At 34.8% G+C, this 135,654-nt stretch overlaps 1 protein-coding gene across 8 annotated transcripts; it reads left to right on the top strand.

The window, feature by feature from the left end:
* Window positions 1-28,056: 28,056 nt before the first annotated feature.
* Window positions 28,057-118,276, top strand: LOC148943554 (serine/threonine-protein kinase PAK 3-like). 8 transcript variants are annotated; one of them, XM_089101839.1, is made up of 12 exons: window positions 28,057-28,274; window positions 61,662-61,819; window positions 74,625-74,717; window positions 82,246-82,308; window positions 83,409-83,495; window positions 86,674-86,744; window positions 96,858-97,105; window positions 99,436-99,622; window positions 102,217-102,342; window positions 103,154-103,303; window positions 106,558-106,740; window positions 113,542-118,276. In XM_089101839.1, the coding sequence occupies exons 1-12, from the start codon at window positions 28,096-28,098 to the stop codon at window positions 113,692-113,694; spliced, it is 1,698 nt and encodes a 565-aa protein (XP_088957965.1). In that variant the 5' UTR covers window positions 28,057-28,095; the 3' UTR covers window positions 113,695-118,276. The 8 variants fall into 8 exon arrangements, with proteins under 8 accessions (XP_088957965.1, XP_088957968.1, XP_088957966.1 ...); XM_089101842.1 differs by lacking the exon at window positions 74,625-74,717; XM_089101840.1 differs by lacking the exon at window positions 82,246-82,308.
* The last annotated feature ends 17,378 nt before the right edge of the window (window positions 118,277-135,654 follow it).

Raw genomic sequence — 135,654 nt, 5'->3', positions numbered from 1 at the left:
ATTTTCAATTTCCAATCAAATGATCCCTCTATGAAGATTATACGAGTACCCTTTTTATAAGAACCATATATGCCCCAGGACATAACTTACAACGCCTGTCCCCAGGCCCTGGGGGTTGTGTTGACACCTGAGTTTTAGTTATCTGACTTTTGAACAATTTTTAACTTAATGGCTATCTCAAAATTTTTATCAGATGCATTCGGGGAAAAGGGGCGTGGGGGGGCTAGTTGCCCTCCAATCTCTTTTGACCCTCAAAAAAATGAACTAGATCTTGCAATTTCCAATCAAATGAGCCCTCTAAGAAGTTCTTACAAGCATCCCTTCCATAAGAACCATATATTCCTCCAGGGCGTAACTTACAACGCCTGCCCTCGGGCCATGTCCGCCCCAGTATTTTCGTTATATGGTCTTTGAACTATTTAAAAAAAATGGCTATCTCAAAGTTCTTACCGGATGGGTATAAGGAAAAAAGGGTGTGGAGGGGGGGGGGGGGCTAGGCACCCTCCAATCTCGTTTGACTCTTAAAAAGTGAACTGGAACTTTCAATTTCCAATCAAATGAGCCCTCTTTGAAGTTTATACAAGCATCCCTTCCACAAGAACCATATATGCCTCCAGGGCATAACTTACAACGCCTGTCCCCCGGCCCTGGGGGTTGTTTTGACACCGACGTTTTTGTTATATGATCTTTGAACTATTTTTACCAAAATAGCTATCTAAAAACTTTGTTCATATGCATTTGGGAAAAAAGGGCGTGGGGGGGGGGCTGGTTACCCTCCGATATCTTTTGACGCTTAAAAAGGGAACTAGAACTTTCAACTTCCAATCAAATGAGCCCTCTGAAGTTTATACAAGGATTCCTTTCATAAGAACCTTATATGCTCCCAGGGCATGACTTATAACCCTTGCCCTGAAGACTGGGGGGAGTGTCCTGCTCAAAGACATAATTTCCAGAGCTTTCAACTACGTTGAACAAAATGGCTATCAAATGAGCCCTTTTTGAAGTTTCTACGGCAACGCTTTCTATAAAAACCTTATATGCCCCCAGGGCATAGCTTACAACCCTTGCCCTGAGGGCAGTGGGGGGGGGGGCTGTCATCCTTAAAGACCTAATTTCCTGAATTTTCAACTACGTTGAACAAAATTGCTATCTAAAAATTTTGATTGGATGTGTTTGGGGAAAAGGTTGGCGTGAGAGGGGGGTTAGTTGCCATCCAATCACTTTTGACTATTAAAAGGGGCTCAAGCTCTTTGAATTTCCAATCGAATGAGCCCTTTTTTGAGTTTCTACAACATAGCTTTCTATAAAAACCTTATATGTCCCCAGGGCATAACTTACAACCTGTGCTCTGAGGGCTTTGGGGGGTTTCCTCCTCAAAAACATAATTTCTATCTGGAAATCAACTTTGTAGAACAAAATGGCTATCTCAAAATTTTGATTGGATGTGTTTAGGGAAATAATGGGCATGGCAGGGGTGTTAATTGCCTTCCAATCCCTTTTGACCCTTAAAAAGGGCACTAGAACTCTCGATTTCCAATCGAATAAGCCCCTTTGAAGTTTATACAACAACCCCTTCCATATGAAGTGCCTCGGGAAAAAAAAAAATAATAATAAAACATTGGAGCTGTATGGCCTTTACTATAGGCAATGCTATAGCATTGCCTCTGATAAGAAGAAAAGAGCTGTAGCTGTTGGAAACACAATGAATATATCTAATTTGGAGCACATTTGTCATTTGTGGGGGGGGGGGGTTGGTGAAGCAAAGGAAAACAATCTTTAGCAATGGTATACATTGCTTTGGACCAACATTGCTTAATATCTACATTAATGATGCCCCATGTGTAGTCAGAAATAAATTAAGCTTTTATTGGCCAAGTAAATAAAGTAATTATTTTCTTGGCAATGCTTCAGCAGGCTTGGATAGCAAAACAATGTTTCCCTTTCAAATCCTGAGCAAAAATGGATTTTTTTTTCAAATGTTATTACTTTTACTAACATAAAAAATTGATTTTTTATGTCTTCATCATAAAAAAACTTCTTCTAACATAAAAAAAGCAGACGTTTTGGATCGACTGACCATCTATTATTTCTGGATAGTGAATACCCTTCCCAAAGAGAAATGCATTAATTTCTGGAAAAAGGGACACAACATTTAAAATATCCCCTCTTAATAACCAACGTACCTTGTTATGAAGCAGCAGTGCAGTGTACTCACTCTCCATTTCAAACAAAAATCTTTGAATTGGTGATGATAGAGCTTAAGCTAAAATGGAGTTGATAATGGTGATCATTAAATCCCTAAATTTACATATTTCTTCTGGAAATGTTTGTGCATGAAGCACTTCTTTATGAATGCTACAATGTTAAACAATATCTCATGATTAATTTTTTTTCAAAATTGCAACAAACCCTTTTTCTTATGCCAGTCATAATTTGGCCCCATCTGTTGAAATGAACACAAATTTATCAAGGGGAATATGATACTTATCCATATACTCAATTAAGGCACTTGCTGTATTTTCTCATGGTTCTGACCTTTAAGTGGTAATACTCCTAAAAGTTCTTCTTTAAGGCCTGAATGAGACATAAATCTTACAAAAAGTGAAACTTGTGCTGTATCATTTATGCCACAAGAATTGTGAGCTGCTATTGATAAAACCAAACCCATTTTCAGATCTTTGATATGCTGTTTGTTTATATTGGAACAAATTTTAAGTGTTCTATCTTTAATGGTTTTGGAAGACAATGGTAACTTTTCAATTATTTTCAGAATATTTGCTTTGTTCTTAAAATCTCCTTAACTTAAACAAGAAATTATACATGTTCTCAATTTAATGAAGAATTTAATGTATCAAAAAAAGATTCTTACCAATTTTTTTTTTAATGAAAATATTATTGCGCCTTCCATGGATATTTGTGCAAGAGCTGTACTTAAGGGAACAAAGAGCCAAACACAGATCCAGAGCCCCACTTTTTCAACCACTGGTTTAACCATATATGACCCTAACAATTTTAAATGTTCTGACAGTTAAGAGTAGGGCCAAATCACAGACACAAACTTAATGCTTGAGCCTAAACTTGGAAAGTGCTAAGTAATGTTGGATGTGGGATCTTGAAGTTACAAGAAAGTACCCAAACCTTAGACAGACTCTATCATGGATACATTCAATCTGAGGCAAGTGTTAGGCAGAAAAGGGTCAAGATATACAATATGTCATAACTGATATAGGAACGTTTGAATAAACTACCCAATTCCTTTGTATGCTCTTTCCAAACATACTAATCAATTCACTTTCAATTTACGTCATCTCCCTGCCTGATGGTTTCATATATAGTTATCTTCTCAGTTTGTAACTTGTCTCTGTATGTGATTGAGCACATAAAGTCATTGATGAGATAGCTAAGAAATAAACATACTTTTAGAACTAAAATTTCACCTTGAATACAAATATAGCCTTCATTTGTGTTGGAAGAGAACTTTACCACCATTCCTTAATGTGCAGATATAATCTGAATTGCATTCCCTTTCCTTAGTTCCTTCAGTGCCATCTGTGGCGCATAGGGCATCAAGGAAGCCTCTCCATTCATCACTCATGGCTGACACTGCAATGCTATCCTCCCATTCAGGGGTCAGTTAAGTTTCTGCCATCTTCAAATCCCAGTCTAGTGTACTGTGCAGTGTATTCTGCAACAAACTCTTCTATGCCTACTGTTGGGTTTCCAACTGTGTGATATAATAGGGAGAAAACTTTCATCCATCCAGAGCACATGCCCAAGATAGGACCCACGTTTTCTTCCAAAGAATATGTGTGACAAGCAGCTGGCCAGTCCTTTGACAAATTTCCTTGCTAGTGACTTTCTGCTGCAGGTGAATCTTAAGAATACTTCTAAGGCAGTTATTCTTGAAAGCTTGTATGTGCTTCTCCTGTTGCTGGTTTATCTTCCAACATTCACTTGAATATGGCAATATAGATATAACAGTTCTAGGTGTCTACCCCCCCCCCCCTCCCTGTGGAAAATACCCCCCCCCTGTGGAAAATAAGGTTTTCCAAATTTAAGAATTTTATTTGAGTTGTTTTTTTTTTAATTTCCATAGGAGGAAAGAATTTTGGTACTTGTGTATTATGTGCCACTCACTCAAGTTTACACTGTGTAAAATTGGAGAACACACTGTTTTTTTTTGTTTTTGTTTTTTTTGTTAGTTTCTTCATTACTTTAGATTTGCACAATTTGGACTATAGATTTGCACAATAGGGGGGGGGGTATAGCAGGTCTGCATGCAAAATGTGCTTGGTACAATTATTCTGCATATTGGATAGATAGATAAATAAGTGTATTTAAAGCCAAATATATGGTGATGAACACAGTAAAATAACATAAATGAATATAGTGAATGGGGAAGGGGAGTGTTTAACCCCCCAGAAAATGTCCCCGTCACAAAAAATACACCTCTCCCCAAGGAAAGTAACCCCTGCTGAAAATACCCCCTAATTAGAAAATACCCTGCCCCCTGTGGAAAATAATGTTTCTAAATTTGAAATTTTTTTTTTTCAATTTTGTTGAAAAGCGCTAAGGAATAGGAAAAAGAGGAATTTACACACCAGAAGTATCTTAAAAACTTAGAAAAAAAAACACATCCATTTGTGTTGAAAAGACTTCCATATGAACTTTTGCAATTTTTGGCCGTAGCAGGTGCCAAGGGGGGGGGGGAGGGGTATTTACTGGGGGGTAAAGTATTTGGACAGTTTGAAGTAAAAAAACAATTTTTTCTAGGTATATAGCCACTAAAAAATTACAGAAGAATAGTGAGGTATCCAGAAATTGTTAAAAAAAAAGCATAAAGTAAATATAATGTTTCATTTAAGTATTTTTTTCTAAGTGTTAAATGTTTTGTTTTTTTTCAATGACCATTTTTCCAAGTGTTAAGTACTATTATTAGGTTAATGTAGTATGGGGTGGGGGGTTTCCACGGGGTAAACGCTGGCCACCAGCTATAACATTACTGTTAAGGAGTCTAAGCTTGAGTTTAAGCAAGTATTCTCCATTCCTCTAAACAAGTCTATTGAATGCAGAGGCAGCTTGCACTAAATTCCCTGTAAGTCACTCTTTTCTTCAAATTGATTTGACAATTTGTTGAAATGAAGGAAATTTTACTGCATATACACAATTTAGGGTATATATTTGTACATTAAGGGGGGAGGGGGGGAATGAATGTTATGTTTGGGTTCAGGATGAAATTCCGATTCAAAAGGTGTGTGTATTTCTTAGATATCTCATTAGTGATCTAATCAGAAAATTTACCTGGACCATCAGTTTACATCTGTATTTACTCCACATGACATGGTAATACCCCTTTTCCAGATCCCCCCTCCACCTATACCACTGTAACCCCTGATTATGGTCAATACGGTAGATGTAGAGACACACCTAAAAAGTTGAACCAAAATAAATCAGTGGGACCATATAGTGAACAACCAAGGTTTCTATAAAAAATTGCATGTTGAACTGTCAGGTCTGCAGCCATATCAAGAGAGGTCTTGGTGTTCTTGGTGTAGACAAAAAGTTGAATTTCCATATTCATGCATAAGCAACTATTGTGAAGGTTAATCAGACACTTGGCTTAATCAAAAGAATGTTCACTATCAGATCTCCAACTGTTATGACTAAGCCATAGAAGAATCTAGTTCAACCAAGCCTAGAGTTTGGAATGTGTATTGCATGCCCAATCAACAAGACTGACCAACTAGCGCTGGAATCAGTATAGAGAAGGGCAACAAAATGTATTAGACCTCTATGATGCCTCTTATCCTCCTGTCTCCATAAGCTTAGAATACTGTTCCTAATATATCATTACAAATGAGGCAATATGATAATAGCAGATAAGCTTCTAAATGCTGAGGATACCTTTCCTGGCCTTTTCTAACTTGACAATTTAAAGAGAACTTGTGGTCACCCACACAAGCTAACAATAGACTAAGGAACATGTTTTTTTTTCAAAAAGAGTTGTAAGCTTTTGGAACTCTCTTAGTTGATTGGCTCTATGGTGATAACAGCAACTTGTTTATGTGAAAATTGAATACATCATTACTGTCCAATTTCATGTGATAAAGCAATTTATTGGTACCTATATTTATCATTTCCAACTAATATCCATCCTTAAGAGTTTTTTCTCAAAGTGTGAATTCACTTACCTGGACTTTGAAGTTAGTGATATTTTATTTTTTATCCCAAGAGAATTCATCCATTGTGTTTGAATTCTAATTAAAACAATAAATGATTGTAAACAAATAAAGGATTACTTCAGGTATATCTGTTTCTTCTCAAAATATATAGTTGCCCCTCCTGAGTAGATGTTAACATATAAGTGTTACCTCCTGAGTAGATGTTGCCCTTATTCAAGAGGATCTGAATGCCCTAAATGATTGGTGTAAATTGAACTCCATGTTTGTCAACCATCAAAAATGTTTCATACTTCATTACTTTTTGAAAGCTCAACTTTTCATTATTTTCTTGGTGATACACATGCTTCATCTCCAGATTCAGTAAGGAATTTAGGTATTCACTTTGATAACCAGTTGAATTTTCACAAGCAAGTGTCAACAATTTTGTGAAATGCTAATTACAGTCTGCTTCAAATTAAGAGAAGTTTCTAGAAATTTAACCTTCACACTTTTATGACACTATACAAGACAATAGTATGCCTGATGGTAGAATGTTGTTCCTCTGTAGTATCTGACATGACAATGTGACTTGCAGCAAATTGAAAAGGTTCAATATTGGGCATCAAAGTTTGTGCCATATTTGAGTCATTAACTCTATCAGCATTGATTGTGATGTTTGGGACTTCCTTCTCTAGAATTTTGATAGGACAGGATTGACCTGATCAATATGTTCTGTGTTATGAAGGGTGTTGATAATGTGAACTGGGCTGATTTCTTCAAACTTAGGCATTACTCAGCCACTCAACAAAACTTGTATAAACTTTATCAGCCATGCATGCACAAGAAAATAGGTCAATGTAGCTTTATTAACTGAGCAACAAAACTTTGGAATAGTTTACCTGGTACCATAGTTTCTGTGCAAATCGTGCAAACATTTAAGAGTGCTATCATTGAAACTAAGGTCTATGGAAAACAGTTTCTGTAATATAGTTGTTTTCTACTGAAGAACATTTTTTGTTTTGTGTTTTCCAGTGTTGCTGTTTGAGCTGTCATTTCTTGGTTTGTATTGCAACAACCTTATGGCTTTCTCCTGTACTGAATAAAATAAATAATAATAATAAAAAAAGTTACATCTGCTGCCATGGATGTATTCAAGTCATGAGTGGACAAGGGGTGGTTCAACAAATCATGGTGCACTGTTTAGGATACTAAAGATGACTATAATCACTGAAGCTGGCAGATACAGGATCCATCCTATCACTATCAAGTATGACTTAAGGTTACCAGGGGGTAATTGTGAGTGAATTGTTATTTTTGGAAAGAGCATAAAGAAGGGATAAATAAATATCTTCACCTTATACCTCCACCCCTATATACCAATTCAGGGTATATATTTGCACATTAGGGAGGTGGGGGTAAAGTTTAAACTTACCCCCCATTTACATCAGAAATAAAACTGCCCACACCCCCCCCCCTAATATGCAAATATATACCCTTAATTGGTATATATAGGGGTGGAGGTAAATTCATTTCCAACAAAAATGATTATTATATTTGGAAAGGGTAAATTTTTACCAAATCATATTATTGATTTACAAATAAAGTGAATATACCACTCAATGCCTTTTTTTATGCTCTTTGCAAATATAATAATCATTTTTGTTGGAAATGAATTTTACCCCACCCCTATACTTATACCAATTCAGGGTATATATTTGCACATTAGGGGGGTGAGGGTAAAGTTTAAACTTACCCCCCATTTACATCAGAAATAAAACTGCCCCCACCCTCCCCCCCTAATATGCAAATATATACTCTTAATTGGTATATATAGAGGTGAAGGTAAAATTAATTTACAACAAAAAGGATTATTATATTTAGAAAGAGTAAATATTTACACTACCATATTATTTACTTACAAAAAAAGTGAATATACCACTCAATGCCTTTTTATGCTCTTTCCAAAGATAACACTCATTTTTTTTGGAAAGGAAATTTACCCCCACCCCTATATATCAATTCAGGGTATATATTTGCATATTAGGGGGGTGAGGGTAAAGTTTAAACTTACCCCCATTTACATCAGAAATAAAATTTTCCCCCACCTCCCCCCTAATGTGCAAATATATACCCTGAATTGGTACATATAGAGGTGGGGGTAAAATTCATTTCTGACAAAAATAATTATTATATTTGGAAAGAGCATAAAAAAAGGCATTGAGTGGTATATTCACTTGGGACACCACAAGATGGCTAATTTGACAGTGTATATAATTACAAATCCTTAAATAGCCAACTGGCCAACCAGCATTTTAAGCTTAGGAGTCCAGCTGGACAAAAGGAAACATATTAAGAAAACAATTCTTACTCCATAATATGTAGAATAACCCTAGTTAACACATTTTGCAGGGGGAGAGCCTTTATCTCCACTTCTTTGCTTGTTTTTCCAGTTTTTCTAAGAAATTCATGAATTTCTTAGACACTATATATTCACAGAATATATACCCTCACCCCCCTAATGTGTAAATATATACCAAGAATTGCATCCTCAATCTAAATATAACATCCATTTGCATCACAAATGAACTTTACTCTCATATTAGCCATGTGGTGGATGTCCATATTCACTTTATTTGTAAGTCAATAATATGATTTGGTAAAAATTTATCTTGGAAAGAGTATAAATAAAGGCATCGAGTGGTATATTCACTTTATTCCTAAGTCAATAAGATGATTTGGAAAAAAATTACCACAAAACCTAGCACGGTCTAGCATCTAGGCCTATATTTATGAAAAATGCATTATGATCAAGATAATTGTCCAAGATTAGGCGCTGTTGAATTAGCCTACTTGAGTATGAGCACAGTTCTAGTGTGGGAAAAAATGTATCTTCTGAGATTTTGTTTTAGTCGCCCTAAAAGCCATGGGCGCCCATAAGCTGAATTCCAGGGGGGGGGGCAAACCTGGTCTAATTGGCATTTTTAATGCAATATAAGAGAAATCTCAGAACAAAAATATAAAAATAATGCAGAATAATTCAGCCAGGGGGGGGGGGCGGGAGCCCCCCCTGCCCCTCCAAATGGGCGCCCATGCTAAAAGCCTAGGTTAATGTATGTGTACCATTGCAGAACTTACCATTTGAATGGATCTGCATACCAGGTGTAAATTTTCTGTTTCAGGGTAAGGTTTTTGGGTTGAGGTCTTGACTGAGGTCCAAGAAACATTTTGATTTATTCTAAAAATAATTTCCAACACACACGTCCTTTATTTAAAGAATTTGCTAAGATTTTAGCATCATTGCCAGAAATATCCTATTCAAGGAAGAAAAGCAGCCAGTGCTAAATAAAATACCTCAAAGAAGTACTTCAGTACGAGTCGGAAGCTATCGACCCAAAGTGTATTTAAGGATCATATCTAACAATAGATTTTTGTTGTTTAAAAAAATAGTGTTTTGAGAAAGAGTCTAACTTTAGCGTAAAAGAGCGAGGTGTTGAGGAGGGGACAGCTTCCTTTCGTATACGGAATAATCTCTGTTCGTTTTAATTTTTATTGTCGCTCTTACTTTTAGTTGAAAAAACTTGTTTTTTTATTTAATTTTTGAACGTTTTTGAATTAGTGCAGGTTTTGATTTTGGCTCACCGTACATAAATATTTAAAACGAAATTTGCATATTCATTTTAATTTTATTTGGTTAAATGGCTTTCTTGAAAATTGTTTAATTTTATTTAAGAACGTTTTTATTAGTAATAAACATACGTAACTTACGAATTAACTTACGCAACGAACTTCTATATTCATATGTTTTTAATACGCATATAGGGGGTTCCTCCCTATTCAATACCTCGCTCTTTACGCTAAAGTTCGGATTTTGTTCCAATTCTTTGAAAATGACCGCTTAATCACAAAGGCCGTTAATTAGAATAAATAGCTCTTATGAAAGTACTAAAACATCTTTGGCTTAAAGAGCGAGGTATTGACTAAGGGGTGAACACAATCATATACGTAATAACTTCTGTTCGTTTTAAGATGTTGCTCCTTACATTCAGTTGAGAAACTTGTTTGTTTTTTTTATTTAATTTCTGACCTTTTTTTAAATAATGCTGGGAAATCCGGCGCCCCCTTCATAGCAATGTCTCTTCTCCCATGAAAACTTCCTTCATTGAAAGATCCTCCCACATAACCTCCGAACCCTCCCCCCACGACCAGAAAAAAAAACCCTAAAAACATCTATATACTTCCCAATAACCAATACTATATGTAAAAACTATGTAAAGTTCATAACTTTCAGCTCTCCCCCCAAGGACTTTGGGAGATTAAGTCATCCTAAAAGACATATTTATTATATTTTCGACTATGCTGAACAAAATGGCTATCTCAAAATTTTGATCGGATGACTTTGGGAAAAAATGAGCGTGGGAGGGGGCCTAGTTGCCCTCTATTTTTTTTATCACTTAAAAAGGGCACTAGAGCTTTTAATTTCCGTTCGAATGTGCTCTTTCACGATATTCTAGGACCATTGGGTCGATACGATCACCCCTGGAAAAAAAAAACAAATAAACACGCATCCGTGATCTTTCTTCTGGCAAAAAAAACAAACAAAATTCGACATTTTTGCAGATAGCTGCTTGAAACCTCTACAGTATGGTTCCCTAATACGTTGAATCTGATAAATTTGAAATCAGCATAAAAATCTGATTCGTTTGATGTATCTATTGGTATCAAAATTCCGTTTTTTAGAGTTTCGGTTACTATTGAGTCGGTCTCCTCTTACTTACAGTTCGTTACCACGAACTGTTTGACGACGGTTTTTAAAGTATATTTATATAATGTATTACAGGTAATTACTTAGTATTAAAAAAAAAAAAAAAAAAAAAAAAAAAAAAAAAAAAAAATTCAATCACCTAGGACAAAACAGTATATCCAACCCGATAATCCGAAAATCAAGTCCAAAATAGAGCAAAAACAGCACAAATAAGTATAAGTCATTGTCCCAAAACCAAGCCATAGCACATTATCTACAACATTTTAATATTCCCCAGGTAATAATCACATATCAGGGCTCATCAGATGAAAACTCATTGCCTATATAGGTTTCGGTGCTTAAATTTCATTACCCGTGCAAAATGAGCGCGCCATGCTATACAATAGGACATACCCCTATGTAGTGACACCTGTAGAATACCTATGAACAAAAACCAAAATACTCTAAAAATATACCCAAAAAAAAATTTTCAAGCTTCCTTAACCAACCTTCATCTAGCACTAAATCAGACTAAACACGTCCCAACTCTGAAAGCGTAACCTTCAGCCAGTATAACTCCCCTTATTTGCATAACACTAACAATCCACCAAAACCTTTTCACTTTCGCTCAATTTCTACGAATTAGTTTCCAAATATCCTACGTTATTCTGTGCCTGCATGTGTCCAAACAAACCCTAAACTCCAAAAATAAACCGGGAAGAGACAAAAAATTCATCCAACAGGCTACCACAAAATATCATTCAAAATATCTTGATAAATTTAATTATACTTATTTAATAGTTGATTATATTGAAAACAAAGCTTTTTAAAATGCCAAGCAAGTTTATTGGCGGAAAATCCTCTTACGATTAGCTTATTGCTAAGTATTTTACACCTATTTTTAAAATCGTTGTAATTAGTATAAATTCTTGCATATCTAAAAAGTTGGGAAAAATACGATGAATATATTACATTCGAATATATATTACTTTTAAGGAAATGGAAAATTAGCTATTTCAAAATTAAAATCGTCCGTTTTATTATATATTTTGTGAGGCTATCAACAGGACGTGATTAAAATAGCTTCACTGCTCTAGAAGACCAAAGATTATGCATATTTTAAATCTGTATGATTGAAAATACTTCTTCCTATTAACCTGCAATTTTATAGTAAAATATTATTTAAAAATTATTAGCACAAAACTACAACTTGCTTTCATTTTAACTGAATAATCGAACTATGCTTACAATTCAAATTCCGGTCCAACATTTTAGTTCTTTTTTAAGCTGGAAAAACTTTATTTACTTTCCATCAACTAATCCATAATAAAAATATATCAGTTAAAACTGAAAAAAAATTCTTATAAACAAAGTTTTTCAAAATACAGTCAAGAGGAAAATTAAAACCGGAAACGTGCTAAAATAAAGAAAAAATAAGCGAAACCTAATAAGGACAGAAATTACTATGAACGAAAAGAACTATAAGAGGAATATATATTGAAATAAATAATTATGTCAAACATCTCAGGAACGCCTTATCGACATTAAAATTTGCAAAATTACTTTTTTTGCATAGTCTTCTATTTTTGCAAAAGAAAAAAAAAACTTCAAGAATGAACATTTCGTGACTGTTTTGTCAATATTTTGGTATCCGATTTCAATCATTCATAAATTAATGATTGAAATAGAGATAATTTTATATACCAAACGTCATTTTTCTAAGTGTCTTGCCAATCCCAAAGGTAAGGTTATCGACTATAGGAGCGAGCATCTTGCGACAAACCCAAATGAAATATGAAGACTCATTGGGGGGGGGGGAAGTCAAAAGGTGTCGCTTCAGAGCTTCCAAGTGAGAGTGACTGGATCAACTATTTCACCAGATAATTTTCTCCATCGGATCCAGTGTTAGAAACCCGCTATGAATCACTACTATTGGATAGTCTAGTTGATACTGAATCGGATATTGATTTCGTAGTTACGGCCTCTGATATTTACAGTGCTATGATTGACCTTCGAGAAAAAGTTCTCGCGTGGTTATGATCAATTATGTGGTTTTAATTTATTACCTGTAAGTGATAAACTGCTGCATTATCTACATTTGTTTTAACAAATAATTTTTAATTCTGGTATTAACCCCGATTCTTTTTGTATCGGTACATTGACTCCTGTTCCGAAAAAAAGATAAAGATACCCGGTAATGTTGTTCCTATAGGCATATAGCAGGTTATTCTGTTCTGTGTAAATTGCTGGAGTTACTAGTAATTAAGGACATAAATAAGGCTTGTTCATCTCCGGACAACCAGTTTGGATTTAAGGAAGGCTATAGTCGGGAACACGTACATTATACACTTCCCAACGTTCTGATGAATATAGAGAATAGTGGCGAGTTTCTCTTCCTTGCGGCTCATGATGTCTCTCGTGCTTTCGATTCTAGTGTGCATTCCCATTTGCTGTATAATGCGCAGCAGCGATGTGTCAATCGTCCGGTTGTGCGGGTATTTAAAAATCTGTATGCAAGAATGTATAGGTACTTTCTGTCGAGAAAGTACCTATACGTCATGGTTCCGTAATGGGTAAAGCCGTAATTCGAGTTTGGAAAGGAACCCGCCAGGGTGGTGTAGCTTGTGGTTGCACCAAAGAAAAAGGCTAGAATTAATTTTGTTTTTAAATGTTTGGACCTTTCCATACTCAATTAAGCTGACGACATCCTGAATTTAAGTAGAACTCTATCGTCTGTTGACCAGAATTTTTCTGTGCTTAGTAGGAAATATGCCGAAATTGGTCTCAACTTTAATGCTTCGAAGAGCGAGGTGCTTGCTTTCGACAAATCTATTTAGTCCGAGAGCCAGACTAATATAATGTGACAACTAGATGGACAGAAAGACAAAGTTAGTATTGACAATAGTTTCCGACTATATCGACCACGCTGAATCCGAATATGGGTGGGGACAAAGTTGTAGATCTCGGCTTGACCTTGTAAAAGCAAAAAAACACCCTTTTTAGGCATATAAAACGTGTACAGACTCTTTATTTTTTTTTCTAAGGTTGTACCACTCCGATTTAGTGGTGAGACATCTCATTTATGTCCTAATATGTTCTTCTCATAGAATATGTTAAATTTTTTCCGATATCTTGTATAGCCCTGGAGCTATAGGCTGATATTTATTAATTTTCCCCGAAAATCTCAAAATTCAAAGGTTCATTTTCAACTAAACCACATATCTCGGATCTTTATATAATTTTTGTGTTTTTCATTCTTTTCCAGAATTTACCTTTTGTATTTAGCTTCACATTACCGTAAAGTTCAAAGCTTAAACTGTTCGATGAAGCCGTGTAGAATTTTTTGAAAAAGTATAGGCCAAAAAATATATGCAAAAATACATTTGTCCAAAATGATGATGTGACACATCTTTTATGCTAGAATTTAACGCCAAATCCGAATATGAACTTTACTTCGCAGCCCAATCTTAACTTCGTTTGTTATAGGCTAATTACTTATTCGTAGGCCTAAATTTTTTTTTGATAAATGGTATTGCAGGACATGTTTTTATGCCAAATTTTGACGCCGAGTCCAATGGTAGTGTTAACTTGGTCATCGTGTTTCAACTTTAGTTACTGTATGCTATTTAATTTGCTATAAACTTCTATTTTCTTGCAAATATAGTAATAAATCCAGATTATAATCAACCTACGAAGCTTTGCAAGGTAGTAAACGGACACGGAAGAACCATGATCGACAGAAGCTGAAAGCTTAAATCTGTAACATGATTAAAGAGTGTTTATTATTTTAAGTACTGTAAGTAAAGCTATAGGTAAAGCCTGTCAAAATACAATTCCCGCACATCCCAACGGTTTTCCTCAAACATACAAAAAAATCCCGCTAATCCTCGTCCGAATCGTCGCTGTCGGCACCACATCGCCCACCACATGCGCAAAGAATGTCGCATGACTTTATCCCCAAACAAGGGCACTTTTTACCACACACAGTTTTACAGTAACAAAAGGTTGAAGCCTTGTTGACAGATGGAGGCCAGGTGGTCAGCGCTGAAGTCACTGGACTGACTCCTAAAATGTCGTGACGGGGTCCAGCCAAATTCAAGTGGGTTGAAGATATAGGGCTTAGGAACCACAGCCTGAAGAATAATGTTCCACTGAAGTATAGCTCTCTTGACGTGATATACGAAAGAACCATCTGTTGAGGGTAAGCTGTTCAAGTTATTTTTTCTGGGAAATAAATGAATTCGGAGGTCATTGAGAGAATCAAATTCGGACTGTTTTTTGCTATATACCAATACAGTCAATTTCGTACAGATATGCAAGATTTCGGGCTCGTACATAATGATGTTTTTGATATCACTCCTCTCTTTCTGTGTAAGGTCAGCAATTTCTTGAATGAGCTGTGATTTAATCGCAGATGTAGCAAATGTTTTTTTGCCCTTCGAGAAGAAAAAACTGACCGTATCACATCCACTAATTTAATGTAGCAGCCCTATTGACTCTAAAACAACCCACGATGTTCTATTCACAATTTTATGGATCGGAAAGACTTTGTCATGACACTGAACGTAGAGCAGGGGTTCATAACCTGTGTCACAACTACAGAGGAACACTTTGCGATAGTTCTGTAACAAAATGGCATCAATGTCTGCGTCATTTTTTTCAACAGTTGCTTTGGAAGATCTATTTCTGTAGCATTCGGCACCATGGAGAGCAACACGCGTGTCTGTTTCTTCACGTGTGCTGCACAAGTTCGCTTCGTAGCCCGGGTTCGGATCTATAGTCATTTTGGATGGGACCAGTTTTAGCACCTTCATTCTATCACTGAATCCACCAGAGACGTAAATGGTAAATCTTAATTCAGGAGGACAGACATGGCTCCACAATTTGAAAATGCATTCGATAAGTCTTGCCTTACTCTCTGACTGCATAAGAAAAATATCACAGTTTTCTAGCACCATGCTCTTCGTAACTATAAAACTCTTCGTCACTGTAATTCCTCTCCGCTCATGACATCCACTACTGTCTTTTAGAACAATAGGATTCTTGAAAATATTTACAAGGTCGAACACTCCGTCATACCAATCAGCTACAATGAGCAGCTTGGTTGTAGATTTTGGGAGTAGATTTAAGAGCCTTACAAGGAATTGTATACAATATTCCTCAACGATTTTGGGTTTGCCTGGGACTTGCGACCGGATTAGCACGAAATCTGCCACCACACCCTTTCCCGTGACCGTGTTAATCGGGACTTCGCTAGGCCAACTTTCTAAACTTGCAGAGGTGAGAATGAACTCGAGAAAACTTGACTTCGTACCCGATCGAAGTTTAATACGTTCAATAGCTACTGCTTCAAATATTGCTGGCGCGTAGGTCAAAAGTTAGTGTGGCCTGATCTTACTTAACATCTCAAGCATATATCCTTGACTAACGCCAACAGTAACCAAAATCCTTTTAACAGCTTCCAATTCAGCATAAACGCTGCAAACGGTCTTGGTTGTTGAATCTTTAGCCTGTTTCGTATCGCAATGCATAGTCTTTATTTTAACCTTGGGAAAGGGGTAAGGTTTTCCATTGAAGTAGGCTTCCCATGCTTTTAAACCACTAGCACGTGCACTCAGGAGGCTCTTTGCAACTGCTTCATCAGCGACTTGATTTGAAATGATATTCACCAATGATTCCTCATCACATGTAAAGGGATTAATATGGTCTTCGACAACATTAATATGGTCTTGGAAAAGGGGTTGGGTTTTCCATCGAAGTATGCTTCCAATGCTTTTAAACCACTAGCACGTGCACTCAGGAGGCTCTTTGCAACTGCTTCATCAGCGACTTGATTTGAAATGATATTCACCAATGATTCCTCATCACATGTAAAGGGATTAATATGGTCTTCGACAACAGGGACCACATTACTGACAAGGTTTTCTCGGCGCTTCTCAAAGGTTCCATTTTTGCTTCCTTTACCATCAAATTCACTCATGCTCTCAATTCCAGCAAGTCGATAAAGGGCAGAGGAAACCTCAGCAGAGAATGGTATGGTGGTAGTCCACTTGGCAACTGCCATTGAGTTCAGTGTGATTCCCTTTATTCCTCCCTTTTTTTTATTCAAGGTTGAGTCTGGATTCCAGTGCATGATCTGGGGAAACACAATTCATCTTGCAATTTTTCCGCTTCAAGTTGAATAGTCCTTTGACAAAGATATCATGCAAGCTAGGTGGCAAGGTTTTTATGTCATTCAAATACTAGAGTAGGCATGTAGTGTACTTATAATGCCCTGCAGCTGTCACATACGACAACATGAGGGTTACACCAATAATATGACCTTCCCAGTATCCCCCACGCTCTGCAATCAGGAAATGGAGAAGAATCAGCACAAGATTCATATACTCCATCCACAACTTCTTTGTAAGGTTTTTGTCACGCGACTTGTTGAACTGGTTCATCAAAGGCTTTATAGATTCCAAGTGTCTGTCTAGGTTTTCGAAAGACCCTCCGAAATTCATGAACGCAGACATTAAATCTGACAGCTCATGAAAAGTACTTGCTTCTTTGTCTGATTCAATGTAATACTGTTCAAGAGCATTCCAATATACTCTATACAAGACCTCTACTACGAGGATGTGAGCCTCCATACACCTGTAATAGGGTTTTCCAGTCATAGCTTTTTTAGCAGTTCCAGAGAGTAAGATGCCAGCCTTACTAAAGATTTTCAAGCCCTGAGCCTTTCATGAGGTACCCAATCACAACAAGGAAGTTCATACACAGATGCAATCCACCCATTCTTGGAATAACATCACTGAATGTTTCAGGCTGTTTCTCTTTGCTTCAGGCTGTTTCCAAAAAATAAAGAAAAAAAAAGTTGATATTTGGTTGAAAAGTAAAGTTCATATTCGGATAGGGCATTAAATTCTAGCATAAAAGATGTGTCACATCATCATTTTGGAAAAATTAATTTTTGTATATATTTTTTGGCCTATACTTTTTTCAAAAAATTCTACACGGCTTTACCGAACAGTTTAAACTTTGAACTTTACGGCAATGTGATGCTAAATACGAAAGGTAAATTCTGGAAAAGAATGAAAAACACAAAAATTGTAGAAAGGTCCGAGATACGTGGATTAGTTGAAAATGAACCTTTGAATTTTGAGACTTCTAGGGCAAATTAATAAATATTAGCCTATAGCTCCAGAGCTATACAATATATCAGAAAAATTTTTAACATATTCTATGAAAAGACTATATTAGGACCAAACTGAGATGTCGCACCACTAAATCAGAGTGGTACAACCTTAGAAAAAATAAACAGTCTGTACACGTTTTATAGGCCTAAAAAGGGTGTTTTTTTGCTTTTACAAGGTCTAGCCGTGATCTCCAACTTTGCCCCCACCCATATTCGGATACAACGTGGTCGATAGAGTCGGGATCTATTGTCAAACTGACTGTGTCTTTCTGTCCACCTCAACTCAGAAATAAACGAGATACACTTTAGTGGCTCCCGGACTAATTGGTGATGTTGGATGCGTACAGTTAGGAAATCAGAGTGTTCATTTATCTGCTTGTATTAAGTACCTTTTTCTCCCGATAGAGGATAGTGTAAAAACGGCAAGGGCTCTACTTATCTCTAATCTAAGTGAGAAACTTAGAAAAGCGTTTGGTGTGCTAGTTTGCTGTAAAGCTTGCTACGGCTACTGATACTACTGATAAAAGGACTATTAGATCCGTATATTTTCGCTTTTCGAAATTTCTCTTGTGTATACCCCTATGGGCTAGAAACAGAAGACTAGTGGCAGCCTACGAGTTAACTAAGCCACTAACCGTGGCTAAGCAGCGTCACGGTCGCTATTTTATCTAAGTTTGATAGGATAAATAGCCACCATCCAGCAATGTCTTAGTATAAATATTTGAATCTATTCTTGGAAGTATAGTTTTCTTTGTGAGTGTGTTCTTCTTTCTTTTTTTGTTTTCTCATCTACTTCATATTCAATCCTTGTGTGTGTGTTTTTTGGGCAATAAACATGTTGATTGATTGATATATGCAAAATCATAGGCAGCGCTGCTCTATCATAGCTAGTAATATTATTGATATTTTAAAGGAGCTAATTTGATTAGAAAATAAAAGTTCTAGTACCCTTTTTCAGAATCAAAAGTGATTGGAGGGCATTCAGCCTTTTACTTTTGCTCATAATTTTCCAAACACTTCCAATCAAAATTTTAAGATAGCGTTTTGCTCAGCATAGCTGAATGATCTTGTAACTTTATCTCTAGGGCTATTGTATAGGTTGATCCCGCAGAGTCTTGAAAACTGTAAGTAAGGAACGACCCGGCTCATAGTAACCGAAAATCTAAAACCGGAATTTTGATACCCATAGATACATCAATAAAATCAGATTTTTATGCTGATTTCAAATATATAAGTTTCATCAAGTTTAATTTTATCCATAAAAAGTTACGAGCCTGAGAAAATTTGCCTTATTTTCGAAAAAGGGGGAAACACCCCCAAAAAGTCATAGAAGTTTAATGAAAATCACACCATCGGATTCAGCGTATCACAAAACCATACAGCGGAAGTTTCAAGCTCCTATCTGCAAAAATGTTGAATTTTGTATTTTTTGTCAGAAGAAAGATCACGGATGCGTGTTTTTTTTCCCAGGGATGTCTGTATCGATCCAGGAGCCCTAGAATATCGTAAGAGGGCTGATTTTAACGGAAATTAAAAGTTCTAGTGCCCTTTTTAAGTGACCAAAAAAATTGGAGGGCAACTTAGCCCCCTCCCACGCTCATTTTTTCCCAAAGTAACCCAATCAAAATTTTGAAATAGCTATTTTGTTCAGCATAATCGAAAATTTAATAAATATGTCTTTGAGGATGACTTAATCCCCCACAGTTCCCGAGGGAAGGGCTGGATTTATAAACTTTGCCCATTGTTTACATATAATATTGGTTAATGGGAACTATAAAGACGTTTCAGGAGGGAATTTTTTCTGATTGGGGGGTGTCGGAAGAGGGGGTTACGGAGGAGGATCCTTCCATGGAGGATGTTTCCTAGGAGGAAGGGTCATTTCTATGAAGGGGGTACCGGTTTTCCCAGCATTATTTAAAAAACAATCAGAAATTAAATAAAAAAAATAGTTTTTTCAACTGAAAGTAAGGAGCAACAATAAAACTTAAAACAAACAGAAATTATTACGTATATGAGGGGGTTTGCCCACTAGTCAATACCTCACCCTTTTTGCTAAAGTTTTTTTTTAGTACTTTCAAAAAAGAGCTATATATTCTAATTAAGCGGCCTTTGTGATACAGAGGCTTGCGACTGAAACAAAATTTAACTCCGAGCATAAAGAGCAAGGTATTGACTTAAGAGCGAACTTTCTAACATATGTTGTAAATCATAAAAATATACAAGTTTGTTGTTTAAGTAAGTTTGAATTTATATCAGAACAAAATTTTGAGAAAGCCATTTAGCCAAAAAAATAAAGTTTTAATGTCGCTCCTTACTTTCAGTTAAAAAGACTTGTTTTTTTATTTAATTATGTTTAAAAACTAAATGTTGCCTTAATTTTAAATCAAAACGCACTGTGTGTATGCTGGTTGTCAATAAGACATCTCAGCAATATCCCAAGAACAGCTGAGGGTGTCATGTCCAAACTTCAGAAGCTACTTCTGCTCTTTACTACTTGTGCTCTACTTCTGCTCTTAAAATTTAACTAAATCAAAAGAGCACATCCAATCTGTCAAAGAGCATATATTAAATTTTTTGTGAATGGTATTAAGTTTTATTTTTCAGGTCATTTAGAATAAGTATAAAACTAAATTAAACACTAAATTTTTTGTCCAGATTTTAAAAGATTGTATGTTGTTAAAAATTATTGAAAAAGTTACTCGAGCATACAAATAGCAGGCCACACTATAAATTCTTATACAAAACTGAAAAGATTTAATCTATTTTTTTTCTCCTGAAAAAGACTAAGTCAATATAAAACGAACAAAAATTAATTAAGAAACTGTTTCCACAAAATAGGTTCTTCAAAGGAAAGTAAAGAACTCCATTAAACCAAAAATGAGCAAAAATAGAATCTTATAATCTACCAAGCGAAAACTGCCAAAAATCAGCATATATAAATAAATAAAACCCAAAACGAACCGAAATTACAATAAATAACCGGGTCAAACTGAAAACGAGTAGAAATTAACATGATTAGGGCCAAAAACCCTTATGGCTTTCTAAGGCCAGAACATAACTTGCACTTTACTAGAAAAAATTAATATTTTCACTTTTATAACTTTAATAAATCATATATTATTAAAATTTTAAGGAATAAATATTAGCATATGGGCATTAAACCGATAATGCACATTCGTTTGTATTTTTTCACTAAAGTACAAATTATCTTCTGGCCTTAGGAAGGTATAGGGGTTTTGATCAGCGCATGTTAAAGAGGGAATACTTATCCGCTCTTTCTAACAGTGCAGGTTAAAGTGTTGCCACTTATACCGCATTTTGCGGTGTAGTACCGCAATTTGGAGAGAATTGCCGCACTTTTTTCTGATTATACCGCATACCGCGATTATACCGCGAAATGACTTTGATCAGTGTATTTATACCGCTACATAACTTTTATCACTGAATTGATACTAAGTAATGTCACCGTATGGGGAAAATGACAAATGTTTGCTCTTTACTTCTAATGATAAATGGCTGGATAGGTTACTGCGGAACTCGCAAGAATTCAAACTAATGATTAACGTGCCTCCAAGAGCAAATATTTTACATATCAGTTAGGTGCCTGAATGAAAGTAATTTTCAACCATTAATATGGTAAAGGTGTACAGACACTGCAAAGCAGAGCGAATACTATACTAGAGTTGAGTAAATAAGAAGTCCCGGTCTATCCTATCTTGCTTCTTTTGAGCATTACCTTTCCACTTTTACAGCCCAATAGACTGAACAATATGTAGTAAAAGAAGTTCTTATAAATATGTGTGAAATTCAGAATGCAGAACAATGGTTAAGAAAAAAAAAATCCTATTTCATTTAGAACTTAATACTGTATTCAAATATAGGCTAATATTCATTCCAAAATTTAGAAAATTATCTATTTTTTAATATTTACCTGATATCTTATTGCATATCATTCATTCAAATCAAATGTAAATGCAAAGTTGCAGAGTTGCTGTCCAGAGGAAGCAGGTTATAAACCACTTATTCCTTCTTGTAGCCTGGGATGTTTCATGGTTCCATTGGGCAGCCCGTCTGTAACGTTTATTGTCAGGGGTTAATGAAATGCAGGGATTGCTTCGTCTTCTCAGACTCTGCCACTTTTCCTTCACTTTTTCCAAGAACAAAAAGGAGACCACTATTGAAGCAAGGCTTGTCTCATTTCTTGTTGTACATGATATACCCTATTCGGTTACTGACAACTTGCTCAAGTTCATGTCAAGTAAGCCTTGACCGAATTTGCTGAGCCATGCTAGTCTGATTAGAAAATAAGCAACCAAAATTGCTCAACAGGCTCTGGCATTTCATTTTCATGAAAAGCTTCTTGTCAACCTAAAAGATAACCTTTTCTCAGTAGATATTGACTAGACAATAGATCAGTCTGTAGCCAAATCGGCACTTCCAGCGCTGTATAATTGAAATCTCAAGACAAAATATCATAGGCGGTGCTATAGCGCTGCCTAAGTAAAGAGCGATGTGGGCACAATATATTGTTTTTTTTTACTAAGGTCCTTCTTATAGAAAGAAATGTCACAGGAACTTCAAAAGAATTCATGGAGGGCAACCAACTCCCCCTCCCCCACGTTAATCACTTCCCCAAACACATCCAATCAAAATTTTTAGATAGCCATTTTGTTCAGTGTAGTTGTAAGGTCCGTTAATTATGACTTTGAGAATGACAACCCCCCCCCCCCACAACCCTCAGAGCAATGGTTGTAAGTTATGGCCTGTGGGAATATAAGGTTTTTTTAAAAAAAGGGTGGTAGTATAAGCCTCACAGGGGGCTCATTTGATTGGTAATCAGAAGTTCTATTGCCCTTTTTAACAGTCAAAAGTAATTGGAGGTCATGCAGCCCCCCCCCCCCCACATACACCAATCATTTCCCAAAACCCATTCAATCATAATTTTTGAGAAGGCCATTTTGTTGACTGTAGTTAAAAGGTCCAGAAAATATGTCTTTGAGGACAACCCCCCCTCCTTATAGCCCTCAGGTCACGGGTTGTAAGTTACACCCTGGGGGCATATAAGGTTTTTATAGAAATGGTGGTCGTAAAAACTTCAAAGAGGGTTTATTGGATTGATAATCAGAAGTTATAGTGCTTTTTTAAGAGTCAAAGTGATCGGAAGGCAAATAGACCCCCTCCCCCACGCACACACACGTCATACTTTCCAGAGACACATCCGATAGAAATTTTAAAGCGGCCCATCTTTGATGTAAAAACATTGGATAGGGCACAGTTGGTAGGCAATTGAGAGGGAAAGTGCCATCTTCAATCTTCAAAAGTGATTGGAGGGTAACCATCCCCCACACCCATTATTTCCCAAAATACTTCCAGTCAAAATTTCGAGATAGTTATATTGTTTGACGTAGTTTAAAAGTCAAGAAATTATGTCTTTGAGGATGAGAACTCCCTCATAGTCCTCAGGACAAGGGTTGTAAGGAAATGGTGATCATATAAACTTCGAAGGGGGCTCATTGGATTGGACATCGGAAGTTGAAGGGCCATTTCTAAGAGTCAAATTTATCCGAGGGCATGTATAACACCCCTACCCCACGTCTTATTTTCCCCCGATGCATCCGATAGAAACTTCAAGATAGCTATGTTTTCAAAAATAGTCCAAAGATCTCATGACACGGCTTTTGTGGTTGACATAACTCCCAAAGTATGGGGATAAGGGTTTTAAGCTATGCCCCGAGGGATGTAAGGTTTTTATGAAGAGGTGGTCTTGTGAACTTTAGAGGATGCTCAATTGATTGTAAATGCATACTTCTAGTTCCATTTTAATATTCTAGCGTGATGGAGAGAAAATACCCCCTCTCCCTGATATGCTCTTTTCCCTAAACAAATTTGATCGAAATTATGAGACAGCCGTTTTGTAGCCAATAGTCCAAAGAGAATATAACAATGTCTTCAGTAATCAAATATAAGAAATATTTTGGCGGACGTTGAACTAAATCAAAAAAAACTATGAGCATGTAAACTTTCTAAAAGGTGACAATGCAATCTCTCAAGAACAATTTCTATTTTTAAGTTAGATCTTTAAGAGTAAGTTGTGGGGGATTTTGAACTAGCTAGAAGGCACTATGTGTATACTTTTAGTGCTACAACTACAGTTACTGTAACTAATGACGCTTAGAGTATCGAGATAAAAATTTTATGATGTGTTAAGGGGGCGTTTCAATAAAACGAAAAAACTGTATACATGTAAGCTTTAGAAAATACATATAAGCAATATCATAGGCAGCACTACTCTATAATACTTAGAAATATCCTTGAAACATTTAAAAAAGCTAATTCGATTCACAATTGAAGGTCATAGCGTAATTTTTAAGCGCAAAAAGCGACGGTAGTGCCATAAGGCGATCCCACGAGCCAATTTATTTTCCACGTATATCTAGTTAAAACTTTGAGACAACCGTCTTGCCCAATAAAGAACAACGGTCCAGCTACTATGCCCTTAGGCATATTGGGCGTATCCGCCCCCCACAATTATGCCAAACTATGGATTCTTATAAAAAAAAACGAAAAGATATAATTTTTTTTTCGTGAAAATAACTTTGTCAATAAAACAGGAACAGGAATTAATCTAAAAAAACTTTTTCCACACAACAAGTTTTTCAATGAAAAGTAGAGCTCCATTAAGCAAAAATGGACAGAAATGAAGTCAAGTAATCATCCAGGCGTAGAACTACCACAAATCACTATCAATAAATAAATGAAACTCAAAATGAACAGAAATTAGAATAAATAGCGGAGTCAAACTCAAAACGAGCAAAAATTAACATTAGCAAGGCATTAGCAGGGCTGATAACCCCAATGCCTTCTCAAGACCAAAACATACTTTGCGCTTTTCTGACAACAAAGTAAGTTTAAATGTTTTTACATTTTTTTACTTAAATAAGTAAAAAGCTTCTTTTAATCTTTTTTTACCCATTTTTTATTTTAAGGAATAAATATCATTAGGTAAGTTAAACTGACAATTCACGGTCTTTTTTTTTCAGTAAAGCCTAAGTTATATTCTGGTCTTGAGAAGGCATGGGGGTTGTCAGCCCTAGTAATGTTAATTTTTGCTAGTTTTGAGTTTGACTCGGCTAATTTATTATAATTTCTGTTCGTTTTGAGTTTCATTTACTTCTTGATAGTGATTTGTCGTAGTTTTACACTTGGAAGAATATTTGACTCTATTTCTGCCCATTTTTGGCTTAATAGAGCTCTTTAGTTTTTTTTGAAAACTTATTCTGTGGAAGGTTTCTTAAATGAATACTAATATATGACACCGTCATTCAGCCAGGGGTGGGTGATGGCCCCCTCCCCCCCCCTTATGGGTACCCATGGTAATCATGGATCAGTATCTATTATTTTCAGTCAGTTAGTTGGAGGGACGGACTATGTTAAGAAGACGGGCGTTCCCATACCGAACTAGTTTGGAGATTGGACCACCAATGGGAATAAATCACTTAGTCAAGAGGGTTGTTGAAGAAAAATGACCATGTTACAGTTTTGGAATTTAGCTCTCATTAATATGCCCTGGTTGCAAGTCATAATTGTAAAAAAAAAAAAAATATAAGAGTCTGGAAGATTTATGCAAAAAATTTTGCAATCTCTTTTAACACAGTGCAAAATAACAAGAGGCATCTAGGAATAAATATATCTGATTCTTCACTCAGGTGGAACAACACATATTCCTTGCTTTGGCTCCCACCTGTTGGCTTTCATTTGAAGACTCGACAAGTCAAATTCTCGAGTTGTGGGATACTCACACGTTGCATTGGGACTTTTGTTATTAAAGATCCTTCACATGTGAACATCAAACCAAATCTAGATCGTTTACGCTTCTCTGAAAAGTTAAAGGACTTCCTCTGTTTTCTGACCCCTCTAGTTACGAGCTAAGAGTTCCTAGTCATCAGTAATTCTTTTAGTGCTGTACCTCTGGCATATGGAATAAGGCAAAGATGGACCAAGAATGGCAGTTCATTTCGAGTGTAACTTTATCACAAGGTTTGATTCTTGAAAATTTGGACAACTCTGACATAGATCTTTTTGACATAGATCTCATCTTTTTTCATTTCCAATATCAAATGTCATTGTTGAGCGCCTTTTTTGTTTTTTAGAGGAAGTAAAAATTGAAATGCAAAATTATCTTAGTTCAATAAAACGTCAGCAAAATCATCTTAGTTCATTAAAACGTCAACGGATTCATTTGCTAACTCTTTCTTTGACATTAAAAACGGAATATGGTCTGAACCATCAGCAGAAAGGTAGGTCAAGCAATGACACATGCGGGGGGGGGGGGGGACTAGAACTGAGACTTGTTAAACGTGTACTTTAAGCGAACGGTAAAGCAACCTCAAGTGACAGCACTGCTGTGAATCAAAATGTTTTGTATAGTGCGGCCAATGCAGTTCTTAACGAGCATGACCACGCTGTCTGATGACCTTTTTCTGCCTATGCGAATGATTCCTTTTAACGTTTTAGTATGATAATTGTCATTAAAATCTAGTAGTAATCAAAGTAACGCTCTTTTGCTAGCCATTTCGTTTTCTATTTTTCCACCTCTTTTTTTTCAGACAATGCCACATCTCAGGGTCATTATACATTATTTCTTCCATAAAAACTGAAAGAGGTACTTTTGGTATAAAAAATGCCTTGATGTAACCAAAGACCCTGTAAGTACACATGAAGCTAGATGCAATATTTTCAAGCCTAGTTCTCATGTCTCCAAATACCTTCAACATTTGATTTCGATCAGTCATTTTTACTAGGGTTTGTTCCGGTGATGGAGTCAAGCGTCGCTAAAGAAAGGGGGGAGGGTTCAAGAAATAAATTTTCAAACTATTATGTCTTGGCACTTATGTAGACAAAGGTGTCACTACGTTCTTTGCTTTGAGGCGAGGGAAGTAAAAATCTGCTGACAAATCAAATACCGAACCTTGCTGGGGATTTTTTTAAGCAAGTAAATGATATGCTCTCTCAAAAAGTTGAAAATTGTAGAAAAGCATCACTACAAATTGTATCATTCTTTACATTAATTTTTTGAAATATATTTTAAGGAAGTAAGTTGTGTAAAAACTGCTTCTGTAGCGCAAAGCATCTAAAATTAAAAAATAAAAAAAAAAATAAAAAAATAAGCATCTGGTTCGAGAATGTCGGTTTGCATATTTGCTGAGCCAGTAAAAGCTTTTCAATCTAGCATTCTCGTCTTTTGGTGGGCATCAAACTGTCTACTTTCTTAAAATAATAAAATTGGCGGAAGACTGGAAGTGTAGACTGGCACATTTTTCTCTTTTTTTCGTTTTCAAGGCCGGTATATCAGAGGGACCAAAAATATAAAAATGGGACAAAAACGACAGTATACACAGTATTTCTGGAGAAAGCACCGAAAATAAAACAAATGTTGATAAATAAACTTTTAATCTAGTTTAAAACAGAAAAGAGTAGATTATCCTGCTTCCAATTTTCTAGAGAACGGAGGGTCTGGACGAGCTATTAGTGATGAAGAACGGGTGAGAGTGCCAGAAAGTGGGAAAAAGATATGAATTCGTCACCGGAAACTATATTTCCCTTTTTTATATGGCGTGGGTATCTGGGGGATGTCTCTATTCCTTTTTATTCTACTTTTCTTGATCAAAGCCCATGGCAAAATCCACCACTTAAAAAAAATAATAAAGAATAGCATCCATTTGCTAGAAAAGTAGCAAGGAATCAATTTCTTTAAAAAAGTAAGTTTTTTGTTGGAACTAGTGACGACATATTTGCATTACGAGTATCAAAATATACCATAAATTATACCGTGTTTCGGTAGAAAGGTTACCGCAAAAATACCGCTTTTTTCATCGACCGGCACCGCTTTTTGGTACCGGTCAAGTGGCTACATTGGTATGTATTGACAACTCTGCTTACTCTTGTCTTAACAATGAAAACGGCCAAACAGGAGGGGGTCTTGGATGTAAAGAAATAGCTTAGCCTAGATTAAGATGTCTAGAATCAAAAGCCTATTTGGTGGAAAACCAATATCTAAAAAAGAGTTTACAGTAGTTGAGCAGATTGGTAGTCCAACCAATGTGCAAAGAGAGATTCACGTTAAAAAGGGACCTGATGGGAAGTTACTAGGTTTACCAGATCACTGGTCAAAGCTGCTGAACAATGAAATTAGGTTTGTTTTGCATTTTATTCGTCTACCAGTTTTAAGTCTAGGCTATCAAGAAAGTTGGGTTTTGTGTATTTCGGCTGTTGCTTTAAATCCAAAGCAAGACAAGGTTATAGGCTAGGCTAGTAGGCCAAGCCTAATGTGAAAACTTATAGACATGATAATTGCCTGTCTCCAGCATTAGGCTATATATAAGTAGGTCACAAGGTTTACATAAATTCTAGATGAAGGGCTTTTAGCTAGCTTTGAAAATAGTTGAGTTTGATTAAAGGGTAAATATTTACCAAATCATAGCCTAGGCTATTATTGAGTTATAACTAAAGTGAACATATCAGTTGATGCCTTGTTTTATGCTCTTTTTGAATATAATAATCATTTTTGTTGGAAATGAATTTTAGCCCCCACCCCTAGCCTATAGGCCTATATACCAATTTAGAGTATGCTGTATATTTGCACATCAGGGGGGTGGGGGTAATTTTATTTCTGATGTAAATGAGGGGTAAGTTTAAACTTTCCCCCCACCCCCCTAATCTGCAAATAGCCTAGCCTATATACCCTGAATTGGTATATATAGGGGTGGGGGCTAAAATTTATTTCCAACAAAATGGATTATTAGCCTATATTTGTAAAGAGCATAAAAAAAGGCATTGAGTAGTATATTCACTTTAGTCATAACTCAATAATATGATTTAGTAAATATTTACTGATTAAAGAAACTTCTAGGAATAGACCCAGAGTCTTGACAATGCTACAAGAAAGTTTTTTGAAGCATTAATCCCCATTTCTTCCCCTTAAAAGGGTAATGACCTTAATTGGCCTTTGGTAGTCTTTGTTATCCTTAATTACCTTAAATTTCATTGGTCAGTAAGATAAGTTGGTGTTGAACATCCTAATGAACTTTTGCAAGGTGTTGGTAAATCATTTCATAGGCTAACTTATAAAAGTCTTTTTGGCCTTATTATTTACTTTGAGGTTGACTTGTATTTCAGTTATATACAGATGTGGTCACTACTACCAACTGCAGAGAGCTAAGATTTTTAGAGGGTTTGGCCAGGATTGCTAGTAATAACAAGGTCTAGTAGTGAGGATGGTAAAATTTTACTTTAGCTGCTTTTGGCTATCTTGGAAAGGGGTTAGGTTAGGAAAATGAAACTTTCAGGGATAGGTCTATAGGCTAAAGCATATCTCAGGATTTTATTTTGAAGTGCCCACCTCCACTCCTTGTCCCTCTAGAGGGTCCTAACCTTTGGTGACCTTTAAAAATCTTAGTGTTATAAAAATGAAACCTTGCAAAATAGATCTTCTGCTTAAGTGAAGTACAACAAAATTGTTTGCAGCTTCACAACTTTGCTCAATCCCAATTTATAAGGTTTTAAAGATATAAATACATTTCCTATATTTGGAAAAAAAGTTGATATGACTCAAAATTCTACTCAAATAACAGGAATTACATTTTCAGAACTAAAGCCAGAGAAAAAGAAACTGATTACTGAAAATTAAGGTAAAATGTTGTTTTATCAAAATTTCAATTGGGATAGACCTGTCAAGTAGGCAAACTCCAGGACCTTCTAGAGAGAGAAGGAGTGAAGGTAGGTGCTTCAAAATACTTTTTTGGGACATACTTTAGCCTGTAGACCCCTCCCTGAAAGTTTCATTTTCCTAACCTAACCCTTTTCCAAAAGTAGCTGAAGTAGAATTTTACTGGGTTCCTATAAGTTCCTAAAAAAGGCTGTTTCACAATCTGGGTTGAAAAATTGCCAGCAAGGGTATTTGCTGTGACAAAGTAGGGACTGTTCTGTTGAGAAAATCCCAAGCCTTAATTGTTAATTAACCCAACTAATCTCAGACATGTTAAAGTCTCCAAAAAAAGACATGACAGAATGTTTCTTACTATTTGCTTTGGAAACAATGCCAGATACAACAAGGTATGAAGTGAATTGATTGATGACTGAAAGACTACAAAATAAAACCTTCTGCTTAATTTTCTATAAAAAGTTTTTAATCTTCTGATTTGGGTTTTTATTTCTTATTGCTTTCTGTGTTGTTTGTTCTTGTGGTACTTTTTTAGAATCCAGTAAACATGCAAGAAAGATTGCATCAAAACATCAAAGATGCTATATGAAAAGCAGGTTTTTGCTACCTAGTGAGGTATTGCTCACTCCATGACTAAGATTTAAATTTTAGTTTTTTAGGATTAAAGGGGCAAAAAAATGTACCTAGGTTAGGCTATGTGTTTAATATATGCTATGCTTTACCTTCACCCACCCATAATAAGTACCAATTTCTCATATTGGACACAAGAAATCACTCTCTTCAATATGTCCAAAAAAAGTGGTGCTTTGCACCACAATGTTGGTGCGACTCCATTTTTTGTCAACTGGCTGAAAATATTTTGCAGGAAAACATTAACATTATTGTTTAGGAAAACATTAGTCATATTGTATTGAAAAACATTAGTATTATTGTCTGGTTAAGGTTGCTTATATCAGATAGGCCTAACAAAAGGTGAAATATTTTATTTGATTACATATTCAATGCCTTTTTGAAACATAATAGTCATACTGTCACAATTGTTGGAAGGCTGGATTTCTCCTTGTGTACCCTAAGTTTACATTAACAGTTTTGTCTTAACTGTAGCAGTTTTTTTTTTTTTTTTTTTTTTTATTTTAAATATAGTCTGTTCAAAGGGATCTATCATCTAATTTATTTGCTTTGATAAATCAGAAATGTGTATTTCAATAAGAGCTTTCTCAAGCATTAGGCTATAAAAGCAAGATTTGTTATTATAATTTTGGAGCTACAAAGAGGAACATTTTGTTTTGATTCATTCATCACACTTTCAGGCTTCTTTGTGTTAAGTCTAAATATATTTTAGATTCAGTGGTTTACTTAGTATAGCAATGTTATAAAAGGATCTATTAGTCCATACATAAAAAAGAACACATTAATAGGCCCTTCAACAATGGACAGCTAAGACTGCAGCCAAACATGTATACAAAACTTTTTTGCATGGGTAGGGGGCAGATTGAAAAATACAAAGAGTGTAAATCTATAAAACACACTAGAATATTGTAAAAACTTCTAGCTTTATTGGAAGATCATTCTTAAACACTCTTCTATGTACATTTGATGCTATTAAACAGTGATGAAAGAAGCAAATCAGGAATATTAGGCTGCTAGGAAAATTTCATTTGGTATTATATGTGTATTATTATCAACCTATTATCCTAACTTCAGCTGTTGTTAAGATACTTGAGCGTATAGTCAACAATTCAATTCTTGAACATTTAACCAAAAACAAGATCTTGTCGCCCAAGCAGCATGGATTCCAGTCAGGAAAATCAATCAAAACGAACCTATTGGAATCATACAAAAAAATTACAAATCTGATTGACCAAGGACATCCAGTTGACCTACTGCTGCTGGACTTTGCAAAGGCTTTTGACAAGGTACCACACATTTGACTGTGCTCCAAATTATCTGCCTCCAGCATCAATTCAGCTGTGATAGACTGGCTAATGAATTTCCTCACCAACTGCAAGCAGAAAGTCCACTTATTTGAGATGGGTGGCCAGCCAATCTACTCCTATGAGGCCATGGTAATGAGCGGGGTACCACAGGGAACTGTACTAGGTCCAACCTTTTTCTTGATATACATTAACAACATTTTCAATCATGTAGATAATAGCATGCATTTGTTTGCTGATGATGCCAAACTGTTTGGCATTGCAAATCCACAGACCATCCAACATGGCATAGACAGGCTACAGGATTGGACTCAAGACTGGCTCCTTCAATTCAATACGATCAAATGCTGTATTTTGCACCTTGGACCTAACAAACCAATGGCTACCTACTCAATTTACAATCCCATCACAAAAACAATTGAGCATCTAGAGAATAGAGAAGAAGAAAATGACCTTGGTGTCATCATCAACAACAAGTTGAAGTTCCAGAGCTATGTCCAGCATGTCATTTCCTGTGCAAATTCCAGCCTTGGCCTATTAAAACAGACAATCAGTAGCCATGAGGCAGCAATATTCATAAAATTATATAAAGCTCTCGTCAGACCCCATCTTGATTTTGGCATGTGCCTTGCAGGTCCTTCTTATTGGCAAGATGTAAGGCTCATTGAAAATGTTCAGAGGCGAGCAACAAAGTGCATGAAAAGCCTAAAATCAACTTCATATGAGGACCACCTCAAGCAACTTAAGCTATCTACCCTTGTCTACAGATGCATGTGTAGCGATTTGATGCTGACTTACAAACTTCAAGAAGAAAACCCTACCATCTTTAGCAGCAGTCATAGCACAAGCCATCATTACACAAGAGGACACTCCAAGAAGCTGCCAAAGTTAAGCTACTGATCGAGAACCCGTCAAATGTACTTCTCAAGAAGAGTCATAAACCATTGGAATCAATTGAAGGACTCAACTGTCAGCGCTCCCTCAATCTAGTCATTCAAATGCCACCTTGACAAGGAGTGGGAGAAGAGGCAGTGGAGGTTCAATTGGGAGTTGTTGACTCAAGAGCACTACAGGTCTGGAGGACCTTAAAGCTCTCAAATGGATTAAGTTGATTATCATAAGGTTTTACAAATAACAGACACAAAACAGAACTCAAAATCAACAATTCTTCTTTGGTAATATGATGTACGTTTCTTCTCTCTTGCTACCTCTTTGGTAACATAGTTATCAATTAAAACAATAACTTGTTGTCTGTTTTTGCTATGGGTACTGAGTTAATAAATGTATATATGTCTACTAATTATAATAATGCTATCTTGCTGACAAAGTTTTCTAAAGCATCTGATGCACTTCAGCAACATCTGGAATCTTGAGCATAGTGGGAGAAAACGGGTTATGGTGTTATGTATTGTTTTAATAGTAATTAAGGATTATTGAACTATAAATTCTGACGTCTCAAAGCTTTGTTTCCATGGCACAATCAGATCTGATTTAAGAGATACGAATTCTTATAGGCTAGCAGGGGTTAGAAACATTCTTCTAAGCCGTGGCAATGACAACTTTTGGTGTTTGCAGGGATGAAAAAACGTGGCCTCTTCTTCTCAGGCTATCTGGAGATCAGATTCCTTTGGGAGCATTTACCTTGGAGACTTACGAACTAATTACCTATTATTAGACTAGACGCAGACATATAAATGAAATAAACTCAAATAAGAAAGACAATAGATTTATTGAACTTACATGCTTAGTTGTACAGCAACGGGTCACTTCAATGACAATAATGGTGACCGAGATGAAAGAGTTAATACTTCTATCTCAATGGATCTTCTCAAGTCAGACTTACGATTCTAATTAAAAAACACATCTACCCCACTTCCAAACGCAGTTCTTTCGTCCTGCGCTGTAAGGACTGCTTTTCATTGGCTCACGTGGGACAAGGACGCGAATCCTCGTCCAATAGTCTCTTTTAAATGTTTTTGATGATTCAAGCATTCACATGGTTTTTTTGCCATTTAAACTTTTTCAGAAATGTTGTGCATAGCATTTTTTTTGCTACTAATTATCTTAGCAAAATTCGAATGACTAGCGTCGTCGTTTGACTGAAGCTAAAATTCAATTTATCTTTTTGCTGATTAAAATTTTAGACTCTTGGAAGCGGTATTTGAACTCAATTAGGGGATGTTTAATTTCTGCCCAAATCATCTTTAGAAGAAAAGAATCCTGTATTTTAAATATCATGGTACACATCACCCTTCCCATCCATTAATGACGCCCCGTCATTAGTAACTGCTCATTAGGAGTGATAAAAATTTTCTCTACTATTTTTATTATTTTATTCTACATCCCTATCTAAAATTCATCTACCGGACTAAGATTATTCATGGTTCTAGGTTAGCTACTATACTAAGGATTTTTTTTTTATATATCTAGCACTGATTACTTTTACATTTCCAACAAAGTTGGGGCTATTCTACTTTTACATTAGTTTTTTTTTTGATTTTGCTGTTTGTATGACGTACTAAATACTATCTACACAACGTTAAATGAATAACATGATAATATTGCACCTAATTCCACCTGGGGTACATACAAGAATGGTTTATGATATACAGTATTTGGTTCTCCATATTCACTGATGACATTAAAACGTGTTTACTTTATGTACTTGTGCATGGCCAGAGCTATTGTGAAGTAACACTCGTGAATTCCCATCTATTCATCACCTTTCGTGCCCTTAATGTACTACACCCTTCTGTTGTAAATTATTGTCCTTCACTCTTTTTGTCTTGGCAAAAATTTTGAAGCATTTACGTTATGGTTTCTTCATGGAACAGTTCGAGTCGAGTTGTCTTTACTCGGTAAGTTTTCCCTAATAGTCAACTGGGAAATGACCATTAAATATCGTTCTAATAGTTAACTGGAAAATAATTCTTCCCACTACAGGTGTTTGTGTTGTTCTTCTCAGCATATCATTTTTAGGATTTTTGAGGCACATAGAGGATGTATTCTCGCGTAAAATTGTTTATTTGTGCCTTTTGAAACGGGTTGCTGTCATACTATAGTGACTCTCTTAATATATTGTATTTAAGTTCAACTTCAAACACCTTCAAATATCGTTCAACTTCAAATGTCGTTAAATATCATTATCTTGTATTGATCGATGGTGTTCTCAAGATTAAACTTCAAATCATCTTTAACTTCAGTTTCAAATATCTTCAAATGTCTTTAAGTATCTTTTAAGTTCAAATATGTTTAAATATCGTTTATCTTGTTCTTATCTATGGGGTGCTCATAATGAAGATTCAAATTGTCTTTAACTTCAGCTTCAAATATCTTTAATTATCATTTAACTTCAGATATCGTTAAATATCGTTTATCTTGTTCTGATCGATGGGGTTCTCAGCATTTATGTGATTATATAGTTCGTTAAAGCACTTGATACTGAGGTTCAAATATAGTGCTACCTGATACGTAATATGGTTCATAGTCGAAGAAACAACGATCAAGGGTAACTGTTGTTCTCGTAGACGAAGTTGGGATGAAAATTGCCTGGAGTTATGGTGAGTACTCTTCGTTGGTTGAGATATGATGAAAATAGATGTTACTGGGTCGTATCTGTACTGGGCAGCTCATTGTAATACTCAATGACCAATGTGTCCATTTATTTTCCTGTAATAGAAACAACGCGGCAGAATCACATGTTCTTTGAAGTAAATACACATACAATAATTCACGCATTAATTGGGTTATAATTGTTCCTATTGGGAAGTTCAATACATAGATGTTTCTTATAAAATATTAATTCTTCAACTTTAAGTATGGCCTCTTATTATACTTTCTAATATATACTACTACATGCACTTTATTTTAACTTCTTTTAACACTTAGTTAATTTTACAATAGATTTAAAATAATCATTTAAACAGAATTTATGCTACATGGTTAATTTTTGAGGTCTAACTTTACGACTCATTTTATGCCTGCATTGTTCACGCACGTCCGTGCTGTTTAAGAAACGCATGTTGCAGCGTCATAACCACACGGTTTTACGTAAACGATACTACAATGAGGGAATAAGACATAACAAGGACGAGTGGAGACCTCTATACCCACTCGTTTTCTGATGTCTTCCCTATTTCTTGGCTTAGATGTTCTCATGGGGCTCCGGGTTTAATGGCTAAAATGCAGAGGTGTTCTTCTTTGTTTCCCCGTGTTCTTTTCTTGGATTTTCCGCCATTACGAGTCAACATTGGTGCCTTTTATTCGCGTTTCAAATAAGGTAATTTGATGCAGGATTCAATGCTTGCTGAAATGCTGCTGTTGGACAGCTGAAATGCTGATGTTAGGAATTTCCACTATCTTGTTCGGGTATAGGACTAATAACTCCTCTTGGAAAAGAAGTCATGATAGCCCTGATCTGGTGTTTTTTTTTTGATTTTATTAAGCTGCCCAATATGAGGGTACGGCCTACTGAATTTCATAGTTTAAAGATCAAACTTATTTTCAAAATACCCGACACTCCGAACTAGTCGTGTTTAATTCAGTTATTAAAAACAAATTCGCTCTATCAAAATATACTGAAAACTGGCGGAAATTTGTACGGGTATAATGGGGGTGAAGAAATATAGGTTTCAAGAGGAAATTTCTTTAGTATTCACTATATCAGAATTGGGTAATTTAATGTACATGTTGCTCAGATAGATTTCGCATGAACTAAAAAAAGGGGGAAACAGGAGAAAAATTTACAAAAATAAACGTTTTCACTAAATGAAGCACTGTCTTTTCAAGTAAAACATAAACCTTAGTCTAACTTAAATAAATTATCAGGTTCTAAATAGTTTATTGAGATAATTAAATTTTAATTAATACCTTATTGAGAAATTATATTTTAATAAATAATTAAAGTAAAAAATTGAGTACGAATTGATTATTAGAATAATTAAATAAGAATTTGACTGATATTTTAAGCAAGAAAAACGAACAAAACGGCAAGTAAAAAAAGGAAGATTAAACACTAAAAACCTAAAAATAGGACAAAACACGATTCTGATCATGAATCATGAAGCTCTAGCTATGAATAGTGTCAGGTTATCGAATTTTTAAGTCAAGTTAGGCTTATGTGATTTACTTTTGATTAATTTAGATCATAGTTAATTTTTTTTTTCCAATCTTCACGTGGAAGGCAATCTCAGTAGGGATTCTACATCTTAGAAAACTCTTATGCTCGTTGTAGAGAGGAGATAGACAACAGAAATCGTGATAACATTCATAAATATGTCCAGGATCCAAGGGAACGGAATTCATGATCCTTATGATCCAGTACATATCCACGAACATGATCAGCTCATAATTAGACGCTTCTGTACTAGTAGTTTTTTTTTGTTTGGACCTGGGTCGATTTTTTTCATAGAAAATCCGAGGGACGAGACCTGAGTCAGTATAGGTAAGATATAACGTGACTGACTTGCGAAAATATGTCACTAAAATTAGAGCACAATATATGTCATAGATAAACCAATGAAATTAAAGAACATTTTTGTCACAGAACTATAGAACGGTGATCTCTCTGTTATTGTGTACTTCATAGATATAAACTAATGAAATTAAAACGCTTTTCTCTTTTTTTTTCTTTTTTTCGCCTCGGAGCTATAAGAAAGTAAACTCTCTGTTTCTCTTTCAAAGCGTTCAGATCCAAAAACGAAAACTTAGCTCAATGAAGTTTCTATTCAACCTTTGAGTATTGTTTTGACTGGCCCTGATTGGCATAAAAATACTAATTTCTTACACTTGAAGGACTGAGAAATATCCCTTCCTACGGTCGTTTACGAAAAAATTACAAAAAACTATAATGGGCCTTGAGTTCCTCCCCAGGCTTCCCACAATACGTGGTCCAACACCAGCTGTAGTCCTCAGTAGACCACGAGCTTCCAACCATTGGTTATTTTCTAGTCCCACCTTTCTCTCTGATCACCAATGTTTTGAGATCACTTGTGTTATTATTATTTTTTTTTCATTAATATTGACTTTGTTAACTTTACATGCACGCTGTTAAATTTATTATGGTGTTAAATTTATTATCTTTTAAATTTGTCTTTACATTAGTTAGGGATATTTCCATCTGTCAGGTTTTTTAACCGTTCTACCTGACTGTGTCGTTATTTTCTCCTCTGTTTCTTGCAGTTTTTTCTTTTTCGGTTTGTCTAGCGAAATAAGGTCGAACTTTTTGTCTTTTTTTTTCAAAAATTCTTGTCCTTTTAATTTTGTTTGTTTTCCGTGTGTGCCTGCTGAGGTCGCCGTTGATTTCCTTTTTTATTTAACTACTATATGGTCTGATTCGCCGTCATACTCTTCGGAACTGGTTTCGACGAATTCAGATTGGAACTTTTAGAGGTGGCACTATTTGACGTGTCACCTGCCCTTCCTTCGTAAATTTCCACTCCTCTGGATGTAGAAGGTTTATTCTCTAAGTCCTCGCCTTGAGTTCTCAACTCGGGGGATTTGAAAGATTCTTGAGAGCTTTGGGAGGAATCAATAGGTTTTGCGGGGTTCCTCCATTGTTTGAAGTCCATGTCTTCAGGGGGATGAGACATTCTTTGCACAAAGGTTTCTCTCCATGAAGTTCACTTTTTAGGTTTGACCTTGGAAACGGTTACATCATGATATTGACCTTGCTGGTCATCCTCGGGAGTTTTATTCTCGGGCAATGTACTTTGACTCTTTTTTATGGGGAAATTAATTAAATCAATATCTTCTAGCAGAGTTTTTTTTATTAAATCTTTGAGAGGGGTTTTCTGTACAGTATTACCGTGGTTTTCTACAGCTCCTTTTAATTCCTCCTGTGAAGACAGGGGCCTTTCTATCGTTGTTGCAGGGGAAACTATATCGTTTGGAAATCTTTTGGGTGGACATGGGGTCGAAATTCTGTCGGGGAAGGATTGGGTTTATGGACATATTGTATAATCTAAATCTCCTGCACTCGCTGATGAATAAATTTTTGGACTTTTTGGCGTTCTTATTCTTACTGGTGTTATGTATTTTTTCTCTGGAATAACTAGATTTTCCATAGCTAAGAATTCTTCAGTTTTCCTGGTCACTGTCATTCTCAAAATAGTCATGCTTGAAATTAAAGGGTTTTAGCTCTGCCAATCTTGATTTAGGGGGCTCATTTTCCGAATCTGACGAATCAGTAGAGGAGGGATTTGATACCCATCTCTCTGGAAATTTGGCTCTTTTTATTCGGCTAACATGCGCCTTGTAAGTTCTTCCACTATCGGGGTTTTCCATTTTAAAGGTATATTCATTATCGTACTCTTTGACTAGTCTTGACGGTCCAGGATATCTGTTGGAAAGTTTTTTTCCTTCCGTTTTGCCTCGTTCCTTAAGTAAACGAAATATCCTGCTTTGAAGTCTATATTCCTCTCAACTTTGGGTTGGTATCTTAGTTCTTGGTTTGTTTTACATTTTTCCAACTCTTGCCTAACTATTTTATAAGTTTTCCTAATCCTATTTATGACTTCTTGTTTATAATCTTCTGAGTCGTTATAATACTGCTGAGATTCAATAATCTCATCATACGGGATTTTAAAATCTCGACCAAAAAGTAAATAAAATGGATTGTCTTTGGTTGCTTCGGAATAAGCAGTGTTGATTACGTTCGTTAAATAAGGTAAGAATTTATCCCAGTCGCTCCTGTTGTCTTTGTATAAATACTTAGTACGTTCGAAAATATTTTATGCCTGTTTTCTATTTTGCCATTAGCTTGTGGATGGTACGGCGCTCTCACCATTTTCTCTATATTAAGAAAACTCATTAAATCTTTTGTTACTTTTGCAACAAAATTGCTCCCTTTGTCACTCAAAATTTTATTAGGAATGCCAAATTGTAAAAATAATTTTGCTAATGCCTTACTTGTGGCATAAGCACCTTGATTTTTTAATGTTTTTACAAAAGTAAATCTTGAAAATTTATGTATGACCGAACGAATACAAGTGCTGTCTCTGCTAGAAAAAGGTAGGGCTCCGGTTGTCCTGTATAGGTCAAATTAGATAATATCGAAGGGGTGATTCTCTAATGGGATCGTTTCCAGTGGTGGATTGGATCAGCTGGGGGATTTTTCTCAAATTACATGCTTCGCATGTACTTACAAATTCTTTAAGTTTTGTCAGTGCCGATTGTACGTAAAAGTATTGTTTTAACTTATGGAACGTTTTCATAACTCCTAAATATCCACCTGTGTCCGAATGAAAATATTCAAATGCAGGCCCTATCATGTTTTGTGGTAACACAGGTATTATCGAGGTTTGTTTTTTGTTTGTCTCCGCAGTCATAATTCTACACAGTATTTCGTCATCAAGATCACAGTAAAAATTATCTATCTCTTTTTTAAGAATTTTGAATTTATCCATTAACGGCTCATCATTCACAAAATAATCAATTAGTGCTACACACATTTCGTCCTTTTTTTGCTTTCTTTTTATATTTTCCAAAGACAAGGGGCAATAGTTAATCTTATTTTCTTTTACTTTGATTTTGTTTTTCTTACATCCATGATTGCTCTTAGCAATTATGGCGTCAACTTCATTTTCTTCAGTTTCCGATGGAATATTTTCTGGGTATCTGCTTAAAAAGTCGCAAGCTGCGTTTTGTTTTTCCTTTAAATGTTCAAATTCATAATCTAGGTCTTGGATTTTCATAATCCATCGAGCTAGAATGCCCGTGGGGTTTTTAAATGTGCGCAGGTACTGCAAGCTTTTATGGTCTGATCGTAATATAAATTTTCGACCAATTAAATAATGCCTAAATTTGTCCAAGTGGTAGATAATAGATAACAATTCTAAGTTTGTGGCGGAATAACTACTTTCGCCTTTTGATAAAGTTTTATTTGAATAGCATATAACTTTTTCTATTTGTTTGGGTGTTCCTTGTAGAGGGTTAGGATCTTTTATTGGGATTATTTGCGAAAGGATAGCGCCAATGCCTTTTGAACTAGCATTTTTCCATTTTCGAAATCAGGGAGTGACAAAATTGGTTCAGAAGTGAGCGCCTTTTTGAGTCGGTCTAGGGAAGTTTGAGCTTCCTGGGACCAGGTAACATTATGGGAGTTTCCTTTGGTTAGTTCCGTGAGGGGTTTCGCAATTTGGGCGTAATTGCGTACGAATTTTCTAAAGTAGCCATTAAGTCCTAAAATTCCCCTTAATTCTTTCATAGTTCTGGGCGGCTTGATGTTTTCAACACATTTTATTTTATCAGGGTCTGGGGATATCTCTCCCTGGGTTACTACTACTCCTAAGAATTTAATCTTAGATTGAAATAAATTTACTTTCTCAGGCCGGCATTTTAAATTGCCTTGCCTGAACTTCTCGAACACCTTAGCTAATGTTGCTAAGTGTTGTTCAGTGTTTTCCCCCACACATATAATATCATCAACAAAATGAATTATTCTTTAATCCTCTTAAAAGGTGCAATAGGGGTCTACATAGCGCGCTTGAACTTGTTTTAAGTCCAAATGGTACTCTCAAGTATTCATAAGAACCATATTCGGATGCTGAAAATGCAGTTTTATGGACATCCTTTTCGGCTATTTTCACTTGGTGGTAGCCTTGGGTAAGGTCCAAAGAAGTAAAAATTTTGTTTTTGCTTGAAATTGAGTCAAGAATTTCGTCTAATCTTGGTAGAGGAAATTTATCGCTAACTACTTGTTTTTTGAGAGCCCTATAATCTACAACGAGTCTAAGATCTCTATTCTTTTTTGGTACTGGGATCACTGGTGCACTATACAGACTTATACTTGGGCGTATAATTTCGTTTTTTTCTAATTAATGGATTTTATTTTTTAACCACTCTTTGTGCTTATATGGCACACGGTATGGCTGTTTTGCTACGGGATTACCGGTCGTTAAAATTTAATTTTCGTAAAATGGAATTAGCTCGATATCATCTTCAGATGCAGAGAATACATCCTTAAAATTCCATAATAATTCGCATAATTTTTTCTTAAGTTCCATATCCCTAATATGATCCATATTAAATTTGTTTAAAAATTGCGATTTAGTCAAAGGATATTTGTTATTTGAAGTTTTGATACCGTTAACTAGGTTTCTTTTAGAATTTTCCCATGTATTTAAATCATTTTCAGTTAAAACTAAACACGTCCCCTTTTTAATTGTAATTGTATCATTTTCATGGTTATTGGTTACCCAAATAAAACCTTCCCCTTTGTCATAAGATATAATCTGTTCCTCGCATAACAAATTTTCGGGTATTTCAGACGGTGTCGCAAACCATATTTCTGACTTGCTAATTACTGGCTCGATCATCTGTGATATTTGAATTTTTTGCATCGTTTTGGGAGGGACTTTTGTTTTCCTTATCGAAAATCCGTAATATTTCTCTTCATTTTTATTGTTTATTAGATTCATGTTGGCGCTATGATGCGCCATTGCGGCATCTTGTGGCGTCACGTTGGGTTTTACTATGTTTTTCCACAATTCCACTATTTTGTTAATTTGGTTTGATCTGTACTGTCACGTATTTCCTATTTTTATTTTCGCAGCTTCAATACTGATATTATTTAAATTTAATTCATTTCTGCAAAATCTCTCCGGGTAATTCAACGAATTTCCAACGATGCCCTGTCTTTGCGAAACACAAGGTTCATCATGCTGCGACATTATACCACTAGAAATTTTTTTTAATTTTATTCTATCTTCGTAACCTCTGTTACGATTTCTTAAGGTAGAAATTTCTTCCCCTACCTTAGCTGGGTATACAAGCCTTTCGTTGGCTACGTCTAACAGTATTCTATTAGACCTTAGAATATTTGCCCCTATAATAGCTTCATATGGGAAATTATCACATATAATAAAATTTGTCATGAACGTTCTATTGTCTCTTTTTAAGTTTAGCCAAATTGACCCTTTTGCATTTAACTTATTACCTGTCACGCTTGTTAAATTGGGATTATTAGGGTTCCTCTGTCGTTTAATGTGAAGGGGCAACATATTGAATACACAAGAGTTTATGATACTAATTGTAGCACCTGAGTCAATCAAAGCCTTAGAATAAACATTTTCTACACAAAAATCATTAAATATAGGTAACTTGTTAATAATATCACTACAAGAAGGCACTAATATTGTCTTGGACCTATTAAATATTCCTGGGACCCTCTGGGTCCAACTTGTGTTTCTGAGGGGCTTGAAGCGTTTCCTTGAGAATTTATTTCATTTGTCGGTGCCTATAATAGATATTCAGACGTATTAGGTTCCGTAGGCATATTTAAATGATTTACGTCTGCCTGTCTTCGCCATGTATTATTATGGTAACGTGGATGTCTCGTGTTAATGCCGTTTGCTGGCGCTGACTGCCAGTGCCGTTGGCGTGCAAAATTTTCATTTCTCATCGGCAAATTTTCATGATTTCTATATTGCATTCTCGCATTATATTGGCCTTGGCGAGTATTTGGGTTTTCAAACCGGTAATAAATTTGCCTGCTGGCGAGACGGTTATACAAATTTTGTTGGTATGCATTATAAGGTACTGATTGGAGCAATCCCCCCTGGCTATAGTCTATTGCACGACCGGTGCTAAAATTTGTTCTTCTGAACAAATGGTTACCGTAATTTTGCGTATTACCGACAGCATTTCTTGGTATGGGATTGGTGACATAGTGGCACTCTCTTGCTATGTGGCCAACACGATTGCAGTTATAGCACCTTATTATTGTAGGGTTAATGGGCTGAAAACGTACTGTTTTCTGCCTAGTGGGTTCTGGCGTTTTGTTTCTTTGTGCTACTGGGGAGTTATTCCTTGAAAAGAAATTGGGGGATGCCTGATCGCCCTTGAAGATTAGGCTCGCGTTTGAGTCGCCTAGGTTATTCGTTTTCGCATTACTATGATTAACAACCATTTTATCAACTTCGATTAGTCGCTCTACCTCTTGGACTGCAAGATCCAACGTCTGAATATTCTTGGATATTACTACTCTATATAGTTTTGGGGGTAGCCCTTGCAAAAAGGTATTTAGTATCACTTTTTCATACAGTTGCCCAGAACCACTTCCGTATTTTGCTTCTACAGAAATGCGTATGTTATCAAGATATTCCCTTATATTCTGTGAAAAGTCAAAGCTTACTACTCCATGTTTTAATTTATTTATAGAACTGGTTTCTATAAATCTCTCTTTGAATACTTTTAACAAGTCATCAACCGTATTTATTGGCTAATTGGCGTTATTGCCTATGGTAAGTTCGACCTGTTTTAGAAAGGTTAAGGCCTGGCCTCTTAATCGTAGAAGCAGCATGTCTTTTAACGCTCCAATGTCTGTTTTTGTTAGTTGTACAAACTGGGTCAATTGGATATTAAATTCGTCTATGTCTGGCTGACCATTGTACTCTGTATAGATTTTGCGGTCTGTATATTTTTTGCGACTAACTTTTGCCCTATTAATAATTCACTTAGTTCGTCCATTTTTTTTTGCAGTTATATCAACTTAAACTTTTACTTTGCCTATTTTGGGGGAGGCTACTATCTCCTATGATATATAAGGGTTTTACTTTCTTAGCTTGGCGGCAATAGGCCTAATCATTTTTCTTATATGTTTGTATCTTTCCAATAATTAAATCCAAATTACAAAGTTTCGTAGCCTAATTAGTTCGCAAGTTTTTCTCCAATTTCCGACTCGCGCCATTTGTTATGTACGGTTTTGATAGTAATTACGAATTATTAAACTATAAATTTTGTCGTCTCAAAGCTTTGTTTCCCTGGCACGATTAGATTTGACTTAAGTGATACGAATTCTTATAGGCTAGCAGGGGTTAGAAACATTCTTCTAAGCCGAGGCAATGACAACTTTTGGTGTTTGCAGGGATGAAAAAACGTGGCCTCTTCTTCTCGGGCTATCTGGAGATCAGATTCCTTTGGGAGCATTTACCTTGGAGACTTACGAACTAATTACCTATTATTAGACTAGACGCAGACATATAAATGAAATAAACACAGATAAGAAAGACAATAGATTTATTGAACTTACATGCTTAGTTGTACAGCAACGGGTCACTTCAATGACAATAATGGTGACCGAGATGAAAGAGTTAAAACTTCTATCTCAATGGATCTTCTCAAGTCAGACTTACTATTCTAATTAAAAAACATATCTACCCCACTTCCAAATGCAGTTCTTTCGTCCTGCGTTGTAAGGATTGCTTGCCATGGGCTCACGTGGCACAAGGACGCGAATCGTCGTCCAATAGTCTCTTCTAAATGTTTTTGATGATTCAAGCATTCACACGGTTTTTTTGCCATTTAAACTTTTTTAGAAATGTTGTGCATAGCATTTTTTTTGCTACTAATTATCTTAGCGAAATTGAACGACTAGCGTCGTTGTTTGACTGAAGCTAGAATGCAATTTATCTTTTTGCTGATTAAAAATTTAGACTCTTGGAAGCGGTATTTGAACTCAATTAGGGGACGTTTAATTACTGCCCGAATCATCTTTAGAAGGAAAGAATCCTGTATTTTAAATATCATGGTACAATGGCTGGTGACTTCAACTGCAATCCAGCAAAAGACAATATCCACTCCTGACATTTTTCTAAATTGCCTACCCACTTCCTTTCAAATTTGGCCAAAGTCTTTGGATTTTACATATACCCATTTTAGTGGACACACATCCAATATTGTCCATGTTGTGTACTGTCAATCTATTCCTCGTCTCCTTGTCACAGAATTCACAGAAGATCGAATCAGTGATCATTTTTGACTATCTTTTCATCTACAGCTATCACCAAACATTAATATTCAAAAGAGAAGAAGGTGGGTGCAGAAGAAGAATTGGAATAAATGCAATGCTGATTTGTATATGACCACTGTCTCCTCTATTCTTTTGTACATCAAAGCGCCATTCCACTTACTATGCTCCAGTCCTCTGGAAGCATCTGCCATGATTGATCTTAACACTTATTACCATCAGATTGTTCATGCCATGAAATTGGCTGAATCAACAGCAGTCCCTAATAGGAGTGTAAAGATTAGCACAAAAAAACAAGATGGTCCAAGTCTTTTTAGCTTCAGACAGCAAAGCAATGCACAAAAATGTGGCTGAGCATTTGGATGGCATGTGGAAGGCCCATATATGGGAGTGTTTTCGAGTTGAAACAGAGCACTAAACAAAAATGTAAAGCTGAGCTGAAAAAAAAACATATTATTGGACAGCATTTCACCAGAAATAAGACATCATGACAAAATATAATCCAAACTGATGGAAGTTCACCTAGTTCTTCTCTGGCTATGGATTATTAGAGTTCTTATTGCACATTAGTTTACAGGATTAAAAATCTTGCCATAAGCAAATATTATGAAGAGGAGGTTTCTAGCTGGCTTGCACATTTTTCAGGACAGGATTGTGTTGTTGTTATGTCACTGAAACAGGTTAAAACCCCTCTAAGAACAGCTCTGTCTAAAGTTAAGAAGGGGATAGATGCTGATTGCCTTTCACCAATGCACTTTAAAAACTTACCTGATAGCATCTTTTCTCACCTGTTATTGATTTTCCAGATGTGTGTCACTAGGGGCATTGTTCCCAACAGTTTCCTAGAAGGAATTGTAACATTGATTGCAAAGAAAGGGAAAAACACCAATGATTTTAAACCTTACAGACCTTTCAGTGTATTGTGCATTTTGAGTAAATTATTTGAATATGCTATTTTTCTCAAGCTGTACACCAAACTTTTTAGAGATAACCAGCTTGGACTTCAAAAAGGCGTTGGTCGCCCACAGGCACATATATTACTAGCAAACATAATAATGGATTTGGGGAGTAAAAAGTCACCTCTTTATGTGTGCACCATTGATTTATTAAAAATGTTTGACAGTATTGAAAATTGCAAATTTCTAGCTTTCAAGACAGCTAAGAGCAATAGTGTTTCCCTTGTAAATCATTCAGTCCCTGCTGTGTCAGAGTTTAAATACCTTGGGTTAATAATTTCTGAATTGCTCCACAAAACCAGGAAATCCATATATATATATATATATATATATATATATATATATATATATATATATATATATATATATATATATATATATATATATATATATATATATATATATATATATATATATATATATATATATATATATATACATGTACAAATGGAAGAATATCTAAAAAAAATAGATAACCAAGCATATAAAGATCTCTATAATATCAAATATCTCCCTTATTACTTACCTTATTTTTTGACACTTTCCCCCTTTCAAGGTAAAATCCTGTGCCCATGCCTGTTTGTAGATATTGACTTTTTATTTATTTTAAAATGTGTAATTTTGAAAAACTTTTGTGTAATTTTTCCAGGAGAAAATAATTCCAGGTTTCCATCTAAAAAATGGAAGAAACAACCCTAAAGTACAGTATAATTACTGGGACAGCTGCAACAATTTTGAGAATGATCATTTTTATATTTTTGTGAAAAAATTTGTCCCGTCCTTCACAAATTTTGGTGGGCGTCTGCCTTATTGTTTCTTTAATGGGGAAAAGATCAAAAGAAAATTTTTTTTCCCAATATATTTCTGTGTATTATTGACGGTTAACTGGGAGGAACTATTTCCACAAAGTAAGTTTTTCAAGGAAAAGTGGGGAACCCCATTGGGCTAAAAATGGGCAAAAATAAAATCAAATAATCTACAAATTAATATAACCAATTAATAATCTGACAATTAAATGTTTGCACTTTAATAACTTTGATAAATAAAAACTTATTAAGATTTTAAAGAATAAATATGAGCAAATGTATGTCAAACTAACAATGCACATTCATTTGTTGTTGTTTTTTGTAGAGTGCAAAGTCAGTTTTGGCTTTGAGAATGCATAGGGGTTGTGGGCGTTAATCATGTTAATTTCTGCTCATTTTCAGTTTGAATCAGTTATTTATTGTATTTTCTGTTCGTTTTGGGTTTTATTTATTTATTGGCTCTAATTTGTGGTAGTTTTACACTTGGTAGATTATTTGATTCTGTTTTTGCTCATTTTTGGTTTAAGGGAGTTCTTTACTTTCTTTGAAAGACTCGTTTTGTGGAAGGAGTTTTTTTAGTTATTCGTCAGTAATAAGCGGAAATATGGTGGAAAAGAGGCGTTTTCTTTTGGTCTTTTCTTTATTGGGGAAACGATGGGACCGGTTCTTATTAAGGTTTGTGAAGGACAGAACAAATTTTTCCCATGAGGGTACTGAAAGGGGTCATTTTCAGAGTTGTCGCTGGTGTCCAGTAATTACACTAGCTCAACTAGAGTAAAAAGAAAATAGTTCCCATATCTGTTGGGGAAAAAACTGGGGTTTCGAACAGGCAAGGAAAAAAATTAAAAAGTAAAAGTAAACTTTTCGATTAGATCACCGATTACCAATTTTCACCTTCCGGGGGATAAACCCAGGGTACCAAATTAGGAAAATACAGGAAGAAAGCAAGGATTCAAGGGTAATTTTCGCTTGAGAAAAAACAAAATACCAATTTAAAGGTATTTTCCACATCTAGGGAGTTAATTTTACGCCCTTTCTATTTGTGCGCCTGTATAGAACATGGTAAAGAAACAAAATAACTATTAATTAGACTGATAAATAGTATTACAGTTCTAGTGATTTATGTACTGATTTAGTGATTTTCAAGAGTCTAGGGATTTTTTTTTTACTGGGCAGCAGCCCCGAAAGAGCCTTCTAGGAGACTGTTCTAGGTGGAAAATAGGATTTTCTGAATTTGAGGGAAAATTTCAGACATTTCTATTAACATAATCACAACTCAATATAAAAAAAAAGTCAAAATAAAAATAATGCTTGAAAAAGCAACTGGCTGGATACCATTCATGCAAATCCTTCGTACCAATCCAAATAAAAACAAGGGTGTTGTAAAAATGAATAAGAAACTTTGGACAATTTGTGATTTGGCAATGGTTTTGACTCTTCAAAAGACAACCAATTTTGATTTGAAAGAAGGAGAAGTGGAAGTTCGGATACCTCCAATGTATTTTTTGAAAAGTGAAGATCCAAATTGGGTCAATGCTGCTGTTTATCTTCCCCTTGAGCTTCAACATAACCTGAAAAATGTGGCACCCAGTGCTAGTATATCACATTCCCTGCAACGAACTACTAAGCGACCGAGGATAACCCATAATGTATGTTTCTGATAATTGTTATTCTTATTTTAGGACATTAGCTTCCGCTATCATAATAATTGCAGGAGCTGTAGAAATAGTTTATTAAAGATAAAACAGAGCGAGGTAGAATGAACTGTGCTTCATTTGTTGGGTCCGATATGTCACTGAGTTATGGCCTTTGCAAAACAAAAGTGATCCGTTTATCTGGCCTCCCCCAGGCCATTCAGCGTGTCCCCAGATGGGGATAGGGGAACGCTCTACAGATATGTAGGGTACCTCCATAGGAGGCAGGGCCCAAGGGGGGACCTTGTCCCTGGGGGTCTATAATAGAAACTGGGGCACCCTTGCCTGGAGTAATAAATACAGGTGGAAGAGGAAGAGGGCTCCTCAAATGTACACTCAAAAGGGTCCACTGGTTTGTCCACAAGTTCCATGAGTTGCAAACCTTCTCTCAACAATGGGTTAAATTGCATGGTGATGCAGAACACCATCGCAGGAGGATCCTCTATAGGAGGACAACTGCGGCAGAGCGTAAGATCCAAATCTATGGACAATGGCCTCTGCAAAGGGCTGCCTCGACCTTTTCAGGGTACCTGCAAGACTGGGGACCTTGCAGTCAACTCTATTTCCACTTGAGGAGTGGCGCCCCTTGAGGAAATTATAGCCTAGTAAACGACACAGCATTTGCACGGGATTCTGACTAATGGACAATTCTTCTGGGCTTGGTATGTTTTGACGGGTGTCTTCGGGCTGAAAAACCTCTTCCTAGCTAATTTATCTATTACAGGTTGCCTCCCCGTAGTAGCATAATATTTGTAGACATGAAAATATAATGAGTCGGAGTTAATAGGCTTGAGATTGTCTTTGCAGGATTTCGACTCTTGTTGACAGAAGAGCATCACCAAGTGCTAAAAACCATGTTTTGACCAATATGGGCCCAGGATTGCACAAAACCTCCATTCAGGGAGGTCCCAGGGACTTCTTGCTGTCCGGTTCTAAGCCGGCTTAAGCACTTCGGTGTAGACTTGAGAAGATATGTGATCCCCGTCCTGCACTGGTATCCGGGATCATTGCTTTTCCTGAGGCGAAAAAAATTCAATGATTTAAAGAACATGAAAATTGGAACTTGGAATGATACAACATTAAAAAATGACTATCGTATCGACATTTTGACTGACGAATTCAGACGATTCGAACTGGATTTATTAGGAGTTTCAGAAACTCATCCTAGGGGTAGAAGTATAGAATTAGGCGACATAGAATTTTTTTACTCAGGTAGGAAGGATGGTGTACATAGACAAAGAGTAGGGCTGATGATGAACAAGGAAGCTGTTAAGTCTTGTTTAGGTTGGAAAGGTATTAATAATAGAATACTTATTACTCATCTTATGACTAAAAAGTTCAGGGTATCAGTTATATTAGTATACGCCCCTGTAGAACCGACTGATGGAGATACTAGTGACTCAGATGAATTTTACTTACAGTTACAGGAGCAAATAGACAAGGTCCCAGGTAGAAATATGATGTTATTACTGGGAGATTTTAACGCCCAGGTTGGTAGAAATAAGGATAGATGGTATCCCAGCTTAGGTAAATTTGGTGTAGGAAAAGAAAACCGTAATGTATACAGACTTTTGCAATTTTGTAGGTATAACAATCTAGTTATAACCAATACTGTGTTTGGTAATAAAATGGCTCATAAGCTAACATGGTATTCACGTGATGGTAAGACAGCAAACCTTATTGATTATGTTATAGTAAATCGAAGACTGGCAGGATCAATACAAGATACTAGGGTATATAGGAGTGCTGTTATTGATGTTAAAAGTAAAGATCACCATCTAGTAGTGCCAAGGGTTAATTTAAAGCTGAAATATCGGAAGGGTAATTACCTTCCAGGAAGCTATGAGGTTAGTAGACTGCAGGATGAGAATTTGAGAGAAACTTTCCAGGAACAGTTGAATACTAAACTTGAGAGTTTAAAATTTGACAATATAGAAGATGGATGGAAAAATTTTAGGAAAGTAATTTGAGAAGTTGCTGAAAGTGTTTTAGGGAAGAAAGCTAAAACTGCAGCTAGGATTATTAGTGAAAAAGCTTTATGTTTAATAGAAAGGAGAAAGGACTTGTACAAGAATTATCTGAGTGATAGATTGCATGAAAACAAAAGAAATGTAAAGAAAGTGGAGAAAGCATTGACATATAAACTAAGGAGGTGTGAAGTGGAGGCCATTGATAAAATTGCCGAGGATTTAGAAGATGCAGCTAGACGGCATAATAGTAAAATATTGTACTGGCACGTTAACAAATTGAGAGGTAGTAGTCAATCCGGACTTGTCCCAGTTCAAGATAGGAATGGGGTGGCAATTAGCGATAAGGAAAAAGCTAAAGCGAGATGGGCCAAACATTTTGAGAACTTGCTTAACCGAGATAGAGTTGCAGGAAAAAATATAGAGGAAAATGAAAAAGTTTGTGATACCTTGGATGTGAAGGAAGATTTGTTTTGTGAGGAGGAATTAGCAACAGTACTAAAAGGATTAAAGAATTTTAAGGCTCCAGGTGCTGATAGGGTAGTAAATGAGTTTCTTAAATGGTGGCTCTGAGGTTAGAAATAAGTTATTGAAGATTATGAATATGATTTTTGAAAAAGGGGAAGGACCTAACGATTTTAGGAAAACCATAATTAAGCCACTTTATAAGAAAGGTGATAAAAGTGAGTGTGGTAATTATCGAGGCATTAGTCTGGTCTCTGTAGGTTAGAAATTGCTTAGTAATATGATACTTTTTAGACTGAGAGATGCCGTAGAAAAAGTTTTAAGAGAAGAGCAGTGCGGTTTTAGAAAAGGTAGAGGATGTGTTGACCAAATTTTCACTCTTAGGTTAATAATTGAGAAGTGCCTAAGTTTTCAAACACCTTTGGTCCTCAGTTTTATAGATTATGAGCAAGCGTTCGATTCTGTTGATAGAGGAGCTTTAGTAAAGGTTTTATCCTTGTATGGTATACAAGACAAATACATTAAAGTGATTAGTGCTATGTACGAGAATAACACTGCTGCGGTTAAGGTAGGAAATGAGGTTAGCAGCTGGTTTTGTATTAAATCAGGAGTTAAGCAGGATTGTGTTCTATCCCCCTTTATATGGATTATTTTGATGGACTTTGTTTTAAGGAGCACAGGAAAGGCAATGGGAGACCACGGAATCAAATGGGGAGGAAAAAGTCTCCTGGACTTGGATTATGCTGATGATTTAAGCATCCTAGATGAAAGTGTGAGCAAAATGAATGAAGTTTTAGAGGTTTTGCGAGTTCAGGGTGCTAGTATTGGTTTGAAAATTAATGTTAAGAAGACTAAGTCACTAAGGCTAGTAATAAGTGAAGATGAAAAGGTGACGTTGGGTAATGAAAAGATTGATCAGGTGGGCAGCTTCACTTACTTTGGAAGTATTATTAGTAAAGATGGTGGGCGCAGTGAAGATGTTAAAAATAGAATAGCCAAGGCTCAGGGTGTTTTTTCATAGTTAAAAAAGTCTGGAAGAATAGGAAGATAAGTCTGCAAACCAAGATTAGAATCTTAGAAGCTACAGTGATGACAGTGGTCAAATATGGCTCTGAAGCATGGACGCTCCGAAAAGCGGATGAACATTTGCTAGATGTTTTCCAGAGAAATTGCTTAAGGATTTTTCTGGGTACCCGGCTGATTGACCGTATTTCAAACAATAGGCTATACGAAAAATGTGGTTCAATACCGCTTTCTAGGTCTATAATGAAAGAAAGATTGAGGTGGTTAGGGCATGTTGTGCGGGTGAAGGATGACAGATTGCCGAAGATTGTTCTTTTCGGCCAACCATGTAGGGTTAAACGGAACGCAGTTCGTCCCCGTGTGGGATGGGAGGACTCCATAAAGAAAGATTTAAAGGAAATGGGAACTTCGTGGGCGGGTGTAAAAAGGGAGGCTTTGAATCGATTGGGGTGGAGGAGGAGCGTGCGTAGCTGTGTTGGCCTCAGGCGGCTTGGTGCTGCGATGAGTTGTTAGTAGCAGTAGTAGTTAAAATGAATCTGAAGTATAATCAGGATACACCAGGAAAGATCAACTCACCAAAAAATATATTACCAAAAAACTGGATAATGATTTTACTGTAACATAGGAGTAAGATATTGCATAAAAACTTGATAATTTGGTTTCAGAGAATTTAAGTTATAGCTTTAGTTGAAAAAAAAAAGATGCAGTGTCCTTTTGCTGCTTTTCTTTTACAATAAGCTGGATTATGCAGGGAAATCATTTCAAAAATCAGAAAATTTACTTGATTTCTAGCATGATTCCAATTCTTTGAAAAGCCAGAATTATCTCAGTTCTCATACAAATTCTCTGTCCTATCACTAACCTGTATGTCCTAAAGGTTGAATACTGTTAAGATTAATAAAAATAAAAACAGGGAGTGTAGGCAAAAAGCATCAAAAAACACCAGAATACTTCTTTGTTTGAGGAAAGCGCCAAAATTGGCTGAGATGTACTTTTGAGCATGCTCTTTAATATGGCTTGATTAAACAAGCAAAATTGTTCCTTGGAATGCCGCTAGGTTGCTTGAAATCCAAGATGGTGGATGAAAATACAAGTTTGTCAAAATGAGAAGAAATGGCTGTTAATATAGGTTAGTATGGGATAATTGATGGCAAAGGTTCTGAATGTGAGCTTCAAAATAACCTAAGTTTTACTGTAGTGCTGCTAGGTGCCTCAAATCCAAAATGGTAGAAAAAATATGAGTTTGTTAAAATGAGAAGACATGACTGCTCAAATAGGCTTGTCTGGGGTAATTGATTGTACTGGTACATGAAAGTAAGAGCAGACTAAAGTAATAATATCTGGAATTCCGTCGATTGTTGTGAATAATGATAAAAAAAACTCAGCTCAGCAGTGCTAGAAATGATATATCACTGTTTGGGGCGCTTTACATGGGCTGTGTTGCTTGAGGAGGATGCCTTGATCAAACATGAAAACAGTCAGTATCCATTGGCTTTGACGTCAGATGGCCAGATTTGTGTTGGCAACAAGGCTGAACTTGGTCATGTCTTAATCAGCTGCTGAGGTTAACATTCCAAATGTGTCAGCAAAAGTGATAGATGGAGCTGCTCTGGTGCAAATGTTGAACCCAGGGAATTCAAAGACCTTCAGAGAATATGCAGAATTGTTTTTTTTTTTTAGTATAAGCTCTGATATATCAAGAGACTTGATCTCATATTCAATGTTTACAGATTGGATAGTCTAAATATTGTCTGTCAGAAGTCAGAGAGGCCAAGGTTCACAACTGAAAGTTGTTCCAAACGCACAAATCCCATTAATTGGAATGAATTCCTTCAAGTAGATGCAAACAAACCAGACTTGTTTAACCTGCTGTCCCATGGTTTTTTGAAAAGGTCTCCAATGTCAAAACGACTATATTGCACTACTGGAAACACGTGCATAGCTAACCAGGCATTCAAAGAGAAGAACCACATCCAGTTATATTCACAGGAAGAGGCTGACACCTTTCTTTTGCTTCTTGCTTGTTATACAGTCTTACAAGGACATGCATCGATTCTCATATGAATTTTGGATGCAGACGCGATTGTGATTGCGACCTCGTGCTTTGATCGCATTTGGAGTATCCAAACTATTTATTGTGTTTGGTGTTGGTACCAAGTCAAAGTACATTCCCATTCATGAAATAGTTTGATCGCTGTGACCAACAAAATCACAGGCACTTTTGTTCTTCCACTTGTTTACAGGATATGATACTGTTTCTCCTTTTATCCATGACTCAAAGATGCAGTTCTTTGTGACTTGGCAAAATATGCCAGGACTGATGGAGACTTTCCTTCAACTGATAAACCAGCCTTCCCAAGCAACAGAACTGAAAGTACACGACCTTGAACGCTTTGTCATGAAGACAAACGACGTAAGACGAGACTGTGACGACGTGAATAAATTTAGGAAAGAAACATTTCTATGACAAAAGACCAAGAGCGTGCAGACTTCCTCCAGCTAGTGTTTTGTTTTTACAACACATCCTTAGAGCTCCACTAGAGTCAGGTCATGTGTTGAGTTGCAGACTGGAATCAATGCCCACCCTTCCCAGATTTTTTTACTTTGGCTGGGTCAGAGGCACTGATGAAAAGTGGTTTCCCAATTGGTTAGGTTCCCTTCTGCCAGCTCCAAAAGTCTTACGAGATACAGTACATTATGGTTGCAAAAAAAGGGTGTGAAAGAAGGTGTCACTGCAGGAAATTTGACCTTAACTGTAGCCCACTATGCTGGTGCAAATCAAAGTACTTTAATTGTTGAACATGTGATTTTTTTTTTATCAGAAGATTCAATTGATCTCTTTGTGTTCCTGATAAAATTATAATTCTTAAATGCTTTAATCTGTCCATTTAACTTCGTTTGATTCATTTTCAATAAATAAAGAGATGAAGAGTTAGCAAGTATTTAACTGATTTTGGTTTAGCAAATGTATACAAAGGCCATAAATTGGATGCATCCTGGTCTCATACTTAGGCAATTTGTAATGCACAGACTGTACTACAATTAGGCGTATGTAAAATGACAGAACGATTTTTAAAACTGCTGCATTAATTACTCCACTCCAGCCTGTTATATTGGGATCGTGATCCTCACGCGATTCAGAAAACTGACATTTTCTTCCACCGTCTTTGATTTTAGACCATTTTAAACCATTAGTTGAACAGGTCGACTAATTTTAGACCCCAAGCGAATCAACAGTACAACTAAGATATATTTATGTGCATATATATGTGTTTTCAGAATCTCAAGTATTGGTTGCTCCTATTATGCCCATTTGAAGTCATTAATGCTTTTTTAACAAAAGTTTTATTTTTCAACTGCAATCTTGAATCTGAAGTGCCTAGCTACAATACGGTACAACTTAGGCTAGTTTTACGTTCATACTCGGAACTTTTACCATCGTTTACCCCATACTGGCCTTTTTGAGCAGTCATATCTTTTCATTTTGACAAACTCATATTTTCAACTGCCATCTTGGATTTGAGGCACCTAGCAGCACTTTGGTAAAACTTAGGTTAATTTTTAAGCTCATATTCGGAACCTGTGCTATTGATTACCCCATACTAGCCTTTTTGAACAGCCATGTCTTCTCATTTTGAAAAAACTTGTATTTTTTCTGCCATCTTAGATTTCAAGCCACCTAATGGCGTTCCGAGGAAAAGTTTTGCTTGCGTAATCGAGCCATATTTAAGAGCATGCTCAAAACTACATCTCAGCCAATTTTGGTGCTTTCCTCAAACATAAGGTATAGCAGTAGCAATAACAGTAGTCCTAGTAGCAGTAGTAGTATTAACATATTGCCTTTTGGTCAGTTGAACATCCTTCTCATCAAGTCCTGGAAGTCTCAACTTAATGCAATTAGCCATTGCTATGGCATTGCTGGTATGTCCTTTAGATAACATGTATGTTCATATACTTCTTGAAACTTTCATTTTAATGCTCTTAGCCCTACAAATAGTTGCAATAGAAGTAGTAGTTGAAGTAGTAGTAGTTAGTGTAACAGTGATTGTACTAGTAGTAGTAGCATGCAAATATTGCCTTTTGGTTAGATGATCTTCCCCTTTAAACAGTCTTTGAAAGTTCCAACTTAATGCCCAAACCAATTCTCAAGACATGCTCTTTTGACAATGTACATGCACATTTCATCTTTTGATTTAGTTCAGATTTCCCTTCAATATTGTAAATTTAGTAGTGTGATAGTGGTTTTGTGGGTAGTTGTAGTAGTATTGGTAGTACTAGTAGCATGCAAATATTGCCTTTTTGATCATCTCCCTTATCATTTCTAGAAATTTACAAATTAATGTACTCAGTCATTCCTGAGTTAGGCCCTTTTGACAATTTGTCTGCACATAACAAGTTTTGATTTAGTCCAACACTCTACTCAACATTCCCTGAACACCCTTTGTCTTTTTGGAAAGGAAAAGTTCAAAATATTTACCTTTCTCAATAACATCTACTATATGTAAACAATGAACGCATTGCCCTGAGGACATTGCCCAGAGGTTCTGAACAAAATAGCTCTCTTATAATCTTGATCATATGCGTTTTGGGGAATGATAGGCTTGGGGGATGGTTGCCCTTCACTTACTTTCGACTCTTAAAAGGCACTAGAGATTCCGACTTCAAATCAAATAAGCACCCTCCAATCCAAATTTTATGCAACTACCCATTTCATAAAAACCCATATATTCCCCAGGACATAAATTACAACCCTTTCCCCTGGGCTCGGGGGTGTTTTGTCCGCCATGAAGACATTTTATATGATCTGTGGACTATTGTGAACAAAATGGTTATCTCACAATTTTGATCGGATGTGTTCAGGGAAAAGAGGATGTCAGAGAGTAGGGGGGGGGGCTAGTAATCTCCACCACTTTGGACTTTTAAAAGGGAACTAGAACTGTACATTACCAATCAAATGAGCCCCCTCTAAAGTTTCCACAACCTCTCCTTCCATGAAAAAAATTATGGGCCCCCAGAGCATAACTTACAACCCTTGCTCCCCAGACTCTGGGGGGTTGTGTCAACCCCAAAAGCCTTGTTATGTGATCTTTGGAAATTTTTTTGCACAAATGGCAATCTCAAAAATTCTATGCGATGCATTTGGGAGAAATACGACGTGTGGGGAGGGGGAGGGGCTAGCTGCCCTCTGATCACTTTGACTCTTGAAAAGGACATTAGAATTTCTGATTACCAATCCAATGAGCCCCCTGTGAAGTTTATACGACCGCCCGATCTATAAAAACCGTATTTGTCCCCAGGGCACGACTTACAACCCTTACGTTGAGGGCTTGGGGGGGGGGGGTTGTGATCTTCAAAGACTCAGTTTCCAGACCTTTCATCTACGTTGAAAAAAATGGCTATCTCAGAATTTTGATTGGTTGTGTTGGGGAAATGATGGGCGTGGGGGGGGGGGGGGGCTGGTTGCCTTCCAATCAGTTTTGACTATTAAAAAGGGCACTAACCCTTTCAGTTTCCAATCGAATGAGCTCTTTCGAAGTTTCTACGACAACTCCTTCTGTATGAAGTGAGCTGGTCTAAAAAAAAAAAAAATTACAGTGTAACCACATCGCTCTTTACGTGGACTATTGTGCTGCTTGTGACAAAAGAGATTGTACCATAACTAAAGTTTTGTTTTTTGCTATTTTTGCTGCGGAATAGAAATTTTTGGCCAGAGAGGGACCCTCCCCCTAGCTTGAAAAACGACACTACATTAGGCAAACCAAGCTCTACAGTTCCGTGTTTATTCATAAATTGTCAGCTGATAATGGAATGAACGCCATAGTGATTACCAACGTTGTTGTGATTTTATTAGCAGATGACTGCTACTACTTGCAACTGCGATTACCACTATAGTTGAGACTGCGACTCATTGCAAATGAGACTGCAACTACTTATGGCTGCAACTGTGCAATTACTACCACGATTTTGACTGCGATTCTTACTACGTTTAAGTAGCAAATTTTGAATAGCAAAAGAGGTTGTTCCATAACAAAGTGGCGTTTTCTGCCATTTTGTGCCACAAAACATCAAATTGAACTGACTCAACATTTTGTTAATGCAAATTTTAAGATTTCCAATCGATTCGTCATGGTCTATAACCCTTAACTGGCGTTTTTCAGCCCCGCATTAAAAAAAAGAGGAAACTAAGGTGCTTTTTTGCTGTAGCTTATTACCATCATTTGGAAATTAAATACCCCCGAAGGATGAAAACCTTCAGCGTGATTAGGGGGATTCATGGAACGGGTGAATAAATCAGGATTCTGCTAGATTTAGATGATTATCAAACAGCTCATGCATAACCTTATTTGTTTATTAATTTTTCTCTGCTAGTACTAGCAGGCTTATTTCAAGGTCGCAGAGAGGTATCTAATGGTTTTATTGAAAGCTACTGCCTCTTATAGATTCCTCTTAATAACTGCATTGCAAAGTGCCATATGACACAAAAAAGCACTCCATGGGACTAGAAAACTCTGGGAAGCCTAGCGAGATTGTCATTGTAATCACCATGGTCGAAAGGCCTTAATCGGAGCATTATATTTTACCCTCTTGTATAGTCCTCCTCTTTCTCCGCTTAGAAAGTGAAAACAGAAACAAACGTGCTTAAAATAAAACTGCTAAAAAAAAAAATCGTTTTTATTTTCATGAACACAGTTGGATTTTTATGTGCAAATTTTTGCATGTCAAAGATGCACATATCTGTAATATCTCAGAAACGGTTAAGTTTATTTAGTTGAAACTTTCAGTGCATTAAGGTAAAACTTTCACGTTAATAAAACCAGAATTGCTGAGACCTCCAGGAATTAATATCATTATATAGTAAAGAGTCATATGCCAAGAGTCTTTTACATAATTTGCGTAAATTTGTTTTTGCAATAAAATTCTAATGTTAAGACAGATCGAAACGATAGTTTCTGTTTTTGAATCAGCTTCAAACGGGGGTTTTTTTTCTTCAAAAAGTGTTTTTAAACTTTTGGTTACTATGAGCTCTAATTTGCTGTTTACTGGGCTGCAGCAGTTGCTGCAACAATGACTAAGACATCGTGATGCTTCAGTTGAATGACTAAGGTTTTTTGAACACCTCATCCCTAAGTTATAAATTTCACAGAGACCTCTTACGCCGTAAAGTTGCACGGAAGGTTATAATTATGAGACGGTTAAAGGAGTTTTTCCCCAGTGATTTAGCAAGGTCGCGTATATTTCTTCGATGTTCACGCTTACCTTCTATACTGTAATGCTGTCTGCTCAAGTACTTTCTCGACCCATTTACTTTCTCTTCCTTCGATCCAGAATCCAGTCATCAAAGTGCTCTGTGGTAATAAAAAACGCGCAATTACTTATATTTATATATATATTTATATATTATATTATATTTATATATCAGCGCAGATTACTACAACGTTTTAGTGACCTGTTCATGACTGAAGTAATCTCCACCATCAAAACCAGTCAAGCATCCTGAATTGGACAACTTGCTGCTTTTTGCTCTATTGGTCTAGTTAGAAGTAGGTTAAGACCTCAATGTTGTAGCTAGTATATTATCTCTTTCGTGATTTTTCTCTGGAGTGATCTTTCTTCCTTTTTTTTCTTTTTTAGAGGGTCGTAGTAAGCGAAAGATTTTTTTTTTGTTTTGTTTTGAAGTGTCATTTTCATATCAGTGGGATTGACCACGCTATTTTCTTTTTCTTTTTTCTCTTCCTGTTTTTTTCCCTTCTTATTTCTTTTTGTTGGCTGATAGTAATGTTAATATTAGGGCTTTTTTTGAAAGGTTGTTTAGTTTAAACAAGTTCGCTTCTGGGGGTTTATGTATTTGCCAGTTTAGTGTAAATAAAATCCTCATTATTATTATTGTGCAATTTTAGGTTTTGCACACGAAAATTTACGAAAGATTAAAGAAAAAAAGTATAATTGTTTACTCTGCGTGCATTCCTAGTTGATTTTATCTTGTTGAAGCCCACAGAGCCTCATTAATGATAAGATGATATAGCGAAGATAGACCGGTTCCTAACAGCTACATATTATCAGGACCAAACATCCAATTGACTTTCTTTTTTTAAGAAACTTGGTGGTATTTTTTTCCTGACACAGATGTGTGGATACTGCACTATTTTAAGCTGCACTTTTATGGTCATTGTATTATACATATTTGCTTACAGTCGCTCATATAGACAACTGAAAATGCATAACCACTCTTAGATTAGATTAATTTATTACAAAAACGACCTAGTTAAACATGATCCACAGGTAACCGCCCATGGGAAGACATAAATGCACTGGCACTGGGGTTACCACAAACTAATTCCACATACTTGAAAAATAACTTAAATTTTTAAGTAAATTTTAAACTTCATTTTCACACATACTGATGAACATTCACGGAAAACACAGAAGAAAAAAGAAAAAGAAGACAATAACAAAAGAAAAAAAAATAATAACATAAATATTCAATCTGAATCCTGGCTCCTCACCCCCCTAACAAAAAATTCTTTACTTTCTTTTTAAACAAATGCTGGTGTTCAGCCGCCTTAACACTATCTGGGAGGGAATTCCATACCCCCTGGCCCAATTGTTTCATTTGAAATCCAGTACGACTTCCACTCCTATACTCTGTTACCAGATTATGCAAATCACTATTTTGTCGAAAAAAATCTAAAAACACCGATGTACACACTTCATGAAAACACTGGTAAGTAAAAACTGCAGCCTGGTAGTCACGAACTTGTCCCACATCCATCACCTTTAATTTCCTAAAACAAGCTACTGTATTATTAGTTTCTTTAACGTACCTTCAAAGTTGACGTACCAACGTAGTTCAAAGTTCTTAAAGAAGTAATGAAGTATTTCTTTTACATTTTTCAAGGCAAAGCACCACCTCTCTTGTTGTGCATGATTGCACACCTTTGGTGTGCAGATATGGATGTGGATAATAACAATGCTATAAATGAAAAGAAGACTGGCAACTTAAAGATATTAAAATGCTTTTGAACACAGCTCGATCCAGCTTTGCGAGAATTTCTTTGAATTCATAAAACCTGGCATATAATAATAACATGTCTTGAATGTGTAAAAAACTTTTTCGCCTTCCTGAGAAAAGTCGTCTTTTGAAATGGTGTTGTTTAAAAAAATATTAACCATATGTTATTTATGTCTCCACTCCACAGGACGTGAAAGGTTTATAACGTACTACAATAAAGTAAGGTTTTGTTGTTTTATTTTTGGCTTTATTTTTCAGTGAAGCTGAACAAAAGGAGCATCCGGAAGCTGTAATTGGAGCTTTCAAAACATTTCAGAGTAGTATAAAGAAAAAGAAATCTGATGAAGATGCCTTCAAAGTCACTGTCACAACCAAATCTGCCATTGATGAAGAAGATGAATTGGAATCAGGAGGAGGTAACGGCCAGCTATTTTTAAGATGCTTCTAATTTGATTTCAACTCTCAATAGAAATACTGCTGCTTACCCCCTCCCCCATTTCCTCCGTGCAGCTAGGAATGTATTTAGGGTAGATTAAAGCTTTGTTTAGGCTGCTGCTCATTGTATTAATTGATTTATAAACAAACTTGGATTCTCAAATAATAATAATAATAATAAAAAAATCTTTAAAGAAATGGAAAAGAAAGTGAAAAAACATTGTGGGATATAAGCTAAGCATGACTCTAGGCTTGCATAGATGTCTGCATGGGAGCAATATTCACTCTTCCCCAGCAATTTAGTTGCCATACAAAGCAAATTTTGGATTCTTTGTCAAGCAATTCATTGAGCTAAAAAAAATTGAACTATTATCGGGGAACGAAAGAAGTTTTCCGGCAAATTTTTCCTGCACAGCATCAATAGTAATATAATCATGGATACATTTTTTCTAAAGGATAGCAGTAGTCACGGAAGACATAATCCTGTGTGGACATAAACACAGCTAAAATAGCTCATTGGGGCAATTCAATATTGTTGCCCATCGCAGTCATTTTTTTCTATATGTACTTAGAGAGAGTATATGCAAAAATAGACGTTGGAAATAGAAAATCGTTGGACAAGTCAAAGAAGATTAGTTTCTGTAGTAAGTCTAGTGAAAGAAAAACTGTTTAATGAGGATCCAATTACTATTATTGCTATTACTCTAAACATTATTTTGAATCCATAGTTGTATTTGAATAATCTGTTTTCATGCCATGTCATATAAAAGCAGAGGCAACCCTATCATTGCCTATAGTAAGAGCCATAAGGATTCAGTGTTGTATTATCATTTGCTATTTATTTTTTCCCAGAGACACTTCATATGGAAGGGGGGGGCGTATGAACTTTACAGGGTTCATTCAGGTTTGCAAAAAGTTCCAAAGTGGCCAGTAGCAGAACCCGACAAAATTCCAAAAGCTGCAAACAAATTCAGGGATAGTGGAAGCACTCGCATCGTCTGGCAAAACCTACCAACAAATTTCACTAGGCCATAAAAACTACCAAGTAGTATGGCTGCTATGCTATCGCACTTTTTGCATGCCAGTGCTCATTCGATTGGAAAACGGAAGTTCTAGTGCCCTTTTTAAGAGTCAAAGTGATAGGAGGGCAACTAGCCACCCCCACGCCCTCTTTTCCCCAAATGTAGCCCATCAAAATTTTGTAATAGCTGTTTTGTTCAAAAGAGTCCAAAGATCATACAACAATATATCCAGGGTTGGCACAAACCCCCAGAGCCCGGGGGCAAGTGCTGTAAGTTATACAATGAGCCCATTGTTAATATATAAGGTTCTTATGGAAGGGTGGTAGCATAAACTTTGAAGGAGGCTCATTTGATTTGAAATCGGAAGTTCTAGCTCCCCTTTAAGTGTAAAACGTGATCGAAGAGTAACCAGACCCCTTCCCTTTACACCTTTCCCCCCCAATGGATCACAAATGGCTATAAGTTATGCTAGATGCTCATTGTTACCATATTCAGTTTTTATGGAACGAGTGGTCATGTACACTTTGGAAACTCAATCGATTGAAAATGGAAAGTTCTAGTGCTAGAAAGGTGTAATTTTTAGTTATAATTGTTAACATGTAAAGTTTTTATTGTCTTTTATTACGTTGGGGGGGGGGGCTTTCAACCTTATCGTTTTTTGCAGTTGAGGGGGTGTCAACCCCAAAACCATAGTTATTTGGCCTTTGGACTAGGCAAGGGCTGTGAGTTCACTCGCCCGTATTAACTTGTTTCTACTTTCATAGAATATTAGGCGATGTTGAACAAAATCAAAACAGATTATGTGGATGCTGATTGTCGAAAGGGCGTATCAGTAAAACCTTGGAAATGGCCAAGGAGATTAAGTTGAAGCTTTAAGGGCATGTTGAACAGTGCTGGAACCCACAGGGAGTGCTGAGGGAATTTTAAACTAAATCAAAAGACACTATGTTTATCCAGGTTATTAACAGAGAATATCTGCAATAGGAGTGGCTAAGGGTCGAAATATTCAGTCTAAAGAAACTGTGTGCATCTCGGTTGTCAGAACGGCGTATCTGAAATATCCTAGGAGCGACTAATGACATTTAGTTGAAACTTTCAGGGGTTGAGGGGAATCTGAAGTAAATCAAAAGCCACTGATTAGAATTATTAAATAAGGAGTTGATGTTTTAATTCTTACTCCTGAGACATGAAAAACTGGAAAAATATTTATTCATTATATTAACCAGAACCAAAACTTTGTCAATCAAAAAACGATCAGAAATTAATTAAAATTTTTTTTTTTAAGAAAGAGTAAAGAACCATATTAAACTTAAGATCAGCAGAAATAAATTTCTACAATAATTCAGACTCAAAATAGCCAGAAATTAAAATAAGCGATCATAGAAAACTTAGAGATAGACTTAGATTTAAAATAGAGATTAAATAAACGATCATAGAAAACTTAGAGATAACAGGTACTAATAAAGATGAATATATTAATGTTTAAACGAGTAAAAATTAAATTGAATGTTCAAAACAAACAAAAATTACTACAAAGTAATTCACAACGGAATTTTGGCTACTGCTCTCTTTCCCCTTCCCTAAGGGTAAAAAATCTAAAGGTTTTTGCGCCATTGGTGCTTTACTGAAAACGGAATATGTTACAATAATTTTTTTTTTATATTTGCAATATTAAAAAGTAAAAATGGAAATGACAATGAAATAAAATTTGAATTGTTGAGCTTCCAAGAATGAAATTACTATATATCAAATATTCAGTTTGTTTTCGCTAGTTTTTTTTTCAGTCGTCTTGGTTATTATTGTGATTTTATATTTATTTTTAAAACAAAAGTATAGTGTTCAAGATACAGTTTCCAATAAAACGCGAATAACGCAACAAGCTTTAGACTTTTACGGTTAGCAAAGGGGAAAAGGGCAGTAGCCGAACTCCTTTTGTGTATTACTGTATAGTATTTTTGTTTGTTGTAAGTTTGACTTAAACATTCATCTTAATTTTTACTCGTTTTAAGATTTATTTATTCATCTGTATTAGTACTTCTTATCTCTGTGTTATGTATGATCGTTTATTTTTACCTCTGTTCGTTTCTGTTTCATTTATTCTTTAATAGTAATTTTTGTTCGTTTTGAGTTTGAATTATTACACGAATTTATTTCTGGTGGCCTTAAGTTTAATATGACTCTTTAGTTTTTGAAAAACTTCTTTTTCGGAATGTTTTCTTTCCTAATTAATAATGGAATGAAGAGTAATGAAAAAAAAACATACAGCATCTCTTCCTCTCGGAAGAACTATATGAATTTGGAGAAAGATAGGCTAAGTATGTCATAAATTTTTGCTTCTATTATGCTTAGCTTACCATGTAAATGGAATTCAATACTGCTTAAATTTATCAGTTCTATGGAAGGCTTGTTAACCCGCTTGCTATCGCTTCAATTTCTAATCTTTTTTGAACAGGATTTTTGAACTTTTGCATAGGTATTTTTTGTGTTCTTACTTAGTTACATATTGTCTTGTCCAAAACTCTTCGATATATTTCATATTTTCATCGTTTTTAAAGGAGACTAAAGATAGTGTTTAAGCTTTGTTCGGGAACCGGTTTTGCTCAAGGATTTAGATAATGGGGAATATTTAAGAACTAGCCACAGAGTATGTTATACGACAAGCATCAAAAATAAAATAAAAGCACAGTATATGCTCCTCTGTGAGACCAGCTTAAAAACACAAAACAATATAGGAGTTTTGCACGGTAAAAGCAAACCGATTAAGGACACTTTTTACAGTATAAAAATAAAGCATTTTAGGATTGTTTTTTTCGTTTCATTTGTTACCGCTTCTGCGTAATGGCTCAGTCCAATGATTTTCTCTCATTTTAATTATGAAAAGGACATGTCATGATTAGTTTGTTGACAAGTTCGGAGTAAAGCCATCTTGATTGTATTAGGACTATAGACTCGCTTTAAAATTAAATCATAATTTGAAATTCTCTGTTGTATAGAGAGATAACCGGATTTCCAGAGTTCATATTATTGTTTATTTGATTTTCACTTCGAGTCAGAGGCGGACTGGGATTGAAAAGCTAAGGGGCCATTTGGGTTAGGCGGCCTTACCTATGGCCCTCCTTATAGAAGGAATTTCTTTTGTTTTTATCGTGTTTAATCAGAAAGGGCCTTGAAGAATGAGTGGAAATTGCGCTCCGCGTCATTCGCACAAAATTTGCGCCGCCAGGCCAATTAGTGCTATCTGCTAAGTAAGAAGTATGCTTACAGTAGGAAGAGGACAGAAACCGCTAATCATTTTTTGTGCTAGGTCTCCCTGATGCTCGGTTGGACTCGGTGTTGCTCTGGTTTTCACACAAAGGGAGAATGGCATCGTATTTTCAGATTGAAAAAAAATTCAGCTTTCCTCCTGCATCACGGAAATCTGGGCCAAAGAATATTCACGGCATTTGTCTTCCCGAGACTCCTGCATATCTTCATTTTAATAAGATCAATGTGATTTGTGAAAGATAGGTTTTCATCAACAAGAATGCCCAAAAAACGAACATATCAGTCTTTAGATCTATGAATTATTCCATTTGGCTGATGAATTTCTGATAACAGTACACAGAACATTGACTATTAGAGCAGTAGTAAAAAAAACCTCCGCCGAACATGCTTGCAACGTTAATAACGTGAGACTATTCTATATTAACGTCTGAGAATCCTTTGATTTTTGAAAGTAACAAAGATTTATGAATAGATCATCAAACTGTTCATGGTAATGAACTGTATTTAAGGAGTGACTCGCCTCAATAGTAGCCGAAGCTCTAAAAAACGCAACTTTGATATCAATAGATTCTTCACAAGAATTGGCTTTTTACGCTGATTCCAATTAAGGAAACTTAGACATACTTTTCCTGGATCAATTTTGAAAATCCTTTTCACTGCTTGATCCAATCTTACGTTTCTTACTGTCCAATTGTGTGGATGTCAACTTTTCCTTCACTGTTAAAACCACTTTCTAAGGTTTACAATAAAGCTAGAAACCTCATTCAGGAGACTAATCATTCATTACTTATGCCATTATTTGATCCTGAGTCACTATATATTCTTTCATGTGCATGTTTAACTTTTGCTCAGCTTCATGGTGACCTCCCCCGGCCCTTAAGTGTTCCGCTATCTTTTACCTCTGATCAAAATAATTATAATCTTCTTAATATGACAAATCATTGTCAAATTCCATTTACTCCTTGCATAAGTTCAGATTTTAATCCTCAAATGGTGTGTCATATTGTTTGGAATAAGTTGCCTGAATCAGCTCGAGGGTGCCACTCATTCGTTTTCTTTAAAAAAATTGTTAAAAATTCTTTTTTTAGTCTATTTAATCTAATTAATTAATTTAGTTTATTTATTCTATTTTTTCTATAGTTTTCATTTTTTCGGTATTTTATTTTCTTCTCCTTCGTATGTGAGTAAGTGATCATTATAATTTTCTTTTGTTTTTCATCTCTGAGTAAGCAATTCATTTGTCTTCCCCCTTTGTACAGGCCAATGAGCCTTTGGGGGAATAATAACATGTAATATTGTATGTGTATCTAATGAAGAATAAATCTTATCTTACTTCTTTCCTTTGTTTACATTATTTTGTTTACCTTCAACTTTGGAAGCTAACGTTTATCCTAAGGGCTATGCAAGGCTCTCAGCAGCTACGAAATTTACAATCGTGACGCAAGTTTTGTATCATGGTTATAGCGGTAGCTGCAACCTAGTAAAGAGCAAACCACATCCCATAGTAACCGAAAGTTAAAAAATGCGTTTTGAAAAAAAACTACCTAGTGAAAAAAAATTGTCATGTAACACTCATTCAGGAATCGTAACGTTATTCCGGTTTGTCTTAGAAGTAAAAGTTTATTGCAAAAAGAAATTAATGGTGATTTCACAAAAAAGCCTGAAACCCATCGAAAAGGGCGTCAGATCAAAATGAAAGTTGTACCATTGGAATAAACATGGTTGAAAACCGTGATAAGGGAAATTACAGTCCCCCTCCTTGAACAACAAGGAAAATCACTTTTGCATGAGTACAAGGAAAATCGTTTCTGGCAGGGCTAAGGGTCGACCAGAACATCATAGAGAGGTGTGTAATAGCTCATTCGAATGGAAATTAAATTTGCTAGTGCCCTCTTTAAGTGACCAAAAAGATCCCAAAAGACCCCCTCCCCCAAAGTTATCCAATCACAATTTTGAGGGAGCCATTTTGTTCAACATAGTTCAATGGTCAACAATCTTTGGTTTCGGTGATGATATGACCTTCCATAGTCCCTGGGGAAACGGTTGCATGCTGTATCGCTATCGGCCGTATTTATATCACGCGTATCGGTATGAGCATATTGCTGTTGGACATATTGGTACCGCAGATTTTTAATAGCTCAGATAAAAGAAATTACTCATATCGACGTCCAGTGGCGTAATTTCATCAGATTCCTGGAGGGGGGGGGCCGAGTTGGTAACACATTTTCTCTAATCAAGGGAAAATCACCCTGAAAATTAAAAATAAACCATATAGTACCAAAGAGGCAAAGATATTCTATAGAAAACTGACCTGTTTCTCTGAATACTTGAATTATGCAGGCTTATCTTAGTTTTGACAAGATTTTTTGTAGAAACTAAATTTCTGCTGTGGGGAAAATGAGGTTAGGGGGAATTTAGATTTGGAGGAGGAAGGTGCCCCCTCCTGCCCATAACAAATTGCGCCCCTTTCTACGTCCTTCCTATAAATTCCATCACCAGCAAGTTCCAAATGGCACTAAAAACGGCAATTTTGGCGCCGTGTCTCAAGTGGAAAAACTGGGTCTATTGGGCTACTAGGACTTTTTAGAGTGGCGTTTAATGGCTCATTTGAAAGCTATTTTTCATATCTAGTGAATTTAAACCGCTTTACTATCCATATGTGTCATATAGAACTAAAAACGACACTTTTGGTATCATATCTTAAGCAGAAAAGTTTGGAAGTGCAAAAAGGAATCATCAACGTAATAATCAAGATCCAAAACCCTTAACCAGAGATTTTCAAGAACACCTCCCATATTTTCCTTCTCCAAGCCCCCTTAATAAGCTAGGTAATTAAGGTACAAGCACTAATATATCAAATTAGATTGTTAGAGGTTTGGCTTTGTAGATAAAGCCTTCGACTTCGAATTAGAGTCGCTTGCGTTCGACTCCTGCGTGTTTTTTTTTTCAATCATGGTTTTCTCCCTTCTATACGGTCATTTTAAGATTATTTCACTGTTTTTGTAAATGTTATGCACTCATTTTTTCACGCATGTCCCAGGAAGGTATTTGGTCAAGCATTTTAATTCAGAAGGGAATAGAAGTCATCCAGTCCATGGTTGGCAACGACATCCTGAGTAGATCACTAAATCCTTACCTCAATGAGTGGCGTAATTTTGTCAAAATTCGTGGGGTGTGATCAACGTTGCAAGCAATTTTCCGAAATCAAGTGAAAATTACAGATAAAACTGAAAAACGAACTGTATAGTAATAAAAAGGGTAAAGATGTACTAAAGAAAATTTACCTGTTTCAGTAGATACTTGAATTATGCAGGCTTATTTTAGTTTTGACAACATTTTTGGAGAAACTAAATTTAAGCTGCGATGGGGAGGTAAACTGGGGTCTGGAGGAAAACTGAGGTCTAGAAGGGAAAGTCGCCCCCTCTGCCCCATGGCAAATTAAGCCCCTGACCTCACCCCCTACCACTTAGGGGTTGGAGTAGTGTAGGCATGTGGTTATGGAACCACTCAAAGTTGTATATTAAAAGAAGGATTACTTATTGTTATACTTACTTATTCAAATTATTTACTTGACAATTCCACCGTAATATTCTCTCCATACGCAAGATTGTGCATCTAAAGAGGAAGAAAGACGAATGAAAATAGTTCTCCAGGAGAATTCAGGTAATTCTTCCGATAATTTTTGAAATAAAAACAAACTTAGTTTATAATACCATATATCGTACCTACACAAGAAATGATCTTTTAATGAAATTAAATAAAAAAAAACAAGTTTTTTAAACTGAAAGTAAGGAGCGACATTAAAACTTAAAACGAACAGAAATTATTCCGTATATGAAAGGGGCTGTCCCCTCCTCAACGCCTCGCTCTTTACGCTAGAGTTTTTTATTGTTTTAAAAAATAGAGTTATGAGACAGAGTCAAACTTTAGCGTAAAGAGCGTGGCGTTGAGGAGGGGACAGCCCCTTTCATATACGGAATAATTTCTGTTCGTTTTAAGTTTTAATGTCGCTCCTTACTTTCAGTTTAAAAAACTGGTTTTTTTTATTTAATTTCTGATCGTTTTTTAGTTAATGCAGCTTTTATTTGCATAAAAATTTTTCTTTTCTTTTGCTAAACGGATGTCTTTACAAATTAACTTACGTAACTAACTTCTACATTCGTATACTTTTCTTCTGGCAAAAAATACAAAGTTGCAGATTTTTGCAGATATGAGCTTGAAACCTATGTAATAGGGTTTTCTGATACGCTGAATCTGACGGTGTGATTTTCATTAAAATTCTTTCACTTGTAGGGGATGTTTCCCCCTCTTTAAAAAATCGAGTAAATTTTCTCAGGCTCGTAGCCTTTGATGAGTAATACTAAACTTAATAAAATTTATATATTTAGGATCAGCATTATAAACACATTCTTTTGATACATTTATTGACATCAAAATTTCGTTTTTAAAAGTTTCGATTACTATTGAGCCGTATCGCTTGTTTTTTTATTGTTTTTTTTTATTACGTATATGTTATTACTTATATGAAGGGGTTCTCCCCTTAGTCAATACCAATTCTCTTTACGTTAAAAGTTAAAAAAAAAATTTGATTCACAAACCCCTGAATCACAAAAGCCGTTTAATTAGAATAGATAACTCGTTTGAAAGCACTAAAAAAAAAACCGTAGCATACAGAGCGTGGTATTGACTTGGGGGAGAACCCCCCTCACATAGGTTATAATTTCTGTTCATTTTAAGTTCTAATATTCCTTCTTACATTTCAGTTGAAAAAACTTGTTTTTTTTACTTAACTTCTGATCGTTTCTTAAATAATGCTTGGAAATCCGGCGCCCCCTTCCTAGACATGTCCAGTCCCCCACAGAAACATCCTCCACGGAAATTTTCTCCCGAGTACTCCCCGCCTCTAGCCCCCCCCCTCCAGAAAAAATCCTTCCTGAAAATGGTTGTATACTTCCCAATAACCAATAAATAATGCTGGCAAGTCCGGCGCCCCCTTCATGGCAATTTCCCTGCCCCCCGGACACCGTCCGTCATGGACAGTTCCTTCCCGTTAGCCCCCGCCCCTCGCCTGCCCCCCCCTCCCTGACCTAAACTACTCTGAAAAAGGCTGGATACTTCCCAATAACCAATACTATATGTTAACATTGAGTAAAGCTCATAACTTTCAGCCCTCCCCCTGGGGACTTTGGGGGATCAAGTCATTCCATAAGACAATTTTATCATATTTTTGACTATGTTGAACAAAATGGCTATCTCAAAATTTTGATTGTATGACTTTGAGAAAAACATGAGCGTGGGAGGGAGCCTAGGTGACCTCCATTTATTTCTGTCACTTAAAAAGAGAACTTTAACTTTTAATTTCTATTCAATTGAGCCCTCCCACTATATTCTCGTACAAATGGGTCGATACAATAAACCCTGGGAAAAAAAAAAAAAAAAAAAAAAACAAAAAAAAAAATAAACACCCAACCGTGATCTTTATTATGGCAAAAAATTGAAAATTACCCATTTTTGTATTTTGGAGCTTTAAACCACTAAAGTAGGGTTCTCTGATATGCTAAATCTGATGGTGTAACTGTCATCAAGGTTATATAATTATTAGGGTGTCTGCCCCCCCTTTTTTGAAAACCAGCAAAATATTCTCAGGCACGTAGCTTCTAACGGATAGGACTAAACTTGGTGAAAGTTATATAATTGAAATCAGCATAGAAATCTGATTCTTTTGATGTATCTATTGGTATCAAAAACCCGTTTTCTAGAGTTTCGGTTACCATTGAGCCGGGTCGCTCCTTACTTACAGTTCGTTACCACGAACTGTTTGATTTCCATTCATCTCTGAGTAATGAGTGGTATTTTATTTAGGGACAGGTCAAATAAATCCTAAGCCTAAACGCACATTTATGTAGAGCTAGCAAAATTTTCCGCAAGTATGTCGATACATAAACCTGTCCGCTCAGTTAACCTTTCGTGTCGTAGCTACTCGCCTGGAGCTACTTCCTTATTAAATGCTACTAAATTTAATTTTTTAAAACAAAGAATTAAAGATCTATTTCTTCTTTTTATATTTTTTTTTTACAATAAGACACGACACTATGTTTTAATGGTTTTTTTCCCTGTAAACTTATTTTTCTCTTCAATTCTTGTACGGCCTCTTAGTTCTGCTCCTTTATAAGGGTTGAGGTGTCTTATCTCCCCTAGATTGGAGGTGATTAGAGATTATATATAAAAAAAAAGTTTTCAACTGAAACTAAGGCCCAACATTAAAACTTAAAACGAAAAGAAATAATTCCGTATAAATAAAAGAGGTCATAGCAGGATTGTTTCTAAAATAAATTTTAAGAAAAAACTAGCATAGATTAATTAAAAAAAAAGTTTTTTCGAGAGAAGTAAAGTGCGAACGAAATTGAAACTTAAAACGAACAAAAGTTATTACTTTACAGCCTATCTAAAATATATCAATAAAACTGATGCAAATAAATCAACCGGTGATATTTCCCTATTTTTGTAACATTACAGAAAACTAGCGCTTTACTGAAAACACAAAACAATATAGGAGTTTTGCACGGTAAAAGTAAACCTTTTAAGAACACTTTTAACAGTATAAAAGTAAAGCATTTTTAGATTGTTGCTTTATTTATTTTTCTCGTTTAATTTGGCATCACTTCTGTACAATGAGCTCAGTTCAATTATTGACTGGCGTTTTGGATCTGAAAAGGACATTTCATGATTATTTTGTAGACAATTTCGATAGAATTTGTATCACAACTTAAAATTCTCTGTTTTATAAAGAGAAATAACTGGATTTCAAGAGTTCATATTATGGTTGATATGTTCTTCATTTCGAGTTATACTAGGAGAGACCAAGATGTTACCAGATAAATCCATCCATTTTTTTTTATACGCGGTGTAATGACTTTAAACTTATTATTTTTCTGTCTATTTTTCTGTCTTTTTTCTGTCTAAAATCTAAGTTTTTAAGATAAATTGAATTGTATACTGAGAGTTATTGATATCACAGCTCCTGTAGGACTATGAAAAACGTTACAGATTAGTTTGCTGTTGTGAGGCTACGTATTTACTTTTGACTCCTAAATCAAGATTCTTGTTTTTTATACTTGGCTTTTGTTTTTTCAGTAAAACGCTAGTTTTCTGTTATGTTACAAACTTAGGGAAATATGACCAGTTGATTTATTTGCATTAGTTTTATCGATACATGTTAGATAGGCTGTGAAGTAATAATTTTTGTTAGTTTTAAGTTTCAACTTCGCTCTTTACTTCTCTCAGAAAAACTTTGTTTTTTTCTTAATTACTTGAGCTAGAAATGTGTCATCATCTTTACGAAATTTTAGTGTGCTTGCGAATATCCAATACAATTAAGGTGACTTTTAAAAACTTCTTTTGGAAAAATTTTATCGAATTATCATTTTTAAGAACTATGTTAGGAAGATACGAAGAATCTTAATACTTGAAATCAAACCTATATTTCCAAAAGGCAACTATATATAAGCTAGTAAGGCATGTCATGCTGAATTTGAAAATTGTGCATGCAGACCTTGAATGATTTTGTGAGCTTCCATCATTAGAACCAAGCATTAAAGACCGTCGGTGTAGGGTCTTATAGTCGTTTCTGAACATTCTCCACTAAATTACTTATTTCTACCGTTTGGCTCAAGCACATAAGGTGACCAAAATACTTGTAATCTCAAAAGCTGAGGAAACTATGTGGGCCGTTAGCTCGAGTAAAGAGCAAGTTTTATAAGATAACACCGGGAAGGCTGTATAATATTTGTTTTTTGTTTTTGCAACACTTGTCTTCTTCTATCTCCCACCTCGGAGTTTTTCACCTATTCTAATCCGATCTCGATTGCTTCTTGTTTTGCAAATATATTCTTGGAGTGCCAATGTGGACTTGCAAACGTTATTCACTGAGAAGGTAAAGAGACAAAATCTCTTCAAAATCAAGTAAAGAGACATTTATCTCTTTACTTGATCGTAGCCTACTCCTCTTAGTGCATTAAACTTTGTACAGAGGGTAGAAATGTGTTATTATTATTGAGAAGGTAAAGAGACAAAATCTCTTCAAAATCAAGTAAAGAGACATTTATCTCTTTACTTGATCGTAGCCTACTCCTCTTAGTGCATTAAACTTTGTACAGAGGGTAGAAATGTGTTATTATTATTATTGTCAGTAGCCTTATATTTACGTAGCTCAATTTGTGCTTGTGGCCCCCTTTTAGTTAGGAGATCCATCTTTTTATTTGAAATCTCAAGGATGGGAGAAATCACCCCTCTAGAATAAATATCAAATGCATAATGGATTCCTGACTTTATACTTAATCAATATAGGAATTAATGTGTTTTGTGTTCACGTTCTTAAATGAGTATTTTTTTTCTGCGCTCCCAACCATTTGGACTCGTTGTATCTATTTCCTTTATTTGGGAAGTCTAAGATAGAATTATTATTCAACGCACTAGAATGATCGAAATTTGGTATTTTTAGTAATGCCACTGGCAGCATACACACTTTATGGTCTCCTTGCTCCTTTAAGAGTAGATGATGAGAGTAATCATGAACCTGAAGTTTTTAAATCGAGTAAGTTCTTGTGATTGAGTGTGGCTTGTCTTGTTGGTTGTCCTTAAGTGTACTTCAGTTTAATTATGTAAATTTGACTGTAATCCCTTTAACAACGTACATTTTAAAATTTTAATAGCGAGATAGACAAAAAGAATTAAATCTGGACGAGCATCGAAACTATTTTTTCAGTTAAGATTCAGAGTTTCTGAGCAATTACTAAGGCGAAAGCCTAGTCAGATCTTTCATCTTTTAACTTATTATTAATTAAAAAAAACTGTATCCACAAAATATGGTTTTCAAGGAAAAGTAAAGAACTCCATTAAACAAAAAATGAGCAAAAATAATCTACCAAGCGTAAAACTACCGCAAATCAGCATCGATTAATAAATGAAACCCAAAACGAACAGAAATTACAATAAATAACCGACTCAAACTCAAAACGAGCAGAAATTATCATAAGTTGGGCTTAAAACCCCTATGCCTTCCCAAGGCCAGAACATAATTTGCACTTTACTGAAAAAAAAAATATAAATGTTCTTAGTTTTAGAACTTTAACAAATCAAATAATATTAACATTTTGATTACTAAATATCAGTATATGTATATTAAACTGGCAATGCACAATCATTTGTATTTTTTTCATTTGTATGTGTTTTGGTAAATGGTGGGCGTGAGAGGGGGGTCAATTACTCCCCAGTCACTTTCGACGATTAAAAAGGGTAATTTCAATTTCCAAACAAATGAGGCCTCTTTGAAATTTCTACAACAACTTTCTATATAAACCTTATATGCCCCCAGTACTTTAGTACTTAAGTACAATCCTTGCACTGAGGGCCAACCCCTGTACTTAGGGCTCTGAGGGGGTTATCATCCTAAAATACCTAATTTCCAGAACTTTCGACTACGTTGAACAAAATGGATATCTCAAAATTTTGATTGGATGTGTTTGAGGAAATGGTGGGCGTGAGAGGGGGATTAATTGCCATTCAATCACTTTCGACTATTAAAAGGACACTAGCCCTTTCAATTTCCAATCGAATGAGCCCTCTTTGAAGTTTCTACAACATCACTTTCTATAAAAACCTTACATGCCCCCAGGGCATAACTTACAACCCTTACCCTGAGGGCTGTTGGGGGGAGGGGTTGTCATCCTTAAAGACCTATTTTCTAAAACTTTTAACTTCGTTGAATAAAATGGCTGTCTAAAAATTTTGATTAGATGTGTTTGGGGAAAAATGGGCGTGAGAGGGGGTTAGTTGCCCTCAAATCACTTTTGACTATTAAAAAGGGCACTAGCCCTTTGAATTTCCAATCGAAAGCTCTTTTTCAAGTTTCTACGACAAAGATTTCAATAAAAACTTATATGCCCCTAGGGCATAGCAACCATCGCCCTGAAGACTGGGGGAGTGTCCTGCTCAAAGGTATAAGTTCCTGAACTTTAAACTGCGTGAAACGAAATGGGTATCTAAAAATTTTGATTGTATGTGTTTGGGGAAAAGGCGGGTGTGGGAGGGGGGTTAGATGCCCTCCCATACCTTTAGACTGTTAAAAAGAGTACTAGCACTTGGAATTTCCAATCAAATGAGCCTTTTTTGAAAATTCTACGACACTGTCTTTTATTATACCCCCAGGGCATAATTTACAACGCTTGCCCTAAAGGCTGTGGGGGTGTGTCCTCCTCAAAAGCAAAATATCTATTTGAATATTAACAACGTTGAAGAAAATGACTGTTCCAAACTATAAATTGGATGTGTGTTTGGGAAACGGTGAGCGTGCAAGGGGTGCTAGCTGCCTTGCTTTCACTTTTGACTACTAAAAAGGGCACAAGCAACTCCAATTTCTAATTGAATGAGCCCTTTTCGAAGTTTCTACGATAACTTCTTCGATACGAAGTGCCCTACTCTAAAGGAAAAAAAAAAATAATAAATAATACATTTTGCCAACATCGTTTTTGTATGCCCTCAGGGCATAACTTAAAACCCTTGCCCCGAAGGTTGTGGGGGATTGTCCTCCTCAAAAACATATTTTCTATCTGGAAATCAACTACGCTGAACAAAATGGTTATCTCGAAATTTTGATTGGATGTGTTTGGGGAATGATGGGCGTGGGGGGGGGGCTAGTTGCCCTCCAATCACTTTCGACTATTAAAAAGGGTACTATCCCTTTGAATTTCCAATCGAATGAGCCTTTTACGAAGTTTCTACGACAACGCCAAAAGTTTCTACGACAAAATGGATTCTACGACAAAATGGATGAAGTTTCTACGACAAAATGGATTCTTTTTGCACCTCACTTAAAGTTAACCAGATTTTAAAAAACCCAACGACTCGGGGAAATACCTCTCTTGATGTTATTTTAACTAATATGCATAATTTTTACAACCCTCCCTCACCTTTGCCTCCATTAGGTGGGAGTTATCATCTTTCGATTCTTTTATCCCCCTCCTCCAATTTTAAGCATTTTTTCTCAATAATTTATGGCAGTTATCGCCCTCTTCAAAATTCTGGTCTTCTTACTTTTGGTATGTGGCTGAATGCTGAAGATTGGTCGGATGTTAAGAGTTTATAAAATATGTATGAGAAAAAGGCTTTGTTCCACAAAAAACTAATTGACAAATATCAAATTTGCTTCCCGGAAAAAAAATTTAAAAATTGCTCCAGTGACAAACCCTTTATTAACCTAACTATAAAAACACTAATTAGAACCAAATTGAAGCTTTTCAAAAATGGTAAACCAGATGAAGCCAATAAACTAAGAAAATCAATTAAAAGAGAAATTCGCAAATTGGCACGATCGTACTACAAAAATAAGGTCGAAGTATTGTTCACTAATAAACCAAAAAACTGGTATTCCGAGGTTAAAAAGTGTGGCAGGAGGCTTGAACAGCTTAACTTCAATCTACCCGAGTCCCCTGATATTATTGCCAATAATCTCAATAAATTCCTCGCTTCCATTGTCCAGAGTCTTCTACCACTGTCTGACCAATTACCATCAATAGCCCTTTCCCCTTCTTTACACACTGTTTCCCCGTCTGAGATAGAAATAAGAATTCAAAAACTAAGAAAGACAAGTATTTGTCCTTTGGATATCCCCTTTCCTCTTATTACTGCCTTCGGTGATTTCTTGTCTAAGCCCTTCTCTTTCCTGTTTAACAATATTACCGAGTCTGGGCAAATTCCTACAATTTGGAAACAGGGTTTCATAACCCCTTTGAAAAAGAAAAACGGAAAGCCTGGTTTTGAAGGCGTCCGACCTATTACTCTTACTTCTATTTTCTCGAAACTTTATGAAGGATTACTTGCAGATTGGCCAAAGGAAAAAATCCTACCTCTTACTGACTTGAAACAATTTGGGAACCTAAAATCCACCTCTACTTCCCATTACCTCGTTTCTCTTATTGATCACATCGGGAAAATCCTTGAAAAGCCTAATTCCTGGCTAAATTTAATTTCCATCGACCTTCAGAAAGCATTCGACCTTTTTAACCACAATATTTTAATTGAGAAACTTGTCTACGAGTTCAATATTGATCCCTTACTGGTGAAATTAGTTGCCTTCATCTTAACAAATAGATCGCAAGTTGTCAAATACCAAAACCATTATTCAAATCCTCTCCCTGTCCACAACGGCATACCCCAAGGTACTCTCCTAGGTCCCCTCCTTTTTTCAGTAATGATCAACAGCCTCGCAAAGGAATTTCCTGACCGATGGGAATTTACTGATGACCAAACGGTTGTTGAAACTTGCTTCAGAAATTTAATAAGTCACCCTATGTTTATCCTCAATGAAATTGGAGACGAGGCCTTAGACTTAGACATGACAGTAAACCCCTCTAAGTCCATGATAATGCCCATTTGTTTCCTCAAATCCTCGCCCTATTTTCTTAATCCTATCCCTCCTGAAATTTCTGTGTCCTCTTTTAAACTACTTGGCGTCACAATTTCTTCAAATTTAAAGTGGGATATCCACGTTAAAGACATCATCCATAGAGCTAATGTGTCTATCGCCCTCCTTAAGCTCCTAAATAATTTCAGCGTCCGCCCTTCCCACTCCTTAAGAATTTACACGTCTTTTGTCCGCCCGCATCTAGAATATACTTGTCCAGTTTGGCACCCTGGTATCTCTCGCGGAGAATTGGAAAAAATCGAATCAATTCAAAAAAGGGCCTTGTGAATAATTTTCAAAGAAGGCAAGGTGCCATACTCTCTGCTTCTAAATAAGCTAGTCTGAAAACCCTGGAGCAAAAGAGGGTTTCGATGTCCCTCCGTTTTGCAAAAAATGCCATAACAAACCCTCGGACGGCAAGTATTTTCCCCAAACGTCACTCTCCATCCAGATTAGGGCCACCTCGATCGGTTTCTGAGCCCATCCCTGCTTTATTCTCCATTCACTGCGGTACTTCCAGATATGAAAGAACTTTTATCCCCTTCATTAGAGAAAAAATGAATAAAATGTCTTAATAGTTTCTTTTTTTCCCTCTTTTTTCTTTATTAGTTGATAATACTGCCCAGGGTCTTGCACTCATTTGCTTCCTCCCCCCCTTTCTGGAATAGTTTTTATTGTTTTTAACTCTTAATGATTTATTGCAGTTGAACTTTTGACATTTTCTTAATATCCCTTTAAAATTAAATGCATTTAGGTCTCGCTTTCAGTTTAGTTTGAACAGTTTCTACAAGTTTTTAATTAATTTATGTCTTACTCTAAGTTTAGTTTGACCAATTTTTGTTTTTTTAATTTTTCAATTGACTTTTTACAGTTTTAATTATTGACTTTTAAATGATGTTCATTATCGTTTTCTCTATTTCGTTGTTGTTCTTTGAATTTTTAGTGTAACCATTTATATTGTCGACTCCAAAGTCCGAATTCAGCCCTTTGTGGGCTTGTGATAGCGATTTTTTTGAAATAAATATCTCATCTCACTATAAGAACCTTATATGCCCTCAGGGCATAACTTGCAACCCTTGCCCTGAAGACTGTGGGGGAGTGTCCTCCTCAAAAACATAATTTCTATATGGAAATCAACTACGCTGAACAAAATGGCTACCTCAAAATTTTGGTTGGATGTGTTTCGGGAAATGGTGGACATGGGAAGGGTGTTTATCGTCTTCTAATCCCTGTCGACAGTTTGTAAAAAAGGGCATAAGCCATTCCAATATCCAATTGAATGAGCCCTTTTTGAAGTTTCTACGACAACTTCTCTGATACGAACTACCATGGTTTAAAGGAAAAAAAATAATAAATAATACATTGTGCCAACATCGTTCTTATATGCCCTCAGGGCATAACTTAAAACCCTTGATTGGATGTGTTTGGGATGAGCCCTTTTCGAAGTTTCTACGACAACTCCTTCGATTTGAAGTGCCCGAGTATGGAGAAAAACTAAATAAATAATACATTGTGCCAACATCGTTCTTTACTTAGGCAGCGCTATTGCGCTGCCTGTGATAATCGTTTTTTGTGTGTGTGTGTGTAATACTGGACTGTTGTGCTGTATTGAATTATAATTCATGTCAATTGTAAACTATTCAGTGCATAGTAGTCATTTTCTGCTTGTGGACCACAATAGATATATCTAGATATCTCTAGATATGTAAATATATCTAGATATTTCTGCTGTGATGAGAACTTAATAATTTTAAGCATAGTGTCCTATATATATCTATAATTACGAGAACGTGTGTACATCTGTGTCTTTGAACCGGTATCTTCTGTGCACTGTTTCGGGAACATTTTTGAAAAATAAGAAGTAGGAACCTGTACAGGAATTTAAGCAAGTTGTTAATTGGATCCGAAAGCTACATAACACAACCCCTTTCCTTGCCTTCCTCGACAGTCGGAACGAGTCCGGACCCACAAGAGGCGCAATTAAGACAACATCTTTCTTCCATTCTTGGCATGATTTGAAAATGGTCAGAAATTAAATATAAAAAACAAGTTTTTTTCAAGTAAAAGTAAGGAGCAACATTAAAACTTGAAACGAGCATAAATTATTTGTATATGAGGGTGGGCTGTCCCTTCCTCAATCTTCCCTCTTCACATTAAGGTTTGACTTTTTGTCAAGATTCTTTAAGAAAGACTGTTCAAACACAAGGGCTGCTGAATTTGAATGGGAAATATTTTTAAGAACTTTAAGACTAGCGTAAAGAGCGAGAGCTGAGGAAGTGGCAGCCCACCTCATATACGGAATAATTTCTGTTTGTTTTAAGTTTTAATGCTCCTCCTTACTTTCAGTTAAAAAATAAACTTGTTTGTTTAATACATACGAAGAATTTAGTGTCTAACATTGATAAGTAACATTTCAAGTGGCAAAGTTAAGTAAGAAATTACTACTAAAATACCTATGATTATTTTTTTCCATTTAATTATACTATGCTTAATAAATTTTCCCGTTATTTCTAAGATTAACTTTTATATTATTACAAAGTTTATTTCCTTATGAAAACTGCTTGTGGCATATATGTTTAGTTGTTTAAGCATATATGTTTCATATAATGTTTAAGCAGTATATGTTTAAGACTTAAAACATATATGTAGAACTAATTCTAATTTTTAAACAGCTCTTTCGAGGAACAAAAGACGAAAATTTGTTTTTCTGCAGTTTAAATAAAGACTTACCCAAGTTAACTGTAATATTGTTCATGATTCATGCTAATTTTGAATGATCATAATGTTTATTTTTTTATTCTTTTCTCAGAAAACATCGAAAATGGTAGATTTAGTCTGGATTTTTATATAGCTGATAGATCTGAATTTAGAAACAATGTCTTGTTCTTGCATCAGTAATAAATTAAACAACGAAAAGTAACTGGATCAAAAAAATTCATTTCACTTCTTGGTAAATTTAATTTTCTGCAATGTTGCGTAACTAATTGTTTAAGGCTAGAATGTTCTTTACACTACTACGGGCTAAAGAGCCTGTCGGGCGACAGATGTAAAATCAAAAGAAAACCATAGCGCATACTCTTTTGTAAAGATCGACAAAAAATAGCTGCCCTCCTCCCCCAAACACAAAATTTTAATTCCCTTTACACCCCCTCCCCAATTAAAAAAACTTCTTTAAATATTCAACTTGATCCTCCTGTCAAACGACAAAAAAATCTACACTAACCAAACTACGTATAGAATCTGTCATCTTCTACTGGAACCTGCTGATTATGCTCAAATGCAGTAAGTATCTTAAACTGTATGCAATGCTCACTTGCCTTCAATTATAAAAGAAAAAATCTCCCTCCGGCGATCAGAAACATTGTTTCTGGGTAGGTTGTTGTTTCTTTGGAGACACCTATTACCATTTGTATAACATTCGAGATAACATATTACTATTAAAACTAATCGAGATAATAGTTATCGTTACTGAATCAGCTACAAATAGCAATTTTTCCTCACCAGCCAGTTTTTTTAACGCGTTTTTTAATTTTTGGTTACTATGGGCCGTAGTTAGTTCTGTACTAGGTTGCAGCTACTGCTGCAATTATGATCATGTGATTAGCTTTGGACTATCGATATTACCAATTTTGCAAAGTTAGACCTGTATGTTTTCTTTTAGAGCCGTTTAGAAAGACAGGCATAGCTGGATTGACTCTTTCTAGTTCAGCTCATCCAAGTCCTAGTAAGATTTTAGATTTCTTCACTATTTGGAGTTGTTTGGAATTGTTGTTGGTTTGTTATGGTGATCTCTTGTTAGTTCTCATTTTATTTATGGAGCTGGTATGTATATGATAGTTTCTAAGTAAACTGATCTATTTGATTTGCACATTATATGTTGGAAAATTTTTCTGGCGTCATTTCATGGAAATAAGGGGGGAGGATTTGTTTTTCAATTTCTTCATGAAAATATAAAAAGATATTTTTCAAAGAAAATACTAGAAAAAGATATTTTCAAAATCTGGGGGCGGAGGCAAAAGCACTCAAATTTTACAGAGGTACTGAAGTATAAACGAAGGAGAACAGCTGGTTTTCCAAAGATTGATTCTAATCTTTATTTGTATCCCTACAAATGCTAAATTTCAAACACGCCATGGAACACCTGGCGAGGAAGAGAAATTTTCAAAAAAGCGACAAAAAAAATGTTTCTCAGAAAAAAAAGAAGAATGGAATCATATACGAGGATTTATTGCCACGAACTCAACGCCATCTGTCACTTTCATACTGAAAAATCGTCAAAAACTTGAGATGCCCATAAATAAAATCTAATGTATAAGTTCGTAATGCGATCCAACCAGAAGATATACAATTTGTAATAAAATTCGTTCTAATTAATGCCACTTTTTTTTGTAATGAATCTATTCAAAACCAAATAGCTATGTTTAACCGAGTTTGATCAACATGGTTGTGAATGCAGGGTTGACTGCTTATAAATAAATTACGCAGTCAGGCTGCTTTGTGTGCTATTGCATCTTTGCTATGCACCCATATTATCATCATGGGTGGACTTGCCAAATTGAATCGAGATTGCAACTAAATTTATAAACTTGAATCACTCAACTGAATTTACCTGTTCTAGACTTACTCTGTTACCGTGACCCTATCTTATAGAATAAATAGAATAAGCCATATAGCTTTTATTATCTATATGTTTGTCAAATAAATGGGTTATATACAATAGCTTAAACCTCGCATTTTTGTCTCTTGTATTTCAAAATCCTATTGAAAAGAAATTATGTTGGCTTGATTTGTTGCTTGTTGTTTACGTCCTGCTTTCTTTTGCAGCTGCCAAGCGTCTCTCCCCTTCTAATCTATTTAAGAAGCAATCTTTTAAAAGAGAAAATGCCATTAAAAGACTGCTATCCAAGCATGGTAAGGAACATTTTGTCTTTTAGGAATTTGTGTTTATTCGATAGTTGGTCCATGAGCTTTCTATAATATGTATTATTTGTTTATGTTCTTTTTTAAGCTTTGATTAAGATGTAATGCCCTTGCTATGGAATACCTGATATTGCACTTTTTTTTCTCTATTTAAATTCTTTTGAAAAGAGACACCCTTTTCTTAACAAATTATAAAGGCCTCCATCATTAAAAATGTATTGTGAACTATAAGAAAAATAGTACTAGAAAAGTTGAAATTTGGCAATAAGTATCATTTTACTTACTCTCAAAATATCCAAATTTAAACACGAAAGAATAGGAGCTAAAGTTAGAAATTCAAATGTTAGAAACACTGTGGGAAATTCGAACATTTTCTTTCTACTAGTTTATATAGGACCATCGCGCCCAAAGCCAATTGTATATCTAAAACTTTTCCCTAAATGAAGAAATTGTATTCCTAAGATGTATAGTAAAAGGTCTCCGTTCACTGGTCGCTTAACAGAAGCGTGTGTAATTCATAGGAATTGGGGAATACCCAACTATGATTGGGACTAAAAATGGTTCACCACTTCTCATGCTCAAATACCACCAGACATGATTAATTTAATTTATTTGAAAACACTTCTACAAAAACATGAAAGGTCTGAGCAATAGATTAAAAAAAGACCACACTGCGTTTTAATTTATCTGCTGAAGACGGTCACTGTATATGTGACTGAAATATCCAGAGATGTTGTAGTTGTTTTCATTGTCTAATAAATTATTTATCCCTATTGAACTTTTATTTGGTCGGAAAAAAAGATAAATGCAAAATTCGAACGCTCACATCAATATGCAAAAATAGCTTAATGCGAAAAAAAGAACTTATAACTCAGTTATAAATTAAAAAAAACACAAAACCACGGGTGATGGGCTGTTTTCTTTTTGTTTTTCCAAATTTTGAAACTGATTCCTGGAACTGCTGTGCTAGATTTATTAGTCTTGTGTTACGTGTCCATACTGGTGTATTCGTCAAAATGAAATAGATGGAGCAGATTTCGACTTCATCAGTGTTAGTGAATATCTTCTAGAAAGGCAGAATATTCATGATGGGTGCAACAGTGTTGTAAAGACTGGTGAGGTGAAAATGGCTAAAACGAATTAACTTTCAAGAAGTGGTGCACTATATCCCAAAATGAACCTATCATGTCCTGCTGTAGGTGATTATACAAAGTTGCTCTTATTTAAATTATAAAAAAAAGAATCGAATTAAATCATTTATTGTTTACAGGATACACTCTCATAGGCAAGGCCCAAATATGATACCTTTTAGTCAATCAATTAGTTATAAAACAAAAAACTTATAATAATTAAAACACGTCACCTCAAGAAATTGTGTCCAGGCACAAAAATTACGAGCACAAAGCTTGGGGAATAAAGCTGTGACCAGGAGTAAACCGGCGTCAGTCTTGGAACTTTCGCAGGCGGTTCTCTGGGGAGTCGGATCCAAAAGGGACAAAGGGAGGCGGGAAGAAGTTCTTGTAGTTGAAATAGAGGAGGAGGGTTAAGCCGAATTTCAGGCACAGTTTCGCGCGACGGACAAATAGGGGGTCAAGTTCAAATGCTTTTCGTTAAAAGGAGTGAGACAACGGGGAACATTTGTAGTGACCTCTTTTGAACCCTTTCAATTTTGCCACTCTCTTCTTTTGTCTGAGCAAAATGCCAAATAGGACGTGCGTATTCTAATAGTGCTAGAAACTTTTCCTACCAAGAAAGAAAAAATAAACTGTTCCTACAAAAAGCCTAATTTTAAACGATTTTTTTAAATAGGATAAAATCTTCAAATATCGTAACTTCAAGTACAACTTATAAGAAAATCGAAACCCAAATACAGGCACGACGATCTTCATGCCAGGTAGGTATGTTTATTGATTGCTTGTCAGAGAGGTAAGCGTGGTTTTAGCATATATTTAGGCAAACGGGATATTTTATAGAGTATGAATAGTTAGACCTGCGTCAGGATGAAATATCAAGATATTTTTCTGTCTTCATGTTTGACTAAAAGTTTGTATAACTAAAAAGAGTAGAATAAAAATAATAAAAAGACTTTTGCTTCAAATTTACGAAAAAATAACCAATTTTTTACCTTGTACCCGGATAAATGGTGTCCACATTTCAAAACTCAAGTTGGTTTTCTCCACTTTCGAACACAGATCATCTTATTTATCACTAGTTTAACCAAAATTCTTTGTATATGACATAACTTTTAACATGACAGTTCAAATTGTTTTATTCTTATTTATTTTCATCTTTATTTAAAATATTAACCCGGTTATATTTTAAAAACCTCTTGAATAAACCTGACTCATCATTTTACTTTTAAGGCAATCATTAAAATACATCGATACAATTTTTAATGTCTAACTCTTTCGAGCGGTGTGTTTTTGTCTGTATTGTAGATGACTGATTTGGATTATTGAAGACTTTTCTCTTGCAAGATCAGAAAAACAAAAAAGTATGGCTCTACGGACAATTAAGGCCAAAGTAAAAGAGGAAAAAAGGATACGGCACTAGACCCTTAAAGTCCAAACTGGCGGTGCTGATCTCCATTTCAGGGCCCTTCAGCCAAGAAGTACAATGGGGGGTTAGGGGCAAGCCATCCTGTGTTTTTGCATACCCTTCCTACTTACCTTCCCCAGATTTCTCCAGTTACCCATCTAGAGCTGGGTTGACTCTGGCTGACCTTACATAGTCACACCAATGATCCCCGTCCCAAACCAAATAACCGGCTACATCAGGAATCGAACCCCTGCTCTTCGGACAAAGGATTCCAAATCCAGCGCGCCAACCACTCGGCTAGGATGACTCAAAGTATTAGGGTCAAGGTGAACATTTAACTCCGATCAACACTCATGTATAAAATCAAAAAGTGGCTTAAAACTTGTCGTGGGAACTGTAAATACTGCTAAGTTTACCGAAAACAAAACGCAAAAAATGAACTCATTCACATTTATGGTAGCTTTTTAAAACCGAACCTAGCTTTACTCATACAATAAAACCTCGTTTTCGTAATAAACGCTATGTAATTGTAATCTAAGTAAACGCAAATGTAATCGAGAATTAGTCTATGAAAATAATATTTTTTTTTTTTTTAATCTTATTTGTCTTATTAGTTACTTTTTGTTTTCAGAAGATGGATTAACGCCGACAAAACTTGAAGATATGCCGGTACCTTTGCCTCCAAAGCAGAGAAACATCCATGTAAGTATTCGATTCTTTTTCCAATCTTGTCAGATCGTGCCTGTAAGTATCTTTCCTTATAGTACGCTAATAAGCATTAATTTTGGCACAGGAGTGTATCAATATGTTTCTAACGCGTTTTTTCTCCGTTGAACAGAAAAATAATCTAAAGCTTCTTTATTGTTCAGTTTTTTAGTAATAATTATCTAACCTTTTTCTTAATTTTGAAAAGCTTAGTTTTTGGGCTTTAGCATTATTTTTATTGATTAGAAAGTTTTTCTTGTGTATTATTTTACTCTGAATTCAAAGATTAAATCAGGCATGTGCGTAATACTTCGATCTGTTATACAATTGTCTGAAACACCAGTAACAAAACAACAGACAGATCCTTGGTGGGTAGGGGTGGGGTAGTGTTAAAGGATTTTTAGCGAGGTCAGAAACCCTAAAATGTGCACTATGTGCAAAAATTAGGTCTTCCTCGGGAAGAGGATCGTGGAATTGTCTTTGGAACTCTCTGTATACACTTATACCTGGGATCAGGCACGTGCCCAGGATTCTCTTTTTGGGATCCAATAATAAAAAAAGGGTGGGGGGGGGGGGTAATTTGAATAAGTAGTGTCCGAGAATTCGACAGAATCAGGGGGAGGGGCTGGTTCTGAGGTCCCCCCCCCCCCCCTGTGTACGTCCTTGTCTTAGACTGGGATTTAAAACTTAAGTATAATTGGACTTCGATAATTCAGATGTCAGGGTGAGTCCAAAAACTTCCAGTTCTGGAACAATTTCAGATCAATCAATCAATCAATCAATCAATCAATCAATTTATTAATACTAAAAAAAAACAATACAATTACAAACTTAAAAATTTAAACACGCCCAAGAAGCTAAGCTTGTACAGGGCCAACAAAACAAAAAACACACTAAAAAAAAAAAAAAAAAAAAATTTAGATAAGAGACATTTATGAAAATAGGAGAAATAATAGGAGAAAATAGGAGAATTATTTTAAATATATTGAATGAAAAAAAAAAAGACATAAATGTGGATAGAATGCAAAAAATGAAGAAAAAAGGGGGAAAATACTATACTGGAAATACCCAGCGAGAAAGTGCCTTTGCAGAAAGAGATAGAGGGACATCAGGAGGGATGGAGCTCCATAGTAAAATAGATTGATAAACAGGAGACCTCTGACCTGCTGTCGATGATCGCTTAGGTAAAATGAACCTGCGATAAGAGCTACGTCAAAAAGAAGAGTACCTACCTGAGCCTGACAGAAAGAAAAACTGCTGCAGAGATGGTGGGAGTCTACCTAGAAAAGCAGAATGTGCTAAATAAAGGTAACTTTTACCCACAATACGATCCAGCGGAGCTATTCCAGTATCATTATAAAGATCAGAGGAAGGGTAAAAACGAGGAAGAAGAAAAGTAGCCTTCACTGCCCTATTTTGGGCTCTTTGAAGTGAGCAGAGAAGAGATTTATTAGTACTACCCCAGACAGAACAGCAATAAGAAAGGTAAGGAAAAATAAAAGCATAATAAAGAGAAAGCATAACATCAGGGGGAAGAAATGAGTTAACCCTGTATAACATTGCAGATTGGCGGAGGACAAGGGAACGGGTATGAGTTATATGGGGTTTAAAAGAAAGAAAACAGTCAAGATACACACCAAGAAATTTCACTATAGTAGCTTGCGGTATAATATCATTCCCAAAAGTCAGGATGGTTGGTTCCCCTGCGTCTCTCATACGATAAGGGGTTCTAAAGTGTACAATGGCACTTTTTTGGCTGTTGACAGTCATACCATTTGACCAGCACCAATGTTTTACTTTATCAAGAAGACCTTGAGCTAGGGAAATGGCAGATGGCAGGTCCACTGCAGCAATGAAGAAGTTACTGTCATCAGCAAAAAGTATAGGGTGCACAAGGGGATGAAGACCATCAACAAGATCATTAATATAAATTAAAAACAAAAGTGGTCCAAGCACAGAGCCCTGTGGGACACCTTTCACAATAGGCAAGGAAGAGGAAGAAGTACCATTAACCGAAACATACTGAGATCTCCCTGAGAGGTAAGACCTAAACCATTCAAGTGGGACTCCATGCACTCAAAATGAAGATAATTTAGACAAAAGAACAGAGTGAACGACCATATCAAATGCCTTTGAAAAGTCAAGAAATAGACCCAAAACACACAAGCCCTTGTCAAGATTAACACGCACAAACTCTGTTGCATCTGAAAGTGCATGCAAGGTAGAGAAACTGGGACGAAAGCCATACTGATGGTTAGTTATGAGAGAATTACCTGCAGTCGTATGAGTACTAAATACAAATGAAGAGAGTCTACAATACACTACTTTTTCAACAGCCTTAGAAATCACAGGAAGGAGAGAAATAGGTCTATAGTTTGAAATTAGTGATGAATCACCTTTTTTAAACAAAGGTACAACATTAGCAACCTTAAATAAGTGGGGAAAAACACTAGAAGAGAGAGAGAGGTTAGTTATGTGTGAGATGGGGTTAGAAACAAACTGACCAATTTTTTTAAGAACATTACAGCTCAAACCAAAACCATCAACTGTACGGCTACTTGAAAGCTGAGAAATAATGTTAGAAATTTCGGTATCACTGCATGGAAAAAGGAAAAATGACTTTTCTGCTAAGGGAAAACTACTTACTCTGCTGTAGGGTGGATTAGGAAATGAAGGAAGTGAGGTGAAATACGAATTGAAGGCGCTTGCTGAAGAATTTTTTTCCACGAAAGATCCATCAGCTTTCCTGTAGTGACAAGGGGGGGACTGTTTGAGTTTCTTGTGGGAAAGAGCATCATTAACTACAGACCAAACCTTTCGCAAATTCCCCTTACACTCATCATTTCGACGCGAAAAGTATAGCTTTTTGGCTGCACGTACTGAAGAAGTAAGCACATTTTTATAAAGTTTATGCTTCAAAAGATCAACCTGTTTCTTACTTTTACATGCAGCCTTAAACAGAGACGCCTTCATATGTGTAGCATTGATCAGACCTCTAAACATCCATGGACATTTAGGTATGGAATTCCTTGGCCTCTTTCTAAGAGGAAAATGCTTATCCAACAGAGCTCCCATACGACACAAAAATAAACTCGTTGCACAATCAACATCATTAGCTTCAAGAACACTAGACCAATCATTACTCTGAAGACTATGTATTAAATTAGAAATTTCTTTATCTGTGGAAGTTCTGAAAGAAAACTCACCCTGCTCATCCACAACAATCTCAGTTTGAGGCACAAAAAGTGAAACATAAATAGGGAAGTGATCAGAAAGATCAGTGAAAACAAGACCAGAAGTAAACATGAAATTCGAAGAATGAGAAATGAAAATATTGTCTATTAAAGTGGCAGAATTTCTAGTAGGGTCAACACGAGAAGGAAAAAAAATTGAAGGAAGTAGACCAGCAGAAGAAAGCACATCAAAAAGATGGTCACATTCATCACTTGATCCACTATTTAACATATTACAATTGAAATCTTCCAAAACACAAATACGTTTTTAGAGAAAGACCCCAAACAAGAAAGCTGATCAAGCAAATCGCAGAACAGATGTGTTGGAAAAGGACGGGGCTTAGAAAACAAACAAACAGTATCACATGCAAACTGGCTTTTCAGATCAATAACAAGAGAATAAACTGACCTACTATTTGACACTACTGATGTAAACAAGGATTCAAGGTCAGAACTTCTTCTAAACTCAATATCAGACTTTATAAATAAAGAAATACCTCCTGAGCACTTTGTTACCATTCTGGGGATATGGACAGCAACATAACCATGCATATCATAGGCTGTAAAATTTTCACCATCAGATATCCATGTTTCTGTTAAACCAATTACATCAAAAGGGCAAGAATTATCAGACCACAAATACGATTTCAGACTATCCCATTTATCTCTTATCCCACGCACATTCAAACAAAATACATTAAAGCTACTATTTAAAGACAGTGAGGGTATAATTTTATCACAATAATCAATGGTAGTGTGATAATTACAGCTACAATTAACCATAGATTCAAGGAGAGGGTCAAGCGTGCGAGTCTCTTGTTTACCAGCCCTAATTGGTTGATCAAATATAACCGAATTAAGAATAGAAGAATTCAAAAGAAAAGAGAAATCACCCATAATTATCACAAATAATAAATATACACATAGAAATATAAGTGGGATGGCACAAATTATCCAAAGTACTGGACCAAAGTATAATGTGACACCAGTTGCTATTACATGAGCTGCAAGTGTGCTGGACTGACAAAAAAATAATAGAAGTTAGGCAACATGAAGGTGAGAGGATCACAAAAAGCATAATGAGATATCAGTAAAATGAAAGTAGAATCAAAGTATTGGCCCAATTTATAATGTGGGACCAGAAAATTATTTAAGCTGTAACTGACATGAGAAAGAAAGAAAAAAAAAAATATATAATAGTAGTCAGCCTACCTGAAGGTGATAGGATCACAGACAAATATAAATGAATATCAATGGAATGACACATATTATTCCAAATATTAGCCCAGAGTATACTATGGGTAGTAAAAAATTATGAGAGCTGCATATATACTGACATGACAAAAATTTGATTGAATTCAGGGTACACAAAGGTGATAGCATCAAAAAATAAGATAAAGAAATATCAATGAGATGGCATATAATATTCAAAATAATGACCAAAAATATAATATGGGACCAGTCAAAATTATGCAAGTTGCATTTGTGCTGACATGAAAAAAATATGATAGAATTCAGGGTACAGGAAGGTGATAGGATCACTAACCCAGATAATGGAATAATAGTGGCATGGCACATATTCATCAAAATATTGGCCCCAAGTATAATGTGGAACCAGTCAAAATTATATGAGCTGCAATTATGCTGCAATGACAAAAATATGAAAGAAATCAGCCTGCATAAAGGTGATAGGATCACAAACAAACAAACAAAATAAATAAATAAATAAATAACAGTGGGATAACATATATGATTCATAATATTTGCCCAAAATGCAATATAGGACCAGTGAAAATTATATGAGCTGCAAATGTGCTGACATGACAAAAACATTACAGAAGCCAAGCTACATGATGGTGAAAGGATCATAAACAAACATAAAGAAAAATCAGTGGGAAGGCACATATTATTATAAGTATTAGCACAAACTATAATGTGTGACCAGTTGATATTATGGGGGTTACAAGTATAATGACACGACAAGAATATAATGTAAATCAGACAATGTGAAGGTGACAGAATCACAAACAAACATAAAGAAATATTAGTGGGAAGGGACCTATCGTCCAAACTATTGGCACAAAGTGTAATATGGTACCAGTCTAAATTATGTGAGGACAGTAAAGAATAATAGAGGAATATTTTAAGAACAGCAAGTAAATCCCTACAGAAACAATGCAATATATTATAAGAAAATAAATCTAAATCCATCACTTTAATTTATCTTTATTTGCAGCACATAAATCAATTTCACTCTGATTATTAAACTTAACCACTCTTCCAGATTGGGTTTTATACAGGATATCACCTTTACTGGACCAAACATTACGTAAGCCAAGCTTTGACTTGGCATATGAAAAAAGTTGTAAGCGTGGTTTTGTAAGTGTCTCAGAAAATAGAATCCCTGATCCTTTCAAATCCTTCTTTTGTCTGAGAAGTAGTTGACGAACTCGTAAGTTGCAAAATTCAACAACTATGGGTCTGGGTTTTGCAGATGGTTTGCCAATTCTTTTGGCTGATACAACATCAGACTGAATAATTGGTATGCCAGGAAAATTCCCAGCACATAGTGACAGGAATTGACTTTCAGTGTTTTCAATGGAGGTCTCCTCTTTCTCCCCAAAGACAATAATTTGGTTGCTCAAAGCCTGCTCTTCAAAACGGTCATTTAATCTTACCAGGTTAGACTGGATAGTCTGGAAAGGGTTTTTAAGGTCTATCATGGATGACTCTAAAGTAGTCAATGAAGATTCAACAGAAAATATGCGTCTGTTATAGCTTTCAAGAGTTTTATCCACTAAATTACTAAGATCTAGGTTGAGGCCAGCATACACCTCCTGCTTGATTGCATCCAGCTTATCTGAAGAGATAGTGACATTATGTTGCATGGATGTCTGTTCCTCTTTCATTTTAACCACTACCTCATCTACCTGGGAAGAGATCTTAGCCAATATAAGGTCATCAAGTAACCCTTTCACTGAAGATTTAAGATTGTCAGGTTGTAGTGAATCTGCTAGCATTTTATGTTTGATTTTTATGCTATTTATGTGGTTAGTGAGCATGAGTAGCTGCTCTGAAACAGATTCTGATACATAGAATTGGATTGTGATATCAGACCTTAGTTCACGATGTGGCTTGAGTTGACTTTTCAGTTTTTATCTGAAGTAAACAACATAACAGGACCAGGAATTAGCCATGGTCTAAGATAATTTGGGTATAAGGCAGGATGTAGTCCACAATGAAGCAACAAATTTCTAATACCAATGCAGGGGATTGTGAAATTTGAAGAATAGAAAGCAATCAGCAAAAAACATCAAGCATCAACAGTAGCAGTGGCATAAACCCAAGGATTGGTTACTGTAGTCAAATTACAAGTTAAAATTGGTATAGGTCTCACCTGATGAGTCCCCTCTTACACCCCAGGGGTGGGGGCTGCTATGTGTGCCTGCCTTTACCCACTGGTAGGCAGGTAGAACCAGTACTTCAGGAGGCTTAAAGTGTTGCTGGTTATGCCAGAAAACCTCAAATTCTGATCTGATCTGATACCCACGTCTTTTCAATTTTTAATATTGTCTCTAATAGAGATAAGTCTCTAATTGTAAATATCTGCGAGTCTCAACTAAAACCAATTGTTGGATGTCTGATGCCACGTTGGTGATCCCAACTGAAACACATTCCTGTTTAAGAGCCAAATCGGTCAGTTCCAAGAAATGAACCACAGAAAAAACTAAGAAAAAATATTACTGGCTTGAGTTTTGTCTTGTTTTTCTGTCTTGTGAAAAAAATAATGTTTGTGATTCTTTGGTGTTTACTTTATTGTTCGAGTAGGGTGAATGTATTCAGAATATTTAGCATATAATTTGTCAAATTAGTTTTTATAAAATTATGAAAAGTAGGCTACTCTAAAAAAAAAATTTCTATTTGTTCTATATGGATCATTGTTTTGGGTGAATATTCTTATGAATGCATCTAGTTAGAATCAGTCAAATAAATTGGTGCTAAAATCTAAAAATAAATGATCTTAATCGATTTTCGTTCTGAATGGCAATCGTTCGTTTGGGTGACGCCTACAAAATCGTTAGGTAGTTCATATTGATTTTATTCCTGTTCAAAGCTCACTATTTGCTTTCGTTTCTTATGCAACCACTTAGATTCATACTGCAACTATCTAAAGCTTGTTTTGTTGTTGTTTTTATTTATGAACGACCTCTTTTTCGATGACCGAACTATAACAATTGTGTTTAATAAGAGAATCTTGTCTCTTAGATTTTATTAATGTCAAAAAAGAAATGAAGAAAAAGATGACTATAAAAGTATTTGCGTATTTGAACAAATACGGTGCTTCAGTAAAAAAAAAAAAAAAAAAAAAAAAAAAAAAAAAAAAAAAAAAAAAAAACTACAACAAAAAAACAGCAAAGAGTAATTTTTGAATTTTTCTTGTCTTCAAATCCATACCCGTACAGTTTCAGATCCTAGAAGATAGCAAGAATAAAGTCTTGAACTTTTCGTGGGAATAGTTTCTTTTTAGGATTTAGGTAAGAAAAGGCTGCTAAAAACTTAACGTGTGAGCAAGAATGCAGAATAATAAATATTCTTGCATAAAGAATGCAAGAATGCTTAATGTGTGTTAGAAGATAGTAAGAATAAAGTCTTGACCTTTTCGTGGGAATAGTTTCTTTTTAGGATTTAGTTAAGAAAAGGCTGCTAAAAACTTAATGTGTGAGCAAGAATGCAGAATAATAAATATTCTTGCATAAAGAATGCAAGAATGCTTAATGTGTGTTAGAAGATAGTAAGAATAAAGTCTTGACCTTTTCGTGGGAATAGTTTCTTTTTAGGATGTAGTTAAGAAAAGGCTGCTAAAAACTTAATGTGTGAGCAAGAATGCAGAATAATAAATATTCTTTCATAAAGAATGCAAGAATGCTTAATGTGTGTTAGAAGATAGTAAGAATAAAGTCTTGACCTTTTCGTGGGAATAGTTTCTTTTTAGGATTTAGGTAAGAAAAGGCTGCTAAAAACTTAACGTGTGAGCAAGAATGCAGAATAATAAATATTCTTGCATAAAGAATGCAAGAATGCTTAATGTGTGTTAGAAGATAGTAAGAATAAAGTCTTGACCTTTTCGTGGGAATAGTTTCTTTTTAGGATTTAGGTAAGAAAAGGCTGCTAAAAACTTAATGTGTGAGCAAGAATGCAGAATAATAAATATTCTTGCATAAATAATGCAAGAATGCTTAATGTGTGTTAGAAGATAGTAAGAATAAAGTCTTGACCTTTTCGTGGGAATAGTTTCTTTTTAGGATTTAGGTAAGAAAAGGCTGCTAAAAACTTAACGTGTGAGCAAGAATGCAGAATAATAAATATTCTTGCATAAAGAATGCAAGAATGCTTAATGTGTGTTATAAGATAGTAAGAATAAAGTCTTGACCTTTTCGTGGGACTAGTTTCTTTTTATTATTTAGGTAAGAAAAGGCTGCTAAAAACTTAATGTGTGAGCAAGAATGCAGAATAATAAATATTCTTGCATAAAGAATGCAAGAATGCTTAATGTGTGTTAGAAGATAGTAAGAATAAAGTCTTGACCTTTTCGTGGGAATAGTTTCTTTTTAGGATTTAGGTAAGAAAAGGCTGCTAAAAACTTAATGTGTGAGCAAGAATGCAGAATAATAAATATTCTTGCATAAAGAATGCAAGAATGCTTAATGTGTGTTAGAAGATAGTAAGAATAAAGTCTTGACCTTTTCGTGGGAATAGTTTCTTTTTAGGATTTAGGTAAGAAAAGGCTGCTAAAAACTTAACGTGTGAGCAAGAATGCAGAATAATAAATATTCTTGCATAAAGAATGCAAGAATGCTTAATGTGTGTTAGAAGATAGAAAGAATAAAGTCTTGACCTTTTCGTGGGAATAGTTTCTTTTTAGGATTTAGGTAAGAAAAGGCTGCTAAAAACTTAATGTGTGAGCAAGAATGCAGAATAATAAATATTCTTGCATAAAGAATGCAAGAATGCTTAATGTGTGTTAGAAGATAGTAAGAATAAAGTCTTGACCTTTTCGTGGGAATAGTTTCTTTTTAGGATTTAGGTAAGAAAAGGCTGCTAAAAACTTAATGTGTGATTGCATATTGATGTTCCGGAAATCTCGGATGTTTTCATATATAATATGCAATTTGCATCAGGTTGTCTGAGCTAGAAGTTGCCAAATATCCCATACCTTCTAGAAGAAAGTACACAAATTAACGAAGCCAATAAAGATTAACGAGAGTAATGTTGTTTCATTGTACAATCTACATTTTTTGTTCAGGACAGGTTTATGCTTAGTGGCATGAAGTTGTAAAGCTGAGTTTAGAAGCTTTTTATTTTGCTTGGAATTGCATCGACTATGATTTGGTACTGCTGCCACCACCAGGGGTTTGCCCAAAAACTTATTCTGGCAAGGGGAGCCTGACCTCGTCTATTTTTCTTGGAAAAGAGTCTTGAACCCCCTCCCCCTCCCGAAAAAAATCGCTTACAAATCTCCCAAAAGAAAAGGTCGTGTAGAATAACACTTCACAAATGCGTATTTTTAAGCAGCAAATCGAAGTTTTTTTTTTCATCAAAAATCCAAAACAAACAATTTTAACTGGCAAAATACGAAGTTTCTCTGCAGTATTGAAGTTGTTTTTTTGTAATGCGAGATTAATCTTGAAAAAGCATGGATTCATTTCTATTTCCCAAGCAACATCCCTGAATCAAGATTTTTCATATAAAATATCTATAAAACTATCCTGAATTCAGTTTAATGGAAAATTTCAGGAGATTGAAAAAAAGTTCAATTAATAATTTTTTGTTAATTGTGTGAGAAGTTCTAATTTTAAATATTTGTGTCACTTTTTAGGATAAAAAGAAACTTGAAGATGATGAATATCCTGATTATGACCACGTTCCAGCTCCACTAGCTATTGTCGAAAGAAACCCAGTAAAAGTTGAAGAAAAGGAAGAAATCTCCTCTCCTCCAACTATTAGGAAAACACCGCCCAGTACTAACAGTAATGCAGTGAACATTAATTCGGAACTGGCGAAAATATGTCGAACCGGTGACCCTTTCCGACAGACTTATGTTAAAATCAAAATGCTAGGTGCTGGGTAAGTATTTTTGTTAAGTAAATATAGCTCCGAGCATAAATAAAATATGATTTGTTTCTAAAATGAATTTGAAAACTTTCTTGGCACCACAGTAAAGGTAATATACAGTAGCGAAAAGCTCTATACTCTCCAGTGAAAATTTTTGACACAGATCTAAAACTACACAAGATTCATGAACCCGCCTTCGCGCATGCGCAATGACAAATGTTTCCAGTGGAAAACCAAGTAGCAACTGAAACTATGGCTGTGACGTATATGCTCAGAGTCTAATTATGCGCTATGAAATGTACGTCATGTTTGAAAAAACATTTCACTACTGGTATATACTTATACTGGTGCGTACGAACTTGTGTGATCGATTTGACGAAAAAGAAGAAAACATTTAAACAATATAAAGCGAATAAACCAACTAAACTACAGTACATAAACGAAATAAACGGTTACAGAATAAAGAATTCAGAGTAAATTGTAGATTATTTTGCTTATTAGGGATAATGGCTGGGCCGAAAATTACGGCCGAACGTAAGACCTTTAGTTACGGCTTAAATTAGGGAAAGGGCTAGGAATGTCCTCTAAGGAGAGAGTATCAATTGAAGAATATTGATTCAGTCAATAGATTTATACTGTTTTGACAGTTGAACATGAACATAAATCAATCTTCCTCTTTAAAGGGCTTTGAGCTGAGTTTCTTATAAGGAGGTAAATAGATTAGTTTTAATTTTATTACAATCAGTTTCTTCCTAAACACAAAAAAAAAACTTCCTACAAAAAACTTCTTGATGGCCTCTTTTGAACACCATCTGTTCTGTTTGACAGTTTATTTACGTCATATTAAGTGTGATATGTCAAATGGAATAATGTGTATGTCTGTGTCCTTACGTAGTCATTAATGCCAATAAAACATGACAAAAACATCTTCAATATGCAATAAATCAGCGTAGTTGAAAAGGACAAGAGTAAATGTTTTTTTTTTTTCTCTTTTAAAGTGAATTGCATAATCAAACAAGTGTCAGACCCAAGTATAAAACGGATTTACTAAAAACTCCTTGAAAATATTAGTTGCAGTTTCTTGGAATAGGGAAAAGTTCGTATATTTTATTTTTTAACAGCTGCATATTGGTAAGCCGCGTTTAAAATCTCTTCTCTGGTAGAAATGTATTCCTATCAAGGGCGGATCCAGGATCTCTTTTAGGGGGGGGGGGGGTGCAAAATAGGTTGATCCGATAAACTTGCGTTATGAGCAAGTTTAATAAACGCAAACTTGCGTTAATTAAGTAAATTACACTACTTTAGACTACGTTAGGTCTGGATCCGCCACTGATTCCTTTCTAAGTAATATGCATAAATAATAAAAATGTGTTTTCTAATTTTGTTAGGCATCCACTGAACGTGAAGATTTTTAGTGTCTTTTATTTGCCTCCTCTTGCAGCCTCTTTCAACATATATACAGCCTATAATTATTACAGCCTAAAACTTAATTAGCCTTAATTCAGCCTAAAACAGCCTAATTACATAATATACAGCCTAAAACTATTTTTGCTCAGGGCTATAGAGAAAGTGACGCTTCGCTCAATCTGCTTTACATGAGTAAATATTTTTAGAAGAGCTTTCTGCTATTCCCTCCCCCCTCCCCAATTAGATTTTTTGGTATTGATACAGGCACAGAAGAAGGAATTGTTCCAATTTTGGTAATGCAACCTCAAGTATTTTTATTACCTTTGCATTTTAATAGATAAAATGTTGCTGCTACTAATGTAGTTGCAATTGCCCGCAGAAATTGTGTGTTTTCAGCCCGTTTTCGAATGGATGTTCTTACACCCAACACTTTTTTAAGTTTAGTATTTTCCTCGTCCCAGAGAAACTGATCCTAACATCAGGCTAAAACTCAGGGATTTTAAAAAATCCCCGTAAGTAATTGGGTTACTTTCCTAATTAAAGAAAAGACATTTTTACGTGAAGGAAAATATTAAAATTTTTCAATATAGGGATAATATTAGGAATACTTATTACTCTTATTCAAACTAACTTATTTAGTTGGTAAAGTCATTTTAGTTACCTCAAATCTATGAAATATCTGTGGTGACAACATTTTGTAAACATAAAAGTAGTTCCAATGATAAATAATAAGATGAATTATGAAGACAGGTCTAAGAACTGTGACATTCAAGAAAATACACCATGGGCTACGGATATTTTGCCTGTGTAAACAAAAAGCTATTAACAGTACAGCAAAAAAAGTGTTCAAAACTAATGAACAACCAAAAGAAGTGCGACCTCAACTGCTATTCCACTAATTGCATCCATGGTAATCAAAGCGTATTGTTTTTCAGGGCTTCTGGGACTGTTTACACAGCTGAAGAGAGAGCGACGGGTAACTTAGTAGCAATCAAAGAAATAGACATGACTAAGCAATCAAGGAAGGAGCTACTTTTGAGTGAAATAAAAATAATGAGAGAGTCCATTCACCCAAATCTAGTTAATTACTTGCATGGATTCTTCCTTGACACACGCTTATGGGTAATTTCTGAATATTAATTATGAAATAAATACTCATTTGTGCTAAAATACTCCTTTGTGCTAAATACTAAATTGTCTATACATTTGTGGTATAAGGGTGGTTGCCAAGCCATTGGAGTATTTTTTGTTTATTATGTAAAGAGCTGAACAGACGCAGAGTTTTTATTATCATAATTACCAGACGACTTTTTATATGAAGTTTAAAAATTAAAAATATAATGAAATTGAAATTATAATTTTTTGTTATTAAATTTTTCCGACATCGAGTGCGTGTTTTCATTATTCGTGTTACTGGACCAAAAGCCTGAAACTCATTTCCAGCTCAAATCTGCGGTCATTATGACAAGCGACTGCTAATGAAGCTGTTAGAAAGTTATCTCAAACTTCAATCTGCGAAGAGTAGCTCAGTATTTTCTTCTAATTTTTCCTTCTTAGTTTTTTTTTCTTATCATATGCGTTAGTATAAGCCGGATTTTGTCTCTGTTTATGTATTATTTACGGCACTGAAGTATACCACAACGCATATGTGCTGTCTGTCTAGCTTGTACGCATATTTTTGTCTTTAAATATAAAGGTTGTATTCTATTAATACGGTGTTTTAAGAGTGCACGCATACGAAAGATTTTTTTTTTTTTTTTTTTTTTTTTTTTTTTTAAGCTTGTTTCTTTTTTGTTTTGAGAGCATACACGTGCAAACGACAAGCTTGTTTTTAATTTGGTCTTTCTGATAGTATTGCAGGGAAAACGAATCGATCCCAATCCGAAATAAATTTGCCAGTTTTTCAACAAAACTTAGATGTTTTACTTTGGGCTGGTATTTGTTAGGCTATATTCCAGAAAACCCTTGCATACACTCATCGAAATCCTCGTGTCTAAAAGAAATAAGATTTCAAAATAATTCAGCATAAAAATTCGGCATGAGGAATTGGATATATCTATTCAATGGGGGGGGGACCCCTCTCCAGAGACGACTGGCCCAAACGGCTCCCTCCCGATTAAACAAAAAAACTAATTGTCTAAATTACATTCTTTAATATCTGTATTTGAAGGTTGAAAGAAAGGCTACTGTATGACATATAGACTGAAATAAAGTTTTCAGAGAAAAATTAATTGAATTTTATTGGAAGCTGTTCTCTTATCTAATTCTGAAGGTTACGTCTGAGGATTCTTGTAGAGTAAATATTAAATTATTATTATCGAATTTTATTGACTTGTATTTAGTCCCAAGTTTCTCTTTTTTGCTTTCTTTTGAAAGCAAAAATGTTTTGATTCGTAACCATGAGCTAGCACTTGAGGAATTCTAAAAGAATTTGTGTATATTAGCTACTCACCGCTTCAGTGATAAAATCTATTTATACGAGATAAAAATGCTTCCTTGTCTCTATCTCTATATCGAGGAATAGTATTGAAGGAGAGCAGGCTTAGAAAAATTTTCGCGATTTAGACTCTCGAGGTTGACTGAATGAGATCTGATCACATACTCTTGGTTGATATTAAGCAACTGCATGTTCGAAGTGCTATGACCATCTTTGATCACTTTTTAGTAAAAACACGGGGAAATTTTTTTCCAAGGTTTAACTCTACGTTTTTGCAATTCATTGTATGTTTTACATTAAAGTCGTTTAACATTAGCGTGAATGTTTCTCAATTAGCAGCCCTATACTACTATGATTCAAAACAAGATAATGGATCGACTTTAGATAAACATAGTTCAAACAGTTCAACTTGTCGTGATGGTGACTGGTAATGATATCTTTTGCACATTGCGAGAAGATCGGAGGTGCAACTAATTTTAGAGAGAAAGTAATGCTTCATATTCTCGTATCATGTTTGTTTAGGCTGAATTCTGACAGGAGTTGGGTTTCACTTTGGAAGCCGGATTTCACGTCGCCTCTCAAATTTTGTGTTGGTGTAGTGGGAGGAGGGGGTGGGGGGGGGCTAAAAAAACAATTATCCATCAAATATCGCCTCTCTAAGGCCCCATGGGACTTCACAGTTAATCTGCAAGGCAAACGAAAATATTTAGTAATTCAAATCTAGTAAAATTCATCTCCACCTAATTCTGTGTTCAAATTTTGTGTTGTTTTTTTTTTTTGGGGGGGGGGGGGTCTAAAACTGTTTTGTTTCCGATCAACAGATTGTCTCCACTGTAAGGCTCTATGAGACTTAGAATCTATTCACGGCTAAGTAGCAAGGTAAACCAGAAGGTCTTGTCATTCTAATACAGAAAAATTCATCTTCGCAAAAATTTGTTCCTTAACTGTTTTAGGAGTTGAAACAATCCGCTTTTCAGTTCTCTTTTCGCTAAATTTTTTAAGAAGAATTCTGTAATTTACATTTTCGATCAGAACTGTCATGCAGATTTAGCATCTTTATGTTGCTTCGCCGTTTTTACGCAGTGAAATTTACAGTTTTTTTTGTCAGAATTTAGCTTTATTGTTAAATATTTCCAGGTGATTTTGATAGGTTTTTCAACGTTTTGCAGGTTGTTTTACACTCAAAAACTGTCCAAGTACCCCACAATATATTCTAAGAAATTAAATTCTATGCATTGATGAGTAACCGATGTGCTTACGAGTTGTATGATATTTTCAGGTTGTTATGGAACTATTGGACGGTGGTCCATTAACAGATGTTGTAACTGAAACAGTGTTACGAGAAGGTCAGATAGCCGGTGTTTTAAACAAAACTCTAAACGGAATTGATTTTCTTCATAGTAAGGTAAGATCAAAAGGCAGACGTATTTATTTTACCCTTTGCCGGAAGAAATTTCCGCTATCATCCAGCCCAAAACCAAGGAAAGTGAATTAATTCCCAGATGAGTTGTTGCTGTTGTAAACAGCACAAATATATATACGAACAGTAGAGAAAATTCTTTTCAAAAAGGACACACGTCATAGTGCATTGAATGGGAAGTTCCCATTACGCCAGAGCAATAGTTTCAGTTAGATCATTCGATTAGATCATTCTCGTCGTAATACCGTGAACATTTGTTATTGCGCGCAGAGGTGGAGTCATGAGAGAGATCTAGATTGGTGTGTTTCAAAAATCTTTAATAGAGAGTATAGGACATTTCGCTACTATTCGTATATATATTTATGCTGTACTGTTGTCCCAAGAGCCTTCTAGATTAAATGCTAAGTCTTACTAGAAGTCCGAAGACAAAATGCTGTTGTATTGCAGTGGTGTATGTATTCATTCCTAGCTTAACGTACTTCCAGTTCGAGTTTTTTTTTCAGTAACTTCTTATTGTTTGTAATTTACATAACGTAGCAACAGTGCAAGGGTTGCGCAACTCCTTTGGAATTAGAGGGTCTTTAACCAAATTGCTCTGTGGTAACGATTCTACCTTCAAGCAGTCTGCAGGAATTCCCATGATTCTAAGATTATTTTGCAACAGTTTCACATCTCTTTCATGAATTTTCAAATTTTTGAATGTTCAGATGTCAAGTTTCTTTTTTTTTGTTTATAGAACTTCTACTTTGCTCTTCTACTAGCGTTTGATCTCATTCGAATTTACACTTTTTTTCAGAATATAATTCATCGAGACATAAAGTCGGATAATATATTATTGGGTTTAGATGGAAGCGTTAAAATCACGGATTTTGGTTTCTCGGCCAATATCCAGCCCGATGAACAGAGACAAACCATGGTTGGAACTCCTTATTGGATGGCTCCTGAGGTAAATATCTATTTTTTTGAACATCTATTGATTTCCAACGTTATGTATATAGCTCACCGTAGATAAATTTAGACAGTACAATCATTCCCTATCTCAACCATTAGAAAAGCCGGACCGAAATGCAAGTGCTCCAGAGAACATATAACAAGTATAATCATAAGCGACATTACTTTTTTTCACGGTTAGACAAGTCAGATTTCTCTTGAACGTGAAACTTGGCTGCACCTTTGTAACACAAACTTTTAAAGAATCCAATTTTAAATTAATTTATTCAAATACTTATATAGAAACCAGTAATTAGTAGTGTAATGTTATTATTAGATAGAAATTACAACAGTCCCGAGTTGGTTTCAAACGCATTTTGAGAAAGTTTCTGCCAAAATACGTGTTCCAGTGTAATATACACTGGACCGCTGATGGTAGATTAAATGGGAGAAGCTGTTTGTATGTGCCGAGAATGTAGTAGCCAAAAATTATTGAGTTTGATTATATTGTCTAAATTTATATACAGCGATATAGCTCATCCTTATAACCAACAATTTTTCCTAAAACAATAGTACACAAGTTACACAGTACACAGGTTAGAGGGTGACATAAAAGAAGCAAATCCTGGTCGTTTTTAACCTTTTTGGCTGTGAAAACTCCATAACAAGGCAAACCAGCAATCGAGAGAATATTCCCTTCAATGGTTCGAACCTGAAAGATCTCCTTTAAGAACCACATTTAGAATTGGGTGGATCACTATGAGCAAGCATGGGAAAGTTCAATGTAGCTAGTGAAGAAGTTCCAAGCAACTTGTCGCGTTAGGAAGGCGTACAGCTAATTTGGTCAAGAGGTTGTAAAATTATATCCAAGCCTACCTAAGATGTCTCGTACCCAAGCTGAGGCAGTGCTTAGATATACCCTGTGATATACTCTGTGAAGTCGGCGAGAGAATTCTAGTCATTGTCGCTTATAGCATAGTTTTGGGTCCAGGTAGACGGATCAGATCCTCACAGCTCTAAAATGCTATGCATATGGCTGTAAGGGATCTTTGGATGTCATGGGACCAGTCTAGAGACTTATTTTCGCTCGACGACGAATACTCCAGACCACAGACTCTCCGAATTTGTCTGTTATGGTTATGTCAAGGACAAAAGACTCGCGAGGAGTCTTGGGATCTTGTTTGACTCAAGGAAATTATTGTGGAGTTGACCAGGGCTATTTTTCAGTTTTTTATATTAGAAAGGCATGGACAACTTATCTTATGCTTAAAAATGCATGGTGTTAAATAAGTACCTAATCTCATAAATTTGCTGTGACACAGCCCGACATAGAATACCTCAAAAACGGTTCTTACCTCCTATTCTCATCTTCCCATTTCGAGAAACTAATGTTCTTTATTTCAGAATAAAGAGTAACTCGAGTAAGAGAGTAAGAACATGAATGGAATAAAAGGGACGACCCACACTGCAGATTTTGTTGAAAAATGCCTGGGACTTTACAACACGTAATTTTTGAATGCTACAGCACAACTGACCTGGCAGCAAATATCAAACGTACATTTGAAAGACTGAAGGCGAATAAAGATATTGACGAGCTATTTAAAGCCAATTATACCGCAACAGATGAAATATACTTGTTCAAAAGCATAATTGATTTTCTCGTGGATAATAATATTGTTTGAAGAGAGTGAAGTGAGTGCAGAAGAGAGCGAGAGCGAGTAGCAGGAGCCATATAGGGACCAGCCGGCCTACTGGCCTTAAATTGCTGGGAACAGGCAGCTTGAGTAATCGTACTTCCCACAAGCCATCCAATTCAATTGTTTCTTATTTTCCTTTTGTTCTGTTATATGAATTGTTTTTGTTATGTGAAAACCAAGTCAAGTTATTATATTCATTAACGATTGTAGAGAAAAAGAAAAAAAACCTTTTTATTTATCTGTTGGTTCTATTGATTTTCATTGCATTAATTGTGTATTTGGATGAAACCTCCTAGAAGCCGAAAGGAGTCTATTATAGATTACAGGTGCTGTTTTTCGAAAGAAGAAGAAGAAGCTGTAAAATTACAGGAAAAAAGCCATACGATTCTCAGATTTTTGTATGATGATTTATGTACAATTAACTGTATAGAGCCAAAATTTTATTTCATTCTGAGACCAAGAAGATGTCTAGAAAACTGAGGGATCGTTTTCTTCAGTCACCCTTTATTAATGAATTAAGCAAAGGCCTGTGACCGTTGGAAACATATTGACTTGGTCTTCTGAAATTTATGATTTATACATCATTTTAAAGTTCAGTGCGTTTATATTTTTAAATGATAATTATTGACGCAAAATAGCACGTTGGATAATCTGGAACTGTGAAAATTTGAACCTTCTTGGTGCCAAATTTGGCTGCATTTTGAAAATGCTCTCTGGAAAGTCTTCTAAAAAAATCAGCAACATTGATTCGTCGTCAGTGCAAACCCATTAGTACACCCAATACTGACAGTAAAATTAAGCCAAATCTTCAGATTGAGTAATTAAGAAAAAATTTTTTGTAAAGACTTAGGTTTTTGGTTATGTTCCGTTTCTCCATTTGTTGACTTAATTGTCCGCCTTCTTTTGAACACAATCAACCAACAATAAGTTTAAACAAAAACTACAACTATATACCATAACAACCATAAACAACTATATGCATTAATTCAAATGACAATGTGTCAATAAAGGAATTAGCATTGTGCATTTGAAAATGTGACTCTTCAACCTCTTTCAAATAAACTTCACTTTAAAACCAAAAAAAAAAAAAATGCTACGAGATACACGCCTCCTCCCTGCTCCCAAACATCTTGAGCAAAAATGTCTAATACGAGAAAAATTTTAAACACGGGATTGTCTGACCTGCCCTGTCGTTTCATGAAATGGCAGAGATGGGGGGGGGGGTCAAGAAATATCGGCTGATCAAATTGTATCATCTTCTGTGCAATAAACTAATTTTATATAAATTTTTACCAAAGTCCCAAGTCTTTTAATCAGAGATGCAAAGAGTAATAATTCTTGAAAGGATAACAGGAGACCCTTCCTACTTTTGTGTGGGATATCATTTTATAATCAAGCAGTTGGTCATTATTAAGACTCCAAAACTCTCGGACACATTTACCACTTTTGGCTTTTCTGTATAAAGGATAACTAAACACCTGTTAAAGTGTTACACTGAGTTTGTTCTTCACTGTTGAGCTTCCTAATGCTCATTTGAGAATTTCCTAATATTGGATGTACCTTTTTTTTGTAGCTTGTGAGTCGAAAGTCATATGGTAAGAAAATCGACATTTGGTCACTTGGGATAATGGCTATAGAAATGATTGATGGAAAGCCGCCTTACCTGGAGCAAACTCCGATGCGTGCGCTTTACCTAATTGCTGCCAATGGAAGGCCAACCATACCTCAGTGGGATAAACTCTCGTCGGAATTTCAAGTGAGTAATACCAGTTTCTCTAGTTTAGCATTGCTACTGTAGTTACCACAGTAACATTACCACATTAATATTTGGATGTGGTATGGATGCCAAATTGGGTTGATTTCCGCCGATAAGTCCTGATTTAGTAATCGTTTTCAGAAATCTGTATGACCAAAAATGTACAAAAATTCGGCCACTCAAACTAAATGCAAAATTCAGCTGCCGATTTAGGATTGTACAAAACTAAATTATGGAAGTACACCCAATCTGGTAGTAGTTTAATACAGAGCCATGAAATAAGCACGGAAGAGAGAGAAAGAGAGTGAGATAAATTACTCAGTCAAAAAAAGATCTATGAAGTAATGGGATCATGTATTTCAGGAGAATTTTAAACACCTTTGAGCTTAGAATCATTCGCCTGCTGAAACCAAAATCGAAACTAGACCACTGTCTTTCTCGTTGCTTCACTTTACTCTGCTTCCTTGAGGCTTCTGGTATGGCCCCACTATGGAGGTGCTTCACTCCATTAGGCAAATGACAAGCCTCAATGGAATCATTGTGTTATAAAAAGTATAGTATTAAGGGGGACAGAGGGAAACTTGTGGTGTTGTTATTTTTTTTTGTTTGGGGGGGGGGCTTGGTCCTAAGTCCCCCTCACCCTTGATTGTGTGAATTTCAGAAGCAACAAATTGGTGCGCCAATTAATTTCAAATTGTCGATGTCAAAATGATACCCATGTATTGAAATACAGTATTTCAGAAATAAACCACGAATCCGACCAAGTCATTTTTTCTAGATTTTTTTCTCAAGCACTTGACTGCCTTTCAACTTTGTCTGATAATATATAATATCATGGTTGTCTAGACCAGGGCTTCCTAGAGTTTTTCATTCACGACCCCATTTATGATTGCAAGTTCCTGGCGACCTCATATGAATATACGTGAAAGACACAGCAAAAAAGAGCACCATGTTTGGAGGCTATTGCCCCAGTGAAGCAGCACGTCGATTTACATCATTCTCCACTTCTAGCATTTTCTCGTAACCTTTAGCAAAGTAGTTTGAGCCTTGCGATATTTATTCCAAGAGATCCAGTAGGTTACGAGAGATCCCATAATTTAAAGGATGTGCGATGCGTTCTTAAATAGCTTCGTCGGGTCTAAAAATTACATCTGGTCACCTGAAGGCGGTTCAAAATCACCTTCAGTGGTTTGTAATGAATGTGCCGCTAAGTGGATTTTATGAGAAATTTTTCCAGCTACTTCAAAACTAAAAACATTATGACTATTGATGGATTGATCATCGCTTACGTTGAGTGAAGTTAGAGTGAAACATGAGTTCAAGTTTCGGATTCGTTCATGGAACTCTCTAGAGAGTAAGTGACGTCCTAAAAGAAGGCAAACCGATATCATTTGGATATGGTGAAGGTGGCAATGGAGTTCGACCATGCAAGCAGCAATCTTCAAATGAATTACCTTTCTTTGCTACTCTTTCCTCTGGAAAATAGAGGGCTCCACGGTGAGTACATACAACATTGAAAGATCCCAATGACCTGTAATTAACATTTGCGCAGTTTATGGCTTCTTTGTAGGTTTGTACTGGTTTTGTGTCGCAGGTTCATGGCGTCGAAGATTGCGACGGCGTTGTTCTTCTAATCTAAGATATCTTTCTTCTTCACTTTAATTTTTTACTTTCTGATTCTCGCTGTCGCTTGTCTTATAACCGCGTAATTCTTTCTTCTTCATTTTTATTTTTGACACGTTCTGGTTCTTGGGGCTGCTTGTCTTATAACCTCGTTTTTCTTTCTTTTTAATTTTGGATCTTCATTATTTCATACAATTTATCAATACCCTTTTCTTTAGCTGCTTGGATTGGTCTTGGTTGTCTAGGTTGTTCATTTTCAGCCATTAGGAATTTATGTTTTTCGAGTTGACAGCTTGATCTTGTCATGTTTAATGGTTCAAATTTTCTTCTTGTTTAAACGAATTATGATTTTTAATAATGGTAAATTTGCTTTTTTTAGGTCGTTATTGGCATTTTTTTATTGTGAAAATCTTGCTGTGAAACTTTATACTTAGCTAAGCTTAATCTGGTTTTATTTTCGTAAGATTAACGTGCTAGAATAATAAATGTTCCAATGTTTAGAGGGTCATAAAGAAATTTTGTGCCATTGCCATCTTTTTAAAGTTATCTTGCAAGATAAAAAAACTGATCGAATATTTCAAGGGTTTTAGGCAAAAATTTTTATTTATGAGAAAAATAAAGGGTTTAGGGTTTTAAGGAAAATTTATTTTTTTTACTTTTATTTTTAGTCTATTCATATAATAACTGAGGAATTATTCTAAACATCAGCGTGTTTTATACTATTATGGCTGTAACATGTATACATCCTTTTTCTAAACTTTCTTTTTTAATTCATTTCAATCCTTGTTGTCGCAAATCTTCTAAACGCAAATGTCTTTTTTCTTCACTGTTGCGTTTCACTCGTTCTGGTTCCCGCTGTCGCTTATATTCTAACCGCTCATTTGTTTATTCTTCATTTTGGATTACTTCAGACACTTTTTCAATGCCCTTTTCTTTAGTTGTAGGGATATGTCTAGTCTCATTTGATGGTTCAGGCTGCTCATTTTCACCAATTGGGAATTTACGTTGCTCGCGTCGTTCTTTTGGTCTTATCAAGTTTGATACTTCAGGCGCTTGGACAAAATTTATTTTGGTTCCAACGAATCATCAATGAAAACAATTGTAAATTGTCGTTGTTTGGGTCTTTCTCTAGGCTTTTTTTTATAGTTATATGACTGCTAGGTTTTGAAAAATATAGACTAATAGATCTTTTTAGACATAGCTAGTTTTTATGCTATTAATGACAGCAGTGAAATAGATAAGAATGGTTTTTAATATGACGTCTTTTATGGAAGCTATAGGTATGAAGACTTATATTAGTACATGGTGTCATTGCAATACTGATCTATATAAATATATCGTCACTCACGTGAATCTTTTGTGTCCAAAATTAAGGCTCTTAACGAAGTTTCTCAAACTCGTGACCTATCTAGATCTTTCAATTATAACTAATTCATAGCAGTTCAGTCATGACTAAATTTTGTTGAGACGCACGCTTGCTCAAAAATTAGCAAACAACTGTTTTACCATTTAACTCTTGAGTAGTTTTCGTAGAAGTTCGTTTATTATGTCCGAACTTAAGACTCAATCATATAATCAAACACCAACGCTTTTTGAAGGTATAATAAATGACATTTAATTATATCGAGCCCTGTCAATTTAAACCATCAAACATCCAGTATAATTATGGTTAGTTATGGTTTATTTCTATGGGCCCTGAGTGTGTGGCTAAACAAACACAATTTAGGCCATTAAATCGTTTGCGGAGTAATCCTAATTACCGAACTGTAGAAATTTAAGTAAGAATTACACACTGATAATTCACCGTCGAGCTACAGATTTACCATATGTAGCTATAGATATGTTGCTGGTTTCTTCTTTTTTATTATTACTACAACCGAGTTTTTACCAGGTCCGTTGGTGTACCGGACTCAGTAAATAATATGTTTTTCCAATTTTTCCCTCAGGTGGTATCCGCGCCAAGTGCCAAAAATGATTAGAGAGGTGATGTGCCTCTCGAACTGCAAGGGTGAATCATAAAAATAGAGGTTTTTTGGTGGATACGACTGCTAATTCCCCCTTTCTAAATTATGGAAGAAACCATAAATATTTAGAATTTTAAAATGTGCCATAAAATGAAAATAAGAAATATTGCCATTTCAATCCTGGTAAAGGCGAAACTCCTGGTAGTAGCCTACTTGGTAATTGATTTTTATTTCACATCGAGATTCAATAGCGAGAGACTGCAAACTAAGTGAGAGTCATTTAAATATTTGGATGTTGATTCAAAATTGATAGTTTTTCAAGATGATACCTCAACATATTTGTTTCCATAGTATAACTTGCATCATTTCACAACAATTACCTTCTCTCTCCCACTCTTTCTCGTAAGTCAGTTTTCTTTGATGCATAGGGCTTACATAGCCAAATTTGGTTTTATTCATTGCTTTGATGGAGCGAAATTCCATATCTTTGGACCTGTCCAAAGAAATTTTCATTTCTTGTACAAATACGCTGTGTACGAATGTTTGGCTAAGATATATCCAACAGATAAACCATCGAAGCTGTAAAATTCAAGTTTGGTATGAAAGACAATAATATTCGATTATAATCAATCTTCAAAATCTTCCTTTTCTTGCTGTGAAGATGCATAAAATGACGTCATAACTTAGAAATAAATTTTATTTAGCCAAAGTTGGCTACGCCTATTGAGTTGATCGGTGTAAAAACTTCTCATCTCTCTTTTGGGTTAAGAAAAACAGTATTGTCTTATTAGTTCTGTCGGGTTCGGTCGACTTCTATGTCTTGATGAATGATGTTTTTCATATTAAAATCGGTTCTTTGTATGTTACTAGTTTTATTCGTATCATGAGATAGGGAATATCCAATCTTCGTTTCCGAAATACGGTACTTGTTAATTATTCAGGAAACACTCAAGTTCTTGATCTGAATGTCAGATCTCGGAAAACCGGCTTAATAGCCACAAAGGCAAGTGACGGGTGACAGAATGCATTCGACATGAAATTTGGGCTATATATTTGCACATTAGGGGGTGGGGGTAAAGTATTTGGACAATATGAAGTTAGAAAACGATTCTTACTTCATAATATGCAGAATAATTGTAGCTAACACATTTTGTATGCAGAACCGCTATACTTAACCTCTCCCCCCCCCCTAATGTGTAAATATATAGCCCAAATTATATATGTTGAATGCATTCTGTAACCCGTCACTTGCCTTCGTGGCTATTAAGCCGGTTTTCTCCGATATTACATTCATATCAAGAACTTGAGTGTGTTCTGAATAATTAACAAGTACCTGGAATACTTTTCTTAGATTTTCAAAGCATTAAATTCTCCCTTTAAATTAGATTAGACCAGGCTCCCTTTCATTAGGGTTTTCAAAGCCAAGACCTAATTTTTCGAGACGTTCTAGATTTCAGCTATGTGGTGTGCCTTTTTTTTTACACTGTTTGAACGAGACATTAACATGTTCTTTCCTTTTTTTTAATGTGTTTTTATTTTGGATGTACTCGAGTGCTCTTTTTTTTCAAATTCCAAAGCAACTTGCCTGGACTGTAACAAAAGAAGAAGAAGAGAAACCAAACATATGTTATTGTCAATTTTGTGAGTATTGGTACTTTTCAGTGTCAGTTTTGTGAGTAAGGAAGCATTGATGTTTTCATTGGTTTCGTTACTTTCGATGTAGTTTCTTTGGGAAATCTTTGCTTTCTTCTTATGGTTGACTTATAAAAGTAGTGTATTTTACGTCTGTTCGTCATGTATGCGAATACTGTAATTCAGAGGCTTCCGTCTCGCTCCACCTCGATTCATTTATGATTATTCTATTCCGTCCCAGTCTGTTTCAGGACTTCAGCATTGGCGAGCCTGCCAAACAAAAAGAGTGGTTTTGCCTTTATTCATTTAGTTTCCTGCTTTTGCAGGAGGTAGTGTCCTTTATTAACAGTGAGCTGAACAACAGTAAAAATATTTCGGCTTGAATTAGAAGGACTTGTTTTTATTTTCTCAGTAAGGTCGATTTTCTACTAATGTTAATAAGACATTTTAGGAACATAGATTAGCAGTCATTTTCAAAGCACCTTTTGGTAACACTTTAGTAATGAACGATGTGACCTCTATGTATACGTAAGGTAAGGTTTGGTGATTAACATTAGATGAATTATTATGTTTTTGTTGCATGAAAAATCACAGCTTATGTCTGAATTTGCTTCGAAAGGCAATCTTTCTGAATGTCAGTGGTTGGTCTCACGTGGCGTAGATATAAATACTTTTGACAATTATGATTGCAGCCCTTTGCATTTGGCTGTAAAAGGCAACCATATTCAATTAGTTAAATATGTTATCGAAAATGGAGCGGATGTAAACGCCAAGTCCTTGTTTGATTTATCAGCGTTACATTTTGCAGCTCGTGACGGGAACCTTGAAATTTGTCATGCCAAACCAAATTCTATCGCTATGCAAGGATGGACTCTCTTAATAGCTGCCGCTAAGTTCCACCATTATGATGTAGTTGATTATCTTTTAAAAAGCGGCGCAGACCCAAATGCAGCTAATGCTATGGGGAAAACAGCTCTGTGTTATGCTTGTGAAAGGGGAAACCTTGAAATGTGTTGAGTACTTGAAAAATTTGTTGGATTTGCTTTAGTTTAATCAATGATTTTTGTATGCTACCTGCAGTTTCAGCCACAGTCGCACTAACACTTCCTACACCCGTTGGCCCAACCAAGTCTACTAGGCCTTGTTTTATCAAACATGGGGGGGGGGTTGAGGAAGGAACAGGAGCTAATCAACTCCTCTTAATAGTTGGAATCCTATATAAGCTTTTTTTGGTTCATAAATCCTATCGATAGAACGGTCAACTCTTGCGTTCGGTTTGTATTTGTGTCTAGGGTAAGAACGTTCAATGAGTCTGTTAAAAATTATTGTCTTATGACGAATGATGTTTGTGCTCTCCTCGTTCGATGGAAAAACGTCATGTTTTAACGGAAGGCCTCTCATAATTTATTTTTATTTTTCTGGAGATGGCGTCACTACTCTGTTGTCTGGTATGGGGTACATAAGATTTTTTTTTTTGGTAGAATATCGAATACTTAGACTAAGAAGACACTCTCCATTTACAATTTATGCGTCGAAACACTCATCATTTGCATACTTAACACCTTTTATGTTTTCATTGCAGGGTTTTCTGGATAGATGTCTCCAAATTGAAGTTGATGCCAGAGCCTCATCTTCTGAGTTGATATCTCACCCATTCTTAAAAATGGCCACAGATCTTAAATCTCTCAAAGCAAACATAATTGCTGCCAGAAAGCAAAAACAGTTGTATGGCTGAGTAAGACTAGCCCATGACCCAAGTTTAAATATATGTTAATGTGTCTTCCGCCGTCACAAAAATTGCAATTTATCTGTTTTTAGTAGCATAGATTTATAGTTAATGATTGTATATATGCTTATCCACGGAAGTTAGTTATAACTTCTATTTTTTCCTAAAGTATAGTTCAACTTATCGGTATTTCATACTAAGTGAAGTTACAGTTCTCGTAGCATTTGCTGTTCCTACTTTTAACTATTCAATTTATTCCTATTGTTTCGACTTAAATATGCAAAAATTGCTGCATTTATCCCACTTCTGGACTGGCTTTTCAATATATATGTCCTTGCATTGACCCCGCCGACCACTTTCGAAGGGAAAAATCTTAAAAAAGATTCCGTTTCACGAATAGCAAAAATTTCCAAGAATCGTGTTCAATGCGTAAAAGGTTCGACACTATCAGGTATCGAATGGGAACAAGGCTTTGTTCTCTAAAATGGTAATTATTATCAAATGAGTGCAGCGTTCTCAGATGTCGTTTTTTTACCAATAAAATTTGACCTAGTCATAGGACTAAAGAAGGCAGTCATCACCATGTAATTTATATAAATTAAGGCATATACTTTATAGGTTACTATAAAGTAATGACTGCTTAAATTTACGATATCTCAATACTGTTTGCATTAATTAAAAAAAGATATATGTATATTTCAAGAATAGAGTTTATGACCAAAACTAAGTATAAAATATGGGTGTACGTGTAGATTCACCGCCGTTCAGTTCAATCCTCGTTCAACTTAACCCCTATTCAGTTCAACCCCCGTCTAACTCAACCCCATTCAACCTAACCTATCCAATTGCAATGGCCAAATTTAATCGGGGTTAAGCTCAATGAGGGTTAGGTTGAATGTGGGCTGAACTGAGGGAGGATTGAATTGAACAGGGTTAAGTTAAATGGGGACTTAGTCGAAGGGGAGTTGAGTTACATGGGGACCCAAATTATGATGTTGAATAATGATTAGTAATCGTATTCTTTAATCTAATCTTTTAATCACACAAAAGTTTTTTTTTTTTTTTTTACATTAAACTGTGGATGATTTTGGGACAATATTTTTTGCTTGTGAAAGAGAGATGAGGTTGTTAAGTTCAATTGTTTTAGTTGTTCTGATCGGGCTCTGGATATTCTAATCGGAGAGATATAAGCTTTTCAAACACTTTTGTTTTATTCAACGATAAAACTAATCTAAATGGCTATATCTGTTCTGTAATTATTTATATTCGTGAAAAACTATTTTTGTATCACTATTGTATTTTCAAAAGTTGATAATGTCTTTCAGCTTATTGTAAAATTGTAGGGTGTTAGCGTAGGTGAAAGTACTTACTGTCGTGATATATCTATTTCTGCAATTTTTCCTAAAATTTTGTCCTTTTAGCACCTTGTCTCTAGATTGTAGATTCTGAAAACTTTCGAAAATTGAGTAATGCAATTTTCTATCTTTTTTAGAAAGTAAAGCTGTATTACATACAGTTGCCTTTGACGTAACAAAAATATTTGTTTATGTTTGTATAATGTTAACCTGCATTCTTCCAGTAAAATGCCTCCTGCTTATAATTTTATTTGAGTTTTATGAGAAAGTCAAGAAACTTTTCCATGGTTTTCCATTGATCTAAACTATAGAACCAATGTTTCATATCTCATATTGAGAAACTTACAAAGCGGAAATTTCAGTGGTATTACGGTTTATCAGTAGATTTCCAAGAAGGGGGAGGTGTTTAATAGCCAAAAGTGCGTTTTAAGCCATTATATTTGAATTCTGTTATTTTGAAATATCCCTGAGGACTAGTTATCGGGTTTCAAGGAAGGACTCTCTGTGTATGCTGATATGATAGGAGAAATGGCTTATATTTCATATTTACCACAAATACCAAAAGGTGCTTATTAGGCATGCAGTGTTTGGCTTTTTTTTTCTTTTTTGTCACTAGTCTTCCAAAGTTATCTTGTATGTATGTCGAGTTGCATTGTATGTTTTCCTTTTTGTGATTTTATGCATTGTCTCCCTATCTGTAGTGGTTTTTAAGCACGCAACTCTAATACAACTGTGTTTGTCTTTACATATTGTAAAATCCGTCTGAGAAGCAGATGCAGTTTTAGAGGGGGCAGAGGGTGCGCTTGTCCCGGGCACAACATTTCTAATAGATAATCTAACATTTTAATCATTTTGTAATTTTTAAATTTTATTTTTATTAAAATAAAGTAAAACGCAGTTGGCAGTAAGTCTAAGCAAATTGAGTCAAAAATTTCCATTTTTCCCACATCTTTTCCCACATAAAGTAAGAAAAGTCTGATTTAAACAAATGTAAAATTTTGTGAATAAATGAAAATTTTGTTATTAAATTAAAAACTTGTTAAAATGGGGTGTGAACATTTCTGGGGAACAGGTGAGGGGGAGGGGGTAGTCAAGATTTTGCCCCGGGCGTCAGAGAAACCAGACTCCCCACTGCTGAGAAGTAAGTTCCTTCAATTTATAAAACTGTACCTTCTAAACTTTGCACATTCTCTGTTTTAATGAGGTAATTTGAAATGAGTATTACTGATTACGGGCTAGTGGAAAATGTTTTAAATTGAAACCAAATACTAAAAACTGAACAACGGGGGGGGAAGCTATTTTGTCCATTCTTTATTTTCTGTATAAGGACAAATTCTCATACGGATCTCATACCTTCCTTGCCTATTTCGTGCAACAAGTTCCGAATCACTGTGATTATCTTTCAGATCCATGATTCTGATCTCACACCGGAAAATGGAATCTGAGCCCACTTACGAAGTTAAAATCTATTTCGTCTATATCCCATTCTATTATATCAGTATTATAGAGTTGAGGGATTACCCTAAGTTTTTAAAATGGATGTCTGATGTATTTTGTTTGATCAATGACATAGATTAAAGCTCATATCGAGCTCCTTTTTGAAAAATAAGTTGGTGCGTTCCCAAGAATCCTCTGATGGAGCATTATTGCTGAACGCACTTAAAGAGGCGCATTTATCACATAAATGGGTGGGGATACCAGGGTTGCCACCACGGTCAGTTACTAAAGTGATACAATTGCCCAAATTTGCGTGCTAAACAGCGATTTTCGGTGCTACAGCAAAAAATTGACTGTAATAGTGCTAAAATAGCACTTTCGTGCTATAGATGGCAACCCGGAGCACGTGCTATAGTGCTACACGTAATGACATAGGGCTAAAATAGCACTTTCGTGTTACAGGTGGCAACCCTGACCAATAGTGGTTGAAGAAAAGATAGGGTTCATTTGTAAGTCTAGGCAAATTTTATTTTCCATTTGGACACCACGCTCTCCCATAGTCTTCGCTGTTTCCCTTAGGATAAAATGAGTCAGGTAAAATGGTGGACTGTCTGGTATAATCGTACGTAGCGTCCTGTGGAAATGAAGCCATGTTATTCAACATCACAGTATCATTTTTGTAAAAAAAAAAATTGTATTCAAACTCCTTCCTGCAAGAACTTTGTTCTTTTTCTCTTCTATGAAATATTGAAAATGTCAGGAGCGGCCTTTTGTATTTTTCACGGTATTTTGATGTTTTCTGTGATTGATAGTGCTTTTTTGCCCAATCGTGACAAAAAAGGTGATTTTCAATATATTCAGTACGTTTTCATTTTTATTAATCTCAAGGTTCTCTTGAAGTCTGTAATTTCCTAACTAATCTTCTCTAGCATCATACTTTTCTATCATTTACTTATTCTTCTTTTGTCAGTAAATTGGGATGCATTGACATCAATAATTGAAGATTCTCCAGGACTTGTAAAAGATTAATTTTGCATCGTGTCGAAATGTCACAAAAACTTATTATTAATAATTGTTTCAAGTCGTCATTTATCTTATTTTTGAGCTAAATTTATAGAAAGCTCATTGATAAAAACATGTTATTTATATGTGTTTGAAGCCATCATTAATATATTTAGGAACGGGTGTATTATTTTTTTATTTTAGATAGTTATACCAAGTAATTTGCTCCTAATTATTTAAAACAAATAGGTAAAAACGATGTTTGTCTTTGATGACAATGTGATTGTTGCTACCATTTGGTTGAGGTCCAAGGTCTTTCCTTGACTTAAAGTATTGTCTGAAAAAGGACCCTTAACTAGGAAAAAACAATTTCAGTGTATTCTATTGGTGTTATACTGTTATCCCCCACTCCCAGTTTTTTTTTCGAGTGGAGTCCTGATTGTGGTTGGATGGTTAATGTTGTCCCACTAAGAGTACTTTCAAGCCCTTAGTAATTCCATTGTAGTTATTTCCTAACTATATTTTTTACCAGGTAATTTGTTTGTTAAAGAAAACAAACATCGTATCTCCTTTTGAATTTTCTCAAATATTTGTTTTATGAGCTTGTTCGATCTTGTCTCTGAATAGTACATATTTTACTAGATAGGAAAACTTATTCTTCCCCTTCATTGAAAAATCGAAGAAAATGACTACCGGTATCGCTATTTTAAGTATTTCGATGTTCAAAAATATTTGCATTGAGTTTGTTGGGTATAAAGAGCTTTATCTGAGAACAAGGCCGTATCCAGGGGGGGGGGGGGGGGACCCGGTGGGACCCCCCCCCCCCCCGAAATTTTTGACCGAGTCGAAAATTAGTCTAAAAAATACCTGTTAAGACAAAACTTTACCAGAAAAAAATATGCTCCCACACTAAATACTGTCGCATTTTGTGGGTAAACGGTTCTGATCAGCTTAAGCAGGATGTTAGACAAAGTCCACGGGAAAAAATCGGGTAAAAATCCCCCCCCCCGCGAACAAAAATCCTGGCTCCGCTCTTGTCTGAGAATCTTTCAGATATGTTCATTAAAAAACAAAATCTTAAAACTATTCCTATTGAAAACACAGTTCTTAGTTTCTGTTTTAAAATCAAGAATTTAAATACAGTTTAAGATCTGTTCAGAAATCAATCAATTTATTAATTAAAAAAAACATAATCAGTTAATTATTTTCGACTCAAAAGCATAGCTTGTGTGAGCCGAAAAACAAATATGAAATCATAGATTAAAAATGTTTGTTGGAGTGGTTTTACATTGGCTAAGTAGGTGTACCACATCGATTTATTTAAGATCCGTAAGAATGTAGACTTCTTTCAGATTCATAGATTATTTTAAGTGACTAATCATAGACTATTTAACGATTTTCTTTTAAGTAACCTACGTTGTATTATGAGAATGTGAAACCGCTAAGTCATAGAGAGACGAAAGAAGAGAAAGTTCCAATAAGTTTCATTTTTGTAAATTACCTTGTCATCTTCTTTGTAACAATTTCCATGGAATCCGGCTGTTAAAACCAAGGGGTTGATATACCACTTTGAACTAACCTGTTAAGAGGTTTTAATAATGAAAGCTATTGAAAAAACTTATTTTATATCTTACGGCTAACCCTTCTTTTGTGAAAAAAAGATATGAAGTAGATTTTTCTTGGTTAATAGCATAAGCAGTGGTAAAATACTGAAATTCTTACTTTTTTTTTGCAAATATGATAAAGGCTTGCATTAAAATATACAATAGGAATTTGGTTAAAAAAGATAAGTGCAGAATAATTCTTACCACATAAGCCTGTTTTTACTTTGACGTTTTTGGTTTTTTTGTTGTGTTTTTTTTTTTCAAGTCCTACTATGTTCATGTGTAAAAAAAAATTATGGTATGAAAGGTTTGTAATTAAACATTAACCACCTCCCCCCCCCCCCCCCGCCCGTCCGCCCGCCATAACTATTGATATTTTAGGGAAATTGACAGAAGAAACATCCCAAGTATAACTCATAAAACAGAAACGTCAGATAATAAAATGTGAAAAATAAAAGATGGTAAGAATAAATCATATCGCTTTAAAAATTTGTGCGTTCAAAAAGGGAACTGGAATTTTAGATTGTGATTTAACTATAATGGCTCGTCTATCATTTTGTACAGATTGTATGTATATGTGTTACAATGTATATTAACACTAAGTAATTTTGTTGAACAACTAAGGATTTATCATTTAAGTTTTCTCGTCTTCCTTCAACCTCTACCCATGAAATTTGTTAGATTTTATGGAATTGGCAGGAAAAAGTATATTTTGTATAAAAGGTAATTTTGTTGGACAACTAAGGATTTATGATTTAAGCCTTCTCGTCCTCCTTCGACCTCTGCCCATGAAAATTGTTAGATTTTACGGAATTGGTAAGGAAAAGTATCCAAGGTAAACTTGAAAAAAAAAAAAAAATATATATTTATTAACAATGTAGCCGGCTACCCCAGTGGTAGCCGAATCATATAAAATAATAAACTTTAAAAAAGAAAAAGATGAAAAGAGCTATATAGGGACAGTGGTAGTATAAAACGTTAACTCTTAAGACACAGAAATTGCAGAAGATTAAAAAAAAAACAGTCTATAGAATCTTGTGGATTTTTTTTTTACTGTTCACTATAACTTTTTTTTAGCAAGAAGAACTTTCTAAGACGTTAAAGGCTTAAAAAAATACTGAAAGCTGTAATTCCCATCTCTTATGTAATTTAGAAAACGAGAGATACATAATTTAATAATCAAAATCCTAATGGTCTAAGAAATTATTTAATCAAAATCTTTAAACTAATCTTAAGAACCGAAGTGAAAAGAAGAAAGAAAACAGATTTAACGTATCGATCAGGTGGTCTCAGATTAGGACCGAGTTTCTCAGTTGGTTTTTCATTGGACCCTAAGGTTCTGAGGAAGATTCTATGAGGAAGAATGAGATACGGTGAAAGAACATGGAAGATATATGTACAGTGATATAGGTACTATGGACTGGTCTTTAGATATGTACTATATTTTAAGAATTTCGCAAGGGTAAAAAATTGCCTGGTTTACAAGGACGCAACATAAACCCTGGTTTGAGAAAAAACAATATAATGGTTGTGTAGAACCGCAGGGGCTATAGGCTGATCGTCAATACAAGACAACACATATTTAAAACTAGCTAAAGAGCATGTCGGATGAGTGACATAAGCAATAAATGTATACTCTCTTGTGAGCATTGGAAACCGATTGTTTACATTGTGCAATTGAGGGAATACCCACATTAGGTTCGATACTGGTTGTATAAGGTCATGGGTTGTTATCAGATTAGTGATTGGCTTAGAGTTACGAACACTTACCAAATGTATAAAGCAAGATAAGCTGTTATTACAAGCAGGTGCAATTGGCGAATGAAAGGTAATGAACGATTAATACTGACTAAAGACTAAAATCCCACATACAACTAGGGTATTTATTGCTAGTTTATGCAAAATTGGAAAAAAAGGGCATTTGAAGTTCGTTGTTGTTAAATTTGTTGGGTTTGCATCGGTGCTTTGTTTACAAATATCAAGTTTATTTAAAGATAAGATTCTAAATTATTTGAGAATATCACTTGCTCAAGTACAAAATTATGTGTGCCATTATTTTATATTTCTATACCTACTTTGTGTCACTAGTCAGTGCCTGTGTATGTAAGAAGGGACCATATTGTCATGTAAAAATTTGTGCAATAAAGCTTTGAATCTTATATTATGCTCCTGATTTGATTAGGGATGTTTCAAGCATCAATCCTATTTCTTTTTTTTAGTAAAAAAAGGCTTATATTTCGTAGAGTTCATTTGTGTGTATCTAGCTTTTAAATAAAATTTCAGTCAGGATTGATTGTTCGCAAAGGAAAATTATGAATTCGAATGTTATGCTTTAGAGTCCTAATGTTTTTTAGTTGTACAAAATTACTATGCTGTTGTCATTGCGACGTACTGTTTTGCAATGAGAAGCATTTTAGTCTTTGTATAGTAGGTTTTAGGAATTCAAATTTCTTACAAAAGATCTAAAGCCAAACTGGCATATTTTGAGAAAATCTTGAACAACGAGTCTGTGACAAGTAGAAAAAAAAGAACAATCAAACCAGTATTTTCCCTGTATACACCAGACATCCTTAGCATTGAGAAAAAAAGAAAATATACACCACAAAAACTCATATAGAAAGAAGAAATCCAAAGTGAATAGGAATAAATGAAAAATCACACCAATATATACAAAAGCTCGAAACAATATTATTGCTTCTATATTGCTATACACGTTTTTCACTCAATTGTATTTTATAGTAATAGCCGTAGCCCCTCATATAGAATAATTTTTTTTTTTAATTAGTATACTCGTGAAATGTTGATAGTTTTTTTGGAAGGGTCTGGAAAGTACGCTTTATTGCAAGAGCTATAATTCCCAAAAATGTTGGGTTGGGGGAGGAGATATGTAGTTTTGAAGTCTAGAAGGTGGATCTTTTTATTTTTATTCAGCAAAAATACCAAAAAATGGTATTTTGCCCTCCCGCCTCTCAATTGACGTGTCAGCCTCGTGGTATATACTATGTTCAAGATGTGTGCAGCTGCCCTCGAGTTGAAGTGCTTCTACAAAGTGATTTTCAAGGAATTAAGAAAAGTCTTGGTACTTATGCATTATGCGGTAGCCTACTCAACGTTACCGCTATATACTGTATAAGGAAACCAGTCAAAAGGGTATTTGCAATAGACAAATGGATCGCAAAGCGTGGTTTATCATTGAGTTTACAATATTTAAACTATTGTTTTTTGGGATTTAGGGAGGGGGAAGGTACCTAGGTTAAGTTAGGTTACGTATTTAATATATACTATGCTTTGCCCCCACCCCCCTAATGTGCAAATGTATGGCCCAAATTTGTATCTAAATTATTATATATTCATCCTATTTTATTTCATTAGCATTAACCAAATTGACTTCTTTCGTGGCTACCGTATAATGCATAAGTACCAAAGTTTTTTCCAAAGTCATTGCTATTAATGGTTTGGCAAGAAATAAATTTTATTTCAATTTTCCTTCTTTTCTGGGTACTTTTCTCTTATCTTTATCAAAATATTATGGTTCTATAGAATTTTTGCCAATTTATATGTGTGTGACTAAAGCAAACAAAGTAAATTTTTTGCAATTTCCTAGTCTGTATATTTCTTATCTGATATTCTTAGGATAAGGCATGTATAAGCAACATGAATAAGCAACAGGGCTTCTTCGAAGGATTTCAGACAAGGATTTATTTTTTATATCGTGATAAAAAAAAATTATACTTTAACACTGATAAAAGTAAAAAATCGCTAAAATCAAGGTTACGTGAGCTGGTGAATTGTTTAAGAGTTACCAAGTTTTAGAAGAATTGTCATCAGGTGTCAAGTCGAAATCATTAAGTCTATGCTTGTGGGTATGGTTATTTTATTTAACTAAATGAAATTTGAGGAAACTGAATTTTGTTCAATGTATGCATTTCACCTGCATAAGACACAAACAAATATTTGGGTCTCTTCTACATATTTTCTAAATGAAGTAGATGGCAGTTAGCACGCCACATCGATCTTTTTTTCAGCGCCGTAAATCCATTCCCAGGTCTCCAATTTAACGCTCTAAATTATTTCTGTAGCATTTTGTCTCAGCCCTTGGCGTCGATGCTGAAAATAAAAGCAAAATCTATTGTTTGGATTTGAATATTTTTTACAAGAAACAAACGCTAATGTATGTAGGCTATATTTAAGTTTTTAAAAGACTTTCCTGGTTAGTTCTTTTAACTTGAGCGTTTCGTTTTTTAATTTAATCATTTAAAGCTGGTCTCTAATTTAGGCATTTCATTTGTCAAATGGAATTTTAAGACACAGTTGATAAGGTATACTTTTACAACAAATTTAAATAATAATTTACTCTAGAATTGTATGGCTAGAGAGAAGAGAAATTATTCCAATAAACGGATGCTGTCTCAAAAATCTCCCTTTATTATTCCTCGCAAGTGAGGTTTGAAATATGTGTTCTAATATTAGAAAAACAGGGTAATTTAGGCGCAATTGTATGCTGTTTTCATAATCTTGTTATTTTTTACTTATTTGTAACCCACACATGCAAGCAAACAAACAAAAATATACAGGTAGAGTAATAATAAGAAAAATCAGAGAAAAATATACAAGCAACGAAAAATTGGACAAGACAATGGTGAAGAAACAAATGCACATACGCCATACCCGAGGGTTTCTTATGTTGTATATTAAACTTCAAAATAAAATCCCAAACACCAAATTATTCACTAGAAACTGATTTTCTCTCCACTGTGGAAGATAGAGAAGAAATTTGCAACATTTCAAATAATTTGTGCGAATTCTGTTCAGATCACTTATCTTAAGAATTGGGGGAGATTTTGAATCATATAGGGCAACGTGAGCACAAAAGGTGCAGTCAAGTTTTGGCCAGGGCAAGTCTATTTATACCTACCTCGGTTCGTAACAATTTTTTCAGAGCCGAACTGGATCTTTTTACCAATCATCCTGTATACGAAGGTGTATTTTTTTATTTTTTTTTGTAAAAAATAGCATTTCATTTTCAATAATATGTTTTGTTTCCTGAATAGGATTTTCGGCCATTGCAATTTCGACGGTGTACTTTTTGTATCGATCTGACGCCGTTTTTTAGGGGTTTCAGGCTAATTTTTGAAATTCCGTTAATTTAATATTTTAATATTAAAACTAATGTAGATAATAGTTACCATTGCGGAATCAGCTAGAAATGGATATTCTTTCTAAATTGCATTTTTTTAAACACTTTTTTTTACTTTTTGGCTACTATGGGCCGTGGTTCGTCCTTTACAAGGTTTTAGTGAGTTAGGCAACAGTGCACTGGCGCAAACTCGGAACAGGGTAGGAAATGCTAAGCCACCGGAGAGAATGTTCAAAACGGATATGGAAGTTTTACGATATTGGGGAGTGAAAGTAGCACAGTTATTGGAGAGAAACTCACATTTATCTATATTTGGCAAAAGGCCATTATCAGAAAAAAAACAACAAGAACAGTAGAAACCGTGTGGGAAGATCATTCTCGAAACGGCTGTTCAAAAGCACGTCGTCGCTATATGCAAGATGAGAAACATCAGCAAAACGAGAAAGTCAAGTACCTGGGAGCTTAGCCACAACACATGAAATACAAACCTTAAAATGGGTTGGAAGATGGGATTACACCTCTTCGTCTCGTAATAGTAGTACCTTGTGCATTAGCACGTTGAAGAAAATAATCAGAATATTGAAAATTTAAGAAGTTTTATAACTAAACATTAACCCCAGGAATATGAAGAGAAAAAAGAAGCAAACTATGGACCACATTTCCGAAAGATTTGGGGCACCAAAAACTACCATTTTGTGGGAAGAATTATCAAGGAGCAAAAAAGATGGAATCTTATGCACGTGCTGACAACTCACCCCTCCCTGATAGGTAAACTGGTTCTTACCCAGATTTCTATTCTTACTCAAAGAAGGTAGATGAATATTCTCAAAAACCTTATATATATAGCGATATAGCAAAGTATACTACTATGTTTATATAAAGAAAAATCGAATGATGAATTGTCACTTTTTAAAGTTAATGTAAGTGAACAACAAAAAACTCTCATGTACACAAGAAGTACTTCCATCAATTGAAAAATGATAGTATATCTTACTCACACACCCCTTTGAATCGTTCCATAGTAACTTTACACACAACATTCCTCATCCATCTATTTATAAGTAGAACCCCCTTATCCAATACAAGACGAACAAAGCTGCTGCCATCTATAATCGGTTCTAACCGTACCTAACCGCATAGACAATGTTATTGATCCACTAAGGGGAACAGATTTCTCGGAAATTGATTGCGTAATCGACTAGGACAAGAGGGGAACTAGATTTCTGGGAGATGGATTTGCATAATCGACTGGGACGAGAAACATGAGAGGATTTCATTTTTAAATATGGCTTCTCTGGTCTTTAGGTCTGAGAGATAAATTAATATTCTATTTTTAAATATGGCTTCTCTGGCCTCTAGGTCTGAGAGATAAATATTAATATTCTATCGAAGCCATAATAGTGTAACTAGGAACACCCTAGATTTTTTCAGAAATTCATACGAGATCAAGACAGATTGAATATATTTTACGCGGGAAATAATTTCCTGGGAATTTCAAACGTGAAATCGCAGGTATGCCGAAACAAAAGAACACGCAGGAATTACTTTTAGGGGATTATTTGGGCGAAAAAAATTAATTGGCATTTTAGGGATTTTTTGGGTGAAACAGTTTGAGACATTATAGAAGATGATTTGGGGTGAAACTCTGTGGTCGTTATAATACACAAGTTCCATTTGAACAGTGTTGTATGGTCCCCTACCCAAACCCCAAAGGGGCCCTTGCCCAACTTTTTGCCCCTCCCCATTTTTTTAAAAAAATTTTTGGTGCGGTTGAGACACAGAAGGGCCCCCTCCCCCAGGCCCCCTCCCCCAGGCCCCCTCCCCCGGTCCCCCAAAGGGCCCCCTCCCCCCGGCCCCCCATTTTTTTAATACTTTTTTATTACGCACTTGAGACACAGAAGGGCCCCCTCCCCCAGCAACTTTTTGGTTCCCCCCAATACATCTTTTCAGAACAAGTTCTTTACGTAATGTCCCTCATAAACCAATTTTACAACTTGAAGTACTCATCCTTATAACCCACAACTTTACATTATGGCTTTTTGAACACCCAAACACCAAGCAATACTTTTTAAAAGGCTTTATTATATCTTTTCAAAACAAGTTCCTTTCTTAATATCCCTCTTAAACCTATTTTACAAGTTGAAGTACTCATCCTTTTCACCCAAAACTTTACCTTACGGCTTTTTGCATACCCCAACACCAAGCAATACTTTTCAAAAGACTTTATTAAATTATTTTAGAACAAGTTCTTTTCTCAATGTCCCTCCTAAACCAATTTTACAAATTGAAGTACTCATCCTTTTCACCCACAACTTTACTTTATGGCTTTACTTTACTTTATGGCTCATGACGGGAAATACAAAGACAATTGTAAAAAAAGCTAACGGCGCAATCCAAATGCTAAAAACACTAGAAAAATTTCGAGTTCCTAAGGACAAGCTGAAACTAATATTTCATATTTTCATCCGCCCCTTAGTTGTATATGCTTGTCCGGTTTGGCACTTTGCCCTTACCCAGGATGAAATTGATAAAATAGAACGAGTTCAGAAGAGATCACTGCAAATCATTTATGGCGGTTCCCCTCTTCCTTACTCCTTTTACCTCAAGGAATTTAAACTTGAATCCCTTTCTTCCCGCTGAGAAAAATTATGCCAAAGATTTGGCTCCTCCCTCCTTTAATATCCCATCTACCGATCATTCCTTCCCCCACCTTTTGTCCCTATAAGATCTCGTACCCCCAGGGAAGAGGCTCAGAAGGTTTCGAAACTATCCCCAGTCCAATGTAACACCATGCGCTACAGTAAAAGCTTTGTGCCAAGCTTTGTGAAATATTACAATGATCTCTAGTGTTTTTATTGTTTAGTTTTATTTTATCCTGACGAAGTTTTATCAGACAATTTTATTCTCAATCTCAAGTGTTTTTATCCTTTAGTTTATTTACTGACGAAGTTTTATCAGACAACTTTATTTTGCTAATTATGACTAAGAGACATCATATTTGGGCTTTGCCCACGAGAGCTATGTCTTGTTTTTGAATTAAATGAATTTGAATTTTGAATTTAAATAATTTGAATACCACAACACCAAGCAAGACTTTTCAAAGGCTTTATTATATTTTTCAGAACAAGTTCTTTTCTTAATATTCCTCTTAAATTATTTTACAATTTGAAGTACTCATCCTTTTCACACACAACTTTACCTTACGGCTTTTTGCATACCCCAACACCAAGCAATACTTTTCAAAAGACATTATTATATTATTTCAGAACAATTTCTTTTCTTAATGTCCCCCCTAAACCAATTTTACAAGTTGAAGTACCCATCCTTTTCACCCACAACTTTACTTTATGGCTTTTTGAATACCCCAACACCAAGAAATACATTTTAGTTTTAGTTAAGTGTCTTTAGACTTGTAGTTTAGTTTTAGCTAAGAATTTTAGTTTAGAATTTTAGCCTAGAGTCTTAGCTTAGAGTTTTTCGTTACAATTTTAGTTTAGTTTAGTATTAGTTAAGAGTTTTATTTTAGAGTTGTAGTTTACTTTGAGTAAAGAGCTTCAGTTTAGAGTTGTCGTTAAGTTTTAGTTAAGAGTTTTAGTTTAGAGTTTAGAGTTTTAGCTTGGAGTCTTAGCTTAGATTTTTAGTTAGAGTTATAGTTTAGTTTAATTTTAGTTAAGAGTTTTAGTTTAGACTTTAGAGTTAGAGTTTAGAGTTAGAGAGTTTAGAGTTATTAACTTACAGTTATTAGCTTACAGTTATAGTAGTTAAGAGTTTTAGTTTAGAGTTTTAGTTTAGAGCCTTAGCTTAGAGTTTTAGTTAGAGTTATAGTTTAGTTTAGTTTTAGTTAAGAGTTTTTGTTTAGAGTTTAGAGTTTTAGTTTAGACTTTAGAGTTTTAGTTAGAGTTTAGAGTTTTAGTTGAGGATTTAGAATTTTAGTCTAGAGTGTTAGCTTAGAGTTTTTCGTTGCACTTTTAGTTTAGTTTAGTATTAGTTAAGAGTTTTAGTTTAGAGTTGTAGTTTAGTTTTAGTAAAGAGTTGTAGTTTAGTTTTAGTTATGAGTTTTAGTTTAGAGTTTAGAGTTTTAGCCTAGAGTCTTAGCTCAGAGTTTTAGTTAGAGTTATAGTTATTTAATTTTAGTTAAGAGTTTTAGTTTAGACTGTAGAGTTTTAGTTTAGAGTTTAGAGTTTTAGTTATAGTTTAGTTTAATTTTTGTTAAGAGTTTTAGTTTAGAGTTGTAGTTTAGTTTTAGTTAAGAGTTTTAGTTTAGAGTTGTAATTTAGTTTAGTTTTAGTTAAGAGTTTTAGTTTAGAGTTATTGTTTAGTTTTAGTTTAGAGTTTTAGTTTGATGTTAGCTTACAGTTTTAGTTAGAGTTATAGTTTAGTTTAGTTGTAGTTCAGAGTCTAGAGTTTCAAGTTAGACTCTCAGCACTTAGAGTTTTAATTAGAGTTATATTTTATTTTAGTTTAAGTTAAGTGTTTTTGGACTTGTAGTTTAGTTTTAGCTAAACGTTTTAGTTTAGAGTTTTAGCCTAGAGTAATAGCTTAGAGTTTTTTATTGCACTTTTAGTTTAGTTTAGTTTTAGATAAGAGTTTTAGTTTAGAGTTTCAGTTTGGTATTAGCATACAGTTTTAGTTTAGAGTTTCAGTTTGGTATTAGCATACAGTTTTAGTTAGAGTTATAGTAGTTAAGAGTTTTAGTTTAGATTTTAGAGTTTTAGTTTAGAGTCAAAGCTTAGAGTTTTAGTTAGAGTTATAGTTTAGTTTAGTTTTAGTTAAGAGTTTTTGTTTAGAGTTTAGAGTTTTGGTTTAGACTTTAGAGTTTTAGTTAGAGTTTAGAGTTTTAGTTTATAGTCCTAGCTTAGAGTTTTATTTCTATTTTAGTTTAGTTTAGTTTTAGTTGAGAATTTAGAGTTTTAGTTTAGAGTCTTAGCTTAGAGTTTTTGTTAGTTATAGTTTAGTTTAGTTTTAGTTAGGAGCTTTAGTTTAGATCTCTAGATTAGTTTTACTTAAGAGTTTTAATTTAGAGTTTATAGTTTTAGTTTACAGTTTTAGTTAGAGTTATAGTTTAGTTTAGTTTTAGTTAAGAAGTTTAGTTTAGAGGCGTTATTTAGTTTTAGATAAAAGTTTTAGTTTACAGTGTAGAGTTTTAGTAAAGAGTTTTTGTTTAGAGTTTAGAGCTTTAGTTTAGATCTCTAGTTTAGTTTTACTTAAGAGTTTTAGTTTAGAGTTTATAGTTTTAGTTTATGGTTTTACTTTAGAGTTTTAGTTAGAGTTATAGTTTTAGTCTAGTTTTAGTTAAGAGTTTTAGCTTAGATATTGAAGTTTTAGTTTTAAGTCTTAGCTTAGAGTTTTAGTTAGAGTTATAGTTTAGTTTAGTTTTAATTAAGAGTTTTAGTTTAGAGTCTTAGCTTAGAGTTTTAGTTAGAGTTATAGTTTAGTTTATTTTTAGTTAAGAATTTTAGTTTAGAGGTGTTTTTTAGTTTTAGATAAGAGTTTTTGTTTAGAGTTTAGCTTAGAGTTTTAGTTAGAGTTATAGTTTACTTTAGTATTAGTTAAGAGTTTTAGTTTAGACTTATAGTTTAGTTAAGAGTTTTAGTTTAGAGTCATAGTTTATTTTTAGTTAAGAGTTTTAGTTTAGAGTTTAGAGTATTAGCTTAGGATCTTAGCTTAGAGTTTTAGTTAGAGTTATAGTTTAGTTTTTGTTAGTTATAGATTAGTTTAGCTTTTGTTAAGAGTTTAGTTAGAGTTATTGTTTAGTTTAGTTTTAGTTTTGAGTTGTTGTTTAGTTTTAGATAAGAGTTTTAGTTAAGAGTTTTAGTTTGGAGTCTTAGCCTAAAGTTTTTGTTAAAGTTATAGTTAAGGCTAGTTTATTTTAGTTTGGAGTCTAGAGTCTTAAGTTAGGGTCTTAGCTTAGAGTTTTAGTCAGAGTTTTGAGTTTTAGTTTAGAGTCTTAGCTTAGAGTTTTAGTTATATTTATAGTTTAGTTTAGTTTTAGTTTAGATTTTAGAGTTTTAGTTTCGAGTCTTAGCTTAGAGTTTTAGTTAGAGTTATAATTTATTTTAGTTTTAGCTAGGAGCTTTAGTTTAGATCTCTAGTTTAGTTTTACTTAAGAATTTTAGTTAAGAGTTTATAGTTTTAGTTTACAGTTTTACTTTAGACTATTAGCTAGAGTTATAGTTTTAGTTTAGTTTTAGTTAAGAATTTTAGTTTAGATATTGAAGTTATAGTTTTGAGTCTTAGCTTAGAGTTTTAGCTAGAGTTATAGTTTAGTTTAGTTTTAATTCAGAGTTTCAGTTTAGAGTCTTAGCTTAGAGTTTTATTTAGAGTTATAGTTTAGTTTAGTTTTATTTAAGAATTTTAGTTTAGAGGTGTTGTTTTTAGTTAAGAGTTAAGAGTTTTAGTTAAGAGTTTTTGTTTAGAGTTTAGAGTTTTAGTTAGAGTTATAGTTAAGAGTTTTAGTTTGATATTAGCTTACAGTTTTAGTTAGTTTTAGTTTAGAGTCTAGAGATTTAATTTAGAGTGTTAGCTTAGAGTTTTAGTTAGAGTTATAGTTAGAGTTATAGACTGGGAATATTTTTATTGCGGCTTAAATACAAAAAAGTTAGGTTTCTCCACGTTTAAGTTAAGTTCGGCCAGGTTATCATGAGAGCTCACGATAACCTAACCTAACCCCACTTAAACATGGAGACACCTAACTGTTTTGTATGTAAACTGTAATAAAAATATTCCGAGTCTAGCATTTCAAAGAAAAAATGTATTCAACACCTAGCTCTTTACGCTAAACTAAAACTCTTAACTAAACTACAACTCTAAACTATAAATCCAAACTAAAACTAAACTAAAACTACAACTCTAACTAAAACCCTAAAATAAAACTCTAAACTAAAACTCCTATCTAAAATTAAACTACAACTCTAAACAAAAACTTTTAACTAAAACAAAACTAAAAGTCTAAATTAAAATTCTTAACGAAAACTAAGCCAAACTATAACTCTAAATTAAAACTAAACTAAACTATAACTCTAACTAAAACTCTAAGTTAGGACTCAAAACTAAAACTCCAATCTCTAAACTAAAACCCTTAATTAAAACTAAACTAAAACTATAACTCTAACTAAAACTCTAAGCTAAGACTCTTAACTAAAATTGAAAAAAAATATATTTTTAACTAAAACTCTAATTTCAGATGTTAAAGTAAAACTCTAAACTAGAACTTAACTAAACTACAACTCTAAATTAATATTCCTAACTAAAACTAATCTAAAACTATAATTCTGACTACAACTCTACCTTAAGATTCTAAACTAAAACTCTAAAATCTAAGCTAAAACCCTAAACTAAAACTCTTAACTAGAACTATACGACACTATAACTCTAACTAAAACTCTAAGCTAAGACTCTAAACTAAAACTCTAAACTCTAAACTAAAACTCTTAACTAAAAGTAAACTAAAACTCTAAACTAAAACTAAACTATACTATAACTGTAACTAAAACTCTATGCTAAGAGTGATGAAACTCTAAACTCTAAACTATAACTCTAAATTAAAACCAAACTACAAGTCTAAACTCTAAACTAAAACTCTTAACTAAAACTAAACTAAACTATAGCTCTAGCTTAAACTCTAAACTAAAACTCTTAACTAAACTACATCTCTAAACTAAAACTAAACTAAACTATAACTAAATCTCTAAGCTAAAACCCTAAACTAAAACTCTAAACTCTAAACTAAAACTCTTAGCTAAAACTAAACTACAGGTCTAAACTAAAACTCTTAACTGAAACTAAACTAATTTATAACTCTAACTAAAACTCTAAGCTAAGATTCTAAGCTAAAACTCTAAACTCTAAACTAAAACTCTTAACTAAAACTAAACTAAAAGTCTAAATTAAAACTCTTAACTAATACTAAATTAAAAGTCTAAACTAAAACTCTTAACTAAAACTAAACTAAACTATAACTCTAAATAAAACTCTAAGCTAACACTCTAAATTAAATCTCTAGACTCTAAACTATAACTAAACTAAACTATAACTCTAACTAAAACTCTAAACTCTAAACAAAAACTCTTAACTAAAACTAAACAATAACTCTAAACTAACATTCTTAACTAAAACTAAACTAAACTGTAACTCTAACTAAAACTCTAAGCTAAGACTCTAAACTAAAACTCTTAATTAAAACTAAACTAAAACTCTAACTAAAACTCTAAGCTAAGACTCAAAACTATAACTTCAATATCTAAACTAAAACTAAACTAAAACTCTAACTCTAGCTAAAACTCTAAAGTAAACTGTAAACTAAAACTATAAACTTTAAACTAAAACTCTTATATAAAAATAAACTAGAGATCTAAACTAAAGCTCCTAGCTAAAACTAAACTAAACTATAACTCTAACTAACACACTAATCTAAGACTCTGTACTAAAACTCTGAATTCTCAAATAACACTAAAGTAAACTATAAATATTACACAAACTCTGAACTAAGACTCTAAACTAAAACTCTAAACTCTAACTGTAACTTTACGATAACAATCTAGACTAAAACACAAGACTCTAAAGTAAAATAAATTAAATTTTAACTCTAACAAAAACTGTAGGCTAAGACTCTAAACTAAAACTCTAAATTCTAAAACTCTAACCTCTAAACTAAAAGTCTTACCTAAAACTAAACTACTACTTTAAACTTAAACTAAACTATAGCTCTAAACTAAAACTCTTTACTAAAACTAAACTAAACTATAACGCTAACTTAAACTGTAAGCTAATACCAAACTAAAACTCTAAACTAAAATTATTAACTAAAACTAAACTACATCTCTAAGCTAAAACTCTTAACTAAAACTCCTAACTAAAACTAAACTACAACTCTAAACTAAAACTCTTATCTAAAACTAAACTAAACTATAGCGATAACTAAAACTCTAAACTAAAACTCTTAATTAAACTACAACTCTAAAATAAAACTAAAATAAGCTGTAACTCTTACTAAAATTCTAAGCTAAAACCCTAAACTAAAATCTAAACTCTTAACTAAAACTAAAGTACAAGTCTAAACTAAAGCTCTTAACTGAAACTAAACTAAACTATAACTCTAACTAAAACTCTAAGCTAAGATTCTAAGCTAATACTCTAAACTCTAAACTAAAACTCTTAACTAAAACTAAACTATAACTCTAAACTAAAACTTTTAACTAAAACTAAACTTTAAGTCTAAACTAAAACTCTTAACTAAAACTAAAGTAAACTATTACTCTAACTAAAACTCTAAGCTAACACTCTAAATTAAAACTCTAGACTCTAAACTAAAACTAAAATAAACTAAAACTCTACCTAAAACTCTAAACTCTAAACTAAAACTCTTAACTAAAACTAAACTACAACTCTAAACCAAAATTCTTAACTAAATCGAAACTAAACTATACCTCTTACTAAGACTCTAAGCTAAGACTCAAAACTAAAACTCCAATATCTAAACTAAAACTCTTAGCTAAAACTAAACTAAAACTATAACTCTAACTAAAACTCTAAAGTAAAACTGTAAATTAAAACTATAAATTATAAACTAAAACTCTTAAGTAAAAATAAACTAGATATCTAAATTAAAGCTCTAAACTATAAACAAAAACTATTAACTAAAACTCTAAACTAAAACTCTTATCTAAAACTAAACAACGCCTCTAAACTAAAATTCTTAACTAAAACTAAACTAAACTATAACTCTAACTAAAACTAAAAGCTAAGACTCTAAACTAAAACTCTTAATTAAAACTAAACTAAAACTCTAACTAAAACTCTAAGCTAAGACTCAAAACTATAACTTCAATATCTAAACTAAAACTAAACTAAAACTCTAACTCTAGCTAAAACTCTAAAGTAAAGCTGTAAACTAAAACTATGAACTTTAAACTAAAACTCGTAAGTAAAAATAAACTAGAGATCTAAAACTAAAGATCTTACCCAAAAATAAACTAAATTATAACTCTAAGTAAAACTCTAAGCTAAGACTCTAAACTGAAACTCTGAATTCTCAACTAAAACTAAACTAAACTATAAATATAACTAAAACTCTAAGCTAAGACTCTAAACTGAAACTCTAAACTCTAACTAAAACTATAAGCTAAGACTCTAACTTAAAACTCTAGACTCCAAACTAAAACTAAACTAAACTGTGACTAACAAAAACTATAGGGTAAAGCTCGACACTAAACTCTCGACTTTAAACTAAAATTTTTATATAAAACTGAACAGAAACTCAAAATTAAAACTCTTAACTAAAACTAAACTAAACTATAACTCTAACTAAACTCTTAAATAAAACTAAACTATTCTATAACTAACAACAACTAAACTAAACAATAACTCTAACTAAAACTCTACGATAGGACTCTAAGCTAAAACTCTAACCTCTAAACTAAAAGTCTTACCTAAAACTAAACTACTACTTTAAACTTAAACTAAACTATAGCTCTAAACTAAAACTCTTAACTAAAACTAAACTAAACTATAGCTCTAACTGAAACTGTAAGCTAATACCAAACTAAAACTCTAAACTAAAATTCTTAGCTAAAACTAAACTACATCTCTAAGCTAAAACTCTTAACTAAAACTCTTTACTAAAACTAAACTACATCTCAAAACTAAAACTCTTAACTAAAACTAAACTAAACTATAGCTCTAACAAAAACTCTAAATTAAAACTCTTAATTAAACTAGAACTCTAAACTAAAACTAAACTATAACTCTAACTAAAACTCAAAGCTAAAACCCTAAACTAAAATCTAAACTCTTAACTAAAACTAAACTACAAGTCTAAACTAAAGCTCTTAACTGAAACTAAACTAAACTATAACTCTAACTAAAACTCTAAACTCTAAACTAAAACTCTGAAGTCTAAACTAAAACTATTAACTAAAATTAAACTATAAGTCTAAGCTAAAACTCTTAACTAAAACTAAAGTTAACTATAACTCTAACTAAAACTTTATGCTAACACGCTAAATTAAAACTCTAGACTCTATACTAGAACTAAAATAAACTATAGCTCTAACTGGAACTCTAAACTCTGAACTAAAACTCTTATCTAAAACTAAACAACACCTCAAAACTAAAATTCTTGATTAAAACTAAACTAATTTATACCTCTAAGTAAAATTCTAAGCTAAGACTCTAAACTAAAACTCTGAATTAAAACTAATCTAAACTATAACTCTAACGAAAACTCTAAGCTATGACTCAAAACTAAAACTCCAATATATAAACTAAAACTCTTAACTAAAACTAAACTAAAACTATAACTCTAACTAAAACTCTAAAGTAAAACTGTAAATTAAAACTATAAACTCTATACTAAAACTCTTAATTTAAACTAAACTATATATATAAATTAAAGATCTAAACTATAAACAAAAACTCTTAACTAAAACTCTAAACT

This window comes from Artemia sp. Qi Xiang Cuo, chromosome 15 (genome assembly GCF_049724085.1).
Source record: "Artemia sp. Qi Xiang Cuo chromosome 15, ASM4972408v1, whole genome shotgun sequence".
In the NCBI taxonomy this organism is placed as follows: Eukaryota; Metazoa; Arthropoda; class Branchiopoda; order Anostraca; family Artemiidae; genus Artemia; species Artemia sp. Qi Xiang Cuo.
Note: the sequence above shows the minus strand (reverse complement) of the source record. Positions and strands in the feature narration are given on the sequence as shown.

Bases quoted from the DNA above. Each gene is read 5' to 3' on its own strand.
- LOC148943554 (XM_089101839.1), top strand. From the start codon at position 28,096: ATGTCTAGAATCAAAAGCCTATTTGGTGGAAAACCAATATCTAAAAAA. The intron at 86,745-96,857 runs GTAAGTATTCGA...GTCACTTTTTAG, and splicing joins CAAAGCAGAGAAACATCCAT to GATAAAAAGAAACTTGAAGA. The intron at 99,623-102,216 runs GTAATTTCTGAA...TGATATTTTCAG, and splicing joins TCCTTGACACACGCTTATGG to GTTGTTATGGAACTATTGGA.